The sequence below is a fragment of the Malus domestica genome, chromosome 03, assembly GCF_042453785.1.
Source record: "Malus domestica chromosome 03, GDT2T_hap1".
Lineage (NCBI taxonomy): Eukaryota > Viridiplantae > Streptophyta > Magnoliopsida > Rosales > Rosaceae > Malus > Malus domestica.
The window spans coordinates 25,785,800-25,929,978 of NC_091663.1; the positions used below are offsets into that span (position 1 = coordinate 25,785,800).

General features: G+C 37.4%; 8 protein-coding genes, 4 long non-coding RNA genes and 2 pseudogenes across 12 annotated transcripts; 8 read left to right on the forward strand and 6 right to left on the reverse strand.

Moving 5' to 3' along the window:
- Positions 1-10,452: 10,452 nt before the first annotated feature.
- On the forward strand, positions 10,453-22,726 carry LOC103428038 (protein ENHANCED DOWNY MILDEW 2). The gene is made up of 19 exons (XM_029100107.2): positions 10,453-10,616; positions 10,878-11,318; positions 11,401-11,497; positions 11,946-11,999; positions 12,118-12,260; positions 12,367-12,463; positions 12,591-12,689; positions 14,312-14,559; positions 14,672-14,806; positions 14,893-15,432; positions 16,225-16,378; positions 16,484-16,585; positions 18,213-18,305; positions 18,832-18,873; positions 20,169-20,279; positions 20,893-20,964; positions 21,063-21,181; positions 21,302-21,365; positions 21,452-22,726. Exons 2-19 carry the CDS (start codon positions 10,909-10,911, stop codon positions 22,559-22,561), a joined length of 3,690 nt encoding a protein of 1,229 aa, XP_028955940.2. The 5' UTR covers positions 10,453-10,616; positions 10,878-10,908; the 3' UTR covers positions 22,562-22,726.
- Positions 22,727-23,285: 559 nt separating this feature from the next.
- Positions 23,286-24,290, forward strand: LOC103428367 (long-chain-alcohol O-fatty-acyltransferase-like; annotated as a pseudogene).
- A 2,528-nt stretch (positions 24,291-26,818) lies between these two features.
- LOC108171526 (probable long-chain-alcohol O-fatty-acyltransferase 5) lies at positions 26,819-28,165 on the forward strand. The gene has a single exon (XM_017327749.3). The coding sequence runs from the start codon at positions 26,972-26,974 to the stop codon at positions 28,037-28,039; it is 1,068 nt and encodes a 355-aa protein (XP_017183238.3). The 5' UTR covers positions 26,819-26,971; the 3' UTR covers positions 28,040-28,165.
- A 6,742-nt stretch (positions 28,166-34,907) lies between these two features.
- On the reverse strand, positions 34,908-35,869 carry LOC108172962 (uncharacterized). Its single transcript, XR_001789549.3, has 2 exons — positions 35,748-35,869; positions 34,908-35,439 (listed from the first exon to the last, which is right to left on the reverse strand). It is a non-coding gene; the product is annotated as an uncharacterized lncRNA (long non-coding RNA).
- A 3,521-nt stretch (positions 35,870-39,390) lies between these two features.
- Positions 39,391-41,265, reverse strand: LOC139194250 (uncharacterized). Its single transcript, XM_070818596.1, has one exon. It carries the CDS (start codon positions 41,187-41,189, stop codon positions 39,870-39,872), a length of 1,320 nt encoding a protein of 439 aa, XP_070674697.1. The 5' UTR covers positions 41,190-41,265; the 3' UTR covers positions 39,391-39,869.
- Positions 41,266-41,556: 291 nt separating this feature from the next.
- LOC139194493 (uncharacterized) lies at positions 41,557-44,540 on the forward strand. The gene is made up of 4 exons (XR_011579391.1): positions 41,557-41,829; positions 42,083-42,141; positions 42,427-42,465; positions 44,023-44,540. It is a non-coding gene; the product is annotated as an uncharacterized lncRNA (long non-coding RNA).
- On the reverse strand, positions 43,814-45,013 carry LOC103407932 (cold and drought-regulated protein CORA-like). Its single transcript, XM_008346806.4, has 2 exons — positions 44,599-45,013; positions 43,814-44,289 (listed from the first exon to the last, which is right to left on the reverse strand). The coding sequence occupies exons 1-2, from the start codon at positions 44,705-44,707 to the stop codon at positions 43,997-43,999; spliced, it is 402 nt and encodes a 133-aa protein (XP_008345028.1). The 5' UTR covers positions 44,708-45,013; the 3' UTR covers positions 43,814-43,996.
- Positions 45,014-64,589: 19,576 nt separating this feature from the next.
- LOC139194251 (uncharacterized) lies at positions 64,590-65,640 on the reverse strand. The gene is made up of 2 exons (XR_011579010.1): positions 65,386-65,640; positions 64,590-65,033 (listed from the first exon to the last, which is right to left on the reverse strand). It is a non-coding gene; the product is annotated as an uncharacterized lncRNA (long non-coding RNA).
- Positions 65,641-69,106: 3,466 nt separating this feature from the next.
- LOC139194763 (uncharacterized) lies at positions 69,107-71,934 on the forward strand. The gene is made up of 5 exons (XM_070819669.1): positions 69,107-69,203; positions 69,597-70,391; positions 70,494-70,738; positions 70,958-71,137; positions 71,320-71,934. The coding sequence occupies exons 1-5, from the start codon at positions 69,107-69,109 to the stop codon at positions 71,932-71,934; spliced, it is 1,932 nt and encodes a 643-aa protein (XP_070675770.1).
- A 2,315-nt stretch (positions 71,935-74,249) lies between these two features.
- LOC139194494 (uncharacterized) lies at positions 74,250-76,809 on the forward strand. Its single transcript, XR_011579392.1, has 2 exons — positions 74,250-75,519; positions 75,625-76,809. It is a non-coding gene; the product is annotated as an uncharacterized lncRNA (long non-coding RNA).
- Positions 76,810-78,459: 1,650 nt separating this feature from the next.
- Positions 78,460-78,891, forward strand: LOC139194764 (uncharacterized). The gene has a single exon (XM_070819670.1). It carries the CDS (start codon positions 78,460-78,462, stop codon positions 78,889-78,891), a length of 432 nt encoding a protein of 143 aa, XP_070675771.1.
- A 22-nt stretch (positions 78,892-78,913) lies between these two features.
- Positions 78,914-79,934, reverse strand: LOC108169986 (dormancy-associated protein 2-like). The gene is made up of 2 exons (XM_017324405.3): positions 79,748-79,934; positions 78,914-79,444 (listed from the first exon to the last, which is right to left on the reverse strand). The coding sequence occupies exons 1-2, from the start codon at positions 79,854-79,856 to the stop codon at positions 79,098-79,100; spliced, it is 456 nt and encodes a 151-aa protein (XP_017179894.3). The 5' UTR covers positions 79,857-79,934; the 3' UTR covers positions 78,914-79,097.
- Positions 79,935-98,056: 18,122 nt separating this feature from the next.
- LOC108169211 (dormancy-associated protein 2-like) lies at positions 98,057-99,742 on the reverse strand. Its single transcript, XM_008349887.4, has 2 exons — positions 98,924-99,742; positions 98,057-98,617 (listed from the first exon to the last, which is right to left on the reverse strand). Exons 1-2 carry the CDS (start codon positions 99,030-99,032, stop codon positions 98,241-98,243), a joined length of 486 nt encoding a protein of 161 aa, XP_008348109.3. The 5' UTR covers positions 99,033-99,742; the 3' UTR covers positions 98,057-98,240.
- Positions 99,743-133,513: 33,771 nt separating this feature from the next.
- LOC139194765 (uncharacterized) lies at positions 133,514-138,050 on the forward strand (annotated as a pseudogene).
- The last annotated feature ends 6,129 nt before the right edge of the window (positions 138,051-144,179 follow it).

The window sequence follows — 144,179 nt, forward strand, 5'->3', positions numbered from 1 at the left end:
AATCTGCATGAAAGTAAATAACACAAGATGTATCGTGGTTCACCCCAAGGTTTGGGCTACGTCCACACTGATTGTATTGTATTTCTCTAAGAAGTGAGGGAGAGAGCATCTGTAATATGAGATGGGATGTGAGAGGGTTTCAGGCCTAAGAGTTGGCCTCCTTAGTTGTGAGGGTGAGGAGTCCTTTTATAGAATAAGGACTCCTTACTTATTACATATTTGCCCATTTCTTTATCACATAATTACATTTAAGTCCCCCGAGTAATTGTACGAGATCTAAATACGAGGCCCTAAATATGGTATAAACATATCTCATTGTAGTTGCATTGGTTGGGTTGCCATCTGATTATAATATGATACAAACTATTATTGTAGCCAAAAAGACATCTATCACCTTGAAGGAATTTTATGCACAACTATTGACAAAAATGTTTTCTCAAGGGGAATCTTCTTCAATTGGTTCTCAGCGATAGTTTTATCAAGGAGAATCATCTGGAACAGCAGCTGGTCAACAATATTATCAGGAGATAATTCATTTGGTGGTTCTAATGGTAGCACATGCTTTGTTGGTCAAATTTAGAGGTTTAATGGCAATGGTCCCACTGGTGGTCATTTTTCTTAGGGGAATCTACCTTAACAATTTCAATCTCAGAGGCATAACAATGGCTATAATGATCCTCAATTTAACAATCGACCAACAGAAACAATGGAAGCTACTATTTTGGTAACAACAAATGAGGATAAAACTAAGGTAATTGGAATTGAAATAGTGGCCAAAAGTCAAATATCATACATGAGTGCCAAATTTGCAGTAAGTGAGGCCATATTGCGCCTAATTGCTATTACAGAAATGAACAATCAACTCTTTTTAACCATGTCATCCTAGAATGCCATATTTGTGGCAAAAGAGGCCATACGACTCTTAATTGTTTCCATAGGGCTAACTATGTTTTTCAAGGTGCACAACCACCTTCATCACTTAATGCAATGACTGCTCAGTCCTCTACTGACTTCAATCATAATCAATCCTGGATTATGGACACTGGGGCAACGTATCACATGATTGGTGATGTTGGGGAGTTAAACATGATTTCATCATTTGAAGGAGATCAAAAGATCATTGTTGGCAGTGGAGAATGTCTTCCTGTGAAGAATATTGGTTCATCTTATATCAAAACTCTCTCCTAACCTTTAAACTTATATATTGTATTACATGTACCTGATTTAGTTGCAAGTCTTATACCGGTTTATATTTTGTTCAAAGACAATAATTGTTATGTTATTCTTAACGAATTTGGATTTTGGGTGCATGACAAGGTAACAAAGACAATTCTCATGAGAGGAAAAAGTAGTAGAGGTCTCTATCACATCATAAAGCAATTGTTTTCAAGTATAATCAGCTCCTACAGTCTGCATCAAAGGCATTTCTTGGACAGCTAGTGAAGGCATCTCTATGGCATCATAGGTTAGGACATCCAACTAATGAAGTTCTCCATAGTATACTATCCAACTCTTAGATTTTGTACAAACCATATATAAATAAACATGTATGTAGCTATTGTCTTCGAGGGAAAATGTCTAGACAAGTGTTTAATTCTAAAACTGAGAAGTCTGTAAAACCTTTTGAACGAATAAGTAGTGATGTATGGGGTCCATCATCTGTTATATCTGTTGAGGGCTACAAATATTATGTGCGCTTTATTGATGAATGTACCAAGTTTACATGGACTTTTCCATTGATGTACAAATCTCAAGTTCTGGAAGTGTTTGAAAGATTTGTTGCTTTTATTAAAAATCATTTACAAGCTACACTTAAGTTTTTTCAGTCAGATAGTGGTAGAGAATACATGAGTCATTCTTTTAAGAAGTTTTTGGGAGCAAAAGGTATTATACACTTGGTCTCATTTCCATACACACCTTAGCAGAATAGAACTGCTGAAAGAAAACATAGGCATATCTTAAAAACTGTAATAACCTTGTTAACAATAGCTGGTGTATCTCATAATTTTTGGTATCATGCATGTGCCCATTCTGTGTTTTTTATAAACAAGATGCCATGTGAATCACTTGCCATGCAATCACCATTTTATAAACTATTTGGTGTTCAGCCAGTGTTATATACACTAAAAGTGTTTGGAACTTTTATGTATCCCTTACTTGGGCCATATAATTCTTCCAAACTATATGCCAAAACAGATTAGTGTATTTTTCTAGGATATGCACTTGGATATAAGGGGGTCATTTGCTATCATAGGTTCAAGAAGAGGTGTTGATATTCAGACATGTAATCTATGATGAACAAAGTTTTCCTTTTCAATAAAGACCTCTTAGTTGTGATTCACAGAGGGTTATTGGAAGTCAGACATCTCATCATCCAATTATTGTTTCCTATGTCCTTCATTTACCTACAAGGACTAATAATTCATCTCTCATCATCTCTGTAAGAAACTCATCCAGAGAAGAAAGGGGATCAGATGATAATTGATGATAGCTTTTCATATAGGCACCAATTTACTGGTACATCAAGTAGTTCACAGAATTCTTCCATATTTTTAAGTCCAGATTTGCATACAAGTGTTCAAGTGCAGACCTCTCCACAACACACTACTTTACTCTCTCCATCAACATCAAAGTCTTTGTTACCTGTCCATGCTCACACTCCATGGTTTAGACTATAAGGATACTTTCAGTCTTGTGGTGAGACATAGTATGGTTCGAATTATTCTTGTTCTTGCACCATCTTAAAAATGGTCCTTATGCAATTGGATGTCAAGAACACCTTTTTACATGGCGATTTGCAAGAAGCGGTATTCATGAAGCAACCTTAAGGTTTTCAAGATGCTGAGCATTTAGAATATGTGTGTAAACTTGTCAAATCCTTATATAGACTTAAATAGGCTCCTAGGGCCTGGAATTCCAAGTTCACCACTTATTTACCTGCTTTGGGATTCACTATTTCAGAATTAAATCCTAGTCTCTTTGTCAAAACACATGGAGTTGATGTGGTTATTCTCATTCTTTATGTCGATGACATAATTATCATAGGTTCTAAATCTATTCTTGTTCAATAAGTGATCATTGATTTGGGGGAAGTGTTTGATATGAAGGATATGGGCAAACTCACTATTTTCTTGGGATTACAAATCACTCATAAAGATAATGGTGATTAGTTTATTTCTCAATCAAAATATGTAAAGGATATGTTAGAGAAAGCAGGTATGGAGTCCTATAATTCCTGTCCAACTCTTTGTAAACCACACACTCAGCTTCTTAAGGATGAAGGTATACCTATGACTGATCCAAAACTATTTTAAAGTTTGGTTGGAGCTTCAATATCTCACTTTTACTCGCCCTGACATAGCTTTTGCAGTCAATTATGCTTGCCAATTCATGGCTACTCTAACTGATGCTCATTTTCATTTAGTCAAAAGGATTCTTCGATATTTACAAGGAACTGTTGATTGTGGCTTTACATATTCTGCAACTCATCAGTTGGATCTCACAGTTTATAGTGATGCAGATTGGGCTTGTGACATTAACACTCAGAGATCAGTGATCAGTTATGTTGTATTTCTTAGTCAAAATCCCATTTCTTGGCAATCCAAGAAGCAAGGCAGTGTGTCTAAAAGCTCCATAAAAGCTGAATATAAGGCTTTGGCAAATGCTACAGCTGATGTTAAATGAGTTCGACTTATTTTGAGAGATTTGAAAGTAGTCTTACATGTTCCACCACTTCTGTTTTGTGATAACATCTCTACTCTTGCACTATGTTCTAATCTGGTGTTTCATACTCAAATAAAACATCTGGATACATATTTTCATTATGTTAGAGAAAGAGTGCAGAAATAGGATTTGCAAGTTGAGTATGTTGCTGATGTTTTGACAAAAGGTCTCCATGGTCATTCCTTCTTACATCATTGTTACAATCTCAAGTTGGGTTTCCCCAGTTGAGACTGAAGGGGGGTATTAACCAATATGTAAATGTTAAGTGTCATGATCTCTAAGGTGACACATGTCATGATTTTGTGCTTTCGATTGTTAGGCGGTTTTACTTTGCTGTTAAGTCTTGTAGTTGCATATATATAATGAGCTACTATATATTGTTTTGTAATGAATGTTTACTCACTACAGTAATAAGGTTTTCACTTACTCTCTCTACATTTACAATCTTTCATTTTTAGGCATGCACTCTTTGTAGTTGAGGAGAACATATTGGAGCAATAATTTGGATTTTTGGGCATGTACTCTTTTGCGCAAATACTAAGTGTAGGGGTATCCGTGTGGTTTTTCTTGACGATGCTGGTAGCTATGCTGAAGGTTTCGTTTGCAAAATTCCTTATGTGACTGACCCCTACACTACGGAGATCTTAGCTGCTTGTGAAGGGTTGCGTTTGGTTGTATAGTGGCACTGGCAACATGTCATTCTGGAGAATGATGCGTTACAAGTGGTCCAAGTTATTTGTAGTCATAGTTGTGGATTTTTTGCCAGTGGTTTATTATTAATTGAGGATGTTAAAATCAGCTTGTAAAACTTCTCTACTGTGAGAGTAAGTCACATACGTAAATCCGCCAATTTAGCGGCCATAGTTTCGCCAATTGGCCTTAATCTCTACTGTTTCTAGTCATTGGTTTGAGATGCTTCTGACAACTATTCAGGATGTCCTCCTTCTTGATTGTATCATTTATATTATGAATAAAATCGCTATTGTATCTTCTTCTTCTTCAAAAAAAAAAAATTAGAGTCCAAATTTTTCGTTGAATAAAAGATGGCTTGGAACTTGATGCCTTTGTAGTTACTCATCACCATCTCTTTGAGAAAATTTCTTTCATATGAGGTTAGGCATCCTCCACTCATGTTAAATAAATTAGCCCAAAGAGCCATTTTTGTGCCCAAATAAATCTTGGTATTTATATGGATGTCTTCAAGACTCCACGCTTGGCTAGTCGTGATCATTCCAATGAAAGTGGTAACTTTTGAAGGCCAACAAATTGCAATACCAAATGAATGCATTGCGTTGAAGTTGATTGATATACTCGAACAATTGCAAAAATAGAATTTATCATGACTTGCAATGCAAGAAGATTTTTGATGATGAAAATCAAAATATTAGTGATAATCCAACAATTAAACACATCAAAACTGGAATGAAAAATCTACAAGGAATGCAACTAAATCAAATTTAGACTTACAAGTAATTGAAATACTCTCTAGATTTGACAAATCATTTTATAGTGGAACTTCAAATCCTTTGAGTAAAACTCAAATTTTAGGTTATAAACTTACCTCAAGTTGTTCCAACCCTTGGGCCAAATATGAGTTTTAACCACAAACTCATTTGTTGGGGTAAATTTAACCCATAACTTTACCCAGGTTAGTGGGTTGGCCCAATATATATATATATATATATATATATATATATATATTATAATTTTATATTTATAAATTCATTGAATTCAACGGCTAAAATCCAATATGATCAAATCTAACATTAAAGAAAAAGATCTAATGGTCCAAATTTAAATCCAACGGCTAAAATAATTAAAAATAATAATTCTTTCATGTGTTTCATATTCTTTCATAGTGTTCCACGAGTTTCATAGTATCGGTTTGGTGATTTTTTAATATTTACCGAAATTTAAATATTTTTAGGTCAAAATTTCATAAAATTAAATTTGGATTGCCTACATAATTTTTTTTTTAAATTTACTAATCCTAAATTCATTGTGACAACCCGTCCCAAATTTTACAATTTTATAAATTTTAAAAGCGTGAATTGACGAAAATGCCCTAGAGGCGAGGACTTTGATTTATGTTGACCGTCGTCTAGAGGAACGTATGACTTATTCTTTTGGCGTATTTGTATAGTACTCGTTGGTACAAATGTATAGGCGAAAGCCGTTTGCAAGTTTGGATTATAACAGTATAGTTACGGACGTTTGAAATTGGTTAGTTAAATTTCAGTTTAAATTATTAGAACTCCCACCTTGTGGGAGTGGCCACCAATAAAATTATTTCCTTTCAAATAGCACCCAATCAGACTTCACCAAGCCCATTTTGCATCAGCCAATCAAAATATAAAAAATAAAAAATAAAAGAAGAAAAAGAGGGAAAACAGGGTGACCCGTGCACCCATACACCCGTCCCGTTTGGCCGGGGTAATTTTCGGCCTCCTCCACCATTTTATTAGGCCAAATACACCCGTCCATCACCTAAAATCTCTTCCCTAACCTCCCCTCTACCATTTCCACCCAAGATTGAGGGGTTTTAGGCCAAAATTCATGAAGAACTTCATCGGGTTCGCGGGTGGGTTCGACGGTTATCCCGCCGTTCGGACGAGTTCTACCACCCATCATCACCCTTAATCAACTTTCCTTGGACCCAGGAACAAGACCCAACCAGTTATGGGGGTGTTGAAACACCGGAGAAGTCGAATCGAAGCACACCCTTTATAGGGTTCCGACGGGTTTAAGTGAAATTGGAGCATTTTCTAGCTAAATTAGACTTGGCCATAGGTATAAATTGATTCCTCATGTTGTGTAGATGAATTTTCATGTTTGGATCGTGTGATTTGGTGGAGAAATGAGAAAGTTATAACGATTTAAAGTTTGCCCAATTTTTGGCGACCTCCGCCACTTTCTAGGCATTTTCCGGCCAAATCACTGCGAGATAGCCATCGTGTAAGGAAACAATCTCTTCATCTCATCGAAAACTATGATTTTCATTTTCAAATCACTTGTTTTTGTTGAGTATTGACAAAGTTATGGACGTTGAAAGGTTGCCCAGAAATTCCGGCGAGTTACCAGTTTTCCAGCGGACAGCCGTCTTTCAGACAATTTTCCAGCCACCTCCGGCCACCATTTGGACTCCAAGCTGGTATAATCTTGTTCTACATTTCTCTAGCTTGGATTTGGTGTATTATGGGTTAATTTGGTTGAGAAATAAGTGAGATATGGAGTTCCAAAAATCGCCCAGGAAATCTGCAAAAATTGCAGAATTCGGCAAAGTCCCATTAAGGTCCACCACTTGATTAGAATAGTAATCGACGATCTGACCGTTGGATCGTCACCAAAATTTAATACATTATAGTACGTAATATTTGAGGACCATAGAAACTTACAGATCAGGAATCTGACATACGGATCTTCCCGAATTGGATGTGTAAATTTATAAAATAAATGTTAACCACCACTTGGTTTTGGGCAATTGACAGAGATCCGACCATTGGATCGTAATGAAATTTTAGTATGTTATTCTAGAAGCATAATGTGGATCTTTGGATATTGTGGATTGAAAATATGATATGCAGATCTTCCGGATCGAGTTATACAGGGTTGTAGACCCTATCGTCGATCTTTGATTGACGATTGATTTATGGTAAATGGGTCTCAAACTATTTTAGAATGTCCTTGAGGATGTGTTTTATGTGAATTACGTATTCTATTGATGAGAGTTTTGAGATGTGATTCTATAATTGTTCCAAGCGCCAATCATTCGAGACACATCGATGCGTGTGCTAGAGAATCATAGCGTGGACTCCAGGTGAGTGTCTTTTCCTTTTTATCATAGGTATATAATTGACAGTTCCTCAAACACTTCTAAAGTGAATTGTGCATGTTACCTACAATTAATTATTGTGAACTACGAATGACTTGATCCTTAATTAGGGTACGTAGGCAGTCTAATGAGACTTTAGATGCAACCACATAATAAATGAGACTAAATAACGGAGACAATAGCCTTGTTTAGGGAATTGAGTAATGTGAGGGACATTGGTGGAAAATATAAGATTTAACATTATGATTTGGTGGTTAATTATTGATCATAAATTAATGTATGAAGAATCAGGAAATTGAAGGAAATGTAAGTAATGATAGTTAATTAAACTAATATCTAATTGGGCTTATCATTGATAATTATCTCCGAAAATAAGTAGTTCGGGAGTAGGGCATTATGGATTATGCATTTTATGCCATATTATATATATATATATATAGGAATATTATGTTATAGTTGAGTTTTAGATTGCATCATGACATATTCATATGTGTATTACTTGAACCTAATTATTGTGAATGCTTCGAAGTGCTAAATGATGCTGCGGACACCCATGTAAGCTTCAGGTGAGTACATGTTGATGATAGTGATGGTTGTGAGTATGTTGATGAGATATTGATTAGCTAGCATTTTGATGAGATATTGACTTTGTCGTACAGGTCACGTGAGATGACTCCGGCCAGTATATTGATAAGATATATGATGAGATATTGACTCAGCCGTACATGTCACTTGAGGTGACTCCGGCCAATATATGGATGAAATATGTGATGAGAAATGGATTATGAGATATTGACTGGCTAGCATGTTGATGAGATATTGATCGTACAGGTCACTAAAGGTGACTCCGACTTATGAGTTAGCATATATTTGTGATGAAATATGTAATGAGATGCTAGCATATATGTGATGATATATGATGAGATGCTATCATATATTTATGATGAAATATGTAATGAGATGCTAGCCTATATGTGATGAGATGTTAGCATATATGTGATGATATATGTAATGAGATGCTAGCATATATTAATGATGAGATATGTTATGAGATGCTAGCCTATATGTGATGAGATGCTAGAGATGCTAGCATATATTTATGATGAAATATGTAATGAGATGCTAGCCTATATGTGATGAGATGCTAGCATATGTGATGAATATGTTACAAGCTAGCATATGTGATGAATATGTGATAAGCTAGCATATGTGATGAATATGTGATGAGCTAGCATATGTGGTGAATATGTGATGAGCTAGCATATATGTGATGAATATGTGATGAGCTAACATATGTGGTGAATATGTGATGAGCTAGCATATGTGATGAATATGTGATAAGCTAGCATATATGATGAATATACGATAAACTAACCTAGGTGATGAAATATGTGATGAACTAGTATATGTGATGAGATATGGGTAAGTCGTACAAGTCATCATAGGTGACTCCGACTTGCGTACTAGTATGAGTTATTAACCACATGATTATTTGATATTACTGATGGGATGCTGTCTTGTGGTATAATTATGATATTTTTTTTTGGAAATTGTACTGGTGTTGTAGCAAGGGGTTATAATATTTTATATGGTTTCTATTAAAATTATATTTGCAGGGCCACTCACCTTTGTCTTGTCTTCACCCTCTAAGTTTTATTAGCTGAGCTTTCTTATCGTTAAAGATTCGTGGCGATTCTTAGTATTGGAGATTATTTTGAGAGTACGATTCTTAATTCACTTTTCTGTACTTGCTTATGCTCTAATGTTATGTGTGAAGTGGGTTCATTCCCGCTCACCGGTGCACTCTGGTATTTAGGCACTCTTAGGTTTAAATTTATTCACAATTTTCCACATCATCACACTTTATGGCTTCGTCACCTTCCAGGTGTCGGCCAGCATAGCTCGATTCAGAATCCTAATGGACATTTCGGGTCGGGGTGTGTCATTCATTCTTTAATGATCTTGGACTAAAAATGTAACTCAAAAGGGTTGGAGCAGAAAACATATTTCTGGGTTAAAAATTTTAGGTTTTAACTCAAGGGTTAAACTTGGAAATGGTCTAAGAATTTAAAAAGATTGCAAAAAAAGAAGAGAGCTACTAGACTCACCCAATTGTCTTATTTTCTCATCCACATTATAATCCCACCCACCTTAAAAAGTTAAAAATTTAAAATGCTATTTCCCCAGTCACTATTATTCCCAAAATGACCTTTAATATATACATACATATGAAATTATAAAATTGTCTCTTAAAGAATATAACAAATAATATGTAAATGAAAACTAGTAAGGTCTGCAAATTCAAATAGGAATGACAGATGTATTCAAATTCAAAAAAAATTTGACAACGACAAATTCAAAAATACAATACACACAAAATATTCTTCTACCTTTCTGTAAAAGCGCCATCTTCCACCTGTTCAACAAAAAAGTCATCTTCTAAGTCCATTGATATTTTTTTACTTTCTCTGAATGAAAGGAGATGAAAATATGAGTTAGGGTTTATGGTAGACAAATCATCTCCTACGCCTAACCTTTTTTTTTTTTTTAAAAACAAAAAAATTAAGCAAAACAATATAATTAATGTCCTTATTAGTTTTTTTTGCAAATGGACAAATTTGTAATTAAAAAATTTATTAAAAGGCGAGTGAAAGGATAAGACATTGGGATGAAAATAATATCACTAAAAAAGAAAATGATAGTACAAATAAGTGGTAAAAAAAAACACTTTTAAAAGTACAGATTTAAATTTCATTTCAAAAATAGTACTCTTACTAATCATATGTACCATCGCGACTATATGCGTCATCCGTCGTGCGTTTAAAAGGCTACGTGTCATAGGCGTGCGTTTAAAAGGTTACGTGCGTCATCAGCCTCCTCCCTTATCCTTTCTAAACGACATGTCGTTGCGCTTGACTGAGTCCGGAGTAAACTGATTCGTTCATGATTTCCCATTCATAATTTTCCTCGTCGCAAGCAAAGTGGGGAAGCTGATTGAGAATTTGAGAGCGTCTGAGGAGGAAGTTAGGGTTTTTTCTTTTCTTTCAGTCAATCCGATCAGGTACACAATTCTTCAGTTCCCAATTTCTTTTTTCTAAATTTGCTTTTTAGGTTTCAAATTAAAAGCAATATTATCAAATTCGTTAATCCAATTTCGACTTTGGTTTCAAGGATTCCAGATAATTCTGCTATCCGTAGAACCCAAATCCCAATTTGATACTGTAGCTTTTATATCCCTCTACTTTATGTTGATTTTTGCACTGGGATTTGTCTCTGTTAGTGCTCTGCATTGTTAAAGTTCATTGTTTGATTACATGTTTAGGTGTAAATTGTAGTGTGAGTTGAATAAGGGCATGGCATCGTCAGACGATGAGGCGGAGGCGGTGCCGCAATCCGTTTCGAATTACCATTTTGTAGATGACAAGGACGAACCCATCTCATTTCATGTTTTGCCGATTCAGTGGAGTGAGGGTGAGACGCAAGATGGGAAGAAAGTGGACATATTTGTGCGTGGCACTGCCGATAATGGGCTTCAGAAACTGTATAAGCATGTTATCGCATGGCGGTTTGATCTTTCCAATGTCGATCCTGAGATATCGGTTCTCTCTAAGGAAAATAACTGGCTCAAGCTTCAGAAGCCGAGAAAGAGTTTCGAGGAAGTAATAAGTTCAATCTTGATAACAGTGCAGTGCCTTCACTATGTGAGGAGAAATCCTGAGACATCCGGCAAATCTCTGTGGGATCACTTATCTAAAGTTTTCAGGTATCTTTCCATCTTTTAAACATCTCTTCCGTTTTCGCTCATTTTCTTACACTGAGGTTTGATGGTTTCCCTCATTTTGCAGCTCCTATGAGGTCAGGCCTTCTCAGAATGACCTGGTGAATTATATTCCTCTAATTAGTGAAGCTGTTAAACGGGATGATGCATTAGCAAAGTGCAAGGTTCTGTTTAGCTTCTTTTGTTGTCAATGTAACTGTATAATTGTTTATTCAGTTGTGGTATCTCAGTGGTTATGGTTGATATTCTTCAATATAGGTTTTCAATCTGAAATTTGGAGCATTCAAACCACTACTGTTTCATCCTCACCCTTTCTTGTTTTAAATGCAAAATTGAAACTTATATTTGTGAAGCTTTATGTGAACATGTTGAGCTGGACTACCTGCTTATTCATTAACTGAATGTGTGAACCTTAGACGGCGAAGCAAACTTTCTGCTATTTGAATTTTATTAAGATTCAAGCTTTCTCTGTACCTGCTCTTCTTTACTTAATTTTGGCCTCATTTTGTTTTCACTTTATATTATTTCCTGTTCTTATTCTTCTGTACGAACTACAAACTATCTTTATGTTTATGCATGGTTAATTAAAATTACAAACTGTGTTTTGAACAGTTTTTAGTCAACTTTCTTGAAGAGAAGCCCACCAAGAGGAAACTGCATGATGAGGTAATTTTCTAGTGCTTGTTTTTGTCTTTCATTAGCAAACCTTTATCCTTTAATTCTTTAAAGTTTCTTTTAGTTGCATGATATAGTGTTTGAGCCAGTGAACTCATTGGATTTTCAGGACATTCAAGCTACAACAAAACTTGGATTTATAGTTGATGATATGGAAGAAGATATGATTGATGCTGAAGACGAGTCCAGTGACGATGATAACCTGTTTGATTCTGTTTGTGCATTTTGTGATAATGGTGGCGATCTTTTGTGGTATGCTCTATTGGCTTTCTTATGACAATAGTCACGATATTGGCATATTTTAAATAACTTCATTTCCTAGAAGTTACTGCATAAATATATATTTTTTGCTCTGTAGTTGTGAAGGGAGATGCCTAAGGTCATTTCACGCAACTGTAAAGGATGGTGAGGATTCTATGTGTGAAACCCTTGGCTTTACCCAGGATGAAGTAGATGTATGCTCTTCTTATTCACTTTTGTTGTGAATCCCCTTTTTTTTTCTTTTTTTTTTCTTTTCATTTGATTGTTTCTTTTTGTTACTGATATTATGATTATTTTTATTCTCTGTTTTGATCTTGACAGGCGATTCAGAACTTCTTCTGCAAGAACTGTCAGTATAAACAACATCAGTGCTATGCTTGTGGGAAGCTAGGCTCCTCTGATAAATCTTCAGGGGCTGAGGTATGAATTTTTTCTTCATAGCTGTGGACATGCTAGCTTGATTAGTTTAAGTATATAAATTCAGAACCAGGGACGTTTTAGTTTTTCTACATAGTTGTAGCGAAGTAATACTGGTCTACAGTTTTCTTATTTTGTTTGTTCCTTTCATTTTGGGGAAGGTTGCTGCAGTGTTATTTTTCTTTACTTTGTGTATGTGGTACCATGATATATTGTTCTGCATATAGCTGCTTGGGCTCATTTTCTAGTGGTAGGTATACTCGCTCCAAATATTCCGCCACTCTGTTGATCTTTTTCTTTGGTCATACTTCCTTTTATGTCTTTTTGTTGTGCTTTTTTTTATGCTATCTTAGGTTAGGACATTCATCTTGTTCTTGTAGTTCTTCATCTTTTGAGCATCATTTCTTGTTGGAATTTGTTTTAGTTTTTTATATTATGCTTTCTTCCTTCTTGATTTCCATTCTACTCAGTGTAGTCTTGCTACTAGCTAGGGTACCCTTTTGTTTTCCCAGCATTTTCCATCTTGCCCAGCGTTAATTAAGTGAATCTCCCTGGTGCTGATATCAATTTGAGTATGGTCGTTTTAGTAAGAGTTCTTTACCCATTTATTTTCCTGGTTAAATTTTTTTGTTCTTTGAAGCTTGGTTGTTGTTTTTGTTGTAAGAAATGTGTTTTAGTAATAGGAAAGTTGAGACACATAGAATGATAATTATCCTTATATCATCTGGATGAATAAAACCATGAATAATTATCCTTGTAGTTCTTCATCATAGAGAGAGTGGTATCACTTTAAACTCTTGGGAAGTGGAAACCTAAAGAGAAGCTAAAACATGTAATTTTATCCGAAATACAGTTTCTTTGAAATACTTGGCTCTCTGCATCCGTGGTATGCTTATAATGGTAATCACAATGCACATATGTAATATTTGGGCTCTTTTACTTTGACCAAACCTTAGTGAGTCAACTTCCAACAATGCAAGGCAATCAGGTGCAAAATCAATGCAAATCAATCATTTCAAATACCACCTTTGCATTCAAGAACCCACTGGTTAAACTGGGTTTAGTAAAGCAATTTGTTTTTTTGTGGGTCTGGCATTGTAACATTTCGTTGTTTATTTTATCTGGGAGGATTAGTCATATGTTAAATAAGCTTAATTGAGGGATACCTGTGTAGTGCCCACCCCGCATTATATTTCAATGATCCAAACGGTCTAAATTTTATGTCCTCTCAAAAAACATCGTTGCAATGAAACACCCAAATCGGAAGTAGCTTAACCACTCATTTAAATGTCGTCATTTTATTGTTTTCTTGGAGCAGTGTTTGTCTTTTGTTTCAAGTATGATCTATGAAAGAAAAATAGACTCTGTGAATCATTAAGATAGGGTCGGTGTCCCTCTGATAAGATTATTCGAGTGATCCCTCAATAGAAGGGACTCATATACATACAGATATATATATATATATATATACACGTATGTATGTATGTATGTATATATATCATCATTATCATCAGAGTATAATTCTGCCTTTCCTGCTTTTCGTATTGTCAGCATCGGTAAATGTCGTCATCAGAGTATTATTCTTATGTTTGGTATACGTAAATTATTTTTATCATTTCTGTTAGGTCTTCCCCTGTGTTTCTGCAACCTGTGGTCAATTTTACCATCCATGTTGCATTGCAAAACTCATTTATAAAGACAATGGAGTCTCTGCTGAAGAACTTGAGAAAAAAATTGCTATGGGTGAATCTTTTACATGTCCGATTCATAAATGCTGCATTTGTAAACAAGGAGAGAACAAGAAGGATACTCAGTTGCGGTTTGCTGTGTGTCGGCGTTGTCCCAAATCCTACCACAGGAAATGCTTGCCAGAGTAATCTTCTTAATTGTTCTATTTTGTTTTTATTTTTAATATGCTTTTAGGAGGCCATGCTTTGGTCTATTATCTGTGTATAGCTGGTTTATGCTTGAATTGCTTGTACCAGGGATATTGTATTTGAGAAAACAGAGAAAACAGAGAAAACAGAGGAAGACGAGGAGGAGGAAGACGAAGAGGATGAAGGTACAACACCAAGGGCTTGGGAAGGACTATTACCAAACCGTGTACTAATATATTGCACGTAAGTATTATTTTTGTGAGCTGCTTTGTTAATTATTTTGTTTGTTTTAATTTTTCTGAATACGTTTTTCTTTTTCCTTGGATTAGAAAACATGAGATAATTAAAGACATTGGAACGCCAATAAGGGACCACGTAACATTCCCTGATGTTGGAGAAAAGAGGACCAGTTTTGTTCGAAAGAAGACTGCTTTTGTAGAGAAAAAGAAAAAACGGACATTAGAATCCCTTCAAGATAGAGAAAAATTTGTGAAAAATAAGAGAAGCCTTTCCGCTGAAGAATTCTGTAGGGGCCAAACTGCTCCTACGATATCTAAAGAGAAGCTGAAGTCATCTTCTGCTGCAAAAGTGGGTGGTAACAGAATTAGTAAAAAACTACCTTCTGGGTTAGATACATCAAGAAAGGTGAAAGCGAATAGTGCTTTGAAAAAGGAAGCTAAGATTTCTGTGGCTGAGGAACAAATGACCTCATTGGGTGATCAGCTATATGCCTATATGAACAGGTCTAATCAAGTGAAGTTGGGTAAGCAGGGCAAACCTGATGGGGAGTGTGGTTTGGCAATAGGCAATCCTGCCTCAAAAATGTTGATCAGTGCACCACCATCTTTAGATGCAGCTACAGAGAGGAGGTAACTTCATTTAAAATTATTTACCAATTCTGTTTTGTTTATACATTGTAACTTGTTACAGCAATTTTTTATAGCATTACATCTTTCATTTAATATGAGGGTGAGCCTTGGCGCAAGGGAAGGGTTGCTCCTTTGTGACTGAAAGGTCAAGGGTTTGAGTTGTGGAAACAGCCTCTAGTGCGACTGTGTACGATAGATGTTCCACCCCATCCCCTGTGCGACCCTTGCAAAGCGGGGAGCCTTGTTGGCCTGAGGTCACCCTTTTACCTCTTGCATTTAATATATAAGGGAGAATGCCTTGAAGTTGACAATTCAAAATACCAAAACTACCCCTATTCAACTTTCTCAAAGACTATTAAATATAATGGGGGTAATGTAGTAAATAACTAACAAAGAACTTCTCAAAGTAAGTTAAAATAACTAGCAAACAACTTTCTCAAAGAACTTCTCAAAGTAAGTTAAAATATTATGCATAAAAACCCATCTTGGTTGGGCTAGTGGTTACCCCAACATTAGTACCATCATCTCCATCTCATTAGTTTTTCTTTTAGTTTTTATAAAAATAACAAAAACTGTCAATTGGCTTATGCCAATATGCGTGACTGTGTTCTAAGGGGATAGTATATTTGAGAGTGTGTGTGTATTACTCCCTCTCTCTCCTCTCTCTCCTCTCTACACATGCATGCACACACTACGCATATATGTTTGGATAGTTTACAAGGATTTACCACGGTTGCAGACAATCTTGATTTAAAGTTTGTGAAGTTCTTTGATTTATTTCTTGCAATTCAGATTACTGGCTTTAATGAAAGATGCCACATCTTCAATAACTCTGGAAGATGTTATAAGAAAGCGGCAGCGCACGGTTCCATCGACTCATCAATCCTGGTCCAAAAATGCTGTGGATAGGAACATTACACTAGGAAAGGTAGAAGGCTCAGTTGAGGTACATCCATGGGAAAATCTTAACTGTTATTTTGCACTGCACCAAGTGTGAACTTTTGATGATTTCTCTTATCATGCACTTGGTAATGTATTCACTGTATTTTAGGCTGTTCGAACAGCGTTACGGAAACTAGAGGAAGGATGCAGTACTGAAGATTCTGAGGCTGTTTGTGCTCCTGAGGTGGTTCACCAGATTTACAAGTGGAAGGTGGTTTCCTATTCCAGTCTCACTATCCTACAACCTATGATTAGGCAAAGATTATTCTTCTTCATATTGTATTAAGTAATAGGTTTCCTGCTTTAATGTTTGTTGTCTGTGTGCCTTGTATACTACACTTACACATCTCAGCTATTTGCCTATTCTTTTAATTCAGATGGTTTGTGGCTCGGGTATAGAGTTGTAAACTAGCCAAGTTAAACCGAGTATTGTAGTGCTCAAACGTAATTTGCTGGGTTTGAGCTAAGCTTGACTAACTGGGCTCTAAGTACGGTGTCGGATGTTGGTTCCAGGCACGGGGTTGGCTTGCATGAGTTTAAGCTGAACTTGAATTTGGCTCATATGTGGGACATGAGCTTAAAGTGTGACTTGACTTAATGACCCTAGGAAAATATAGATACACAAGTGCATAAAGAAATAAACAACATTTAACAAATATAAATTTTAAATAGAGAAATGAGGGATATGGACCTCACACCTGTAGCACAAATACATGAGGCAACCTCAACTCAAGGAGAGTTGTCTTGTGATGAAATCTGAGGTAGATACTACCTTTACTAGCTTGGCTTGCATTTTCTAGCAAGCTTTAGTATTTTATTTGAGTGGCTAGTTTCTTTACAAGCCAAGCTCAAATGAGCCAAGAACATTTAAGAACTTGAGCTGTATAGAGCTGACTGAACCATACAAGGTTGGCGTATGCTGTTATTCTTCATGCACATTATTCTAGGGTAGGCAAAGTGTTATAATTCTGACTCGGGTAGAGAAATCATGGCTTTTTTGAATGAATAACTAGAAATATACAAGATTATAATAGTTTGGTAGAAATTTTGTCTACGTCAGTTGTGATTTCTCTAGGTAGAGCAATCATGGCTTTTTTGAATTAATAATAGAGCAAAAATTACTCCTGTAAACCCTAGAACCAATCCCTCTATCTCTCTCGGCTGTCTCTCTGTTCTCTTGTGTGTTTGCTCCTTGCCGCACCCAGGCACCCTATAGGACTCCTATTCTAGTTGGGATAGGAAGGATACTTGCATTCCTACTCCGTTTCTGCTTCCAGAATTCTCAATCTAATTTTACAAGAAAGTTATTTTCTCCTAATCCTTGGAGTACAAGAATCTGTGCATCCTTAGCATTCCTAATACAATCCTACACAAAATAGGACTCTAACAAATGACAAACCAAATTCTAACAAAAAGTTGGTTTACTTGCAGTCCACACTTTGATAAGGAAACCTATTTGGTCATTTGGTATTTGGTACATGTTTACAGACCCATTCACAAATGAATTCTATACATTGTAGCTAAGTTTGTGACATTTTACATTTTTAAATGTTAAGGAAACATCAAGTCTGTCCTTGTGTTCACTTGAAATGTAAAATGTGTAATGGTGAGCTTTTTCTAGCATCCCTTGTGCCCACACTCTATACTAAGTGCTATATTTGTAGCATCTCTCTCTCTCTCTCTCTGATCTTAATTTTTCTTTGTTACCTGTTCTCTTTCTCTTTGTGGTTGAGTTTGTTATGTGATTTATATTCACGTAATATGTGTACTAAAGGCTCATCAGAAAACGGTTGTGTTGTACAGTTTCCCATTAGTTTGTTGATTTATTTTTGATGCAGAACAAGCTGAGAGTATATCTTGCACCTTTTTTGCACGGAATGCGCTACACGTCCTTTGGTCGTCATTTTACAAAGGTGGACAAATTAGAAGAGGTAATTTGGTTGTGTTCAGTTATTTCTATTTTAAAGTTGTAAAGCACTCTTGCTAACTTATTATTGCGTCTACTTTCTTCTCAGCTTGGGTTTTAACGAATTATTAAAATAGTGGAAACTTGCGTTTATGAACATGTCCACCTCACTCATGTTTGGTATGGTTGCTTATGCTTAAGATAATCTTGACATTGAAAAACTTGTGGTTGTGTTTTGGTTTCTCCAGTTTTAAAGATAATCTCCACTATTGGACAATAGGTCCACCAGTTAGACAAAAGAACAAGAATATCACCCACCAAAAAATTCAGTGCTGTGGATTTTGGTTTACTCGTGCTTTCACAAATCATTTTGCAAATTAAACTCTGCTTGTATATACTATATGGTTGTTCATTTTTGCTTTACTCGTTCACATAGCTTTACCTTTTATCTTGTCTGCACACATTCACTTCATTAATCTTGAGCCGTTGAGTGTGTATTATGAGCTTCATGAATCCTTGAAGAATTCTAAAAGCTTGATTTTAATGTACAGATTGCTGATAGGCTGCATTGGTACATAAAAGATGGAGATACGGTAAGGATCTATATGCTTATATCTGTGAGAATAATTTTAATACATAGTATATGTGAGTGCATTGTATATCTTTTAACATGAATTATCTTTTGGATGTTTCTTTGAGTTATATGCCCTTGATGATACTCTCATTTGTCTTCGTGATATTTAATGATCTGAATTGAATCAATTAATTAAGCGCATCTGAATTGAATTCAAATGTTATTTGGTACTATATGCGTAATTGTTTATTTGCATGACTGGCTTTTTTTCCTGGGTGTCTATTTTTTTCCTTAGAAGCTTCATAGCACCTGAACGCTTTATTTGACTGTTCACCTAGAGGTAAATTCAACTACAGATCATTATACTACATTCAGCATCTAAGTTTGTGACGACATGGATTATGATGATGATTGGAACTGTTGCAGGCTTGCAGCTTATTTTTATCAACAGAGTTCTTTCAGAAACTACTTCTAGGACCTGACATCTTTATGATAGCAGAAGCGTTGAAATTTATTTTTGAAGAAGAAAAATTTAAGGAGATTAATGGTTTACTCCCCATTTTCTTTTCTTAGGTGATCTAGGACAATATTGCTTTGCTTCCAAATTGATGACAAGCCCTTTGTACAGTAATCACGATAAGGAACTATATAACAACGAAATTACTTAATTTAGGAAACTAAAGAACAGTGCTGCACTTCTTAGAGAAATTTTTTTTGGAAAAGGATGATCTAGTGTACTTCAGAGGACTATTCCTTGGCTGGGCTGGAGATATTTCTATTCGGCCTTTTGCGTTTCTGTTAGTTAAAAGTTTCCACTTTGGCTGTTTTAGATGTATTTTATTTAGTGGGGCTACTCGGTCGAAGGTATTTTGTGCTGATTCTGGAATCAATAAAATTGTTTTTTTCGTAAAAGAAATATTGAACCCTACTTTTTTTTTTCTTTTCCTGCAAGACTGCAACAGAAACATCTATTGCTGAAGAATTTATCACGATGATCTTTATGAACTTTTGTTTGACTTTACACAGTTGAACTTGCACTAAATATATTCACCACAGAAGTCATAAGCTAGTTGTTTGTTGGATGACTGTCTTCTTGTTCGCAAGTGCATATTATATGGTTAAGAAAGAGAATTGCGGTTGTTGTGATTCCTTATTAAATGGGATATTAATGTTGGATCATGAGCTTAGGTTGTTATGCATGATTGGCCTTGGTTTCTTTATTATTACATATTTATTTTTTCCAATGTTCCTTACCTTGGCTTCAAAATAATGTTGATTGGTTAGTACCTGATTACTTATGGTTCCAATGAACAGATAGTGGACTTCTGTTGTGGTGCCAATGATTTCAGCATCGTAATGAAGAAAAAGCTTGAAGAGACGGGGAAGAACTGCTTTTATAAAAACTATGACTTAATTCAACCGAAGGTAATAGTCATTCATATAAGTCCTTAAAGTTGGTCAATCCCCACAAGTCATATTATCAATGACATATGCATACATGGTTGCATTGTTCACCACATACCTTGTCAGTTAAGGGTCAATATATTTTATAATATATTTTTTGTAGTCGAGAGACTCGTTGTCCCTTTGTTAGAGGCTTTGATTTTGTGCAGCGGGGTCTATTGGGGATCGATCGAAGCTTATGAATAGTTCTGTTTTTCTATGTTCAACTGTAAGATTGTGATTAGTGAAAATTAAGAGTTCTGAAAAGGCTTGCTGTCTATGGGATAAATGCAAGTGCCAAACAAATTTGTGCTTCCACTGTTAATGCCTACTGTATTTCAGACTTAGCTTTTATGGGGTTTGTAATTACTGTGGAATGCAATTCAAATCACCTGCACCGGGAGTTATATTGCTCACTCTTGCTTTTTTCATCCGCATTTTAAGTAAAGAAGATATTGTGATTAATTTTGTCTCTTGTATCGTGTCTATTTGTCATTCCCTATGCTGGGTTAAAGGCTGTTGTGCGTGCATTTTTACAGGCTTAAAACTTAAAAACTGGGAAACTGATTGTTTTATGTGGATTTTCATTTGGCAGAACGATTTCTGTTTTGAGAAGAGAGATTGGATGAAAGTAAAACCAAAGGAGTTACCGAAAGGGTCACAATTGGTAGGAACTTGATGCTTGTTTGTATTTGATCAAGACATTTGAATTTCTGAACCTTTATGTTAATTGTTTCACTCTCCGCAACTTTGCTTCTTGAGCAGATCATGGGGTTGAACCCTCCCTTCGGAGTTAAAGCAGCTCTGGCAAACAGGTTTATCGACAAGGCTCTTGAGTTCGATCCAAAGCTCCTTATTCTTATTGTTCCACCAGAAACTCAAAGGTAGCTGCTAGCTGTTGTTCATCTCTCTCTCACACACACAGAGGCATACATCAATGTGGCCATGCCTTTGAACTGGAATTCCATTTGTATGTAGTTCCTTACATTTGTGTCTTTCATCAGGTTAAATGAAAAGAAATCGCCATATGATCTAATCTGGGAGGATAACCAGTTTCTGTCAGGAAAGGTATGTGTTTGTCCAAGAGGCTGAATCTTAATTATCTGAATAGAAATTTTACAATGGGAGTTAATTGGTGACTTGTCTCCTTTCAGTCTTTTTATCTCCCGGGATCTGTTGATGTGAATGACAAACAAATGGATCAATGGAATGTAACGCCGCCACCACTCTATCTCTGGAGTCGTCCTGATTGGTCTGCTGACATCAAGGCTATAGCTCAAGAGCATGGTCACATGTCTGCATCACAAGGGTATATGAAAGATCATTCTGAGTCTCTAAATCATGGTCGTTCAGTAGGTAATGATGATCAATATGGTGAAGCACCTATGCTGATTGATTATGATGGCATAAAAACCGATAGTCCCAAAGATGTTGAAGGTGGGGCTGTTGTGGCTGAGGAACACAGAGAAAGCTCCTGTGAGAACAGTGGTGACATAGGTGGCAACGAGAGTCCTGGGGATGGTAACAACATTGATGAGACATGCAATGAAATTCTGCCACGCATTGAGCCTGCTAAAAAGGGAGATCAGCACTCTGAGCCTAGCAATTCTGGTTCAAGCATGAAGTACGGAACTACTTATGGTGGGACAATGGTTAACGTAGCTGATGACAGAGGTAGAAGAAGCTTATCGAGGAGCAGTGATGAGCCTTACTCGAGTCTGACTCATAGATGGTCCGCTGGTCCCAGTTCTGGTTATAGGGCTACAAACTTGGAGGAACCGTTTGTGGGGCACATGAGAGACAGATTGGATACCGTTGGATATAGACCATGCTTGAATGAGGTAGAAGATCCATTTAGGAGGGAGTCTGACGTACGTTCTCAGATTCGGATTTATGGTCAGCAAGATTTTGGTCCTTTAAGAAGTAATTATCTAGTGGGTCAGGATTCTGTAAGTGGACAGATTGGATCGTATTCATCTCCTTACAGCCATAGTCATCTTGGTCTGACAGCTGAGTCATCTTACAGAATGAACACGTCCGCCATGCAGCGGTATGCACCTCGGTTGGATGAACTGAACCACACGAGGATGGGTGGCGTAGGATCTGAACCTGCTTTAGGATACGAACCGCACATGTTCAGCAGCAACGGCACTTTTGATCCCAGGGCACCCCGGCCTGATCAACACGGTGGCTCCATGGGTTTTGCTCCCGGTCCTCACCAAAGTTATTCGAACCAAAATTCAGCAGGTTGGTTGAATGAGTAAAGCATGTACCATTTGATCAGTGTGTTTTCCCTTTTGTGCCTAAGAGTAGCAAATGTTGGTGTATATTATATAAAAGTGTTTTCGCAACTTTGTACTTGATGCCACTTCACTAGTTTTTTGTTCCTTGAACGGAAACGTATGATATTTTACAAGTTTGTTCTTCCATCCTATTTTTCTTTCTTGTTTTGGCTGAATGAGTGAGTTTGCCTTGTTACCGAAGATATATTTGCATAACGTGATGTATGAGATGCTCACATGAGTTAGTTTCAATCAAGATTCTCCGCTGTTAGAGCATCTCCAACCATAACCTTATTCTCTAATCTAATATTGTTAAAGCAAAAGTAGTAATGCCAGGAGCTGTCAGGAGCTTTTGTTACTCTCTAATTTTAGGATGAGGAGCTCCTATAAGCGGGATAAGAGTGTGATTGGAGATGAATTTTCTTTTAATCCTCTTATATAAGGTGTTAGAGGTCGCACTTGGTGCGATGGTAAGTGCCTTCGCCCATGAGCGGTAGGTTTCGGGTTCGAGACTTGGGAGCAGCCTTTCCATAAATAGGGGTAAGGCTAGCCGACATTTACCTTTGTTAGATCCTGCGTAAAGCGGAAGCCTTGTACATTGGGTACGACCTTTTATATAAGGTGTCCATTTGGATTAGACTTGTCCTATCTAGCTAATCCGGTCCAACAAACATGGCTTAGAGACAGCCCAAAGAAAGAGCCAAGGAAAGAGGGGAATATAATTCTAGAAAGAAAAAGAGACCAGACTAGGGGAAGCTAAGTTGGGTGGGGGAGAGAGGGAGAGAGAATATAATTCTAAAAAGGAGGAGAATGGAGATATGGAGAGTGAAACCAACAACTTGATCAAGGTATGGATCTTAACCAACATATCTCTGTGTTATTGTTTCTACATATCATCAAGAATCCCAAAGGGCATCCTCAGGCTCATCTCTCTCCTCCCCATCTTCTACCTCTTCATCATCCTCCCCTTCAGCCTGCATTCCTTCCACCTTGGTGGTCCCACCACCTTCTTCCTGGTTTGGTTTGGCATGTTCAAGCTCCTCCTCTTTTCCTTTGACCTTGGCCCTCTCTGTGCACCCCCACTAACTCTCTTCCAGTTCATCTCCATAGCTAGAAATTGTAATGCCCCTGTGTGCGACCCCTGCTCGAGCTCTTTTCAGGTTTGATCTCGAGCCGCAGTCCAACGAGCCTTACCTTTCCACTTCCCTTCAAGACTTTTGGGGCCGTAGATGGAACCTCATGGTCACAAATATTCTACGGCCTACCACGTACGATCCAGTGCTCCGTATTTCAAAGCGTGTGTTCGGGCCTCGATGGGCCCGATTTCTCGCTCTGATGTCTACTTTTGCAGTCTCAGGTCTAATGCACGAGGTGATTTATTATTATCTCACACGTGTATCTCCTACATGGGAAGTGACGTGGTTCTTTGTGCTACATGGATTGTGCGTAGCAATCGAGGTGGAGGTGAAGAAGGCGGTGGCCGAGAGATGGCGGTTGCACCCGTTGGTTTCGGGGCCGTTGACGTTGGGGTTCTTGGCTGTTCTTCCCTCAGTTGCTGAGAAATGGCGTGGATGTCAAGGCTATAGATGAGTATCCAGTTATGGTAGATTTTGTCAAGGCACACGTGCCCTTACTGTCATGAAGAAGCCCTATTGCTCCAATTTGTGTGTTTTCTTATGAAACGTATCATCATACACTTTATTTCTTTTTATCGTCGTGTATGAGATTTAAATTCAAAAGCTTATTTTAAAAAATAATATTCAAATGTCACTACAAAAAATGACAACGTAAATATTTTAGCATATACAACAACCGCTTCATATTTTCGGTCCAAGCTCCTATTGGTAGACAAATTGTTTTGGCGATAATCGGAGGTAAAAAAATTAGGATTTAAACTCTTGTGGTACTAGTCCGTTAGTAAATTTAATCCAAAAGTAATTTTTCCGTTAAATGTATATTAATTAAAGGGTAAACATGTACTTTAACTTGTGCACCTTCTTCTTCCTCACCTCTCTAGTTCTCTGTTACATACGGGATCAAACATTTACATTTCTTCAAGCACCACCCAGGAGAGAGAGACATTACAGCTCAAACCAAAACCCTGAAATCTGAATCGTTTCTTCCCCAGGAGAGAGAAGTTTTGATTAGGGATCCAAATCTTGTTCTTGCCCACAAATTCTACAAAACCCAGAAGAAGTGCTTCTTCTCCAATCACTTGTGAAAGAAGCAAGAAAGCTTCATCTCTGATCTGGGTTTTCAACATCCTCTGTTTCTTGAGCTTTTTTCTGATTTTTGTTTTTCTGGAATGTGGTGGAAAGATTCAAACTTTCTCGGAAAACTGGAGTCCTTCTTGGCTTTGGAATCTAGGTTCGTTTGCTTTTCTGGTTAGGACGATGGAGCAGGTGTGCAAGCTCTGCAAAAAGAGCTTCTTGAGTGGCAGAGTCTTGGGAGGTCACATGAGGTGCCATGGAGCAAAGAAATCGGCTAAAACTGAGAAAAATATCAAAATGTGCAGAGCACATTCTGAGGTTGAAGACGATGATTATGCTGGTTATGGATTACGAGTGAACCTGAAAAAGTCCTGGAAATTTTTAGGGCACTCGAAGTACATGAGGAAGAAGAAATAATGAGATGCTATTTCTACAACCACCATTATTTCAAAAATAACCTTGATATTTTAAAATTCTTAACAATAAATAAAAAAGAAAATTAGATTAAAAATTTATTTTGTTTAATCTGCTTATGATTTATGAAAAAAAAAAATCATGAATTGGGTCTAGTGCTCCTTATCAATGGAATTTTTTTTCGGTGATATCAATGGAAAAGCTTGAGATCTCATAGTTTTTTGAAAATTTCCCTTTGGATCCTAGCTGGAGAAGGTTGTCGTGGGTTGGATTTGGACGAGAGAAGCTGTCGCCATGTGGGGTATGGAGAAGGCTAGACGTTCCAGTTCGGTTGCGTATATGGAGGAATCGCGCGGGTCGCCTCTTCTCGGACCTGCAGGAGGCCGGTCTGCAAGTAACAGTTCGTGGGTCTTCTAGCCGTGAGTTTTATCTTCGCACGAAAGAAGTGGAGGCCAGCGGGGAGCAGTGGTGGTCCTGGTAGATATGGAAGAAGAAGAAGGTGAGGAAGAAGAAGGTGCACAAGTTAAAGTACATCTTTACCCTTTAATTAACAGACATTTAATGAAAAAATTACTTTCGAACTAAATTTTTCAATATGACTGGTACATATGATAGTACATCACATTTCACTAAACAAATAATGTGATATGTGTACTAAAAAGTTAATAACTTAAAAAATAAAAATTTCCACCATTCCTATTAAAACATGTAATGTACCACTTGTGTTCCTATCACAATTAAAAATTTCTCCTTCTAGTTCAGCTACGCAACTCAAGATTCCGTGTTGGCGAGTTGCAATATGCCGACATTGTATTCCTCGCACTAATGAAAGAAATCAAGATTTAAAATCGAGCACTCACACTTGACTGCAAAACAAATATTATTCAACAAAGGTGGCTTCGAAGTTTGATTAATATTCGGTATTGAATTGAATAACTTTTCTTTGACGCTTATTTTCAGCTACCCCTCTTATTCTTCATAAAATCTCGTTTTACTTCATACATTTTATTTTATCTCGCTTCACTTCATACTTTGTTCCTTTGTGTTCCACTTTACCAATTTCGCCAATTGTGTTAAGAAAACCGTTAGTTTCGCTAACGTGTAATGGACCCTTTGGTCATTTCAACAATAAATGTAGGAATAGGTTAAAATGTTATAATTATATTTTGCGAAAATTAAACAATTTAAAGTTGTTAATATGAGAAAATTTAAGTATTTTTGTGGGGTTTTTGGCTTTTTGATTTTCATGCTAGAGTGATTTTGAAGTTTCAAGTGTCCCAAATCCAAATTAAACGTGAAAAGACCAAGCCCTTAACATTTTTCCCAACTCAGTTAACGGAATGGAATAAAATGATACATAAAAAATGAGTGGGGTGAAATAGAATATAATTGAGGATGAGAAGTAAAGTGAGATTTTGTGAAGAGTGCATGGGCACATGATTAAAAATAAAAGTAGGGAGCCTCTTTTTAATCAAACGTTGCAACCCCACAGTAAACCCGTGGTGCCTTGAATATTTGCACGTTCTTGGGGGGAATGAGGGCGCATTGTTAGGTTGGTACATATTTCACCTCCTTACAAACAGTTATAAAAGAAGGATAAAAACAAGGTGGTCATGATCATGATATTATTAATATTTTTGAAAGCAATCTGGGACACAAAATTTGTATGTTCATGATAAGGTAAGCCGATAGATAGGTTGAGGAGCAGGTGATAGCAACGAACGAAAAGATCAAACAAATTAAAAGAGTATCGATCAATCAACCGATCATGGGATCAATGGAGGAAGAAATCAAGAATTTAATCAAGGTATGCCTTTCCATCTTTGCCTCTCTTTGCTACACCTATTTCATAGCTTCTAAAATCCCCAAGGGCAAACTCAGGCTCCTCTCTCTCCTCCCTATTTTCTACCTCTTCACCACCCTCCCTCTCTCTCTCTCCGCGGCCCTCCCCGCCGGAGTGTTTGCCATGTTCATTACCTGGGTTGGTAGCTTCAAGCTCCTCCTCTTCTCCTTTGGTCATGGCCCACTTTCATCTGACCCACCCCTAAACTCCCTCCTCCTCTTCATCTTCACTGCTTGCCTCCCAATCAAAACATCTCAACAGTTACTACCAAATTTGGAAAGAACCCCTAAGTTGCCTCTGAATTTGCCAACCAAAATCTTGCTGTTCGGCATATTGGTTGCCCTAACTGACTACAAAAAATATTTGCACCCCAGAATTTTATTAGGTCAGTATTGTTGCATGTTGTATCTTTTTGTGGACGTGTTAGTAGGCGTAGCCAACGCAATGATGCAAGCGGTTCTCGGAATCGAGCTCGAATCGCCATCCAACGAGCCTTACCTTTCAACTTCGCTACAAGATTTTTGGGGTAGGAGGTGGAACCTTATGATAACAAATACGTTGCGCCAGACTGTGCACAAACCCGTGCGGTCAGCGGCCGAGACCTTCTTGGGGACTGCATGGGCCCCACTGCTGGCCGTGTTAGCCACGTTTTTGGTATCGGGTTTGATGCACGAGCTCATATACTTCTTCATGACGCGTGCGACTCCCACCTGGGAGGTTACGTGGTTCTTTGTTCTTCATGGGGTGTGTTTGGTCGTCGAGTTTGGCGTGAAGAAGGCGTTGGGTGGAAGGTGGCCGCTGCATTGGGTTGTGTCAACACCGTTGACCATCGTTTTCGTGGTGGCCACCGCGACTTGGTTGTTCTTTCCACCGTTGGTCAGGAACGGCGTGGATACAAGAGCTATTGAGGAGTGCAAGGAATTGGTAGAATTTGTAAAGCAAAAGTTGAAATGGGACCAATTTTCATGGCCGACCATTTCTTTAGGACATTAAACTGTTAGCGTGGGAATCCAAACAATTTAAGGTCTTAGTTTGCACCTTTGTCGTAAAAGGACTCTTAAATTTGTGTACAATGGAAGGGTTTCAAACAATGGATGCGAATCAAATTATTTCGAGCTAGTTTGATATTGTTGCGTTTTAAAAAAAAAAAAATTGTTTCTGTTATGTTGTATAAATAAATATCTGTAAAATAAAGTTGTTGAATGTTTAATAAAAATTTTCTTCTAAAAGTGCTTTTAACAAAAAAAAAAGTATCTAAGTGTTTGGTAAATTGTTATATAAATTGTTGTAAATATGTTAAATGACTAAAAATGATATGGTATTTAATGTGATATAATAATTATCAAACAGAATAATGTAGGGCCAAAAATTGTAGTTTGTAAAATATGTGGGGGGTATACTTGCCATTTGAAGATTTCATTAAATGACCACTAATCATTATGCTTTGAAAAAAAAAACATTTTTTTTTTAAAGCTTGGTAGACCATTCTTCTAATTTTCTGTCTTTCTACTATTATTAACAATAGTTTAAAAAAATAGTGTTATTCTTACCACATTATCTTATTTTTCTGCCGACCTTAACTTAAAAAGTGAATGGGGGTGATGAGTAATTATTGAGCATCTACCTTGTGTGTTTAGTCATATAATGTGTACGGATTCGTAATGGGTACGGGGGTATTGTTGGGAAAGCATTGACCGTTGAATGAATTTTGAGGATGTGTTTTTTTTTTCTTCCCAGAAGCTTTAAAACAAATAGTTGGATTCTCTCTTTTCTTTTTTTGTCTCATCTTCTTTTTTCTTCCATTTGAATATTAAATCATATTAATATTTTATATTAATTTTTTTTTATAAAAATAGAAAATAAAAACGAAAGCAAAAAGTAAAACTAATTTTGCTCGCTTGCTTTGTAGACCATACTCGCTGACTTGTACTCGAGAACACAATTGAATTGGAAGGAAAAAACAGGTGGGAGATTGTGGCTTTTTTTCCTTCTCCACCCAACAACACGGACCAGGATCCTCTCCTGAGTTAAGGATGAAGATCCTTCTTATCAAGGTATATGGACCGTTGGATGAAAATCTAACGGTTACAAACATGAAATCCTTTTAAAGTTATAATAATTGTAGCTGTTGGATTTTCATCCAATGGTCCATACCCTTTGATGAGGAGGATCCTCATCCTTAGCTCAGGAGAGGATCCTGGTCCCAACCAAGGAAGAAAATATCCGTAATATCGGAAATATTGGTAGTCCGAAAACACGGAAATATCGATGGAAATATCGGGATAATATCGATATCGATAAAAATTACATGGAAACCACGGAAATTGTAAGAAAAACTTGGAAATTTTTATTGAAACTTTACAGGATGTTTATTTAGTCAATTATCTATTAATTTATCATAAAAAATTGGAAGGAAATGCATTGCATGATGGATTTAACTGATTTAAGTTGATTATATAGCGAGCTGACAAACATTGTGAGTGTATAAAATATATAATAATTAATGAAAGAAGTTTAAACACACCATAATCGTTTATATATAATGAATTAGTACAATATTTTACACTTTATACATTGCATGGTAAGATACATGAGTGACTAAGTACCACATAGAGTTCCTATGAGGTTCAAAATTTTCACTATCTTCATCATCACTATGTGTAGAGTAAGTGTATTGTGAAGAGTAGTCAGCAACCATAGCAATGGCTTTCAAGAACCGAAACCCAAAAGTCAATAGGAAACCGAATACTTCGGTATTTTTCGGGATTTCAGGATTACCAAACAAATGGGATTTGGAAACCAATCCCATATCGAAAATTTCGGTATTTTTCGGGATGGTTTTGGTTTGGGACTTTTTCGGTTTGGTTTGGGATTTTCGGGAATTTTTTCCAACCATACATGTAAGTGACCAAATAAAAAATAGAAAAATTAAAAACCACATGTCATTGACTAAGTAATTAATTGACACAATTTAAAATATAATACCACAAAAAATTTGGAATATGTGCAAATTTGTTTCTTGCAAAAAGAATTCAAAACAAAACCATATATATAAATAGTATAGCATGTTTTCATAAAAACGTAAGTGGTATGGTGGTCAAGTTGCTGAAGGAGTTAGATTGGAGGGGTTCGAACCCCTTTATGTGCATGTTTGAGACTTTTCAGAATTTTTCAAATATTTTTAGGTTCATCTCGCGATATTATATATAATATCGCGATAATATCCATAATATCGCCGATATTATCGATAATATCGATATTATCGCGATATATTAACGAAAATTAAAGGAATACTCACGAAATATCTATTTCGCCGATATTATCGTTTTTTAAATCTATGGTCCCAACAACACTACCAGACAACTGTTTACCCATCCGACCGATTGCAAATTCACCCTTATGCAAAATGACTCTAAAGACCAAAAAGGTCAACCAACCAGAGTTTACCACATAAGCATTAGTCATTGTTGACCAACAAAAAATATTACTGATTTTCTTTATAAAAATAAAAAGTGAATATAATGAAAAAACAAAGAACAATCAAAATCTCATCGGATCCCCATTTGTCAAGTCCACACCCGCTGCACATTCTGCGGCACGGCGGCACTGATCCCGACTCCGTCAATCTCTCTCTCTCTCTCTCTCTCTCTTCCTCACGAGGTGTTGCCATGTCCGCCTGACTAGTTCACGACTATTATTTGATAAGTATGGTTTAGAACCGTGGTAGTTCCACAATGGTCGAGAATTTGGGCGGTGGTGTTTTTGTGGCCAAGAATTGGGTGGTGGTGTTGGTGTGTTTTGGGGTTTTAGGGTGTTGTACGACTGGGAGGGGTCAAGCTTAGGGTTTGTTATTGCTGTCATAGTTTTTAGTTAAAAGACAAACTATTTTTATTTTTTTTGCTAGAAAAGGAAAGACCCATATTAAAGAGAAAAGCCCCTAGGGAAACCCGTTTGAGTACAATCAAATAGGTAGGCTGGACGAGCAGTCAACGAAATAGTTTTATCCCAAACATGGAAGCCATTAACTAAGAAATCAACACTTGTGATAGCATCTGCTTGAAAATTGGCTTATCTGAAGACATGCTTCCAACAAATATCCACAAAGAAGTCAGCTAGTCGTCGAATATCAGCAAGAATGGTACTCAGTCTCCAGGGAGCATGATAGGCATCTCGAATAGCCGCAATAACCAACTTAGAGTCGCCTTCAACAATGATGCGCTTAAAACCTCTCGAGTTTGCCATCTAGAGACCATCACGAAACGCCAAACATTCTGCCACATTAATGGTATTCTGTCCAACACTACACGCCCCAGCAATGATAGGGGAATCATTCTCATTTCTAATCACAAAACCAAAAGCAGCCTGCTGGTTAACCACCGAGCCATCAAAGTTGAGCTTGGCAAAACTAGTTTCCGAGGGATACCATCGAATGGAGACTTCCCCGTCTTAGACAGAGTATTGGCCTTCCAACCGGATAATTTGTTATGGATCTTAATAATAAGCTCTTTAGCATTAACAAGTCTTTCCAGGAAATTAGATTATGGATCCCTAAGTATCTGCCCATATGCTGGATTTGGAGGATATTGACAATATCATTCCTAGTATGATTTAGAGTGTTATTGGAGAAGTAAAACGACGATTTATGGAAGTTTATTTTTTGTCCAAAGGTATAGGAAAAGTCATTAAGCACTTTAGCAATATTCCTAGCTACAATATTAGTAGCTTTAGCAAAGATCAGGCAGTCATCCACAAACATCAGATTTGTAACTCTAAACCCTTTAGGAGTAGTTAGCAGACCAACATTGTTTCTAAGAGACCCACCAATTTTGTCTGTCTTATCAAGGGTTCCATACATAAAATAAATATGTAGGGAAAAAGGGGGTCCCCCCATCTAATGCCCCTCGATGGATGAAAATAGCCATGAGCTTTACCATTAACTAACACAGAAAAGGAAGTGGACTTAGTACATTCCATAATGAGGTTAATCCAATGAGTATTGAATCCGAATCTTATTAAAATAGATTTAATATAATCCCAGCTAATAAAATCATAAGCTGATATTCAAAATGGTGTGGATGTTAATCATGGATCTTTTGGGCATGTATTGAATGATATACGTACGCTTTTAAAACCGTTCCAGCAGTGGAAGGCACAATTTGTGCGAAGAGAGGCCAATTTTGTTGCTCATCGACTAGCCCGACGTAGTTTAACGTTGGAACGGTCAGTTTCTTGGTTGAAGAACCTTCCGATGTAATTTCAAATATACTATTGGAGGATAAGTTGAATTCATAATTTTGTTGGTGCGGGACACTCATTTTCCCTTCATTCGGGTTCTCTTCCTAGGAAAGTTTTTATCGAGGCACATTGTTAGCACCCTTTCCCTTTGATTGTTTGTTGTTTCCATCATGAAATGAATATCATACTTGATTTCAAAAAAAAAAAAAAAATCATAAGCTTTTTCAAGATCTAATTTGATAGCCATAACACCATACTTACCCTTTTTGCCCTTAAATGATGAGAAGAATTCATGAGCAATTAGAATATTATCCTGGATGAATCTTCCAAGAGCAAAGGCACCTTGATTCCTGGAAATGCAATGTTAGCAAAAGAAAAACAAATTAATGAATTAAAATATACTAAAGGGTAACTTAGGAATATAGATGGGTGGAGAGATAGTATTGTTATTTTTTCAAATTTAATCGGAGGTGGGAAATAGGGTGGGTGGGAAGATTAGAATGGTGAGTGGGCCTAGTAGCTCCCTTTAGTATTTCGTATGTTCAAGATTGGCCAAATAGCCAAAATGGTCCCTGAGATTTGCATAACTCATCACTTTGGTCCCTAACATTTTAAATCGATAAAGGTGGTATCTAAGATTGTCCACCATCCATCATTTTGGTCATTCCGTTAAAAACTCTGTTAAGTGTCCCGGAGGTCTTGGCTGGAAGTTTGGGCAATTTTCAAAGCTTCGTAACTCAATCGTTTCTTAACCAAATTCGACCCATAATATGTCAAAATGAAGATAGGAAAGTGTAGAATGAGATTATACCTATTTGGAATCTCAATGGCTGAACGGGAAAGAAGACATGGTTTGTAAACTTAACAAATCAATCTAAGGTCTTAAACAAGCATCAAGACAGTGGTTCTTAAAGTTTGATCAAGTAGTTACAGGACAAGGTTTTGTGGAAAACAAATTGGATGATTGTATTTATGTTAAGTTTTCAGGCTCAAGTTTTGTATTTTTAGTGTTGTATGTCGATGACATCCTTCTTGGAAGTTCTAATATGAAGCCGTTCAAAGACACTAAAACCATGCTCAGCAAGAATTTTGAAATGAAGGACCTTGGGGAAGCACATTATATGCTTGGTATTCAAATTGTTCGAGATAGATCAAGGAGGTTACTTGGTTTATCAGAAAAGGGATATATAGAAAGGGTACTAATGAGATTCAGCTTGGCAGACTGCAACAATAGTGAAGTGCCAGTAAACAAGGGAGACATATTTTCAAAGGCTCAGTGTCCTAAAACACCATTGGAGCTGGAATAATGAAAAATAAGCCTTATGCTTCATTGGTGGGAAAGTTTGATGTATACAACTATTTGCACAAGACCAAACATTGCTTTTATAGTTGGAATGTCGGGTAGGTTTCAAGCAAATCTAGGTGAGTCACATTGGGTAGCAGTAAAGAAGGTTTTAAGGTACACGCAAAGAACCAAGAACTACATGTTGGTTTATGGCAGGGAGGAGCTTTTGGAGTTAGTTGGCTACACTGATTCTGATTTGGCCGGTGATGTAGATGATAGAAAATCCATTGGAAGTTATATATTTATGTTTAGTGATGGTGCAGTCTCTTGGAAAAGTGCAAAACAGACTGTCATAGCTACATCAACAATGGAGGCAGATTTTATAGCTTGCTTTGAAGGGATGAAATAAGCTGTATGGTTAAAGAAGTTTGTGACAGATTTGAAGGTTGTCAATTATGTGCAAAGACCTATTAAAATGTACTGTGATAACAATTCTGTAGTATTCTTTACCAAGAACAATAGGAGAACTCAGATTCAAGATTGATGGATGTAAAGTTTCTTAGAGTCTGAGAAAAGGTTAGAGAAGGAGCAATTCAAGTGGAGCACTTGAGTATTTGATGCAATGGTTACAGATCCTTTGAATAAGGCATTGCCAATTGGAGTGTTTAAAGCTCATGTCTCTCGGATGGGAATACTTGAATCATTTGATCAGTGGGAGTGATGTGTTACTAAGTGACTGTTTGATTGCTGTTGTGAAGTTCAGAGAGCTGGTGCAGTGATATAGACAGGTTTTAAGTTTAAATTTAAAGTTTATGGCTGAATAAAGATAGTATCAGGTTACATAGTCTTGTTTTCAGTTTATTCTCTTTTTTGAATTGAGATCAATTATGATGGTCTATTGTTTTGAGAAACAAAGTTTGGGATAATTCATTTGATGCTATTATAATGGTTAGTCTATTCAAAGCACTTGTTGAATTTTTGATTCATACGTTGTTTTGGAGCAATGGTTTATCTTAAAATCTTGCTGACAGTGGTGTGAAATAATGGGAGCAAATTATTTATTTATTTGCTAATATTGATCAAGTTCACAATGTTGAGGATACAAATTGAATGTATGCGACTCTTGAGAACTGTTTTGCTTTATTGTAGTAATAAAGTTACAAGAGTTCTGCATTTTGAGATGTATGTTAGTTGGTTGTGATTGAAGACTTTTTGTTAACAGGCTCAGTGATCACTTCTATCTGAGAATGGTTGAATAAGCAGAGTACTTAAAACTGTTCTCATACTCAAGTGGGAGAATGTAAGAATATGAGTATGAGATAGAGAAGTTTTAGGACTGGCTATAGGTGTTCAATTTGATAGAAGAGTCTTGTTGATAAAAGGAATGCTAATCCTTGTCAAAGAAGGATTTTGTATAGCATTAAGATCAGTACAACGAAACAAGCATTTGTATCCTATATGGATTTTAATAGGGAATCCTAATCTGTTATGGTAAAGATTATATGTATATATATAGTGGCATCTCTTCTCATAGGGCTAATGCTCATATTTGGACTTAATCCTATTTGTAAGTCAAGCTCTTGATAATCTGCAAGAGAAGAGAAGGCACACTGAAAGCTTGCTGCCATGGCTTCGGTTCTGCAACTGGTGCAGGTATGCTCTTCTTGCTGGTTTTCTCATATACATAAACTGGATATTTCTCTCTAAGTTGTAGTTCATGTTTTGGTCTTGGAGTTTGTGATTTCTATGCTAACATGGCCATGTTCCCAATGTCCATAGCCATGCTCATGCCCTACATGTCCGTGCCCGTATCCATGTTTATGCTCATATCCGTGATAATGATCACCATAGGTAGCCTTTTCAACGCTCTCCTCTTGAAAAAAAAACAATTAAATTGGATATCAAAAACTGAAAATGAAGCCTTGTAAGTGCAGTAGCAGTACCTACCGATGCATGCAAAGTGACTAACCATCCGGATGTTCCCAAGTTACTCGTTTTCCCAACAAAAAATAAGTTCGAGAAGAAAACGGGTGGGAAACTAAAGTCAAAATTTGTAGCATGCGTGTTAAAACCTGCGATGATCTGTGCATGATGAATAAAATGTGCCTAGCAAAATTTACAAATGCGTAATCGAATAAGAGAAACAAGAATTGATTTTAATTGAGAAAGCGAGAAACTCACGGGTTTGAGTAGGAGCAGTCTCAGTCAAGACCTAGTAGAAGAAAAGTTTTTGAGGACGCCATGTTTGCTTATAATTAACAAATCGAGGTGATAGAACAGAATTATGAGGTAAGAGATGATCGCAGAGTGAAGTGAATATCATGTTGTTTGGCTTTCTCTATTTATAGACTTTCAAAATCAAGAGAAGGAGAGGGAAAATCTTTGGACACCCACATTTTTTTTCACAGTAGTAGAGTGGTAAACGAAAACTATCTTTACCTAATACATATCAAATTCCCTCGAGTAGTTTGAACTCTATCAAAGCATGCTTTGTTTGGTTTGATGATATGTTAACACCACTATTAAGTAAGAAATGAGCCATCTAACCTAGCTAGTAGGTCATCAAAATTTGTTTCTACGCAATATGTGGCAATGTGGTCATAGTTGTAGATGGCTTTTGCTAATTATGTGAAAAATGTAACTAAGCACCATTAACTAAATCAAACAGAAATTGGTTTTCAGTTGTGATTCCTTAGAATAATAAATTGATATTGTAAATGATCAACAACTAAGTCAAAATAAGTAGTTTGTCATGATTAATAGTATAAGAAGGCATTTCAAGGGATATATCTACATTTGTAGACGGATATACTTTAGTTCATATCGGAAATTTTAGAAAGGTGGATCACATTGTAGGGTATGAAGTTTATGTAATTGGTATTTAGGGGTGGAATAAATTGCAGATACTCCTTCTGTTTAAATTTTGGTTTTTATGTAATTTTCGTTTGATGCTGCAATTTTTTTATATTTCTTGATAATGTGTATCTGGGTGATGATGTATAGAAATTATAGCTTTAATTTGTGATATATATTTCATAGGTACAATGTACAATGGTTCGGGTATATATGAAGAAGAAGTGGAAAGAAAGAGAGGAGAAAGAAAGCTAAAAAAAACAGCTAACAAGAAAAAGAAAGAAGGAAAGTAGCCGACAAAGACTAAGGAAAGCAAAAGCAAAAGCCTTATACTCATTACTACCTAACTTAGTCTAAGCCTTAAAACATTTCCCTTAAATCAAGGAATAAAACATTTCCCTTAAATCAAGGAAAACATACTCATCTCCCTTAAAACAAGGAAAAACATACTTATTACTTTCAACACTCCCCCTCAAGCTGGATCGAGGAGGTTCACTGAGCCAAGCTTGCCCAATAACCGATGAAACTGAGATGATGCCAGTGCCTTTGTAAAAAGATCTGCCAGTTGATCCTTCGTGTGAACATGGTCCGGATGATTTGCGTTTGAACTTGAGCTCTGATGAAATGGCAATCCACTTCAATATGTTTGGTTCTTTCATGGAACACAGGATTGGCAGCAATGTGCATGGCTGCCTGATTATCACACATAAGCGTCATAGGAGTAGAACTAGGAAACCCTAAGTCTGAAAGAAGCCCTTTAAGCCAAATGAGTTCACAAGCAGTGGCTGCCATGGCTCGATACTCAGCCTCTGTGCTGGAACGAGCAATTACCTGTTGCTTCTTACTCTTCCATGTGACAAGGTTTCCACCAACAAATGTACAGTAGCCTGTGATTGATTTCCTATCAATTGCATTACCTGCCCAGTCTGCATCTGTGTAGCCACTAATGACATTAGACTGATTGTTATGCATTGTAATTCCTTGCCCTATTGAACCCTTAAGATAACGAAGGATTCTCTTAACAATGTTAAGGTGATCAACAGTGGGAGAGTGCATGAACTGACTAGCCAAGCTCACTGCATATGTGATATCTGGACGAGTGATAGTGAGGTATATGAGCTTGCCTACTAATCATTGATAGTAGCTTACATCATGCATGGCTTCTCCATCTATGCTGAGCTTCAGTTTACAATCAACGGGAGTGATGGCAGGCTTGCAGTCAAGCATTTTTGCTTCTTGAAGGAGGTCCAATACATATTTCCATTGATGTAGAAACAGTCCTTTTGAAGATGTTGCCATTTCGATCCCCAAAAAATACTTTAACCTCCCCAAATCTTTGATAGCGAAAACTTGATGTAGTGAGAGTTTTAGTGCCTCAATCTCCATGGTATTATCTCAAGTGATGATAAGATCATCGACGTAGATGAGGACCACCAACTTCCCCCTGGTGCCAGTTCTTACAAATAACGAAGAATAAGCATTACTTCGCATGAATCCAGCCTTTTCCAGAACAGAACTGAGCTTGGCATACCAAGCTCTTGGTGATTGTTTCAATCCGTATATTGCCTTGTGCAATTTACAAACCATGTTGCCTTTAATACCATCATAGCCTAGAGGAGGTTGCATATACACTTCTTCCTGCAACTAGCCGTGAAGGAAAGCATTCTTCACGTCCATTTGGTAGAGTGACCACCCACAATTGATTGCAACTGAAAGTAAAACCCTGACTGAGTTCATCTTGGCCACCGGTGCAAATGTTTCCTTATAATCTACACCAAAGGTTTGGGTGAAACCTCGAGCAACAAGTCTAGCCTTGTGTCTCTCGATAGATCCATCAGCTTTGAATTTAGTCTTGTAAATCCAACGACTTCCAACAACCTTTTTTCCTGGTGGTAGTTGAACTAGGCTCCAGGTGCAATTCTTTTCCAGTGCACGAATCTCTTCTTTCATGGCTTGGTTCCATTGTGGGAGAAGAGAAGCTTCTTGAAAGCTTCTTGGTTCATAGTGCTTATCAATTTCACTGAGAAATGTAGCATGAGATGTTGAAAACTTACTAAAGCTGATACATTCATTGATTAGATGTCGTGAGACATATGTAACATAGTCCTGCAACCTAGCTGGAGGTTTTCTGATTCGAGGAGGATTTCTTTTAATCACCTGAGACTCTGTAGAGGGCGAAGAATGGTCAGAGTAGGGCTCGTCTTCACTCTCACTGGCAGTAATTTGGTCAGTTTGAACTTCTTCACAATCTGGACTTACAATGACTGATCTTTTTTTCAACATCGGATAATTAAAGTTTTGAGGGAGTGGGAACATGTCAACTAAATCCTCCCCCTGACTTGTAAAATAGGGACAGTCTTCTTCGAACTTCACATCTCTTGAAACTGTGCACTTCTTAGTGACTGGATTGAAGCACTTGTATCGCTTTTGAGTGGTCGAGTATCCCATAAACACACACTTGGTTGCCCTGGCATCTAGTTTGTCACGGTTCAAGGTTTGGATGTGAACAAAACACACACAACCAAACACCTTGAGATGTGTCAAATCTATTTTCCTCCCATTGAGAACTTCATAGGGAGATTTAAACCCTAGCACACGACTTGGAAGTCGATTGATGAGATAAGTGGCAGTAAGGATGGCAAATGACCAAAATTTCTTTGGAACGTGCATGTGAATCATGAGAGCACGAGTCTTTTCCAAGAGATCTCTATTTTTCCTCTCGGCTACTCCATTTTGTTGGGGAGTCCCCACACAGCTGGTTTGATGTATGATACCCTGAGAACTTATGTATTGAAGCATGTTGTTGGATAGAAATTCAGTGCCATTATCTGACCTTAAAACCTTAATGTTTGATTGAAATTGCGTTTTAACATGCATGTGAAAGTCTTTGAAAATGGTAGGGACTTCACTCTTTGATTTCATAAGATATAGAAAACTTGTTCGAGAGAAATCATCTACAAATAGAACAAAGTATTTAAAACCTTCCATTGATTCAGTTGCAGGTCCCCATACATCGGTGTGTACCATTTCAAAAGGTTTACTTGTCCTAGACATTGAATTACCAAAAGGTAGCCTAGTAAACTTAGAAAATTGACAAGTATCACAAGTAGGATAGGGGTTACAAAAATTTGGAAACAGTTTAGACAAGACAACTTCAGAGGGGTGAGCTAATCTCCTATGCCAAAGTTGGTTTTCATCTATGGACTTCGATTGAGCTTGAAGAGCCTGAGTGAAACATGTATTCTTGCACAGGTAGTAAAGTCCATTTATGAAGATCCTTTCACCAATCATCTTCATGGTGAGAACATCCTGAAACATCACTTTATTTGGTGAGAAAATAGCACGGCAGTTTAGGGTGTTAGTGATCTTTCCAATTGACAAAAGTTGGAAGGGAAAGGTTGGTACATAGAGGGCAGTGGAAGGTGTTTTTTAAGAGAGTAAGTTTATTTCTCATTTTCCCAAAACTAAGACATTTTTTCCATTTGCAACAGACACATGTAAGGGGCTTGAAATTTTTTTAAAATGATGTAAATTTGTAACTTTGTTTGTCATATGATCTGTGGCGCCTGAATCAATTATCCAACAATCAATTTCAGTACTAGTTAATAGGGCAGTAGTAAAGGCTTTGAGTATACCTGATGCTTCTCCCTTTGGAACTTTCTCATTTCCAGCAAGAAAGCCGGCAAATTGTCCCAACATAGCTGTGTGACTACCCTCTTCATTGCCTTGACCATGTGAGCCTCCTCCGTGCCCCTTACTTTGTAGGTAAGCTGCAAATTCATTGATCAATGACAATGGATTGGCAGTGAACTCCATGGATCCTTGTGAGATAGTAGGAGCGTGGGCATTAGCAAGTTGTGCCTTGAAATGAGGTTGAAATTGTTGTGAGGACCTTGGTATCATCCTTCCATCTTTGCTGAACTTAGGCTTGAGTTCAGGATGAAGTTCCCAACACTTGTCTTCCACATGACCAACACCATTGCAATATTTGCATTTTAGATGTGTGTTTCTTCCCTTGTATACCTTGGCTTCTGAGTTCTTGTAATTTGATGCATATGCCCGAGTCTCCGTTAATCTAGGGTTGTGATCAACATTCATAACCTTCTTCCTTGCTTCTTCTCGTTGGATAGTTGCACAAACATTGTTGAAGGTAGGCAGGTCTTGACTCATCAAGATGTGACTCCTTAGGTCCTCGTACTCAGAGCTCAAACTCCCTAACAGCTGATAAATTTTGTCTTCCTCAGCTCGTTTTAGGAGAATGGTAGGATCTGTGGTATGAGGGAGATATACATCCAACTCATTCCACATGGCTTTGAGGCTCCCAAGGTGTTGAACAAATGCTTTCCCTTCTTGTTGAGCACTGGCAATGTCCTTCTTTAATTGGAAGACCCGTGCATAGTTGTTTTGATTTCCATACATATCCTGCAAAGCTTTCCAAAGATCATGTGCGGAATTGGAGTAGCTAAAAATTTCAGCAACATGTTTCTCCATGGTGTTGAGCAGCAAGGACATGACAAGTTGATCTTTGCAGAGCCATGCATCGTATGTAGAGGAAGAACGGTCTGGAGCTTCCACGCTTCCATTTACAAATCCTAACTTCCCTTTGCCTCCGAGAGCTAGTGAAACAGCTCGGGACCAAGGAAGATAATTGAACTCGTTCAAGAGAACTGAACATAAACGTTGATTGGTGTTAACCTCAACGTCTGAGAAGTTTGGAGATAGATTGTGCTGGGTTTCCTCATCATGGTTCACAGAACTTTCTTCAGTCATGACTTAGACTTTGAAAGAAAGAAAAAATCGCAGCAGCAAGAATGACAGAGACAGGTTACAAATGAACCTGCTCTGATACCATATAGAAATTATAGCTTTAATTTGTGATATATATTTCATAGGTACAATGTACAATGGTTCGGGTATATATGAAGAAGAAGGTGGAAAGAAAGAGAGGAGAAAGAAAGCTAAAAAAAACAGCTAACAAGAAAAAGAAAGAAGGAAAGTAGCCGACAAAGACTAAGGAAAGCAAAAGCAAAAGCCTTATACTCATTACTACCTAACTTAGTTTAAGCCTTAAAACATTTCCCTTAAATCAAGGAATAAAACATTTCCCTTAAATCAAGGAAAACATACTCATCTCCCTTAAAACAAGGAAAAACATACTCATTACTTTCAACATGATGAAATAACAGTTTTGTGAATGTTTGGCCTGTGTTTTAACTGTACAGCAGCACACTTTTTCTAGAAAATGAATTCAGCTCAATAATCTTACTCAACCATTAAATGTATACTTATTCAAAGTTTACCCTCATGTTACAAACGTTTTAACAGGGCATGTCTCAACAACTATCAATACGGAATGCAACACCAAAAGACTTACAGGGATATAAATGGAGCTTTCGCCATATAACTCAAGGTATTTTTAAAATTAGCACTTTTAATCATCTATCTGTGAAACCAACTTTACTCTCATTGTTAATATTTGTTATACAACCACAAATTAAATACATACGTCCCGTTGTTGTGAAACTAAAAAACATGCAATTCCAATGGTAACCAATCATATGTAATAGTATTTATATTTGTCAAAACCTATAAATAATATTTTGGACATTTTATTGATCTTACGATCCTTGCTGCAAAGCGTTTACAATTGTACTCTATTTTAGTCTCCGGCAGCCGAATTGGGATCGGTCTGAAAGAGCTATGTGTGTTTACCGTTTTTAAGGTAAGGTATTCATGGATCTCAACTTTTAATTTGTTTCTCAATTTTCTTTTTTAGTTTTGGATTTGTAAAAGCCCTCTATTGAATTGAATACTGGTATGATCCCTTACAGGAGAAAAAAGCTTCATTTTTTTCTTAATATTTTAGTTTTTGTATTACTAATTAGCTACAGAAGTTATATATTCTTATGAGTACAGTATGGATGCAGGTTTGCTGTATTGCTTTTTGGGATAAGATTACTCTAAATACACAGGAAAAATTGAATTGATATTATTGGTTTGTATGCAGAAATCTCAATTACCCAGAAATCTGAAGTGGTAAAGAAAGGTACTCGTCTCTTTCTCTTTGACTTTTGCTTCGTTTTTACCTCTTTTTCCATTTTTGGGTAACATTTTCTGCTTCATAGTTGGCTTTAATATGAAGTTTTTTGAAGCTATTGAAACCCATTTGGTTCTGTTTGATTGATTCTCTATTTAGGATTTTTTCTGCTTTGCTTGGTGGGTTCAAGTTCATTTTATTAGATTCGATTTTATTCCAATGAGTTGCACATATATAATTTGGATTTGATTCCTTTGCTTCATAGACAATTTTTGAAATTCTTTTTCTATTTCTCTCCTAATTTTAGTCAACCACGCGAAATGAAAACAGACCCATTAGATTAAGGAGGTTCAACGCTACTCATTGTCTTTATTGTAGATAACCGTAAATAGATTTTCCACATGTATATAAATAGTAAAGTTTATCATATATAGATTTAAAAATTTTCTATATATTTTGTATAGTTTCAATACCTGCAACATCGTGCAGACACTCTTGCTAGTCACTACTATATTGTAGAACTCGGAAAAACGTACTTGATTTTTTCCCCTCCCTTTTTCCGGTTGAAGTTTTTCATTGTCGCCATTTGCAAAGGATAGATACAGGTTCCAAATTGAAGTCCGATAGTACTACACAACACACGAGATGGGGTCCGAACCTTAATTCGAAACAACACGAATATAACAAATCAAATCGCATATTGCAGTATATAACAATTACTCTTCTAAATTTGGAGAGGGGTGGTACGCTTGGCTATAAGTGCAATTGAGGGGAGAATTTGGTTTTAGTTACAAAAATTACCATTTTTTAATGTAGATATGAGCTATGGTGTGGATTTGTGGGTTTGGGGCTACATGAGTTATGGTGTGAATTTGTGGGTTTGGTCTGTCGCGTCCCTTTCCTCAACTATAGTAATACTTTTACCAATTTAGGCCCATACTAAGTCTGGTTCAATTAATTATGGCTCATTTAAACATGTCTGTTTTTTATTTAAGGAAAACTAATGAAAATGGTTTGAAAACTTTGAGTTTTAATGATAAGGACAAAATAAAGGGTAAAGTGAATAGTACCATGATTGACTTTTTAGTGTAAAAATGTGGTTTTTCGTTAAAGTGAACAGTACCGGGTACTTTTCATTAAAGTTCCCTTTTATTTATGGTCAATGGTTTCATTGGTACTGGCAAGTTCATTTTCATATTATGACAATGATTTAAAGCAATATTAAAAACATAGTGGGTTGAATGCCATTTACTTGTATTATTGTTGAAAATAAACGTAATTCTTTTTTAATATTGCTTTAATTTCATTTTGATGAAAGAATAAACAAGATTTCTTTTTTTTTTCTTGCACAAATATATAGTATTAAAACTTTTAGTATATTTCTTTATTTACATGACAAATTTTCGACCCACCACAGCACGCTTCATGAATACTTGTGATATCCAAAGCGCACGGTTCATGGACTGCTTTTATTGACTAGCAAATATTTATTGCAACGCATACTACTTAAGTACCACAGGCAAATTGAAGGGTCATATATCTAATTCTGTACTTCTGCCTCTGCAGCGCCAGCTACTAGTTTTCCGTGATGGCCGTGGCCATGCTCGTGCTCCCAATGTCCGTGGCCATGCTCTCCATGTCCATAGCCTCCATATCCGTAGCCTCCGTGTCCATAGCCTCCATGTCCATGATTTCCATGTTTGTGCTCGTAGCCATGGCCATGTTCCCAATGTCCATAGCCATGCTCATGCCCTCCATGTCCGTGCCCGTATCCACGTTTATGCTCGTATCCGTGATAATGGTCACCATAGGTAGTCTTTTCAACGCTCTCCTCTTGAAAAAGAAAGCAATTAAGTTGGATATCAAAAACTGAAAATTAAGCCTTGTAAGTGCAGAGCAGTAACCACCAATGCATGCAAAGTGACAAACCATCCGGATGTTCCCAAGTTACTCGTTTTGCCAAAAAAAATGTTTAAGTTCGAGAAGAACACAGGTGGGAAACTAAATCAAAATTCGTAGCATGCATGTTAAAACCTGCGATGATTTGTGCATGATGAATAAAATGTGCCTAGCAAAATTACAAATGCGTGATCGAATAAAAGAAACAAGAATTAATTTTAAGTGAGAAACCGAGAAACTCACGGGTTTGAGTAGGAGCAGTCTCAGTCAGCTCCCGAGCGGAAACCTCAGAGAAGAAAAGGAGAACAGCAAAGACAAGACCTAGTAGAAGAAAAGTTTTTGAGGACGCCATGTTTGCTTGTAATTAACAAAACGAGGTGATGGGATAGAATTATGAAGGTAAGAGATGATCGCAGAGTGAAGTCAATATCATGTGGTTTGGCTTTCTCGATTTATAGACCTTCAAAGTTAAAAGAAGGAGAGGGAAGATCTTTGGACAGTCACATTTTTTTTCACAGTAGAGTGGTAAACGAAAACTATTTTTACCTAATACATATCAAATTCCCTCGAGTAGTTTGAACTCTATCAAAGCATGCTTTGTTTGGTTTGATGATATGTTGATACCACTAGTGGCGAAGCCAGGATTTATCGGGGGGAGGGGCGAACTTCTGGCAATTTGTTAACCCAATCTCAATGAAGACATCACTTCCGGCATTTCCCTCTTTATCAAAATCACACTTGAATAGATAGCAATAACGGCAAAATGCGGTATCTTTTACTATACTATACTCCAACCACTTAAAATTATCAAACCAACGAGTGACAAAACATCGATTATTGCTAACTTTTCTGGGCATGATGTGATTGTAGACATCGAAATTTCGGTAAATAAATGTTGACCGATATATCAAAGTGTCAACGCTCATGTATTACATAAATTTTACATGTAGCGTGTGACTCAACGAAAATTGAAATGAGTTGGAAAAGTCATCAAATAGGACACGTGTCAACACCTGGCAGAAACGACTTATTTCATCTGAGAAATTATATTCAAAATTAGGCCTTGGAAAATTCTATAAATACAAGCCCATTTCATTCATTTGGGAGGGGAGAGGAACCAAAATCATTAGGCAAAATTCTTGAAGCTCTGAAGCTCTGAAGCATCCAGGTTCCCGAAGAATCAAGAAAGCGTTCTTCGTTCTTCGTTCATCGTTCTTCCAAGATCAAGCCCCAACGGCCCTTTGGATCAACAATCATCCACCAATTCAAGATCAAGCCCCGACGGCCCTTGAAGAAAGTGTTCTTCGTTCCTCGTTCATCGTTCATCCAAGATCAAGCCCCAACGGCCCTTTGGATCAACAACGTCGACAAATCCACACACATCTAACCGTTCTTCAAGATTAAGCCTAAAAGCCCTTGAAGATCTGATCATCACTGTTTCTTCAAGATCAAGCCCAAAAGCCCTTGAAGATCCGTTCATCACTGTTCTTTAAGATCAAGCCCAAAAGCCCTTAAAGATCCGCTCATCACCGTTATTCAAGATCAAGCCTCAACGGCCCTTGAAGAAACACTCATCCTCAAGATCAAGCTCCAACGGCTCCTTGAAGATCCGCTCAAATCCACTTTCAAAGATCAAGCCCCCGGCCCTTAAAGAACGTTCATCCAAGATCAAGCCTCGACGGCCCTTGGATCAATCACACATCAACAAATACACATCTTACGGAGATCGAATCAGAGGATCAAAATAGAGAGAGATTGTAACCCAAAATCATCAAATACAAATATTTGTTTGTGCACGTCGTTCTTGTCTCTTTCCTTTCAGGAATTTTCCATGTTCACAAATTGGCACGCCCGGTGGGACCATCTCTACCTCTCATCTCTTTCTCCGTTCAAGAAATTCGAGCACACTTCCAAAATTAATGGCATCAAGGAAGGCTCAAACTGTTCCCGCAACTGGCGCAAAGAACAAGAGCGTCATCATCGCAAGTGGTATCACTTTAGGCATCACGACTCGAAGCAAGGCAAGAGCTACTTCTGCCGCCTCTTTCACCTCTGCATCAACTTTTCCAAGGGAACAAAAGCACCCAAGGCACGAGCCTTTGATCACCTTAGCCTCACCAAGGGCACCAAGGGGCGAAAGTCCAAGGAAATACTCCGAATCCATGCTCTCCGATGCCGATTCGAGCGGCAGTTCAGCCATGCAAGTCATGACCATTGGAGCAACTTCAATCAATGAGCAGCTGGCTCAAATGAATGAAGCAATAGCAAGGCTAACCCGAACTGTGGAAGAAAAAGACTTGCAAATCGCTGCACTCGTCAGCCGACTGGAGCCACAGGACGGCGATAACCTTAACCCAGAAGATGAGCCTACGGTGGAAAGAATCGATGCGAAGCCGGAGCCAGACCAAGCAGCAGCACTCATGGGATCTCTTTCTATCCAGCAACTGCAAGAGATGATCACCAACACCATCAAGGCATAGTACGAAGGGAGCTCAAATACCTCTGGGTTGTACTCGAAGCCGTATTCAAAGAAGATCGACGCCTTAAGGATGCCGAGGGGTTAGCAACCGCCAAAGTTCATGCAATTTGATGGAAAGGGAAACCCGAAACAACACGTCGCCCACTTTGTTGAAACTTGCAACAACGCAGGGACCGAAGGGGACTACCTCGTCAAGCAGTTTGTGCGCTCGCTGAAAGGAAACGCCTTTGAGTGGTACACGGACCTAGAGCCTGAGTCCATCAACAGCTGGGAGCAATTGGAGCGGGAATTCCTTAACCGCTTCTACAGCACCCGCCGCACTGTGAACATGCTAGAGCTAACGAGCACAAAGCAGTGGAAGGACGAGCCAGTCATTGACTACATCAACAGATGGCGCACTCTAAGCCTCGATTGTAAAGACAGGCTTTCAGAAACCTCTTCAATCGAGATGTGCATCTAAGGCATGCAATGGGGTTTGCAATACATCCTTCAAGGCATTAAACCACGGACCTTCGAGGAATTGGCCACTCGCGCCCATGACATGGAGTTAAGCATCGCCCATCATGGGAAGAAGGAACCGATCGCCGACTATAAGAACGACAAAGTTCTTGAGACAAAGGTGGAGAAGACTGTATGGAAACCCACCAAGGAAGCGATGACGGTCAACACATCTCCCGTCAAAATCCCTATACGAGGCAAGGCGATTCAAGCCGAAGCCTTTCGTGATCAAGAGATGCGTAGACGCACTTTGAAGGAGCTTGACGAGAAAACTTATCCATTCCTCGACTCTGATGTGGTTGCCATGTTAGAAGACTTGCTGGAAAAGAAGGTGATCGGCTTGCCTGAGTGCAGACGGCTAGAAGAGATAAATCGCACCGACAATCCAAGGTACTGTAAATTCCACAGCTTCATCAGTCATCTGACAGAAAAATGCTTCGTACTGAAAGATCTCATCATGAAGCTGGCTCAGAAAGGAATCATCGAGCTAGATCTTGACGATGTGGTGAAGTCAAACTATACCACCATCACTTATGGCTCTTCCGACTCAAGGTTTTTACCTCAACCGCTGGGGGCATCCTCCAAGACAAGCAAAGTTGAAGGATGGACTCAAGTCACTCCTAAGAAATTGCACAAGAAGCATACGTCTCCTCCATAAGTCCGCCAATCGGAAAGGGGGCAAAGCAGCTATTGTCAACCTTCAAAACAACATGAACATGTTGAAGATGATGAAATTTCGACACATAGGTCGTCCATCCCCATCACGATTTCTTTCCTGAAGACTTCTTCAATCACTCGGTCAAGACTCCTTGCTATGAAAATTGCAAGGAAAGCCTCTCCAGGATCGTTTGACAAATTCACAAAGCTCATTGTCCACAAGAGCCTAAACTGCAGGACACCCAAGCTCCTAGTTTGCACGAGCATAAAAGGCAACATCAACGCTCCTGGTCTGCACGAGCATAAAAGGCAACATCAACGCTCCTGGTCTGCACGAGTTTAAAAGGCGACACAACATACTCCTTGCCTGCACGAGTTGAAACTGCAAACGGCACCAAATTCTCCTTGCCCGCACGAGTCTAAACTGCATGGCACAAAGCTTCTGGTCTGCATGAGCATAAAAGGCAACATCAACGCTCCTTGCCTGCATGAGCTGAAACTGCAAACGGCACAAAAAAAGAAAATACAAAAATATATATATATATATATATGTATGTATTTGAACTACGTTTTGACTTGATTTCTTTCTTTGGAAGGGTACGTAGGCAGCTCGAGCATTCGATTTCGAGTTCAGACACACATAAAAAAAAAAAAAAAAAAAGGGGATTTGATTAAAGTCTCATTGATGAAGGTCAATTTTATTACAAAATTACTTGCAATTTTTCTTTGTACAAAATTAAATTACAGTTTCTTTGAAAAAAAAAAAAAAAATATATATATATATATATATATACATATGTTATCTAAAATATATATATATATATATATATATACATGTCTGAGCCCAGCTACAAAATCAGGCCCGTCTCCATCTCTCCTCAGACCCAAACCGTGAGCCCAACAAGCCCAGGCCCAGTTCTTCATAACCTCCCCAATCGAAATGCTCTCCGCTTCTTCAAATATGGTGCTTGCACTATCCCTGTCCGAGTCCTGATCCATCCCTATCCCGAAACGTTTCCTTCAGTCGCCTCAACGCCCAGGCGGCGGAGTTCGTCCCCAATCGCAGCGCCACTGCGTACGCATCCGCACCGGCAGCGCCTCCTGCGGCTGTAGGTCAAGTCCACGTCTACCCTCCGCCGCCGCAACCGCCTTCGGCCCTCTTCCATGTCCCGATCCAGGCCGTCCTTTCTCCTCTCCTCTCTCTTCTCTTTCTCACCTGACTTCGATTCCCTTCACCGCCGGAAGCAGCGGACCGAGACGCTACTAACGGCGGAGGAGCGCCGTCACCGGGGGTTAGATGGATTTAGAGACGGAGAACAGAATAGCTGCAATTCTTATGAGAGAAGCCGCTGAATTGCGGCGTCAAGCTGACAAGGAAGGTGTGCATGCTTATCTTCAACAGCCTAAAACAAGGTTCCGACCAAATTCACGGTTCCTCAGTGCTACTGTTCGTGGTGTGCAACAAGCAAATCGAGCTGTTGAAGTGAATGAAATGTGGCGACTCCGGCAGAAAGAGAAGGTGATTTAGGGTGGGGATGATGGAAAAGATCAAAAGGGTGATCTCCGTCATGACTTCGCCATGGATCTAGTCTGCAGCAACGAGCTCTTTGCCAAAATCGTCAAAGGCCGACTCAGGGAGGACGTTGCCAGATATTCTGGCAGCTCATCTCCGCCATAGATTCCTGCCACAGCCGCGACGTTACGACCAGGATCTGAAGCCGGAGAACTTCCTCCTAGACCAGGACGACAACTTGAAAGTCACCTCATATCCAAGAGCTGCGAGCACACTGCTATCGACACCCAGCCATGGTTATAACTCCTCTCTACAGCGACTCCGCCATGTCACCAAGCAACTAATAATCTCCCAACACCCCAAGATTCCTCTGCGGACTGCTTGGGACCAGGCCACGCCATCTTGGTAAAATTCCTGACGACGATCCTATCTCCAAGAAAACGAGAAGGCAGTTGAAAAATAGGGTGCGGCCGAGAGAGAGAGAAAAAATAGCACCTGAAAATTTCAGCCACCAAAAAAAAAAAAAAAAACTCCGCTCCTCCTTCTCTCTCTCTCATCGCAGCAGCTTCTGTGTTTGCTGAGCTGCAGAGACAACACTGGAAGTTACATTGGAGTCGAGGGCGTGAGAACGGAGCTTCGGGATGGTGGTGAACGCGAACGACGGAGATGAAGAGCTTGCGTTATTTCTCGAGATGGCACAGCAACAAAGACCACGGCTTCCGCCGGAAATGCGTCGGATCCTGCGTGAGCTTCCCCACCGACCCCCAGGTCGAGCTGGTGTTACCCGCCGTGCAGGGTACCTTCAATGTGCTCCAAGCCGCCTCGTCGTCCTCATCTCCTCAATCTAATGCCTGCAGGTCCAGTCTTCGATCCCTCACTCTTTAAGCCCAGTCAACGGTCATGACTTTGTTGAAACACGGGGATAGAAACGAGATGGACGAATGTGATTTGAACTCCCTACAAGTGATCGGCTGCGGTGGCGCTCCGCTGGCGAAGAGCGTGGTCGAGAAGCTGAGCATAGTTGCTAGTCTTTTTTGAGACCTTCTTGCTGGGTTTATGAAAACCTTGCTGGGTATGAGAGATCCACAGGGATTATAGAGCCATGGCTGCGAGAGATGAAGCCACATCAGACAACCACCCTGGCAATAGGCATCCTTCCGTGCAGCGAGCATAGCAAACAGCAACGAGCAGCAACCACGTCGCCGACTCGTCCTCGTCCTCGTCCTCCTCTGCAAGACCTTTCCTTCTACCCAGCAAGGATAATCAGCCACGAACTCCACACCTCCGGCTCCCTTACTCCGCTCCTCCTCCGTCTCTCGCCTCGCAGCTGCCAACAACTTCAAAGACCGCCGTCAAACGACTAGCCGGTCATGAAGCCTCGACTGCAGCTCTCCGACCGTCTTCGTCCTTGCTCCGCTCCCGGCAAATTCCTCTATCCATCACCTAAATTTATACAGAAAAAAATATAATAAAATAAATAATAAAATAAAAAAAAAAAAAAAAGGGATGGTGAAGCAAAGTGGTGCTGTCACCACGTGAAAAAATGGGGGTGCATCTGGCACCATGTGCAAGAAAAGAAAAAGGGAATGGTGGATCAGCACCATGTGAAAGCAGAAGAAAAATATATATATATAATATAAAATAAAATAAAAATAATAAAAAAAAATAAAAAAAAAGAGAAGGTGGATTCTTGGTGGCTAGCACCATGCAAAAGAAAGGGAAACGGTTTTTGGAATGGTGGATCAGTCCACGTGAAAAAAAAATATATACATATATATATATATATATATATATATATATATATATATATATATATATATATATATATACGTACATAATATATGTATGTATATAGCAAATGCATTGAGAGAAATAAAGTCAATTTCATTGATTTTTCTGGAAAATTACAGAGGGAACATTTACATGCCAAAAAAAAAAAAAGGGTGCAAACAAACAAAAGCCTTCATTGATCAGGTGGCGCCTCAGTACTCGGCGGAGCCCCAGATCGGAGAGGCACAAGAGGGTGGTTATTCAGAGCCTCAGTACTAGGCAGAACCCCAGGAGGAGGAAGCACCGAAGGTTGATCATTTGGAGCTTCATTACGCAGTACAGCCCCAGAAGACGAAGGCAAATGCTGTTGGAACAAACCCACAAACCTCTGATGATCAAGTAAAATCTGACCATCAGATTCTTGCATCTGGTCAATCTTCTTCTTCATGTTTGTAGCATAGTTATGCGCAAGTCTGTGTAACTGTTTATTCTCATGCTTGAGCCCCCTAATCTCCTGTTTGAGACTCATCACTTCAACCGCCAAGGATTCAACTTGACGGGTTTGAGCAAATAGGCGTTGGGCCATATTAGACACAGAACCTGCACACTGCACACTGAGAGCTAGAGAATCCTTAACAGCCAACTCATCAGACCGTTTGGAAAGTAGTCTGCTATCTCTGGGAGTGACAAGGTTTCGGGCCACCACCGCAGCGGTCATATCATTCTTCACCACCGAATCCCCAACGGTAAAAGGACCAGTAGGGGATATGAAGGATGGGCGCCATATGTTGTCTGGAGAAGGCGGGACTGCCTCTTCACCAAGATTCAAATCAAAACGACGGTTAGAGGGTCCAGACATTTTCAAGGGTGTTGAAGGAAGAAGAGGTCGGATAAATCAAGATCTTAGAAGTACAAGAAGGGAGTTTCTACAAGCGAAAATTCAAGTGTGCTTTGAAACGAACTGCGTGCCTCTATAAAAAATCAGCACTCGACGGGATTTCAGAGATCGAAGAGGCGAGCTCAGAATTCGAAGAGGCCAATTCAAAAATTAAAGAGGTGTTAGCTTTCTCAAAAGTTGGGTTTGCTCGAAAACCACGGGCCAATCTTCCTTTCCAGACTTGTCCACACTTGTCATATGCAACCTCTGCACTCGACGGGGCTCAAAAATCAAAGAGACAAGCTCAGAAATCGGAGAAGCATCTTGCTTTTCCAGACGCGTTAGCACTCGTCACACGTAAACTCAGCTTTGCGGAAATCACGGGCAATTTGTTAAAGCGCCAATCCCAGATATCGAAGAGGCGCCAGTCTTTTCAGCCTCGTCAGCACCCGTCACGCACAAACTCAGCTTTACGGAAATCACGGGCAATTTGTCGAAGCGCCGATCCCAGATATCGAAGAGGCGCCAGTCCTTTTCAGCCTCGTCAACACCTATCACATGCACACTCAGCTTGACGAAAATTACGGACAATTTGTCGAAGATTTCTGATAAAGAAGAAAACACGTGAAGCCATACTGATCAATCACGCATTGGTTGCCGACACGAGTAAAAGGATAGTACCTCTACAGGTACTAAAGAATTTCCTATAACTGTCCACCTTCACCCTTCATAGCAAGGCAGACATACAGAACCTTTCTTCATCTCCGAGAATGCCTTCCCAACGAAGCCTCTCGGGTCACTCAGTGTTCCTTATTCCTTGGGGTACCTATGCAAGCCAATGACTCTAAAGCAAAAGTATCTCATATCACCAGGGTAGAAAGCAAGAGTATCTCATATCATGCGTTCTCCCTGTCCTTTCCTTTGTCCTTGTTCCTACCTACAAAGACAAGGATAAAGAAAACAATATGTCGGAACTTCCACTCAAACTCGGGTAAGGAACCGATTGCTGGGAACCCTTCCCTGATTGCCTACCTAGCACTGCTCTCGAGTACTCGTCTCCCACTGCTGCTGTACTTCCAAAGAAGCTGCCACATCTGCCTGAAGAACAGATAAATGCAAGTGAAAATGATACCTTGCAGCACGTGGAGACAACGTGCAGAAGAAACAAGCAGAGAAGAATGCAGTTTTCACAATCAGCTCAGCAGAAAGGAGAGCGAGCTGAGGAAACTCAAGAAGCTGCCACATCTGCCTAAAAAAAAACAAGCAGAGAATAATGCAGCCTGCACAGTCAGCTCAGCAGAAGGAGTCTGAGTTGAAGAACTCGAGAAAATGCTACATTCTGCCAGAAGAATAGATAAGACAAGGGAAAATGATACATTGAAGCATGTGGAGACAAGCACAACAAAGCACGTGCCGATTCATCCGCTACTTCTTTAAAATCAAAAGTATCTCATATCATCAGGTTTGCGATCACTCTGGAAGGTGAACTCGTTTTGACCCTCAAATTCTTGGGTCGACTTACTAGGCGTCGTGGGCTGCACATGCCGATTCACCACCCTTGAATCAAATCCTTAAAGATCAAGTCACCAACTGGAAGAAGAGCCCATCAATCTTGAAGATTATACCGTTGACCAAACTGCTCAGGTGTGAATTAGAAAGATTGAACAAAGCAACAAGTCGTCACCTCCACCTCGTGCCTGTTTGCCATGTGTTCGAGTCAACCTTCAAGAATCAAGCCTTAACGGTCTTTGAAGAAGCTTCTAGCCAAATTCAAGATCAAGCCTCGACGGCCCTTGAGGAAATCACAAGTCCGATTCAAGATCAAGTGTCTACCACCCTTGAATAAAAAAACCAGTTCAAGAATAAGCTGTGGAAAGTCAATAATTGGAGGAAACAAGAAAATCCTCCAACCCAGTTCAAGATCAAAGCTGTGGAAAGTCAACAAGTGCAACAAAATATGTGCCGATTCATCCACTACCAAAGCCAATGATCATCTACCACATGAAGCTCCTTGTGGTCCAATTTCAACCTTCAAGATCAAGCCTCAACGGCCCTTGAAGAAATTTCAAACAAAAGTTCAAGAACAAGCCTCAACGGCCCTTGAAGAAATTTCAAACAAAAATTCAAGAACAAGCCTCAACGGCCCTTGAAGAAATCTCAAGCCCAATTCAAGATCAAGCCTCAAACGGCCCTTGAAGAAATCTCAAGCCCAATTCAAGATCAAGCCCAAAAGCCCTTGAAGAAATCTCCAGCCCAATTCAAGATCAAGCCTCGATGGCCCTTGGATCGACATCTACAATAAGGGACTTCAAAACGCATCTCCTACACGTGACAAGCACATGTATATGACGTGCCTTGAAGTGGGGGCATTTGTAGACATTGAAATTTCGGTAAATAAATGTTGACCGATAAATCAAAGTGTCAACGCTCATGTATTACATAAATTTTACACGTAGCGTGTGACTCAACGAAAATTGAAATGAGTTGGAAAAGTCATCAAATAGGACACGTGTCAACACCTGGCAGAAACGACTTATTTCATCTGGGATATTATATTCAAAATTAGGCCTTGAAAAATTCTATAAATACAAGCCCATTTCATTCATTTGGGAGGGGAGAGGAACCAAAATCATTAGGCAAAATTCTTGAAGCTCTGAAGCTCTGAAGCATCCAGGTTCCCGAAGAATCAAGAAAGCGTTCTTCGTTCTTCGTTCATCGTTCTTCCAAGATCAAGCCCCAACGGCCCTTTGGATCAACAATCATCCACCAATTCAAGATCAAGCCCCGACGGCCCTTGAAGAAAGTGTTATTCGTTCCTCGTTCATCGTTCATCCAAGATCAAGCCCCAACGGCCCTTTGGATCAACAACGTCGACAAATCCACACACATCCAACCGTTCTTCAAGATTAAGCCCAAAAGCCCTTGAAGATCTGTTCATCACTGTTTCTTCAAGATCAAGCCCAAAAGCCCTTGAAGATCCGTTCATCACTGTTCTTCAAGATCAAGCCCAAAAGCCCTTGAAGATCCGCTCATCACCGTTATTCAAGATCAAGCCTCAACGGCCCTTGAAGAAACACTTATCCTCAAGATCAAGCTCCAACGGCTCCTTGAAGATCCGCTCAAATCCACTTTCAAAGATCAAGCCCACGGCCCTTAAAGAACGTTCATCCAAGATCAAGCCTCGACGGCCCTTGGATCAATCACACATCAACAAATACACATCTTACGGAGATCGAATCAGAGGATCAAAATAGAGAGAGATTGTAACCCAAAATCATCAAATACAAATATTTGTTTGTGCACGTCATTCTTGTCTCTTTCCTTTTAGGAATTTTCCGTGTTCACAGTGATCTTTAGGTTGACAAGGATTGTTTTGGAGATAATGTCGGCGAATTGCTTCACGATAATTAGGTGGATAATCAAGCATTCAACGTCTATGTCCAGGGTCTACATGAAGATTAGCCAGTATTTCATCCAACTCAGTGACCTCACTTTGTTGGGAACTATTCGGAATACTCGAAGAAGAAATATTTGGAATATTCGAAGGAGGACTACTCGGAATATTCGAAGAAGGACTAGCCGGAATATTTGAAGGAGGATTTAAGCATTGTTTCTTATAGTATCGTTCCATTGTTTAACTGTATATGAAAAAGAAAAAAAAAATCTTAGACTCTTAATTCTAGAGTAAGCTATACTATAGTCAATATGAGTGCTAACTAATTAAACCAACAATTCAATTAATCAATACCAATATTCATATAAATTATTTAATACACAAAAATTCAATTAATAGATTAATATCAATAATCAAGAATTCAATTTTTACTCTAGACAATAATTTCATTCATTAATAATCATTCATAGGATTCATATTTATATGCAAAAATAAAAAATCAATAACTATATAAGTGTATTACTCTATGATTCTATATTAATTAACTAAAATTTTGTATTAATTAATCAATTAGGGTTAGGGATAATATAAATTAGAAAGTTAAAAAATTTACCTAAAATTGAGAAAACCAACCCATCAGGTTGGCTGCTGTGCTGGAGGTTTTCAAAAAGTGGGGTGGTTTTCAAAAAGTGAAGGTCTACTTTGAAAAATGGAAGGCACGGGGACAGTGGTCTCCTTTAAATATTTTTTTTAAGCAATTAACGAAACGGCGTCGTTTGTTTAAGGATTTTTTTTTTTTTTTCAATACTAAATGAAACGGCATGCCGTTTCATTTAAGGGATTAAAAAAAAAAATTACATAAGTTGCTGCTATGCAGCAGCAGAAACCCAGAAACCGATCTGCAAATTACAGTGCAGCCATTCATTCCGACGAGACCAGAGGGGCGGAACCATGTTCATGGGCTTAATTTCCAGCAAGGGGAGGGGCGGCCGCCCCTCCCAATCCCTCTGTAGCTTTGCCACTGGATACCACTACGTATTAAGTAAGAAATGAGCCATCTAACCTAGCTAGTAGGTCATCAAAATTTGTTTCTACGCAATATGTGGCAATGTGGTCATAGTTGTAGATGGCTTTTGCTAATTATGTAAAAATTGTAACAAGCACCATTAACTAAATCAAACAGAAATTGGTTTTCAGTTCTGATTCCTTAGAATAATAAATTGATATTGTAAATGATCAACAACTAAGTCAAAATAAGTAGTTTGTCATGATTAATAGTATAAGATGTCATTTCAAGGGATATATCTACAATTGTAGGCGGATATACTTTAGTTCATATATGAATCCATTTACAATTACACTACCAGATCCTGCCCGTATTCGGCTTGTTAGATTTGACTTGATCCATATGAAATAAGCGTCAGATTTGGATCAAATCTAACTTAAGACCAATTTTTTTTTTAAACATCATCATCAACAACATTCTTCTTCATTCTTAATTTCATGGTGTATACTAATTTATGGTGGAATACATATGAACAATGCTCAAACTTCAAGTCAAGATTCTACATTTCAAATTCTGCCTTCAAGTGCAAGGTGGTTTTACAAAGCTATTTTAGAGTCCAATTGAGATTCGTGTCAATGATACGGAATTCAACCCTAGCAACACTAGAATATGACTTCTTAAAGAGTGTACCAGCAATCGTGTCAATTTTTTGTGTTTGAATACTTAACTTTGTAATGGAATGTAGCAAGAGTAGATGCTATGTATCACCAACGCATATGTGTTGCGTTACAATTCAAATCATGACACTAAGCAATGTTAACAAATATGGTAATGTTACACTACTACAATATTAGCTTTAGATGTCGGATGATGGTGGTGGTTTAATAAGCCATTATGTCAGATAAAAGATATCCGACACATCATTCAGTTAGTGTCGGATAACAATGAAATCATGTCGGTTATATCCGACATAAATTTCTAGCGGATATTTAGTGTTGGATGCAACCGCCATAAAATTATTATAACCTCCAGTATTTTTGAATTCTTATTTTTTTAAATATTTTTAACATATTCTGGCGGTTTTTAAGTTAATGGTGGCAATTATAACCGACAAAAATTGACTATTTTATTATTTTAGTTTCTGACGGTTATTATTTTAGTTTTCTGGCGGTTATAAACGACATAAATTGACTATTTTATTATTTAAAAATGTTATATTGATTAAAAATAAATAAATAAACACATGGTTTAAATATATTTTTTTCACTCGTGGCCCTGTCGGATATAACCGACATGAACAAAGAAAAATTTTGGGTGGCCGCCAGAATAATCTCTTAATGTTTTTTTTTCACTCATGATCCCATTACCTAATCTCTGAATGTTTTTTTTTTTTTTTTTTTTTTTTTGCGATTTTTTACACATGCTATCTCAGAGTATATACAAACACATTTGACTGTTGGATCGTTGAAACTAGTTTCGTAGAATGCATATCTTATCAAATTGATAGATTTAACAAACACTTAGAGTTAATGTTATACTTCCATTAAGTATAATTGAAGATTGAATTCATTCATTGCATTCTTATAGGGTCGAAGAGTATAGCTGTAAAAAATCATCAAAATCGGAGCTAAAATAACCGTTAAATTGTGATTTTTCGTTTATAACCATTGAAAACTTTTGTTTTGTTACCTAATCTCTGAATGTTTATTTTTTGCGATTTTTTATGTATGCGATCTCAGAATGTATACAAACAAGTTTGATGGTTGGATAGTTGAAAAACGTTTCGTAGAATGCATATCGCATCAAAACGGTAGATTAAACAAAAACATAGAGTTAATGTTATACTTCCCCATCAAGTATAAAATAAAATTTTGTGGTATTCACTAGTGTAAATATTTTAAATTGAAGATCGAATTCATTCAATGCATTCTTATAGGAGTGTAGCTATAAAAAATCATCAAAATGGAGTAAAAATAACCGTTAAATTGTGATTTTTTGTTTATAACCGTCGAAAACTTTTGTTCTGTTACCTAATCTTTGAATGTTTGTTTTTTGTGATTTTTTATGTATGCGATCTCGGAGTGTGTACAAACAAGTTTGACGGTTCGATCATCGAAAAAAGTTTTGTAGAATGTGTATCGCATCAAAACGGTAGAGTAAATAAACACTTAAGAGTTAATGTTATACTTCCACTTAGTATAAAATAAGATTTTATAGTATCCACTAGTGTAAATATTTTAAATTGAAGATCAAATTTATTCATTACATTCTTATAAGGCCGAGGAGTGTAGCTGTAAAAAATCATTAAAATTGGAGCTAAAGTAACCGTTAAATTGTGATTTTTCGTTTATAACCGTCGAAAACTTTTGTTCCATTACGTAATCTCTAAATGTTTTTTTTTACAATTTTTTACTTTGCAATCTCGGAGTGTGTACAAATAAGTTTGACGGTTAGATAGTTGAAAAAGTTTCGTAGAATGCATATCAGGTCAAAACGGTAGATAAACAAACACTTAAGAGTTAATGTTATACTTCCCATCAAGTATAAAATAAGATTTTGTGGTACCCACTGGTGTAAATATTTTAAATTGAAGATCGAATTCATTCAATGCATTCTTATAGGGTCGATGAGTGTAGTTGTAAAAAATTATCAAAATCGGAGCTAAAATAACCGTTGAATTGTGATTTTTCGTTTCTAACCGTCGAAAACTTTTGTTGTGTTACCTAATCTTTGAATGTTTGTTTTTTGTGATTTTTTACGTATGCGATCTCGGAGTGTGTACAAATAAGTTTGACGGTTAGATCATTGAAAAAAGTTTTATAGAATGTGTATCGCATCAAAACGGTAGATTAAATAAACACTTAAGAGTTAATGTTGTACTTCCATTAAGTATAAAATAAGATTTTGTGGTATCCACCAGTGTAAATATTTTAAATTGAAGATCAAATTGATTCATTACATTCTTATAGGGTCGAGGAGTGTAGCTGTAAAAAATCATTAAAATTGAAGCTAAAATAACCGTTAAATTATTATTTTTCGTTTATAACCATCGAAAACTTTTATTCCGTTACATAATCTCTGAATGTTTATTTTTTACGATTTTTTATATGTATGCAATCTCGGAGTGTGTACAAATAAGTTTGACGTTTGGATCGTTGAAAAAAGTTTCGTAGAATGCATATCGCGTCAAAATGGTAGATTAAACAAACACTTAGAGTTACTATTATACTTCCATTAAGTATAAAATAAGATTTTATGGTATCCACTAGTATTAATATTTTAAATTGAAGATCAAATTCGTTCATTGCATTCTTATAGGGTCGATAAGTGTAGCTGTAAAAAAAAATCATCAAAACCAAAGCTAAAATAACCGTTAAATTGTGATTTTTCGTTTATAACCGTCGAAAACTTTTGCTCCGTTACCTAATCTTTGAATGATTTTGTTTTCTTATTTTTTTTTGCGATTTTTTACGTATGCGATCTTGTAGTATCTACAAACAAGTTTGATGGTTAGATCATAGAAACTAGTTTCTTAGAATGCATATCTCCGTTAAATTTGCCTAAATTTTGAAGTGGGAAAAGTAATTTGTGCTAAATTTATATTTATGTTTTTCAAGTATTGATTAGACAATATTTAGTTTGTGTGATGACATTTTCATTTTACAATTATCTTTTTGTTTTTTTATCGCATATTTTACATGGGTTATTATCTATTAAACCAAACAATTATTTATTTAATTTTTAAAAATGTATTCTATTTAAATACTTATTATTTATTTATTTATTAAACCAAACAATTATTAATTTATTTTTTAAAATCGTAACAAAATTTTGGGGGGATGTTTGCCGCTAATTTTTTTTTTTGTCGGTTATAACCGACAGTGTTGAAAATTTTTCAAAATAAAACCCCTTTATCTCTTCCTTGCACCAGTGCCTTCTCCCTTCCCCCTTCCCCCTTCCTTCCCCATTTTCTCCTTTCCTCATTTCCATGTCCTTCTCTTCTCCCCTTCTCCTTCTTGCTTCAATCACCATGGATGAACAATTCGAGAAGCAACATTCCGAAACCAGTTTGTTTTAAATTATTTGTATTACGTTTATTTTGTGTTTTAAATTATTTGTATTACGTTTATATTATGTCATTAAATCGAGTTTGTATTTTGAATCCATTGGTGAATGAAAGGTGAGATTTGTAGGGTCTCTCTCTCTCTCTCTCTCTCTCTCTCTCTCTCTCTCTCTCTCTCTCTCTCTCTCTCTCTCTCTCTCTCTCTCTCTCTCTCTCTCTCTCTCTCTCTCTCTCTCTCTCTCTCTCTCTCTCTCTCTCTCTCTCTCTCTCGTATTGTCTAGCTAGCTCATTGTGAATGAGGTTACAAGTGAGAGTAAATGGTAGGTAGTACTTCTAGAGAGAGAAAGAGATTTTGCTTGTTTGGGTGAGTAGAGAGAGAGAGTGACTTCAACTGAGGTATGAAATTAGTGCAAATGAGGAAGATATTAACATACCCAAAAGAAAAAATGCTAGATTTTGCTTGGATTCCTTAAATATAATTTGTCAGATGGAGAGATGGGAAATAATCTTGGAATAAAAGATGGGTGGCAGAGATGTTTGGAACTTAATTAAACTTAGATTTTGGGGATCAATAGAGAAGAATCTACTTCATCATGACTACTATCTTTTTGGGGAAAACTTAGTTTGAATAACAGTCAGAGTACTGCTGCAAGAAGATGAATGATTTCAACAAGGAACAACTTCAGAGATCGTCACCTCTCTTAATTTCCATAAAATATTTTACGAGGCGAAAAACCAACTGATAGTGCTCACCCATTAATGGAGAGAGAGAGAGAGAGAGAGAGAGAGAGATTTGAAGTACTAACCAAGATTTCAAGATCTCAAGACTTAAAAAGTGATGAATGATGAAGTGAATCAAGGGAAGAGGGGAGAGGGGTTGCAGAGTCTGTGTTCTTGAGGAATAAGAGTTGAAATAAAGTTAGCAGAGTCTGTTTTCTTTTTCAAATATATTTATTTGTCTTTCCAATCCTTTTCTTGTTGTTGGGGGTCAAACTTCTGTCTAACCATATATATATATATATATATATATATATATATATATATATATATATATATATATATATATATATATATATATATTCAGGTTAGCTGCGAAATGGGAAACGAACTCGAAGAATATGTTGTATCTTAGAGGAACGTTGCACATCTCAAAGCTGGAAAATGAAGAGAATGCAGGGGAGGCCAACTTGAAAGGGAAATAAATGATTCAGAAAGTGGTTTATATTTTTTTTATTATTAATATATTTTCTATAGGTTTTATCTGACGAGAATGCTCTTATTTATTCATTATTAATAAATTCTCTGTTGGTTATATCTGACACAAGTTTTGTCGTTTTTAGAGTATTTTCTGTCGGTTTTATCCAACAGAGAATGCTCTTATTTATTCTTTATTAATATATTTTTTGTCAGTTATATCCGACACAATTTTTGTCTGTTTTAGAGTATTTTTTGTCGGAAAATTCATTTCCTGACATTGGAATCTATGTCGCCTATTATATCCGCCATTGCATCTATTTTCTGTCGGATTTTACTGAATATCCGACAGTAATATACATTAAGTAGTGAGAAATTTTACTTTTTAGGTTATTAATTTTTTAACACTCATATATCCCACCATTTGCATAATGACACGTGGTGTACCACCCCGTATTCTGGTCACACTGAAAAATCTCTGTAAATTTGGTTTAAAATTTTGGTCTCCCTAGCATTATCCTAATGAATATATCGATATTCGTAAGACCCTTATTTTTAGGTAATTTGAAATTACACATAGATCGGGCAAGCCTCAATGTTGCAAAAACAAGAAATGCAGAAATATAAAGCTAAGCCCTTAGACCATTTCCAACCTTTGGGTTAAAACCTTAAATCTTAAACTCAAAAATTTAAGTTTTAAGCCTGAAAGAGCTTTTCTTCTCCGACTCTTATGGGTTAAAATTTTAGCCTAAGATTATTAAAGAATGAGTTTAGGCTAAATTTGTGACAACTCGTCCCTAATTTCACGATTTTATAAATTTTAAAAGAGTGATTTTACGAAAATACCCTTAGAGTGGATGATGTTTGACTTTCGTTGGCCATCTTTCATGAAATGTACAGACTACTCTTTTTGTGAATTCTCGAAGTACTCGACGATACGAACGCGTGGATGCAAACGGAATGCAATTTGGAGTTATTAACAATTGATTATTTTTTGGAAAACTCTAGATTTTTGGAGCAAATAATTGTTATGCCACGTGTGTGGCTGAGTTGGAAAAGAAATGAGAGATAAGGAGGGTGTGGACCAATCTGAATAAGGAGGTAAGAAGATGACCAATGGGAGATGAGAGAAATGAAAAAAAGGAGGAGAGTAAGGCCCAATCAGAAAAGAAGAGAAAGAGAGAGTGACCAACTAGAAAGGGAAGAAAAGAGGGAAATAAGGGAAGAGAAAAGCAGAGGAACTCGGTCCTTTCCATTTGACTCGTGACCCGTTTCAAACCCGGCACTCTACGCGAAATTCTGTCATTTCTTCCGGAGATTTTCCGACGAATTTCACCAAGCCACCACCTAGAAACTTCTCACCAGCTGTTCTTCTTCAATTTTCCACTCCAATTCGATGGGATTTGGCCTCGTTTCATGGTGTACATCAATGGCAACCCTGTGTGTCCCTAAGCGGCGATCCGCCATTTCTGAATGCAATCTTGTCGATCTCCACCATCATTAGACTCTTCTTGAGGCTTGGAACAAAGCCCAAACAATTGTAGCGGCGGCGGAGCACCGGAGGTGACAGATCGAAGCCACCTATTTCTAGGCTTTCCAGTGAGTTCGAGTAAAATCGAGGATTTTCCCAACCAAATTGGACTTGGCCACATGTATAAAACTTCCTTTACTCATTAAGATCTTTATTTTTATGAAATTTGGTAATTTTTGGAGATAGTTATTTTTTCCGGCGAGTAAGGACGGTCGGTCGCCGCTTGCGGCGGCGTGTGGGCTGAGACCCCACTAGACCATCCTAGGCTAATTTAATGCCCCGATTTCATAATTGACATCCGTATAGTGAAATCCTGATGTTTTAATATAGTTTTGTAATGGACAGCCTAGTTGGCCGCCACTTGGTTATTTTATGAATGGACGATTTGACTGTTGGATCGATACCAAACTTTAATAGGTGATAGTACGTAATATTTATGGACATTAGGAACCTACGGATCGGGAATCCGATATATGGATCTTCCCGAATTGAATTTCTAAAGTTTGTAAAATCCAACGTTGATCGCCACTTGAATTTGCGATTGGCGGAGATCCAACCATTGGATAGTAAAGAAGTTTTAGTATGTTGTTCTAGAAGTATAGTGTGGACTTTGGGAAGTTTTGGATCGGAAATCCATGGCGGATGTTTCAGAATGACTTGTGTAGGGTTGTGGACCTTACCTTTGATAGAGACTTGACTTTTGGACAATCTTCTACGAATTGATCTTATATATTAAAATCAGTATTAATAGAGACTTGGTAGGGCTTAATGGGCCTATATTGATTAGTGAGTTATCCTAGATAATATATACATCGGTTGACTTTTAGGGTTAACCGTTGATTTTTTGTAAAATTTGACGAGGACCCTCCTTAGCGTATTTCGACGCGTTGATTCCGAAATCACCGTCTATTTTATGAAATTCGACCATCTTTATTAGTTGTACTTTGTACAAAAATGCGTAATTTCATTAGCACGTTATGTTTACCTAAATGGTTTCATTTCTAGGCGAAATGCATCGCAAGGACTCTCGATGCTACAAGGCGGGTTCGACTCAACGACATGATCTGTGAGTGGGTCTTTTCCTTATATATATATATATATATATATATATATATATATATATATATTGGTTAGTTTCCATATATACAAGCATTAATAAATTCTTTATGCGACTGCCATGATTAAATTAATGTTTATAAGAAATACCTTATTGTTGGGAAACTCCTTAATAGTAGACTTGAAATGCTAGACATTTTTAACTTTGCAAATATTTATTGAGAAAATTAAAGCGCATCGCAACACATACTAAGATGATCGATTAAGAGAACACATACTAAGGTGATCAATTAAGAGAATACAAGATAAAGCTTAAGGGCTGGCTATATATGATTAAGAGTTTGTAAACTACTCAACAAATACAACTTTATTGCATATTATACGACTCTTACAACACACTTAGACGCTAAGAGGTTAGCTAATTCTTTGTTTGAGTCTCTGCAGCACCAACTCCCAGTTTTCCATCATGGCCGTGACCATGACCTTCGTGACCGTGGTCATGTCCATGCCCTCTGTGACCATGGTCATGTCCATGCCCTCCATGACCGTGGTCATGCCCATGCCCTCCATGACCGTGGTCATGCCCATGCTTATGGCCCTGAACTCTAAACTCGGTAGCCGGCCTTTTCTATGCTGTTCTCTAGGGGTAAAAAAAAGAGAGTAGAACTTTACAAATAGAGAAGAAATAAAGTGTTGAAATATATACACCTCACTTAACAATTATATGAAGGTCTAAAATTATGATATGCATGCACGTACAAAAGCCACAAGCTGTACATACAAAATGAATAATTAACAGCATGTTTTTACATCGATTCAGAAGTTCTTAGAAGCAATATATATTTCGTTGTCCAACCAATTAAGATATATATTGTTCAAGTTGCTTGGAAGACAATTTTGTTTGGCATACACTTGAGGACATGATGTTTTTACTCATTCGCTCTACTTACTAATTAAACATGTTTTAATTAAAAAATGGAGAAGAAACTCACGGGTTTGAGGAGTAGTCTCAGCTAGCTCACGAGCTGAGATTTCAGAGGAGAGGAGAAAAAAGTCCTTGACGATGCCATAATTTTCCGAACAATATTAATACAAAGGAAGCACAGTAATGGCTTCTGAAGGTTGTATGTATGAGAGGATTGCTGTGTAGTATAATGTGGTTTGGCTCTCCCTATTTATAGACCTTTGTAAGAGAGTGGGAAGTTGGGGACGGTGGCCGGAAAGAGAATGAGAGAAGATTTTTTATTAACTTTTTCCTAATCAGAAGATAAGTATGATTAAAGGCTAAAGAGCTAAAACATTATTTAATTATCATTTTGGACTTTCACAAGCAACTTTGTTTGTCCCCGAATCCGTTAAACCCGCCCTTCGAAATTACTCACAGATAGAAAGATATGAAAATGAGAATTTGGGTATGTATGGGGACGGATGTGAGGAAACCGTAAGGGGGCGTTTGTTTGCCCTCACTAAGTGGGATTGGACTGGACTGGACTAGCTGTTAGTCCAATATTGTGTTTGTTCCATGCTGGGACTAACATTAATGAGACTAAAGGGGACTAGTATGGACAAAACCCTTCACTAAGAGGTCTTAGCGAGACCCCCCAATAACCATGGGACTAGCTAAGACTATCCTCTCTCGTCCTCGTCATGCTCAACAACCACTCCTGATAGACTCCTCGTCATCTCCGGTCACCTAGATTATAATAAAATATTAATAATTTATATATTAAATAATAAAATATTAGAATTTGTTATTATCCAGCTTCTTAGTCAAACACTGCACCAAACGCTTCACTAAGTTAGTCCAGCTTAGTCTAGTCTAAGCCAGTCCAGCTTAGTCCTTGAAGCTAGTCCAGTCCGAGATAGTCCGGCGCAACAAACGTCCCCTAATTGTCCCCAATCCAGCTCACTCTATATTTTTTTAATACTATATGCATGTTTTATTCGGTCCTGTCGTTGCCTTTTTACTCTGTTTATTTGTTTTCTTTTTTATTCATGTCCTGTCAATGAACTTTTTGAGAAGGCAAACCCTGACTTTCATTCATAGCTTTTTTGACTCTGTGCATTTTCTTTATTTTATTCAGTACCAAAACATTTTTGATATTGCTTATCTGTCAATTATTGTCTGGGGTTAATAATCTTGGTAAACTACAATTAATAATTAAATATTACTTGTATACTCTGCAATTATCTAATATTACTCATAAATTGCAATTAATTATTAAATATTACTTGTAAACTGCATACTGTTATTTGTAAACTGCAATTATTTAGTATTGCTTGTCTGTCAAGTGATTTGACTACAATTGCATCAGTGTGTGATTATCATAGTTTATGTGTGATTATTCAATACCAACAATTGCATACTGATATATATATATTGCATCAGTGTGTGATTATCATAGTTTATGTGTGATTATTCAATACCAACAATTGCATACTGATATATATATATATATATATATATATATATATATATATATTATTAAATTGTGCGTATTTATCATTATGCTTTAATTAAATCCCGTGCTTTAATCCCAACATGATTTGACCAATAGTTGCATACTTATATATATATATATATATATATATATATATATATATATATATTAATTGTTTCATGCTTTAATTAAATCTTGTGCGTAATTATCCGTATTAATTGATCTGTGGTTATTATATAGTAGTATAGTTTATCCTATACTTGTTAAAACTTTTGAGTGACAAACTGTTTTAAGTTCTACAATATTATAGTAATCTTACATCTCTCTCACTTGTTATTAGTCAGTATTACAAAACAAATGGCAAGCCTAGAAGAAGCCAATAGTGTTAAGCTTGAAAACTTTAGTGGCCATAATTTCCGTAGGTGGCAAAAACAAGTGAAATAATGGTTAACTGTCTTAGGACTTGTATCCCCACTTAAAGAAACTCAATCAAACAAGAATTTCTCTTCTAAAGAGTCATCTTCTAAACTAACCCCTGAACTAATAGAATACCATTGTCACAACAGAATCTTAAGTGCCCTTTCTGATCACCTCTATGATGTGTATCATGCTACTACATCTATTGCCAAAGAACTTTGGGAAACTTTAGAAGCGGAATATCAAATTGTAAATGGTAGGATGGATAGGTTCACGGTCTCAAACTTTAATGATTGGAAGATGGTAAATAATAAGTTTGTGGGGGAACAAATACATAAGTATCAAGAGCTATTAAGAGGTGTTGAAAAGAAAGGAACGAAGTTCCGTGATGACTTTAAAGTTTCCTGCCTTACTGATAAACTACCTCAATCTTGGAATGACTTTGCTAAAACTTTAAGGCATAAACAAGGGGAACTTACTTTGGTTCAAGTCATAAATTCAATTAGGATCGAAGAGAAACATAGGTCAACCAAAAGAAGGAAACCGAAAGGCAAACAACTGTTAACTTAGTTGAGAATGACACCCACAAAAATGAAAAAAACAAAAACAAGTTCACCATTAATAATAAGAAGAATTTCAAACCTAGAAGAACAAATTTTAAATTCAAATGACCCAACCAAAATAAGAACTTCCATAAGACTAAGGATCAAGGGAGAGAGAAGGGGGTTTGCTTCGTTTGCGGAAGAACCAATCATAAGGCTAACAATTGCTTCTACAAGAAGACTGAGGAGAACAAGTCTAAGTCAAATCATAATGGTCCAAAAGCTCAAGTGAATATGCTGATGGAGCAACAATCTTCTCAAACACATTTTAAGTATGATTCCTTTGTCAATTTTACTTATGAAAACAAGGAATGGTGGGTAGATTCTGGAGCTAATGTACATGTCTGTTTTGATCGTGAATTTTTTAAAACCTACCAGAAATCAGGTGGAGGACGTGTAACTCTAGGAAATGACTCAATGTCGCAAGTGCTTGGAATTGGAGACATAGAACTAAAGATGACATCTGGAAAGATCTTAATTTTGAAAGACATGTGAAATGTACCTGATATTAGAAGAAATTTAATTAGTAGATCATGTTTAGTAAAGTAAGGCTATAAAGTTGTAATGGAATCAACTTATAGCTACCTCATTAATTTGAGTAGTGTTAGACATATCTTTTATTATCATTATTTATACTATCTCTAATAAAAATAGAGTTAGTAATGTATGTAGATCTTATCTTTACCACAAAAATAGTACACATAGACAGTAAAAGTAGTACTTTTGCCTAGCTTATTAGGTGGACCATCTCCTAAATAGAATGAGGTCCATATCCTTTTTATGAGGATTTCAGAATTCTCTAATTACATCTGTTTATTGTACATCATGCGGTTAGTTTTCGTCAGGTACTATTTATATTTAATTTTAAATAAAAAAATTATAAAGATCTCTAACCGCACGATATACAATGAACGAGTGTGATTAGAGAATTCACAGAATTCTCACAAAAAGAGTCCGGAGAGAATTCTCATTAGGGATGAGGATGTGCAAGTGTGGGTGGATAGATGGTTGCCATCATTACCTTCGTGGCACCCTATGCCACTTGGAGAGGTTGAGGTCACTAAAAACTTGCGTGTCAACTCTCTTATATGCCTAGTTTCAAGGCAGTGGGATTTAAGCTTTCTACAACCTTTCCTCTTTACGGTAGATCATGAGGAGATTAGAGACACTTCAATCGGCGACTGGAGTAGGAAGGATCTGTTAGTTTAGGCAGCTAGTAGGAATGGCAAGGACTCAGTCAAGTCTGGATATCGATGGATCCAATCGAGTACGCTAAGTTTGAGGGGTCATCGTCAATATACTGCTCGTTTGGTCCCAAAGGAATGTTGGAGAGGTATCTGGCAGCTAGAGGTACCTCCAAAGATCCAGCATTTCATTTGGATTTCGATGCACAATGGCCTAGCAACTAGAGCTGCTCTCTTTAAACAACGATCATTCCCTTCCTAATTGTGTCCTATTTGTCGTTGCCAAGATGAATCGATTGAGGTATCATTTATCCAATCTCGGATAGCAAATGGGTGAGCCCGACTCAGGTGGTTCCAAAGAAAACTGGTATTACTGTGGTGAAGAATGATAACAACGAGCTTGTGCCTACAAGGATGACCACGGGATGGCGAATGTGTGTTGACTATAGAAAGCCCAATAACAGCACTAGAAAGGATCATTTTCCGCTGCCATTCATTGATCAGATGCTCGAGAGACTAACTGGTCATTATTTCTATTGTTTCTTAGATGGTTATTCAGGGTACAACCAAATTCTAATTGCCCCTGAGGATCAAGAGAAGACAACGTTTACATGCCCTTTTGGTACATTTACATACAGACGAATGCCATTTGGATTGTGCAATGCCCATGCCACTTTCCAACGATGCATGATGAGTATTTTTTCTGGAATGGTTGAAACTATTGTTGAGGTTTTTATGGATGACTTTTCTGTTTTTGGTAATTATTTCGATATATGTTTGGATAACTTGTCTTTGGTTTTGGAAAGAAGCAGGGAGACTAATCTTGTATTAAATTGGGAGAAATGCCATTTTATGGTTAAGCATGGCATTGTGCTAGGACATCTAATTTCAAGCAAAGGAATAGAGGTCGACAAGGCAAAGATTGAGGTGATCGCCAAATTACCACCACCAACTTCTGTGAAGAATGTGAGATCTTTCTTGGGACATGTTGGTTTTTATCGAAGATTCATCAAGGATTTTTCCAAAATTAGTCGTCCTCTTTGTAATTTACTTGCTAAAGATGCTTGTTTTGATTTTAATGCAGATTGTCATGATGCTTTCAACAAACTGAAGGATCTTCTCACATCAGCCCCAATTATAACAGCTCCAGATTGGACCCTTCCTTTTGAGCTTATGTGCGATGCTTCTGATTACGTTGTGGGTGCTGTCCTTGGTCAGCGATGTGACAAGCTCCCCTATGTTATATATTATGCCAGCCGCACTTTGAATGATGCTCATCTGAATTATGCCACTACGGAAAAAGAATTACTTGCAGTGGTATTTACTTTTGAAAAGTTTCGATCGTACTTAATTGGTGCTAAAGTCATTGTGTATTCTGATCATTCTGCTCTCAAGTACTTATTGTCTAAAAAAGAGGCCAAACCATGATTGATTCGATGGGTCATTCTCTTGCAAGAGTTTGATTTGGAGATCCTAGATAAAAAGGGACGTGAGAATGTTGTGGCAGATCATCTCTCAAGATTAGTAAATGCAAACACTGATGAAGCAGATTCATTGCCCTTGCAAGAGAGCTTTCCAGACGAGCAACTTCTAACGGTTACTCATCAAGTACCATGGTATGCTGACATCGCAAATTATTTGGCATATGGAGAAATACCATCAGAGTTCAGTTACCAACAAAGGAAGAAGTTCCTCTCCACTGTAAAACACTACTTTTGGGATGAGCCATACCTTTTCAAGCATTGCTAAGATCAAATCATTCGTCGGTGTGTCCCCTTAGAAGAACAAGAAAACATTTTGAAGTTTGCTCACCACTATGCATGTGGTGGTCATTTTGGACTAAGAAGGACAGCGACCAAGATCTTACAGAGTGGTTTCTTTTGGCCATCTTTATTCAAAGATGCATACCTATACTGCCAGGCTTGTGATAAGTGTCAAAGAGTTGGAAATCTTTCTCAGAGAAATGAGATGCCCCAACAAAGTATTTTGGTGATTGAACTATTTGATGTTTGGGATATAGACTTCATGGGACCTTTCCCTTCTTCACATGGCAATCTTTACATCTTGGTGGCGGTTGATTATGTCTCTAAGTGGGTGGAGGCAATAGCTTCTCCAACATGCAAAAGTTTTGTGGTGTTAGGTTTCTTGCAGAATACTATTTTTCCCCGATTTGGAGTACCTCGTGCTATCATCACTGACGAAGGTACGCATTTCTTAAACCGCACCATGGTTTCCCTTTGTGCCAAGTATCATATTCACCATCCACCTCATACCATCCACAGATATCTGGACAAGTTGAAGTATCTAATCGGGAGCTCAAGATGATTCTTGAGAAAACTGTCAGTTTATCTCGAAAGGATTGGAGTTTAAAGCTTACTGATGCTTTGTGGGCATATAGGACAACTTATAAGACACCAATTGGGATGTCTCCTTTTCGTTTGGTGTATGGGAAAGTTTGCCATCTGCCTATGGAACTTGAGCACAAGGCATATTGGGCTATTAAGCACCTCAATTTTGACTACCAGGCAGCTGGAGAGAAGCGGAAGCTGCAGTTGAATGAACCGGAAGAAATAAGGAATGATGCTTATGAGAATGCAAAGATTTACAAGGATAAGACCAAGAAATTTCATGATGCTCACATCCTTCGTAAAGAGTTTCAACCGGGTCAGAAGGTTTTGCTTTTTAATTCGAGATTGAAACTATTCCCAGGAAAGCTCAAATCACGTTGGAATGGTCCATATCGTGTTGTACATATCCATCTTCATGGGGCTGTGGATATCCAAAACATGCAAACTGGTTTTGTTTTCAAAGTTAATGGACATCGCTTGAAGTTATACATGGAGTCTCCATATGATCTTGCTAAGGATTCCATCACTTTGAAGGAACCTGTTATTTGAATCAAATTGCCAACATGATGTCTAGCTCTAGACATTAACTAAAGCGCTTTTTGGGAGGCAACCCAAGTTTTCTATCTTTCATCTTTAGTTTGAATAATTTTAAATGTTCTTGTTATGTTTTTCTCTTGTTTTCTGGTTTGTGTGTTCAAGTCCTACTTTTGCTCCCTTATGCAGGTAATGCTTTTGCAGTCTCTACCACAACTTCTTGCAAAGTTTCTTAATCCCACAAGTTACTCACACATTTGTTATGCATAATGGGACGTGTTGAAATAAGTTTGGGGATGATTTGGAATTCTACCATGGAACAAAAATGCATCTTTACTGCTGCTCTCCTCGCCTACACAAATTGGTGTGTTCTTTCCTTTTCTTTATGTGTCTTTACTTCATTTTGTATTTCTTTCCTTCCATTTTTATGTCTTATTGTTCAAAATTCCTTTCATTATCATTGGGGACAATGCTATAATTAAGTTTGGGGGTGGAAATATATTTCGTTAGTTTACTTTTTTTTAAAATTTTTTTTTTTTTTTTTTGCATTTTTGTTATTGTTTGTAGCTACTTCTCAATTCAATGATGAGATTTGATCTTAATTTCCTTCTTACTTTCAAGAAGTCTAAGTTCTTTTCGTTGTCTTTGTGTTAACTGTGATTTCCAGCAATCAACTTGAAAAATAAATGTGCCTAGTCTTGTCAATGTGAAACTTGAGCATGATTTAGCGTTTCATATGTGAATCATGTGAGATTATGTAAACCTTGTGAGTTTTTGAGCCTATACATGATTGAACCATTATGCATCAATCTCATTCCTTTTTGTGCGTATAATCTCACTGTACATGTATCTCTAGAACTTGCTTTATACTTCTCGATTCATTAATCAATTCATGTAATAACTTGGAAGTGATATAGGCCATCTTTGGATTGTTTGAGCCTTTCATGCCTACCTTATATGCTATGTTTATCCGTAGTAGCCCGTTGAGCCTTTAACCTCTATTTCTTTGTTAGACACATCTCTTTACCTTGCTCCGATAGTGGAGTTGAGCCCATACACAGAAATCGATTCCTTATTGTTTTGAGAAAGTATTACATGGGTTGTGCTCTTGGGGGTTTCATTTATGTAGAAAGATGGATGGAGCATGCGTATTACAATGAAATATAAATTTGATGGGTGATGTAGCTTTTCCAGATTTGTTTCTTTCAAAAAAAAAAAAAAAAAAAAAGAGAAAATTGGAGAGTGTTGATTTGTTGAAAATGTGTCTGCGGAGTATAAATTTCCTTTTGAAGTTGAATTTGGGGAGTAACAGGTGCTCGAGGTTTTATTATTTTGCTTTCAATTTGAGGTGGTGTGATATTGAGGTGTTGGAAAACTACTTAAGTGTACTTTCTCAAAATTTTTGATTTCCATATCCTTTTTTTCATTAGCCTATCACCTTTAGCCCCATTACAACCGTAATAAAGTCCTATTGATCCAAGGTATTACTTAAATATTGATAGTGAGTTAGGTGGACAAGCAAGCATATGGCGGCATGTACAATGAGATCACTTGAGTGAAACACATTAACCAAAACTTATGAGTGAATGAGCGTATGTCTTGTGAGAAGCTCACATGTTTTCATATGATGATTTAAAGGAGTTTGGAATTGCATTGACATGGCTAGCTCACACATGACATTTCAACGTTTTGTTTAAAGGAAATTTGGTTAACTATTGGATGATGTTTTGAGCTCTTGTTGCTTAGTTCTTGGCTATTTGTTTCATGGTTAGCACTTATCTCTGAAATCGAAATTGAGAAGTTGGCTACTAAGTTGTTGAATCTAGTCTTAGTTGAGTTGTTTTGTTTTGTGTTTTGTTTTGCTAGAGAACTAGCAAAAATGTAAGTTTGGGGGTATTTGATCACCATATATTTCATGCATTTAGACCATCCATTTCTAAAGTCTTTGTGATGTTTTTGTGTTAAAATGGTTGCATTTTACCTTACCTTGTGTTAGTGTGCAGTTAAATTTGCTTTAGGATCAATTTCAAGCAAAAAGGAGAAAAGGAAATAATAAAAACAAACAAAAGAATTGGAAGTGAGGCTTGTCTTCCACTTGTGGCCTTAGTGACTTGGAAAAGAGCTTCCTTTTGGTTAAAGGCAAGGAAAACACACGGAAGTGGAGGTGGGGAAGACAGAGAGGACACGGTAGAGAGTGAATGGAGCAGCAAAAAAGTAGGAAAAGAGAGCAAAAGAGGAGGAGCACACACGGAAGTGGGAAAGAAAAGATGGTAGAAAAGAGGAGATCATGCGGTACCCACTATGAAGTGGAGTTTGGTTGGTCTTCCACTTATAGCTTTGGTTGGTTTTGGCAATGATTGCCTTTTGTTGAAGGCAATAAAAGGCAGAGAAAAAGAAGTGAAGAGGGATTGAAAGGCAGAGGGGAGGAAGTCAGGAGCAGAGGAGAGCAAAGGAACGGAGAGCTCGTCTTGTAAAAAATAGTGTCTTCTTTCTTTGTTTTTTCATGGATAATTTCTTATGTATTCAAATAATTATGTATAACTAATTTCTTTTTGCTAGAGTGAGGCCATGAGCCGCAACATGATTACGTAGATTTCTCTTTCAATTGCTTAAGTGTTGTTACATGCTTGCTTTGATATTTTCAATCTCTAAATTAAACTATCTATGTGTCTTGATGATTGATCACCATTAGGATGCTTAGAAAAGTCATTGGATGCAATTTTGAACGAATGTCACGTTAAAATTGGTTATGCTTCTTGTGATTGAGGATTGTAATTTCTCCTAAGGTAAATATCATACTCTTAGGGATTACATGGTTTAACAAAAGGATTTTCATCAAGATTAATGAATCATTCATGTTTATATTTAATCCAAATGTCATGGATAAATTGCATGTAGTGGTATGCGTTTTAACTTGAATGTCACAAGTAAAACATACACAAGGAAAACACAACCTTCAAAGCATATGTGTTTTCGATTACTTAAGCAATTGGAAGAGCTTCGTAGGAGTGTTGTTGGTAAAGGTTGAACTCTAGCACCTTGTCAATCTAATTTTCTTCAATTATTTGTATTATCTTGAGTTTATATATTTACTTGTTTTGTTTAGTTGGATCATTATTCCTATAAGCCAATTCCCATTTTAGATATTTGTTTAAGTCACATCCAGTAGTATTTAGTTTCGTCAAATTAGTGTAGTTCTTAGAGTTAAATAAGTTAAATACACAAAAACTCGTAAATTGTTTATATCAGTCCCTGAGGAGATCGACCTTGCTTGAGCCATTCTATACTAAAAACACTTGTTCTCTTGCAAGAATTTTCTATGGTTTAACCCTTGTTTTACAAGTGATAAAAATCACCATCACATGCCATGCTGTCCATCTTGGAGTAAGACTTGAATTGTAATTCAATTATAACAACATATTACCACTTTTTTTTACTTCTTTGGTCATCCCTTATATATTGGATGAAACTTCAAATAGTTCTACCAAACAAGCCCCAAATTCTTTTTGGTAATTGAGAGTCCCTGATTGTTTGATAATCCTCTATATATTTGATGAAGCTTCAGCTAACTTCTACCAGACAACCCCTGATTTCTTTATGGTAATAGAGCTTCGTCTCTAATTGTTTATTGTTTGATAGATTATTATAATATTTGGGTTGTTGGATATGTTGGGTTTGAATTGAGTTTTTGTTTTGTTTTTTCAGAGTGATGAATTTTTTATTGAAATGCACTCAACCCTGAATTCCAGTGGGGATGGCTGAAGCAGTTGCCGGATATGACAAATGGCAGCCAAGGTTCCCTAAATTGCCCATCCTTTTAGTTTTATGAAGAATGACAATTTGATATACATATATATATATATATATATATATATATATATATATGTATATAGAGAACTTACATCTCTTGACAGATTGTGTTGCTAGATAGTTTTTCACATATTTGATCAAAATAAAGTTTATCGTGTTATTCTGTCTAAATATTGATTTGTAACAACGTTATGTAAATACTTTTTACACACCATTTTTATAATACATTTAGTCCTGTATTTGAAGACTTATATACAATACTTATAATTTGTTTGACATTCCACGGCAACGCACGGGCTAAATCCCTAGTACCTACTATATTGTAGAACTAAAGTTGGTTGGGAAAAAAAGATGAGAATTGGGAAAGGCCGCACAGGATATGTTTGCCAATTTGTCTCCACCCATAAAGCATCAATTCATTTAGCTTGTAAATACGTACTTGATTTTTTCCCCTCCCTTTTTCCGGTTGAAGTTTTTCATTGTCACCATTTGCAAATGATAGATACAGGTTCCTAACTGAAGTGCGATAGTACTACACAACACACGAGATGGGGTCCAAACCTTAATTCGAAACAACACAAATATAACAAATCAAATAGCATATTGCAGTATATAACAATTACTCTATTCTAAATTTGGAGAGGGGTGGTACGCTTGGCTATAAGTGCAACTGAGGGGAGAATTTGGTTTTAGTTATGTTGTAGATATGAGCTATGTTGTGGATATGAGCTATGTTGTGGATTTGTTGGTTTGGGGCTACATGATTTATTGTGTGAATTTGTGGTTTTGATCTGTCGTGTTCCTTAACTAGAGTAGTGCTTTTACTAATTTAGGCATGTACTAGGTCTTACTCAATTAATTGTGGCTCATCTAAACATATCTGTTTTTTATTTGTGGTCAATGGTTTCATTAGTACGGGCAAATTCATTTTCATATTATGGCAATGATTTAAAGCAATGCTAAAAAGATAGTGGATTGAATGCCACTTACTTGTATTATTGTTGGAAATAAACGTATTTCTTTTTTAATATTGCTTTAATTTCATTTTGATGAGAGAATAAACAATATTTCTTTTTCTTATTCTTTTTCTTGGGTGGATCAAACCACCGTTTGGAACTGTTAAAATTAACTGAAATTTTGATATTACCCCTTGAAACTATATTTTCATCTACTAAAATCCATCACCTTTTGTTTTCTTGAATGAAGCCCATTGACTAGCCTCTAAATAAACAAATTCTTTAATGAAGTTTTACTTTTCAAATTGTGTATTTTCCGAATGCCTGAACTAGCCCTATTAATACTTGGATGGTTTTTGGATCAGTTACTTATTATATCTATTTAATTAATTTTATGTATTTTACAAAATAATTCATGCCATTCATTGTATATTCAATGTATTAACTTTCAAATTGTTATATAACGTGCCGATTAAAAAATAATAATACTAATTTCATAATTTTGTGCATTAAATATAAAAGTCAGTTTACCTACAAACACAACAATAAACCTAAAACAACTTCGGCTAATACTCCAATCTCCAATACACAAGACAAAAACTATATGTTCTGCGCAATTTTCAAAATAGTCTAATTTACCTATTCCATCAAACCAAAATTTAAAAGGTCTAATTTACTTCCAAAATGGTCTAATTCACCTACATGATTTATGTGCATTAGATTAAAAGTTTATTTAATTGCCTACAAGCACAAACCCACATCATTCGAACATTATGTAATATCCTTAATTTTTTATTTTTTGGAATAGGTAAATTAATTTAAATGTAGGTAAATTAGCATAATATTTTACAAGTAGGTAAAATAATTTAATATTTTACAAGTACATAAATTAGTATAATAATTGTATGTAGGTAATTACATGATTCAAAATGCAGGTAAATTAGTATAATATTTTATAAGTATGACACACCCCGACCTAAATCGAGGCATGCTGGCCGTCATCTGAAGATGACGTAGCCATGTGCGTCGTGCGGAAGTGATAGTGATAAGAAAATGTGAGTAATTAAAAACCAAAACTAACTAATTTACAGTAAGATAACCATAAAAGTGTGTAGAGGTGTTTAAAGTAGTAATGCAAGTACTCAGAGCCTAGGTTCTGACATACTTCAATTAATGTAGGAATCTCTTTTAGGTTTTGTATAATTAATACTTAGCCTGCTGGACTGCACTTAGGCCTATCCTGGGATTTTCTCGTGTGAGTTCTCAGAAAAAAAACCATGAGGGTGTGGTCGAGGCCCAAAGCGGACAATATCGTGCTACGCGGAGTCGTGCCCAGGATGTGATGGGGGCTTGGGCCGGGATGTGACAAGTAGGTAAATTAATTTGTATGTAGGTAATTACATGATTCAAACAATATTATTTTTTCTGTACAAGATAAGTCTTTTTTTTTTATAATTTTGGTAAATTAATTTATATATGTTGCTAATATTTATGATACAAGAAAGGTAAAATATCCATATAGATTTAATTGCTCATCATATTTAGGATGAGTAATAACATTTATTGACCGAATTAGGATTTTGTGGCATAAGTTGTAAATGTATTGTAATAGTTGGTCATATATTTGTCCACATGGCAGTTTATTTGAAATTTGGGTTTTATTTGAATGTTTAAATTTAGGTGAGTTTTTATTTGGAAAATAGGAGTTTCAAGGGCCTATATCTAAAAAAACCCTAAAATTAATTGTGATGGAGCATGGTGCAGTCAGAATGGTATGGGTGGTGTTGGTTGGGTGGCAAGGGATTTTGTGGGCATCTTTAAAGGTGCTGGAGGTGTTGGACAAATTCCGTGTGTCTCAAGTCTTATGGTGGAAGCGGAAGCAATGCGACTGGCTTTGTTGTCTTGTGTGGAGAAAGGCTTTGAGTCTGTTCTGCTGGAGACCGATTCTCAGGTTTTGGTTGACATGATTCATGGCCGGTTACAACCAAAGGCAGGTTTAGATAGAATCTTATGGGATATTAATCTTCTTAAGCAACATTTTGATGCTATTGAGTTCTTATATGCTCCTCGTGCCTGTAATAAGGCAGCGCACCTTGTGGCTTCTTATGTCACACGTGTGGAAGGTAGTCATTCTTGGGATGGTTTTAAACCAGAGTGGTTGTTTAATACTCTGGCATTTAATGTAAACATTTCGATTCGAATTTAATAATATCCAAATTTCGACAAAAAAAAAAAAAAACTTTTAGTATATTTCTTTATTTACATGACAAATTTTTCGACCCGCCGCAGTGCGGCATGATACTTGTGAGATCCAAATCGCACAGTTCATGGACTACTGCTTTTATTGACTAGCAAATCTTTATTGCAACGCATACTACTTCAGTACCACAGGCAAATTGAAGGGTCATATATCTAATTCTGTAATTCAGCCTCTGCAGCGCCAGCTACTAGTTTTCCGTGATGGCCGTGCCCATGCTCGTACTCCCAATTTCCGTGGCCATGCCCGGGCTCCCAATGTCCGTGGCCATACCCGTGCTGCTTCCAATGTCCATGGCCATGCTCTCCAAATCCGTAGCCTCCGTGTCCATAGCCTCCATGTCCATAGCCGTGATCATGCTTTCCATGTTTGTGCTCGTAGCCATGGCCATGTTCCCAATGTCCATAGCCATGCTCATGCCCTCCATGTCCGTGCCCGTATCCATTTTTATGCTCGTATCCGTGATAATGGTCACCATAGGTAGCCTTTTCAACGCTCTCCTCTTGAAAAAGAAAACAATTAAGTTGGATATCAAAAACCGAAAATTAAGCCTTGTAAGTGCAGTAGCAGTAACTACCGATGCATGCAAAGCGACTAACCATCCGGATGTTCCCAAGTTACTAGTTTTCCCAACAAAAAATGTTTAAGTTCGAGAAGAAAACAGGTGGGAAACTAAAGTCAAAATTCGTAGCATGCATGTTAAAACCTGCTAATGATGAATAAAATGTGCCTAGCAAAATTTACAAATGCGTAATCGAATAAAAGAAACAAAAATGAATTTTAATTGAGAAAGCGAGAAACTCACGGGTTTGAGTAGGAGCAGTCTCAGTCAGCTCCCGAGCGGAAACCTCAGAGAAGATAAGGAAAACAGCAAAGACAAGACCTAGTAGAAGAAAAGTTTTTGAGGACGCCATGTTTGCTGATAATTAACAAAACGAGGTGATGGAATAGAATTATGAGGTAAGAGATGATCGCAGAGTGAAGTGAATATCATGTGGTTTGGCTTTCTTTATTTATAGACCTTCAAAATTAAGAGAAGGAGAGGGAAGATCTTTGGACACCCACATTTTTTTCACAGTAGAGTGGTAAACGAAAACTATTTTTACCTAATACATATCAAATTCCCTCGAGTAGTTTGAACTCTACCAAAGCATGCTCTGTTTGGTTTGATGATATGTTGATACCACTACGTATTAAGTAAGAAATGAGCCATCTAACCTAACTAGTAGGTCATCAAAATTTGTTTCTACGCAATATGTGGCAAAGTGATCATAGTTGTAGATGGCTTTTGCTAATTATGTGAAAAATGTAACTAAGCACCATTAACTAAATCAAACAGAAATTGGTTTTCAGTTGTGATTCCTTAGAATAATAAATTGATATTGTAAATGATCAACAACTAAGTCAAAATAAGTAGTTTGCCATGATTAATAGTATAAGATGACATTTCAAGGGATATATCTACGTATGTAGACGGATATACTTTAGTTCATATTTAAATCCATTTACAATTGGACTACCAGATCCTGCCCGTATTCGGCTTGTTAGATTTGACTTGATCCATATGAAATAAGCATCAGATTTGGATCAAATCTAACTAAGACCAATTTTTTTTTTTTTTAAATATCATCCTTAATGACTTCATTCTTCATTCTTAATTTCATGGTGTATACTAATTTATGATGGAATACATATGAACAATGCTCAAACTTCAAGTCAAGATTCTTCATTTCAAATTCTACCTTGAAGTGCAAGGTAGTTTTACAAGGCTATTTTAGAGTCCAATTGGGATTTATATCAACGATACGGAATACAACCCTAGCAACACTAGAATATGACTTCTTAAGGAGTGTACCAGCAATTGTGTCAATTTTGTTGTGATTGAATACTTGAATTTGTAATGGAATGTAGCAAGAGTAAATGCTATGTATCACCAGCGCATATGCGTTGCGTTACAATTCAAATCATGACACTAAGCAATGTTAACGAATAGGGCAATGCTAGGAAGATCAATTTTTTAAACCAAATGATATGGTGGCTGATTATTGGATTATTAATTAAGTATCGATTAACGTGTTTATTTTTTATTGGTAACACATCATTTGGTTTGCAAATTTGGTTTAAAAATTTAGTCTCCCTAGCATTATCCTAACAAATAATACCGATATTCTTAAGCCCCTTATTTTTAGGTAATTTGAAATTACACATAGATCGGGCATGCCTCAATGCTGCAAAAAGATAAGAAATGCATAATTATAAAGTTAAGCCCTTAGACCATTTCTAACCCTTGGATTAAAACCTTAAATTTTTAACTCATAAATTTAGGTTTTAAGCCTTAAAGAGCTTTTCTTTTCCAACCCTTATGGGTTAAAATTTTAACCTGAGATTACTAAGGAATGAGCTTAGGTAAATTTATTTTCTAAAATAATTTTTTTGAAAAATAAAATTTATGTAGACTATCTTAATTTATTTTTATGGACATTTTAACTAAAAAAATATTTAGATTCTAATAGTTGAACAAATAGATATAGATATAGTTATTTATAGAGTTTTTGGGTGAATCTTGAGTTAAATAATTTTTTTTTAAATTGTTATAGTAGTTGGGCTATTTGATTGTGGCCGACATTGGCGTCAGCCTGGGGCTTGCGCATTGTCAACCTTGGCGCATTCCGTGCGCATGTTGTTGGGCTACGGCTCGCCTATTACCTGGGCGTATCAATGCGCAAGAGTGGGTCGGGGGTTTCACTTTGGTCGGTTTCTTGGGTTAAATTTGCCCAAAAATCAGTTTTAACCTAAAGCTGATTTTTGGCCCAAGAGTTGAAGCAAGTTTTTTATTTTATTTTATTTTATTTTTCGGGGCGGGTTGGGGTAGGGGAGCCGGGAGGTGACATTTTTTAAGAATCTCTACCCATGCATTTTATAAAGTTGTTGCCTCCATAATATTTGTCTGCATAAAAACAAAAGAACTAATAGTTTCGAATACATCCACTAGATAATTCGAAAATTAGTATGGACCTTTCAACAATACAATCACCACCTCATTCATGGCGTGTGTTTGTAATGTATAGCTCAACAGCTTTAACTTCTTATTTTACCATAGCTAGAGCTTCCAAACCCTTTGTCAACAGTGCACAAAATAATTCTTTAACTAGATAATGATCGGACCAACTAGTTAATGGTATCGAAGTAGTACTTCACTTCCTAATGTTAGAAGATGTCCCAAATTTGAATCAGAAGCCCAATAATCAAAAAAATTATTGTCACCAAAATGATGAGTATCCAAAGAAACTCCTTAATAGCAGACTTGAAATGCTAGACATTTTTAACTTTGCAATATTTATTGAGAAAATTAAGGCGCATCGCAACACATACTAAGGTAATCGATCAAGAGAACACATACTAAGATGATTGATTAAGAGAATACAAGATAAAGCTTAAAGCCTGCCTATATATGATTGAGAGTTCATAAACTACTCAACCAATACAACTTTAGTGCATATTATACGACTCTTACAACTCACATAGACGCTACGAGGTTAGCTAATTCTTTGTTTGAGTCTTTGCAGCACAAACTCCCAGTTTTCCATCATGGCCCGTGGCCATGACCTCCTTGCCCCCCGTGACCATGACTCCTTGCCCTCCGTGACCGTGGTCATGTCCATGCTCATGGCCCTGAACTTGGTCGCAGTCGCAGGCCTTTTCTACGCTATCCTCTATGGGTAAAAAAAGAGAGTAGAACCTTACAAATTGAGAAGAAATAAAATGTTGAAATATTAATGTATACGTCACTAATTAGCTAGTTATAACAGGGTCCAAAATTAACATGTGCATGCACGTACAAATGCCCTACACGCAAAATGAATAAACTAACAGCATGTTTTTACATCGATCCAGAAGTGCTTAGAATCTATATATATTTCGTTCTGCAACCAATTTAGATATATACTGTTCAAGTTGCTTAGAAGACAATTTTGTTTGCCATACACTTGAGTACATCATGTTTTCACTCCTTCGGTCTATTTACTAGTTAAATATGTTTTAGTTAAGAAAGGGAGAAGAAACTCACGGGTTTGAGCAGTAGTCTCAGCTAGCTCACGAGCTGAGATTTCAGAGGAGAGAAGGAGAACGGCAAAGACAAGGCCAAGAAGAAGAAAAGTCCTTGAGGATGCCATAATTTTCCGAACAATATTAATACAAAAAGAAGCACAGTAATGGTTTCTGAAGGTTGTATCTAAGAGAGGATTGCTGTGTAGTATAAAGTGGTTTGACTCTCCCTATTTATAGACCTTTGTAAGAGAGTGGGAAGTGGGGGGACGGTGGTCGGAAAGGGTGCATTTTTGCTCACCCACATTAACTATAGGGTATGCTCACCACCATTTTCAATGCTTGACATGTGTAATCCATACTAACTCTAGTTAAGCCTTATTTTTTTTATTTTTTTTGCTTTAATTAATAGGTGAGAGAATCCTATTTTTACTCATTTACTTCCATATATATCCTTTCTTTTTTAATATTCTATTAAAACTTAAAAATCCCCTTTTTGAATACAAACAGACGCAAGTCTGCGCTACCATCTTCTAGGTTTTCATCTGCTACGCTACTGGGTTTTCCATCTGCTAAGGTATGCAATTCCCTTTTTTTTTTTAAGGATTATTATAGCCTATTACTTATTACATTGACAGTTGTAAAATTCACCTTTCACCCTATGAGAGTAATTGTCCAACCCAACCGGCAAGTAAGGATGGGCATTGAAATACTTTAAGTTATGTTCCATCATGTCCCTATATGCACAAACTCAGGTTTAAAGTTTAGCAAATTTTTGTCATGAATGTTTTATTTATTTATTTATATTTTTGTTCATTAGCATTGTTTTAGTATATTTCTGATGGATCAATTGGAATTGGTATCTAGGGACATATTGGAATCCCAAGTCAAAACCAATTCAATATGGCACCCATAAGTCAAGTCACACATTTTCCTTATGGATTTCCAATTGTTCCTTGTGTTCAAGGGATTCAAAATCTGCCAGTTCAAGGGATTCAAAATCACCAACTTGGATTTCAAGATATAAGTCCCATGATGTCCAATTACTCATTTATGAATCATGGGGTTTGTATCTACACTTAATGTACTATATATATAGTGTACTATATTTTTGTTCTCTAGTTTCATAAGTAATTTTTTTCTTTTTATTAATTTGCAGGAAAACATTCAACCAATACCTCTGGGAACCACTTTTCAACTAAATTTTTCAAATCCATCAACATCAAACATTCAACCAATACCTCTGAGAACCACTCCTGAACTGAATTTTTCAAATCCATCAACATCTTAGATCAAGTTGTAATACAAGTTAGAGAATTTTGTTTGGAACGACATCCTTTGAAGTGAAGAATATTCATCCTACTAGCTTTGTACAATTTTATTTTGATGAGTTTCATATCAAACAATTGTATTTTGTTGGATATTGATGAGTTTCATCTCAAAGTACTGCCCACTTTTTGGACTAGCTTTTTGTACAATTTTATTTTGCCGAGTTTCATCTAAAACAAGTGTTATTTCAATGACATCATTACCCTACCAGGTATGTCAATTTTATTTTGAATTCCTAATCCCGTCAGGTCCATGATGGAACATAACTTAAAGTATTTCAATGCCCATCCTTACTTGCCGGTTGGGTTGGACAATTACTCTCATAGGGTGAAAGGTGAATTTTACAACTATCAATGTCATAAGTAATAGGCTATAATAATCCTAAAAAAAAAAAAAAAAAAAAAAAAAAGGGGAATTGCATACCTTAGCAGATGGAAAACCCAGTAGCGTAGCAGATGAAAACCTAGAAGATGGTAGCGCAGACTTGCGTCTGTTTGTATTCAAAAAGGGGATTTTTAAGTTTTAATAGAATATTAAAAAAGAAAGGATATATATGGAAGTAAATGAGTAAAAATAGGATTCTCTCTCCTATTAATTAAAGCAAAAAAAATAAAAAAAATAAGGCTTAACTAGAGTTAGTATGGATTACACATGTCAAGCATTGAAAATGGTGGTGAGCATACCCTATAGTTAATGTGGGTGAGCAAAAATGCATCCGGTCGGAAACAGATTGAGAGAAGATTTTTTATTAACTTTTTCCTAATCAGAAGACAAGTATGATTAAAGGCTAAAGAGCTAAAACATTATATAATTCATTTTGGACTTTAACAAGCAGCTTTGTTTGTCCCCGAATCCGTTAAACCCGCTCTTCGAAATTACCCACAGATTTAGGAAAGATATGAAAATGAGAATTTGGGTATATATGGGGATGGATACGAGGAAACCCAAAATTTCTGATACGATTATGTGAACAAGAGGTACCGTATAATTGAGCGTGTGGAGCCAAAAATAATCAAGAGGCGACACATGGATTTTTGGGTGAAAATGACAAAATTATCTTTGAAGCACATCGGGATTCCTACGCGCGAGTAGTGGACAATCATCCCTCAATCAAGTCAAAGGTGAACAAAATAGGTAATAAATTCAAAGTTATTTCATCCATCCTCATCCTATATTTTCCACAAGGTAATTATTTCATAACCTTCAAAACATTCCATATAAATTGAGTTAATTGGCTAATTAATGGATTTATTCCTAATTAATCCATTAATTACCAATTAAATCACCCACTTCACACAAATATACCCCAAAGGGCCGGCAACCTTTTCTTAAAAGGAGGACTGGCCATACTCTATATATTGAACCCCATTTTCTCTAAAAACCTAAGTCCACACTCTTACAAAACTCCAAAAACTCTCTAAACATTTTTTTCTCTAAATTCTAACTTTGGCATTAGAGGTTCTTCGGCCAAAGCCCCCCTCATTCATCGTGGGAGAGTGAAGCTTTTGGCCTTAACCAAATGTGTTCATTGTTTTGTAGGTGCAATTTTGTCCAAGATCAAGGAGAAAGAAATTTGCATCCATAGAGCCCTCTCTATATTTTCTAATACTATATGCCTGTTTTCGCTAGTCATAGTTTTGGATTTAAATGTTTTATGGTTTGATTCGTGATTTGATAGTATTTTTTTTTTCATGATTATAGCCTTTTATGCTGCTTGCATTATGTGATCAAAACGTTTTTTTTCCATTAATTATGAATTATTGGTGAAATCGTTAACCCATACTCAATGTATTTATAATTATGAGGGCACAAACGATGGTTAATTATAATATGAATAATATTCACAATTATGTGACTGAATATGAGTCCACGACATACTTGTCTCCAATCTGAATTCTGAAGTTAAATTTTAAAAAGACTTGTTCTTAAGTCTCTCGTTTGTGGATCTAGAGTATTCATATTTATAATAGAGCTTCGAAGAAAATGGCTCACATAACAAAATTTTAATCAATTACACTCTATCAATTTTTTAATTACAAGGACAAAAACAAGGGTGCAATGACACCATCGTAATTATATTGAATTTGGGCGCAATGGTATCGTAATTCATTTGAAGTTTGACTCATAAATTATCGAAAACTGTTTCCTCATAAATTACCCGCAATTGTATCTTCATAAATTACCAGCAACTGTTTCTTCATCAATTACCAGCATTTTCTCAAACCTAAACAATTTCTATTATATGCTTTAAAAAATATTAAAAAGTGAGTCTCATAAAAATGTATGTAAAAACTGTGTCTTTAGATCCAAACTCTTTAAAAAGTTTTACTTTTTTCTACTTCCCCACGTAGAAGCTACTTTCTAATTAAAAGACTATTGACAGTAAGTGAAGAAATAGTTGCATGTGTTAATGTATATACCACGAATTTGTAAGAACAATATTACACAGAGAGAGAGAGAGAGAGAGAGAGAGAGAGAGAGAGAGAGATGAAAGCTCAAGCTAATTTTCATGTATTGATGACTTAACTCTAAAGTTATTACATGAATGAGGTATTTATACAACTCACAAGATTCTACTAAACTAACTGCCTGTCTAAGATTTAGACAAGTGTCAACATCTCAAGTGCACTATCTCTATCATCCCCCCACAAACTCATGCTTTGATAGTCCAAGCATGAGATTGCTGCAATGAATTTTGAACAAAGGTGCACTAAGTCCCTTAGTCAAGATATCGGCAAACTGCTCATTGGAAGACACAAATTGCGCTTGAAGTTTGTTTGAAGCCACTTCTTCTCGAACAAAATGTACATCAATCTCGATGTGTTTTGTCCGTTGATGTTGTACGGGATTGAATGACAATGCTATTGCATAGAGATTGTCACAAAATAACACAGGTGGTGATGATACTTGGATTTGTAGAAAACTCAGAATTTGTTGAATCCAATCCAGTCCTGCTGCAATTGTAAAGAATGCCCGATATTCAGCCTCAGTAGAAGACCTTGAGACTGTTTGTTGCTTTTTAGAAGACCATGATATGGGATTACTGCCTAAAAACACCACTAAACCCGTAGTGGACCTCCTGTCATTAGGATCACATGCCCAATCAGCATCACTAAACGCCTTTAATGTCAAGTCTCCTTGAGAATAGGTGATACCACACTCCTTAGTTCCTTTTAAATAACGCATGATTCTGTTAACAACAATCCAATGAGAAACCATGGGATTTTGCATGAATTGACATATCTGATGCATAGAGAATGCAATATCAGGTCTGGTGAATGTGAGATACTGTAAAGCACCTACAATACTCGTATATAAACTAGGATTTGAATATGGTTCTCCATCATCCTTCAGTAGCCTATTATAAGGCAAGCAAGGTGTTTCACATGATTTGGATTCAGACATTTATGTTTTCTGCAATAAATCAGTAACATACTTGTGTTGAGACAAGAACAAACCAGTGGAAGTTGCAGTGATTTGAATACCAAGAAAGAAATGGAGAGGACCTAAGTCCTTGATATCAAATTCAGAAGTCAAATCAGAAATCACTTGTTGAATTGCCTGAGATGCACTGCCTGTTATTATAATGTCATCCACATAGAGTAGGAGAATGACAATATTAGATTCCACAATTTTCACAAACAAGGAAGAATCCGAGTAGGTGTTCTTGAACCCCAATTTAGGTAAAAATGTGGTAAATCTCTCATTCCATGACCGTGGAGCCTGTTTCAGGCTATAAAGAGATTTATGTAGTTTACAGACTAGGTGAGGATTAGAAGAGTCCTCAAAACTAGGTGGTTGGGCCATATATACCTCCTCTTGAAGAATGCCATGTAAGAAAGCATTCTTGACATCAAGCTGCCGGAGAGACCAATTAAAATTAGCAGCAAGTGCAAGAATAATTCGTACTATGGTAGGTTTAACCACATGACTAAATGTATCACAATAGTCAATTCCAGGTTCTTGACCAAATCCTTTGGCTACGAATCGGGCTTTATGCCATGCAATAGACCCATCAGAATGTCTTTTGATTAAAAATCCATTTGCAACCAACAAGATTCTTGTTAGGTGGCAGTGGAACTAAACTCCAAGTACCCTGAGTATACAATGCACCAATCTCATATGTCATAGCCTGTAACCACACTGAACTTTTAAGATCAATTTTGTAGGTGAGAGGCTCAGTATAAGACAAGTTAGTATCCTTGGAAACTGATAAGAAAGCCTTTTTCTTGATAATGCCACTCTTGCTTCTTGTCTGCATAGGGTGCAAATTGAGATGAGGAATATCCAATACTATTTGAAGACTGTCAGGACTATAGTCAAGTGCCACAAAGATATGAGAAAAATCACTTGTTGCACTAGTAATGGGCTGAGAGGAAGCAAGAGGTATGGATAATGATGTATCAGGTGGAGAGCTACTATGAGGTGGTGATCTGGGAGTAGGTGCATTGGAATGAATACTCATTGGTGAAGCGCGTATAAGGCCAGGAGATGATAATACTTCAGGGGACACTACCACATTATCATAAGTAACAACTGGTGTTTGACTCACATGTTGAGTAATAACAGGGATGACTTGTGACTTTGTTGCTGTCAATAAGTCTGTGTAAGGGAATTCTTTTTTAGAGAATACCACATGTCTAGATACATATATTCTTTGCCTAGATACTTCAAAACACATAAACCCTTTATATTTGGATGCATACCTCAAAAAGACACATTTTGTGGTTTTGGTTTGAAGCTTAGAGGTGTTGTAAGGTTTAAGAAGTGGATAACAGGCACACCCAAAAGTTCTTAGATGAGATAGAACTGGAACACAACTAAATAACATTTCAAATGGAGATTTATTTTATAAATTGGGTGTAGGCATTCTGTAAATAAGGTATATGGCAGTTTGACAGGCAAACGATCAGAATTGAGAAGGTAATTTTGCAGTTTGTAACAAAGTGATTGTAGTTTCAATCACATGCCTATGTTTTCTCTCAGCTACCCCATTCTGTTCAGGTGTATGAGGACAAGATTTTTGATGGAAAACACCTATATTTGATAGAAAATACTGCAGTTTATTGGATATATACTCACCCCCTCCATCAATTTGCAGGATTTTAACCTTGGAATTAAATTAAGTGAGTACATATGAATAAAAGGAAATGAATGTGGCACAAAGGTCTGATTTATTTATTAAAGGAAACACCCAACAATATATAGTATAATCATCAATGAAGGTGACATAGTATCTAAACCCATCTACTGAAGTAGATGGTGCAGGACCCCAAAGGTCACTGTGTACAATCTCAAATGGTACTACAGACTTATTGACAGTAGATTGAAAAGGTAATTTGCAGAACTTTCCTTTTAAGCAACTGTGACATATACTAGGATTAGCCTCTTTAGTACATGCTAGGTGTGATTTTTGTAACATAAGGGACACAATGGAATTGGATGGATGCCCTAACCTATTGTGCCAGGTAGTTGAATTGACAAGTTGACCAAGGAAAGCTTTGTGTTCCACAATTGGTTGATTGGTTGCAAAACAAGGATGAGCAATGGAATGGATGAAGTAGAGTCCATTACTGCACAGTCCTTTGTATAGTAGTCTCCCTATGGCCTTGTCCTGAATCCAAATACAGAAGGCATAAAAATAAGCCAACAATTATTATCCAAGCATATTTTATGTACAGAGAAAAGGTTCTGTGTAAGCTTGGGAACATACAACACATAATTCAACTTAATTGGATGCACATAGGGTTTTAAAATAGTGCTACCAATATGTGAAACAGGCAAACCTTCACCATTTGCTATCTGAATGGTTTCAGTAGAAGGATATGGTGATGCCAAAGATAGATTATTAAGATCTGCAGTTATATGATTTGTTGCACCTGAGTCAGTCAACCAAATCTAAGGAGTGGACTGAGACAATGTTTGTGATAAAGCTGAGAAGCCAGTGTATGCATAGCTTGCATAGGTTGAGAGGGAGCTTGAAATTGATTGCCTGAGAACTGAGAGCGATGAGAAAACCCTTATGGAGAATATGACTGCATCTGAGAATATTGGGAAGTGGAACCAGCCCTAATGAAGTTGGGACCTTTCTCATTGTAAAAACAAAACCAGGTACTATGATTGAATCTGCCACATATTTGACACTTGGGTTTCTCTAGTGGTTTAGATCCACAGAAAGATGCAGAATGACCATCAACATTGCACAACTGACAAGTAAGCATTATTGGAGCAAAAGAGCTAGATGAGAATTGGTTTGGAAACTAACCAAGTACATTGCGAGCATTTTGATTAAACCTGGCCTTGCCCTTATTCCTGTTGTTATTGAACTGCTTAAATCCACCAAATATAAATCCTGATTGTGTAGGCCATTTCTGAGAAGAATTAGGATGATTAGCCATCATAGCAGTCATAAAAGGTGCATTTGTATTGGACTCAACGATGACTTCCTCAGCAAGCAATTAAGACCTGAATTCCTTCAAAGAAATAACATTCGTTCTTCCTCTTATAACAGTTCTAAATGTATTGTATTCTGTTGGTAATCCATTAAGGGCAAGAATAACAATATCTTCATCAGCAAAGTACACCCTAGCAGCAGAGAGATAATCTATGGCCTCCTTAATCAGTTACAAGTACTGAGCAATGGAATCAGATCCCTTTTTAATGGTTTGAAGATTAGACTTCATCTGAAATATGCTATTTTTAGAAACAAAAGAGAACTGCTGCTTCAATCGAGTCCACAAATCTTTAGAACTAGTGCTGCAATTAGCACATGACATAGCTACAGGAGATAATGTAGCTGTGATAAGCTGCATAAGTGCCCTATCATGCATCATCCAAACTAAGAACGTATCACAATCAGTGGAAGAAGAGGGATTTAGAACATTCATACCAGATTCTCTGGTCACTGAGGAAATTCGAGATGGACGGGGATGAGATCCATCCACAAATCCCATAATTCCATTACTTTCCAACAATAATTGCATTTGGAAGTGCCAATTCAGATAGTTGGTATCATCAAGTTTAACATTTACAGATGTAGAAATTGAAGACACAAGTGTAGTTATAGGGGATTGAAGTAGCTGTAACTGAGAACAAGTAACCACTTTTCCCTTGAAAAAATCAAGAAAACAACACGATGTAGTTGCAGATTTACCTCACAGAACACACAGCAAACACTTGGTGTGCAAGAAACGCAATAGTCGAAGAATCGAAAAGCAGGGACTTGATCTGCAATGTGAGAGATTCAAGAAACCCTAGAATCGAAGAAGACGAAGAGATGTCAACTACACACTCTTATCTGCAGTCGATGATTCAGAGAAGATGAAATTGCAGAAATCAGAGAAGACGAAATTACAGAAATTAGAGGTACGGAAGACTGGGATCGAAGCTTTAGCTGTGAGCTATCATGGCGATTGATACCATGTCAATGTATATACCACGAATTTGTAAGAACAATATTACATAGAGAACTTAGAGAGAGAGAGATGAAAGCTCAAGCTATTTTTCGTGTATTGATTACTTAACTCTAAAGTTATTACATGAATGAGGTATTTATACAACTCACAAGATTCTACTAAACTAACTGCCTATCTAAGATTTAGACAAATGTCAACATCTCAAGTGCACTATCTCTATCAGCATGAACCAAATTTCAACTTATAATCATGACTTTCAATGAAGCCAAATTCAATATTGACGGTGTGTGTTTTTGAATAAAAAATTTGTGAGACATGGAGGCAGATTGTCTGCCTTTCTGTTTGGGTGCCCTTCTCTTCCCCTCCTATTTTGTGCAGTTACAGTTAAGCCACGTCAACATTTTATATTATTTTTTTTATAAATATAATAAGACAAAAAACAATAAGAATATAAAATGTTGACATGAGTTAACCGTAACCGCACAAACATGAGGGGATGAGAATGGCACCCAAACAGGAGGGCAGATAATCTGCCTCCTATTTGATTAGTTTTCTATATTTTCCTTGTTATTAAAATGGAATAGGCTACTCTCTATGCAGAAATTCTAGAGTATGAAGACCGGGTCACGTGTTTCTTAAGGCCCACACACATAAAACAACTTATAGCTACCCCGTTAATTTGAGTAGTGTTAGACATATCTTTTATTATCATTATTTACACTATCTCTAATAAAAATATAGCCAGTAATGTACGTAGATCTTATCTTTACTATAAAAATAGTACACATGGACAGTAAAAGTAGTACTTTTGCCTAGCTTATTAGATGGACCATCTCCCAAATAGAATGAGGTCTAGATCCTCTTTGTGAGGATTTCAGAATTCTCTAATTATATCTGTTTATCATACATCATGTGGCTACTTTTCGTCAGGTACTGTTTATATTTAATTTTAAATAAAAAAATTTATAACTTTTTCTGATCGTACAATATACGATGAACGGATGTGATTGGAGAATTTCTAGAATCTTCACAAAAAGAATCCGGAGAGAATTCTCATTAGCCCAAATTACTTTTCCTGCATGTGGGGGCAAGCGCCACAAACCTTTTTCCACCACACAAAATCTACAAAGTCCCATTGCACTCTAGGTAACCCTATCAGTTTTGAGCTTCGTAGCAAACTGTATCGTGATTAAATGGATTTCAATTTCAATTTTCATTTCACTAAATATTTTTAAAGATGATGTTTCAAATATGTGTTAACTACACAGAGGGTTAAAGATATAAAAGGTGATATTTGATATACATGTTTATTTGCAAAGAGTTATATACAACGATTAGGTATGGACAAATGCAAGTGGCCCAAAGGGTTACCTATCATAGTAGACACTATTTGACTTCTATATATTCCTAATTTCATGAATTAAACTTGCCATGCTGTCCATCTTGGAGTAAGATTTGAATTGTCATGTCCCGAACCCGACATACGTCCATGATCGATGCGTGACATCACCCAACATCCATATATCTAACAAATCCCTCCTCCAGGGTATGGACAAGGCATAACTCAAGATCCAATTCCATAATAATTTTCTGTATGCTTTATGGCTGCATCTAACCTCCTTGTTAGACTGCCTACGTACCCTAAACAGGGAGCAAGTCATTCGTAGTTCGTCGATCACTAATTCAGACATTTATTCCAATGTGTTCTAACGGGAATACATAGAATTCTGTAATCAATTATTAGAACTTGACATGCATGACATTACCAAGTTCAGGGCTACAAAACAAACCAACATGCCATCCAAGAATCTCATTCATCCATCATATAAATTCCATGTTTTCAGCACGACACTTCCATCCACAGCATGTAACATATCAAATAACCAATGAGCACATATTATTCTCAAGCCACATTGATCAACTAAAATAATCATAATAATAACAATCATATCCAACGTCATTCCAAAATCCCATCAATTAATCAATTCATGACTCAAAGATGCATAATCTTAGCATTTAACTACGTTAATCAATCAATGCGAATACATATCATTTCATGTATTTAAATAAGGAACTCTACATAATTCCCTATTTGAATTATAAGTAATTAAACATGGTGAATCTAATTAATATTCACAAGGTATTTTGTGGGTAATTCCCATTCACTCGGATCTAGGGTTCTAGATTAACCTTATGGAAATGAACAAGAGCAAGGATTCCGACCACTCAACGGAATCCAAAATATCTAACGATTTCTCATATTGTACTCAAATCTATCACATATATAATCAGTGCCTACATCATGGAAATGGTGCAATGGCCAACCATAACTCGGATAAACTGCGAAGCCCAGCTGAGTGACAATAATACAAGTATCTGATATTCAATAAAAGGAAAGACCATTGATCACAGTTTATAAACCTCAAAGATAAGTTCGTAATTATGAAAACATAGTCCAGTCTCTAACAACTCCGAAAGAGTCACCCAAACATCCAACGGCTTTTCCCATTTAAACCACCAAGATTCTCAAAAACCATCGTTCATATGCGCATTAAAAACTAGGACTAGAGGGACACAGTTCGGCCGAAGCCTACATATGTAACCAAACAGGAAGTGGCCCCTTATCGCGGATTAAGCAAGCAAAACCACCCCTGCAATAACCAAGTAGTCAGTGACCTCCTATCGTTGATTAACCAAGCAGAGTCACTCCTCCGCATCTGTTAGGCAGTGATCACCTATCGCAGATTAACCAAGCATGATCACCCCTAAGTGTGTGTGTGTGTGTGTGTGTGTGTGTGTGTGTGTGTGTGTGTGTGTATGGCCATACCAAAGATATAAGGATCGCCTATCGCGGATTAACTAAGCACGATCCATAGAAAATATGGTCCCTTATCATGGATTAACCAAGCAGGACCAAGCTAACTAAATAGGTAGTGACCTCTATCGAGAATTAACCAAGCAGAGTCACATCTATGGAACTGTTAGGCAGTGATCACCTATCGCGGATTAACCAAGCATGATCACTTCTAAGTATGTATGGCCATAAGGATCGCCTATCGCGGATTAACCAAGCACGATCCATAAATAATTCGGTCCCTTATCGCGGATTAACCAAATAGGATCACTAGTGACCCCCTATCGCCGATTAACTAAGCAGGGTCATGGTCTCCTACTAGCCTTCAATTTAACAAACATTTCAATATGCAATTCAAATCACTTTTTCATAAATATTACCAATCCATGAATCAATTCACATTTAATAAAAATAGATCAATGGCCAATTATAGAAGAATCGCATTTTAACAGAAAACACATTTATAAAACCAAGTCATATCTACAAAGAATATTAATATAAAGAATCGGGTAATCACCATATCACATATATTAAAGTCACTCACCTAGATAGGTCCACAAAGCCTCAATGAGCCTCTATTAATACTAATTTTAGTTTTATAAACGATTCGAGACATGTTGACCAAAAGTCAACTCTCGATCAACGGTGGTGCCCACAACCCTACGTAATTCAATCCATAAGATCCACACATCGGATTTCAGATCCGTAACTTCCAAAGAACCACATTATGCTTCTAAAACAACATATTAAAATTTCATTATGATCCAACGGTCGGATCGCCGATTCCTGTAATAATCAAGTAGCGTACCATAATAAAACTAAGTTCACAATAATCAAATCACATCATACGTATATCAAATCTGAGATCAAGACATCAATTTAGCGTAAAATAGTATCGGCGGCCCATTGGCAACCCGCCGCCGTGGGTGGCTGTTGGCCGCCCCAACTCGCCGGAAAATTCAACTATTTCTAAAAATTACCAAATTTTATAGGAAAGTAGATCTCAGTGAGGGGAGAAATTTTCATACCTGGGCCGAAGCCTAGTTTGGCCGAGAAGTGGCCTGAAATCATCAAGAACCGCCAGAAAACCCTAAAAGGGTAAACTTCAATTCGTCCATTTTGTCTCTCCGCCGCCCCAAATGTTGATTGGGCTTTGTTCTTGGACTCCAAAGACACGTGAGGGTGGTGATGGTTGACGGAAGAGCTTGCAGAAATGGCGGATTCCGTCGTTGTGGCTTTGGGACACCCTCATCGGTTCGTCATCAAATTACCACCAAATTTCTTTGAATTTTTTTGGTGAAAATGGCAGAATAAAGGCCATGGAGTTGTTTAGTGGGGGTGGAAGGCCGTAATTCACCTGAAAAATGGACGCAAAACCGTTGGGAATGTCGATGGAACTCGGGTTGGGTCGAAATGGAGGATTGGGTAAGGGATCCAGTGAGTCTCTCCTCTCTCCCTTCCTCTCCTTTCTTTTCTTTGCCATTGGCCCCTTCATTTTCCTCTCTCCCCTCATTAGCCGAGACCTCTCCCCTTTCCTCCTTTTCTTTTCTTTTCCTCCCTCTATCTCTCTCCTTTCTCTCCTCAACTCTCCATCCTGGGCACCCACGTGGCATTTCCCCCCACCGCTCCAAAATTGCTAGAGCCTTCTAGATGAGAGCCAATTTACAATAATACCCCTAACTTTAAACGTTAATAACTCTCTCGTTATAACTATGTTTCATGAACGGTCTACGCCTACGCATTTCTGAGATCGAGCTCTATTCAAAAATATAAATTGTGACCTCAAATGGTCTATGAATTTTAAATAATTAATTTCCAAACTTCAAGCCTCGTAACTACTGTAATAAAAATCTAAATTCAAACAAATTAAAATAAATTCTTGAACAATAATACAAATCTCAATAATTCAAATACGTAAATCATAACAGTGAAATCTAGGAACAAGATTTCACATGAATTGTGATTCAATTATAACAACATATTACCACTTTTTTCACTTCTTTGGTCATCCTTTATATATTGGATGAAGCTTCAAATAGTTCTACCAAACAAGCCCCAAATTCTTTCTGGTAATTGAGATTAGTCTCTGATTGTTTGATGATGCTCTATATATTTGATGAAGCTTCAACTAGCTTCAACTAGACAACCCCTGATTTCTTTATAGTAATAGAACTTCATCTCTAATTGTTTATTGTCTGATTAGATTATTATAATATTTGGGTTGTTGGATATGTTGGGTTTGAATTGAGTTTTTGTTTTCGTATTTCAGAGTGATGGATTTTTGAATGAAATGCACTCAACCCTAAATTCCAGTGGGGGTGGCTGAAGCAGTTGTCCAATATGACAAATGGCAGCCAAGGTTCCCTAAATTGCCCATCCCTTTAATTTTATGAAGTATGACAATTTGATATATATATATATATATATATATATATATATATATATGTATGTATGTAGAGAACTTACACCTCTTGACAGATTGTGTTGCTAGATAGTCTTTCATGTACCTGATTAAAATAAAGTTCATCATGTTATTCTATCCAAATATTGATTTGTTACAACGTTATGTAAATACTTTTTACACACCATTTTTATAACACATTTAGTCCTGTATTTGAAGACTTATATACAATACTTATAATTCGTTGGACATTCCGCGGCAACGCACGGGCTAAATCCCCAGTCACTACTATATTGTACAACTGCAGTTGGTTGGGGAAAAAAAAAGATGAGAATTGGGAAAGGCCACACAGGATATGTCCGCAATTTGTCTCCACCCCTAAAGCATCACTTCATTTTGCTTGTAAATACGCACTTGATTGTTTCCCCTCCCTTTTCCCGGTTCAAGTTTTTCATTGTCGCCATTTGCAAATGATAGATACAGGTTCCAAACTGAAGTTCGATAGTACAACACAACACACGAGCTGGGGTCCAAACATTAATTCGAAACAACACAAATAAAACAAATCAAATCGCATATTGCAGTATATAACAATTACTCTATTCTAAATTTGGAGAGGAGTGGTACGCTTGGCTATAAGTGCAACTGAGGGGAGAATTTGGTAGTACGAAATTACCATTTTTTAATGTAGATATGAGCTATGGTGTGGATTTGTGGGTTTGGGGCTACATGAGTTATGGTGTGAATTTGTGGGTTTGGTCTGTCATGTTCCTTAACTAGAGTAATGCTTTTACCAATTTAGGCCCGTACTAGGTCTGGTTTAATTAATTGTGGCTCATTTAAACATATCTGCTTTTTATTTATGGTCAATGGTTACATTAGTACGGGCAAGTTCATTTTCATATTATGGCAATGATTTAAAGCAATGTTAAAAAATTAGTGGATGGAATGCAATTTACTTGTATTATTGTTGAAAATAAACGTATTTCTTTTTAAATATTGCTTTAATTTCATTTTGATGAGAGAATAAACAAGATTTCTTTTTCTTATTCTTTTTCTTGCACATATATATAGCATTAAAACTTTTAGTATATTTCTTTATTTACATGATAAATTTTTTGACCTGCCGCAGCGCAGCATGATACTTGTGAGATCCAAAGCGCACAGTTCATGGACTACTGCTTTTATTGACTAGCAAATCTTTATTGCAATGCATACTACTTCAGTACTACAGGCAAATTGAAGGGTCATATATCTAATTCTGTAATTCAGCCTCTTCAGCACCAGCTACTAGTTTTCCGTGATGGCCGGGCCCATGCCTGTGTTCCCAATGTCCGTGGCCGTGGCCGGGCTCCCAATGGCCGTGGCCATACCCGTGCTGCTTCCAATGTCCGTGGCCAAACCCGTGCTGCTTCCAATGTCCGTGGCCATGCTCTCCATGTCTATAGCCTCCATATCCGTAGCCTCCGTGTCCATAGCCTCCAAGTCCATAGCCGTGCTCATGCTTTCCATGTTTGTGCTCGTAGCCATGTCCATAGCCATGCTCATGCCCTCCATGTCCGTGCCCGTATCCATGTTTATGCTCGTATCCGTTATAATGGTCACCATAGGTAGACTGTTCAACGCTCTCCTCTTGAAAAAGAAAACAATTAAGTTGGATATCAAAAACTGAAAATTAAGCCTTGTAAGTGCAGTAGCAGTAACTACCGATGCATGCAAAGTGACTAACCATCCGGATGTTCCCAAGTTACTCGTTTTCCCAACAAAAAATGTTTAAGTTCGAGAAGAAAACAGGTGGGAAACTAAAGTCAAAATTCGTAGCATGCATCTTAAAACCTGCTATGCATGATGAATAAAATGTGCCTAGCAAAATTTACAAATGCGTAATCGAATAAAAGAAACAAGAAGTAATTTTAATTGAGAAACCGAGAAACTCACGGGTTTGAGTAGGAGCAGTCTCAGTCAGCTCCCGAGCGGAAACCTCAGAGAAGATAAGGAGAACAGCAAAGACAAGACCCAGTAGAAGAAAAGTTTTTGAGGACGCCATGTTTGCTTATAATTAACCAAATGAGGTGATGGGATAGAATGATGAAGGTAAGAGATGATCGCAGAGGGAAGTGAATATCATGTGTTTTGGATTTCTCTATTTATAGACCTTCAAAGTTAAGAGAAGGAGAGGGTAGATCTTTGGACACCCACATTTTTTCACAGTAGAGTGGTAAACGAAAAATATTTTTTACCTAATACATATCAAATTCCCTCGAGTAGTTTGAACTCTATTAAAGCATGCTTTGTTTGGTTTGATGATATGTTGATACCACTACGTATTAAGTAAGAAATGAGCCATCTAACCTAGCTAGTAGGTCATAAAAATTTGTTTCTACGCAATATGCGGCAATGTGGTCATAGTTGTAGATGCCTTTTGCTAATTATGTGAAAAATGTAATTAAGCACCATTAACTAAGCCAAAAAGAAATTGGTTTTCAGTTGTGATTCCTTAGAATAATAAATTGATATTGTATATGATCAACAACTAAGTCAAAATAAGTAGTTTGTCATGACTAACAGTTTAAGATGGCATTTCAGGGGATATATCTACATTTGTAGACGGATGCACTTTAGTTTATATCTGAATCCATTTACAATTGGACTACCAGATCCTGCCCGTATTTGGCTTGTTAGATTTAACTTGATCCATATAAAATAAGCATCAGATTTGGAACCAATTTTTTTTTAAAACATCATCATCATCAACAACATTCTTCTTCATTCTTAAATTCATGGTGTATACTAATTTATGGTGGAATACATATGAACAATGCTCAAACTTCAAGTCAATATTCTTCATTTCAAATTTTGCCTTCAAGTACAAGGTAGTTTTACAAGGCTATTTTAGAGTCCAATTTAGTTCATATCAATGATACGGAATACAACCCTAGCAACACTAGAATATGACTTCTTAAAGAGTGTAGGAAGTCAAGGACAAAATGGTAAATTGATTATTTTCTAGAAGGCTCCAGATTTCTGGAGTAAAGAATTGTTATGCCACGTGTGTAGTTGAGTTGGAAAAGAAATGAGAGATAAGGAGGGTGCAGACCAATCAGAAGAAGGAGGTGAGGAGATGACCAATGGGAGATGAGAGAAAGCAGAGAAAAGAGAAAAGTAAGGTCCAATCGGAAAAGAAGTGAAAGAGAGAGTGACCAACCAGAGAGGGAAGAAAGGAGGGAAAGGAGGGAAAGGAGAAGGAGAGGAACTCGGTCCTTTCCCCTTGACCCGTGACCCCGTTTCAAACCCGGTACCTTACGTGAGATTTTGCCATTTCCTTCGGCGATTTTTTGACTAATTTCACCAGGCCCCCACCTAGAAACTTCTCACCAGCTGTTCTTCTTTAATTTTCCACTCCAATTCGATGGGATTTGGCCTCGTTTCATGTTGTACAATGACGGCAACCCCGTGAGTCCCTAGGTGGCGATCCGCCATTTCTGAATGCAATCTCATCAATCTCCACCATCATTAGACTCTTCTTGAGGCTTGGAACAAAGCACAAACAATTGAAGGGGTGGCAAAGCACCGAAGGTGATGGATCGAAGCCACCCATTTCTAGGGTTTCCGACAAGTTTGAGTGCAATTGGGGATTTTCCCAGCCAAATTGGACTTATTCACTGGTATAAACCTTGCTCTACTCATTGAGATCTTCATTTCTGTGAAATTTGGTAATTTTTGGAAATAGTTGATTTTTTTCAACGAGTCAGGGCGGTCGGCCGCCAAGTGCAGCAGCGCGTGGGCCGAGACCCCACCAAACCATCCTAGGCTAATTTGATGCCCCAATTCCATAATTGACATCCGTTTAGTGAAATCTTGATGTTTTAATATAGTTTCGTAGTGGACCGCCTAATTGGCCACCACTTGGTTATTATATGAATGGACGATCCGACCGTTGGATCGGTACCAAACATTAATACATGATAGTACGTAATATTTGTAGACATTAAGAACTTACGGATCGGGAATCCAACACGCTGATTGCGAATCTGCCATCCATTTTCCAAAATTCAACTGTTTTAGGATAGTTCCGTTATTAGCCATACTTTGTACGAAAATGCATAATTTCATTAGCATGTTATATTTACCTAAATGGTTTCGTTTCTAGGCGAAATGCATCGCAAGGACTCTCGATGCTACCAGGCGGGTTCAACTCGATGACATGATCTGTAAGTGGGTCTATTCTTTATATATATTGGTTAGTTTCCATATATACAAGCATTAATAAATTCTTTATGCGATTGCCATGATTAAATTAATGTTTATAAGAAATACCATATTGTTGGGAAACGATGAAATAATCCTACAAGATGCACAGGTAAGCTTACTATAAGGAGATGCCTTGATTATATTTATGGTCATGAATAGTACGATATTGATTAGAATTGTTGAATGGTTGTGGCATGACTATATTGATGTTATATGCTCATCGTTTGCTACATTGGTGTTGGTACTTGCCCAAGCCAGGACCAGTCTTTCACGTGTATGTGTACATCGCATCGTACGCTCACTTTGGATCCATTGTAGGTGCCAGTCCTGTCGTACAGGTTGCCATGGGCAACTCCGACTCGTATGTGCTATGTATAGCACCAGTCTTCACGTGATTGTAGTACTACATCGTATATTATTGTTACACCCAATCATGTTCATGTCAGAATACCTTTGCATGAACTTGTGTGTTAGCATGTGTCGATGAGCTATCTGATATGATATGTTGCTTATGTGAGATTATGTGATTATGGATGTCATGCCCTTATTTACGAGATATTGTGCCATAATGAATTCTTGAGATTTTGCAAGCGACGGTAAGAATTTTCTTACTATACGTAGTATGTATATTTTGGAAACTATAATGATTTTACAACGAGGGGTTATTATGTTTTCGAAAAGGATTTTTTTACAAAGAGTCGACGAGGATTCTTAGCAAATCTTGGTGTAGATGATTACCTTCAATGGTATAATTCTCACCCTATCTTACTGTACTTACTTATACTCTAACATCACATGTGAAATGGGTTCATTCCTGCTCACCGTGCACTCTATTACTTAGGCACTTTTAGGTTTAAGTTTATACACATTTTCCACATCACTACACTTTATAGTTTTGTCACCTTCCAGGTGTCAGCCAGCACGGCTCGATTCGGAGTCCAAGTGGACATTCCGGGTCGGGGTGTGTCAAAATTTATTTTCTAAAATAATTGTTTGAAAAATTAAATTTATGTAGACTATCATAATTTATTTTTATGGACATTTTAACTAAAAAAATATTTAGATTCTGATAGTTGAACAAATAGATATCGGTATTTATAGAGTTTTTTGGTGAATCTTGAGTTAAATATTTTTTTTTAAATTGTTATAGTAGTTGGGCTAATTGATTGTGGCCGACATTGGCATCAGCCTGGGACCCTCGCATTGTCAGCGTTGGCGCATTTCGTGCATCTCCCGCGTTACTGGGTTGCGGCTCACCTATTTCCTAGGCGTGTCGATGCGCAAGAGTGGGTCAGGGGCTTTACTTTGGTCGGTTTCTTGGGTTAAATTTACCCAAAAATCAGTTTTAACCTAAAGCTGATTTTTGGCCCAAGAGTTGGCACAAGTTTTATTTTTTTTTTTCCCTTTTGTTTGGGGGGGGTGGGGGGGGGGGTGACATTTTAGGTTCTAATCCAAAGATTGGAGTGAGTCTTAGAGTTAGAGAGGAAAAGTGGCGAGAAAGGGTAGCAAAATAGGTTAGAATTTTAGGTAACAGTTTGGTCCATACATCTCCTATGATGGTAGAATTTTGGGTTCCTTAAGTATTGAGAATGGTTTCTAAATAAGTAAAGGTTTGTACGTCATTGATTAAGAATCTCTACCCATGCATTTTATAAAGTTGTTGCCTCCATAATATTTGTTTGCATAAAAACAGAAGAACTAATAGTTTCGAATACATCCACTAGAATTCGAAAATTAGTATGGACCATTCAACAATGCAATCACCACCTAATTTTGTATAGCTCAACAGCTTAACTTCTTATTTTACCATAGCTAGAGCTTCCAAACCCTTTGTCAACAGTGCACAAAATAATTCTTTAACCAAATAATGATCGGACCAACTAGTTAATGGTATCGAAGTGGTACTTCACTTCGTAATGTTAGAAGATGTCCCAAATTTGAATCACAAGCCCAATAATCGAAAAAATATTGTCACCAAAATGATGAGTATCCAAAGAAAACTCCTTAATAGTAGACTTGAAATGCTAGACATTTTTAACTTTGCAAATATTTATTGAGAAAATTAAAGCGTATCGTAACACATACTAAGATGATTGATTAAGAGAACACATACTAAGGTGATCGATTAAGAGAATACAAGATAAAGCTTAAAGCCTGGCTATATATGATTGAGAGTTTATAAACTACTCAACCAATACAGCTTTATTGCATATTATACGACTCTTACAACACACATAGACGCTAAGAGGTTAGCTAATTTTTTGTTTGAGTCTCTGCAGCACAAATTCCCAGTTTTCCATCATGGCCCGTGGCCATGACCTCCATGACCGTGGTCATGTCCATGGCCTCCGTGACCATGGTCATGTCCATGCCCTCCATGACCGTGGTCATGTCCATGCTCATGGCCCTGAACTTGGTTGCCAGCCTTTTCTACGCTGTCCTCTAGGGGTTAAAAAAGAGAGTAGAACTTTACAAATAGAGAAGAAATAAAATGTTGAAATATATATACATCACTGAACAATTATATGAAGGTCTATAATTAAGATATGCATGCACGTACAAAAGGCACAAGCCGTACATACAAAATGAATAATTAACAGCATGTTTTTACATCGATTCAGTAGTTTTTAGAAGCAATATATATTTCGTTCTCCAACCAATTAAGATGTATATTGTTCAAGTTGTTTGGAAGACAATTTTGTTTGGCATACACTTGAGGACATGGTGTTTTTACTCCTGCGCTCTTCTTACTAATTAAACATGTTTTAGTTAAAAAATGGAGAAGAAACTCACGGGTTTGAGGAGTAGTCTCAGCTAGCTCACGAGCTGAGATTTCAGAGGAGAGAAGGAGAACAGCAAAGACAAGGCCAAGAAGAAGAAAAGTCCCTGAGGATGCCATAATTTTCCGAACAATATTAATACCAAGGAAGCATAGTAATGGTTTCTGAAGGTTGTATGTAAGAGAGGATTGCTGTGTAGTATAATGTGGTTTGGCTCTCCCTATTTATAGACCTTTGTAAGAGAGTGGGAAGTGGGGGACGGTGGCCGGAATGAGATTGAGAGAAGATTTTTTATTAACTTTTACCTAATCAGAAGATAAGTATGATTAAAGGCTAAAGAGCTAAAACATTATATAATTATCATTTTGGACTTTAACAAGCGACTTTGGTTGTCCCCGAATCTTCGAAATTACTCACAGATAGAAAGATATGAAAATGAGAATTTGGGTATATATGGGGACGGATGCGAGGAAACCGAAATTTTCTAATGCGGTTATATGAAAATGAGAAGTTGGGTATGTATGGGGACGGATGCGAGGAAACCGTAATTGTCCCCAATCCAGCTCACTCTATATTTTTTAGTACTATATGCCTGTTTTCGGAAGTCAAAGTTTTGTATTTGACTGTATTATGGTTTGATTCGTGATTTGGTTGTATTTTTTTTTTCATGATTATAGCCTTTTATGCTGCTTCCATTATATGATCAAAACCTTTTTTTCCATTAATTATGAATTATTGGTGAAATCGTTAACCATACTCAATGTATTTGTAATTATAAGGGCACAACCGATGATTAATTTTGTGATTATAATATGAATAATATTCACAATTATGTGAATGAATATAAGTCCAGGATACACTTGTCTCCAATCTGAATTATGAAGTAAAATTTTAAAAAGACTTGTTCTTAAGTATTTCGTTTGTGAATCGTTTGTGAATCTAGAGTATTCATATTTATAAAAGAGCTTCGATGAAAAGGGCTCACAAAACAAAATTTTAATCAATTACACTCGATCAATTTTTTAATTACAATGACAAAAACAAGGGAGCAATGATACTATCATAATTATATTGAATTTGGGTGCAATGATGGTATCGTAATTCAGTTGAAGTTTGATTCATAAATTATCCAAAACTGTTTCCTCATAAATTACCCGCAATTGTATCTTCATAAATTACCAGCAACTATTTCTTCATCAATTACCAGCATTTTCTCAAACCTAAACAAATTCTATTATATGCTTTAAAAAATATTAAAAAGTGAGTCTCATAAAAATGTACGTAAAAAATGTGTGTTTTTAGATCCTAACTCTTTAAAGAGTTCTACTTTTTTCGACTGCCCCACGTAGAAGCTACTTTGTAATTAAAAGATTATTGACGGTGAGTGAGGAAATAGTTGCATGAACCAAATTTCAACTTATAATCATGACTTTCAATGAAGCCAAATTCAATATTGACGGTATGTGTTTTTTATGACCAAGGCTTATGGCGTTAGGATAAAGTTCGTTTGGAGGAAATAGTAGTGAACTACTTTGAAAAATTGTTTTGACTCCGAGGGTCCATCAAATGGAGAGGAAATTCTATAGTATGTTCAACCAAGGGTTACCGAGAGTATGAATGAGGACCTTACGAAACCGTTTGAGGATGAAGAGATAAAATTTGCTCTTTTTCAAATGCATTCAACTAAGGCTCTAGGACCAGATGGAATGTCTCCGGGTTTTTACCAAAAACATTGGGATATTGTTGGCAATGATGTATGCAACGGCGTTCGGGCTCTTCTCTCATCGGGAAGAATGTTGAAAAAGATCAATTACACTAATGTTACTCTTATTCTGAAGAATAAAGATCCGATAGTGATGACACAATTACATCCGATTAGTTTATGCAATGTCATTTATAAAATTTGCTCCAAAGTGTTAACCAATAGACTCAAAAGGGTGTTTCCAGAGATTATTTCTACTAATCAGAGTGCTTTTGTGCCGGGGAGATTGATTTCAGATAATAGCTTGGTAGCTTCGGAAATTGCTTATTATATGCATAAGAAGTCTTCTGGATGGGATGGAGTGATGGCATTGAAACTGGATATTAGTAAGGTGTACGACCTTATTGAATGGAGTTTCCTCAAACAAATGATGAAAAAGTTGGGCTTTGCGGACAGGTGGATTAATTTGATGATGGCGTGTGTGACTACCGTTTCATACTCGTTTAAGGTAAATGGCGAGCTGGTGGGTTATGTTCACCTGAAGCGGGGAATTCGACAAGGTGACCCTCTTTCTCCGTTTCTATTTGTGTTATGTGCGGAAGGTCTTTTAACTCTTTTTTATGCTTGGAAGAAACAAGGACGGATTAGAGGGGTCAAAGTGTGTAAGGGCGTTCCGACTGTGAATCATCTTTTTGTTTGCGGATGACAGCTTCATTTTCACCAGGGGCACGATTCAGGAATGCCTACAGGTGAAACATTTGTTGAAAACATATGAATATGTATCAAGACAAGCTATTAATTATGCGAAGAGTTGTGTAGCTTTCAGTGGAAACTTGTCTAAGTATGATGGATAGTTGTTGGCGGATTGTTTGGGCATGCCGCGGGTAATTTTCCATGATCGATATCTTGGCCTACCGGTTCTGGTGGGAAAATCGAAGAAGGATACGTTCGCATACATTAAAGATTGATTGTGGAAAAAATTAAATGGTTGGAAAGGAAGTCTTCTGAGTAGTGCTTGGAAAAAGATATTGATAAAAACCGTAGCCCAAGTTGTACCCCTATACACCATGCAAACTTTCTTGCTACCAAAAACTTTCTGCAATGAGTTGAATCAAATGGTGGCACAATTTTGGTGGGGAAAGGAACAAGGGAAGCGAAGGTTATATTGGATTCGGTGGAAAAAGTTATGTAAACCAAAGGGAGAGGATGGTCTTGGCTTTAAGGATATCTATGCCTTTAATCTAGCTTTGTTGGCAAAGCAAGGGTGGCGGTTGATACATGAACAATCCTTTCTAGCATCCCAAATTTTTGAAGCCAAATATTATACACAAATTGATTTTCTTTCGACACTGATGAAGAAAAATTCATCTTATGGTTGGAGAAGTATAGCTGAGGCCTGCAAAGTAATTAGGGTTGGAGCTCGGTGGAGAGTGGGGGATGGTGCTTCTATTAAAATTTGGGGTGATAGTTGGTTGCCAAGGGAAACTTTTTTCAAAGTTCTTAGCCCTATACCTATGGGAATGGATCAGTCCATTACTGTAGAGAAGTTGATCTCGGTGGAGAGAGGGATTGCATGGAACATGGAAGTAGTAAATAGCATTTTTTTGGCTGAGGAAGCTCGATTGATTCGGTCCATACCACTTAGTATCTCTCTGACATTGGATGTTTTAATCTGGTCCGCGGAGTCAAATGGGAAGTTTACAATGAAAAGTGCCTATTTTTTAGCTCAGATTGGCAGAGAAGTCAATGGACAAGAAAGCAATGGTTCTTCGATTACACACGAGATGAAATTTTTGTGGAGAGCTCGAGTACCTGAGAAAGTAAAGTTTTGTGTGTGGCGATGTTGTATGAATGCATTACCAACATGGGATAATCTGAAAATAAAGAAAATCACTACGGATGCTGCTTATATGTTCTGTAATGGCGAAGAAAAAACCTTGGTGCATTTGATGAGGAATTGTCCTAGAACGACTTTGATTTGGTTAATAAGCCCGTTGGGTCTACGGAGTAGAACAGACACTAGGGGACATTTGGTGGTTGGTTCACAAGACTGGCTAGTGATTTATCAAGTGAAAGCTTTGATTTGTTACTTGTGATTATTTGGAGCATTTGGAAGGAACGAAACTCGTTTTTATGGCAGGGAAAGGCGCTTCAACCTTTGGAGTTGGTTTCTAGAGCACAAAGTTGGTTACAGGAATTCTAGTGATGGCATGGGTAAGAATAAAACAAGTAGCAGCAACGAACCAAAGAAATGGAAGAAACCGGAATTGGGCTGGGTAAAATGTAACTTTGATGCGGCCTAGGATGAACAACATGAGGTTGGTGGTGTTGGGGTGGTGATTTGAAATGACAAGGGGGAGTTTATAGCAGCAAAGGTGACACAACACACTGCCATTTGTTCCCCGCAGCTGGCTGAGATGATGGCAGCAAGGGATGCGGCTTTGTTTGTCAAGGAGTGGCAATTTCCAGCTTTGGTTGTTGAAGGTGATGCTTTGTTGGTGATGGCAAGACTAAAAAAATGTAGGAAGTGATGACACCTCACATTTTGGAAACATTCTAAATGACACGCGGTCAATTGTTCATTCATTGCCAAAGTGGAAGGTTGAATTTAGTGGAAGGGAGACGAATAAGGTGGCACATAGGCTAGCGCATATGAGTTTGAGTTATGGTAACATTATGACTTGGTTTGAAGAACCTCCTGATATAATTTTTTATCTTCTCTTTGAGGATAGTAATTCCTAATTAATTATGATGGTGCGGGACACTTTTGTCCCTTCAACCGGGTTGAAAACCTCGGCAAGGTTTTTATCGAGGCCATTTGTTAGCACCCTATCCTCAATTATGTAAGTATCCATTTCTTATTAATGACTATCATACTTTTTCAAAAAAAAAAAAAAAATGGAATACGCTACTCCTTGTGCAGAAATTCTAGAGTATGAAGACTGGGTCACATGTTTCTTAGGGCCCACACACATAATACAACTTATAGCCACCCCGTTAATTTAAGTAGTGTTATAGGGATGGGCAACGGTTATGGTGAGCGAGTAACCGCGGTTATTTACCCATAACCGTTTATATTCATACTCACATAACCGTTTACCAGTTGGGTAATTGCATATTGCATAAATGGTTATACCTATACCCATAATCGTTTATAAATGGTTAACCATACCCATAACTGTGTACTCATTTAACCATAACCGTTTACCCATTTAACCATAACCATTTACCCGTTTACCCATTTTTGAACCCATTTATCCTTTTTTTTACCCATTTACCCATTTTTTCACCGGTCTGCATGTTTTTCTAATAACTTGAAAATTAAAAAAGAACAATTTGTCATAATTTTTGTTTTTTAACAATTAAACACCGTTATAGGTACATTTTAGCATGCATTTCCCTATTTTAATAATTTAAGTCCTCATATAATTCCAATAATTGAAATAATAGTTTACAAAACTAAATGATTCAAAGCTTATAAATATTATGAAACTAAACACTTTCGAACACAAATGTTTTCAGAAGAGGTTAATTAATTATGTGGCTTTGTGCTTAGGTGTAATGTGTCCCTTAATTTACGTGACTTTATGGAGCAACTGCATCAGAAGTATGTATACTGATACATGGGATCTGCTTGCACAATGTGGTCACATCATGGGTACATAATCTTCTTGCTGTGATTTTGTTACCGGGCAAACTTTATGCTGTAATTTAAAAATATTTGAATCGCGTGAGTGTTCACACTCAAAAGTATTCATCCTCTATTAAATTAAATGGAGGGAGAGATGAGCAGGGATAGAGCGTTTGAGACTATGAATCTAGGGGACAGATTGAAAATTTAAGGTTTTTTATTTTTAATTTTTTTAATTTTAAATATATTAAATTAAGGGGTATGTTATCCACACTCCATTTTACTTCTCACACACCCTTTGATAATTTCTGTCTATTGATCTTCTTCAATTCATCCGATCCGACGGCTGAAAATTAAAAATGTGTGTGAGAAGTAAAATAGGGTGTGTGGATATCACACCCCTAAATTAAATGGGTAAATAGATATCCATTATAACCGCAGGTAATACCCATAACCGATGGATACCCATTATAACCACAGGTAATACCCATAACTGCCCATTTAAATTTCACGGATAAACGATTATACCCATAACCATAACCCTAAACTTTAAATGGATGAGTAACCACAATTACCCAAACTCATGGTTATTTTGCCCATCCTTAAGTACCACCTCGTGTTCCGGTTACACTGAAAAATTTCTCTAATTTTGGTTTAAAAATGTGGTCTCCCTAACATTATCCTAATGAATATACTGATATTCGTAAGCCCCTTATTTTTAGGTCATTTGAAATTACACATAGATTAGGCAAGCCTCAATGCTGCAAAAATAAGAAATGCAGAAATATAAAGCTAAGCCCTTAGAACATTTCCAACCCTTGGGTTAAAATCTTAAATTTTAAACTCAAAAATTTAAATTTTGAGCCAGAAAGAGCTTTTCTTCTCGGATCCATCTAGGTTAAAATTTTAGCCTAAAATTATTAAATAATGAGTTTAGGCTAAATTTGTGACAACCCGTCCCTAATTTCACGATTTTATAAATTTTAAAAGAGTGATTTTATGAAAATGCCCTTAGAGTCGAGGATGTTTGACTTTCGTTGGCCGTCTTTCATGACGTGTACAAGTTACTCTTTTTGTGAATTCTCGAGGTACTCAACGATATGAACGCGTGGGCGCAAATGGAACACAATTTGGGATTATAATGACTGAAGTCGAGGACAAAATGGTCAATTGATTATTTTCTGGAAGGCTCCAGATTTTTGGACCAAAGAATTGTTATGCCACGTGTTTGGCTGAGTTGGAAAAGAAATGAGAGTTAAGGAGGGTGCGGACCAATCAAAAGAATGAGGTGAGGAGATGACCAATGGGAGATGAGAGAAAAGAGAGAAAGAAGGAGAGTGAGGCCCAATCAGAAAAGAAAAGAGAGAGAGAGTGACAACTAGAGAGGGAAGAAGGGAGGGAAAAGAGAGGAACCTGATCCTTTCCCTTTGACCCGTGACCCGTTTCAAACCCGGTACCCTATGTGAGATTCCGCTATTTCCTCCTGCGATTTTGTGACAAATTTCACCAAGCCACCACTTAGAAACTTCTCACCGGCTGTTCTTCTTCAATTTTCCACTACAATTCAATGGGATTTGGCCCCATTTCATGGTGTACAGCGACAGCAACCCCGTGAATCCCTAAGCGGCTATCCGCCATTTTTGAATGTTATCTCATTGATCTCCACCATCATTAGACTTTTCTTGAGGCCTGGAACAAAGCCCAAACAATTGTAGCGGTGGTGGAGCACCGGAGGTGACGGATCGAAGCCACCCATTTTTAGGATTTCCAGCGAGTTCGAGTGAAATTGGGGATTTTGCCCACCAAATTGGATTTGGCCACTGGTATAAAACTTGATTTACTCATTGAGATCTTTATTTTTGTGAAATTTGGTAATTTTTTGAAATAGTTGATTTTTTCGGCGAGTCAGGACGGCAGGCCGCCGCATGTGGCGGCAAGTGGGCCGAGACCCCACCAGACCATTGTAGGTTAATTTAATGACCCGGTTCCATAATTGACATCCGTATAGTGAAATCCTGATGTTTTAATATAGTTTCGTAGTGGACCGCATAGTTGGCCGCCATTTGATTATTTTATGAATGGACGATCCGACCGTTGGATCGGTGCCAAACTTTAATAAGTGATAGTACATAATATTTGTGGACATTAGGAACTTACAGATCGGGAATCCAACGTACGGATCTTCCCGAATTGAATTTCTAAAGTTTGTAAAATCCAACGTTGAACGCCACTTGAATTTGCGATTGGCGGAGATCCAATTGTTGGATCGTAAAGAAGTTTTAATATGTTGTTCTAGAAGCATAGTGTGGACTTTGGGAAGTTACGGATCGGAAATCCATGGGCGGATGTTCCAGATTGACTTGTGTAGGGTTGTGGACCTCACCTTTGATAGAGACTTGACTTTTGGACAATCTGCTACGAATTGATCTTAAATATTAAAATCCGTATTAATAGAGACTAGGTAGGGCTTAGTGGGCCTATATTGATTAGTGAGTTATCCTAGATAATATATACATTGGTTGACTTTTAGGTTTAACCGTTGACTTTTTGTAAAATTTGACGGGGACCCTCCTTAGCGTATTTCAATGCGCTGATTCCGAATCCGCGGTCCATTTTTTGAAATTTGATCGTTGTAATTTCATTAGCACGTTATATTTACCTAAATGGTTTCATTTCTAGGCGAAATGCATTACAAGGACTCTCGATGCTACGAGGTGGGTTCGACTCGACGACATGATCTGTGAATGAGTCTTTTCTTTATATATATATATATATATAATGTTTATAAGAAATACCTTATTGTTGGGAAATGATGAAATAATCCTACAGGATGCATAGGTAAGCGTACTATAAGGAGGTGCCTTGATTATATTTATGGTCATGAATAGTACGATATTGATTAGAATTGTTGAATAGTTGTGGCATGACTAAATTGATGTTATCTGCTCATCATTTACTGCACTGGTGTTGGTACTCGCCTGGGCCAGGGCCAATCTTTCACGTGTATGTGTACATCGCACCGTACGCTCAGTTTGGATCCATTGTAGGTGCCAGTCCTGTCGTAGTTCCCATGGGCAACTCCGACTTGTATGTGCTGCGCATAGCACCAGTTTTCACGTGATTGTAGTACTACAACGTATATTATTATCACACCCAGTCCTGTTCATTTCAGAGTACCTCTGCATGAACTCATGTGTCAACATTTGTCGATGAGCACCCGATATGATATGTTGCTTATGTGAGATTTTGTGATTATGGATGTCATGCCTTTATTCGAGATATTGTGCCATAATGAATTCTTGAGATTTTGCAGGCGACGGAGTATTTTCTTACTATACGTAGTGTGTATATTTTGGAAACTAAATTGGTTTTATAGCGAGGGGTTATTATGCTTTCGAAAATGATTTTTTACAAAGATTTGTTTCTAGGCCCACTCACCCTTGTTTTTCACCTACCCAGGTTTTATTGCCGAGCTTACATGTCGATGAAGATTCTTGGCAAATCTTGGTGTAGACGATCACTTTCGATGGTATAATTCTCACCCTATCTTATTGTACTGTACTTATGCTCTAACATCATGTGTGAAATGAGTTCATTCCCGCTCACCGCGCACTCTATTACTTAGGCACTTTTAGGTTTAAGTTTATACACATTTTTCATATCACTACACTTTATGGCTTCGCTCACCGTGGTCATGTCCATGCTCATGGCCCTGAACTTGGTCGCCGGCCTTTTCTACGCTGTCCTCTAGGGGTAAAAAAAAGAGAGAAGAACTTTACAAATAGAGAAGAAATAAAATGTTGAAATATATATACATCACTTAACAACTATATGAAGGTCTAAAATTAAGATCTGCATGCACGTACAAAAGCCACAAGCTGTACATACAAAATGAATAATTAACAGCATGTTTTTACATCGATTCAGAAGTTCTTAGAAGCAATATATATTTCGTTGTCCAACCAATTAAGATATATTGTTCAAGTTGCTTCGAAGACAATTTTGTTTGGCATACACTTGAGGACATGATGTTTTTTACTCCTTCGCTCTACGTACTAATTAAACATGTTTTAGTTAAAAAAAAATGGAGAAGAAACTCACGGGTTTGAGGAGTAGTCTCAGCTAGCTCACGAGCTGAGATTTCAGAGGAGAGAAGGAGAACAGCAAAGACTAGGCCAAGAAGAAGAAAAGTCCTTGAGGATGCCATAATTTTCCGAACAATATTAATACAAAGGAAGCACAGTAATGGTTACTGAGGGTTGTATGTAAGAGAGGATTGTTGTGTAGTATAATGTGGTTTGGCTCTCCCTATTTATAGACCTTTGTAAGAGAGTGGGAAGTGGGGGAGGTGGTCCGAAAGAGTTTGAGAGAAGATTTTTTATTAAATTTTTCCTAATCAGAAGATAAGTATGATTAAAGGCTAAAGAGCTAAAACATTGTATAATTATCATTTTTGACTTTAACAAGCAACTTTGTTTGTCCCCGAATCCGTTAAACCCGCTCTTCAAAATTACTCACAGATAGAAAGATGAGTAATGTTATTCATATCATGTTTTTATATCATATTTCTATACTACCTTAGATGGCATCTGATGTGGATAGCCACATCATTTGAAAAAATTGCAAAACCCAAGGAAAGGAAGGAGAAAAACTCATCGTATACCACAATCATCATTTAATTAACTAGTTTTTCTTAATTATTAGTTTATTAAATACAACAACAACAACAAAGCCTTTTCCCACTAAGTGGGGTCGGCTATATGAATCCTAGAACACCATTGCGCTCGGTTTTGTGTCATGTCCTCCGTTAGATCCAAGTACTCTAAGTCTTTTCTTAGGGTCTCTTCCAAAGTTTTCCTAGTTCTTCCTCTACCCCTTCGGCCCCGAACCTCTGTTCCGTAGTCACATCTTCGAACCGGAGCGTCAGTAGGCCTTCTTTGCACATGTCCAAACCACCGTAACCGATTTTCTTTCATCTTTCCTTCAACTTCGGCTACTCCTACTTTACCTCGGATATCCTCATTCACAATCTTATCCTTTCTCGTGTGCCCACACATCCCACAAAGCATCCTTATCTCCGCTACACCCATTTTGTGTACGTGTTGATGCTTCACCGCCCAACATTCTGTGCCATACAACATCGCTGGCCTTATTGCCGTCCTATAAAATTTTCCCTTGAGCTTCAGTGACTTACGACGGTCACACAACACGCCGGATGCACTCTTACATTTCATCCATCCAGCTTGTATTCTATGGTTGAGATCTCCATCTAATTCTCCGTTCTCTTGCAAGATAGATCCTAGGTAGTGAAAACGGTCGCTTTTTGTGATCGTCGCTAGATTGCTCCGGTCATTAGTGTGGATAAGTATATAAATGGATATAGAGATAGGAAAGCAAACACCAGATGTACGTGGTTCACCCATATTGGCTACGTCCACGAAATAGAGGAGTTCTCATTAATTGTGAAAGGTTTACACAAGTACATAGGTTCAAGCTCTCCTTTAGTAAGTACTAGTGAATGATTTAGTACAAATGACATTAGGATATATTGTGGGAGAATGATCTCGTAATCACGAAACTTCTAAGTTCCGGAGTGTGGTATCGTCTTGACTTGCCTTATCTGTCTCGTAGGTAGATGTGGCATCTTCTCTGGAAGTACTCTTCCTCCATCCAGGGGTGGTATCTTTAACTGGTGGAGATGCACAAGGTAATGTATCAATTTCACTTGAAGCTTACTTGTAGTTTCAGGCTTGGTCAAGCGCGATACAAACCATGTAGTAGGAGTCCTCCAAGTCGCCGAGATAGGGGATCTGCTGAAAGAGGTGACAGACAAGGTAAGCAATCAAAGCTCCAAGCAATCAGTCCCAGATCAGAACTTTGATTTCGAGTTCCGGCTGATTGTTCACATTCTCCCTATCTTGCAGGCAGCATGAAGGATAAAGAGAAGAAAAAAGAGAAGAGATGATATGGGATACTTTTGCTTTTGAAAAAGTAACTTTCCATAGGCTTATTCTTGAACTGGGCTGGAGGGTTTTCTGGTTTCCTCCAGAGTATAAGGCCGACTGAAGAATTTGAGGGTCAAAACAAGTCCATCAAATCTATAGTACGTTCGACCCTGCTGATATGGAATACTTTTGCTTTTGACAGAGTAGTGGATGTATCGGCACGTGTGCTGTTACGCTTGTCTTCACATGCTTCCTTGTATCCTTCTCACTTGCCCTATATGTTCCTCAGGCAGATGCGGTATCTTCCCTGGAAGCATAAGATGTTGAAGATGAGTACTCGAGAGCAATGCCAGGTAAGTAATCAAGTAAGGGGTTCCAGGCAGTCAGTTCCTGACTGGAAGCTTGATTCCAAGTGCTGACTGATTGCTCTCTTTCTCCTTGTCTTGCAAGTAAGAACAAGGCCAAAGGAAAAGACAGGGAAAAAACATGATATGGGATACTCTTGCTTTTAACCCTGATGATATGAGATATTCTTGCTCTAGTAGAGCTTGTTTGCAGAGGTATTATCGGGGGGAAAGAAAGCTGAATATTTCGAAAGGTTTCTTTGGGAGTGCCCTCTCAGATATGAGGAAGGGTTGAGCATTTTTGCAGGTCTGCCTGTCTGTTGGGGATGGAGGTCAACATATATAGGAGTCTCCCTAACAACAAGTAGTAATGCTATTCCTTTACCCTGCTTGGTCATAACACGGTAGTGGGAGCTGCCAGCTTCACATGTTTTAATTTTGTCAGAGCACTTTGAAAAAGTGGTATGTGGTATCTGGAAAGCTGATGTTTCGTGTAAAGATTACAGACAAGCTTTATCCAAGGAGATCTGGCTCTTGAAGTTGGGAAAGTGGTGCCTCTTCGGTTTTTGAACAAGCAATCCTGTCGGAGATCTGGCTCTCGAGATTCGGAGAACGATGCCTTTTCGATTTTTGAGAAAGCAATCCTGCTAGGGGTCTGGCTCTCGAGATTCGGATAGCGGTGTCTCTTCGATTTTTGAGAAAGTAATCATGTTGGGAGTCTGGCTCTCGAGATTCGGAGGGCGGTGCCTCTTCGATTTTGGAGCAAGCAATCTTTTTGGGAGTGTTTTCTCGAATGTGAGAAAAGGTTGGGCATGTTTGCTAGTCTATCTTGCCACGAAGCACAGAGGTTGACACACAGGGACTTTCCAATTATCCAGCAGTGGTACTGTTCCTTTACCCTTGTGGGTAATAATATGGTAGCTAGACCTTCAAAATTTATGTGTCTAAACTTTGTTAGTGCTATTTCTTTGCTATTCTTTTACCCTTCTTGGTCAGAGCGGTGTAGTGGGAGCTGCAAGCTTCACGTGTCTCAACTTTGTCAGAGAACTTTGGCAAAGTTATCTGTGATACCCATGAGCTAATGTTGCGTGTGGGAAGTGGGTGATTGAACAGTAAGATTCATGTGCTTTCTACTTCACCAGAAATCTTCGACATAATGCCCATAATTTCCGCAAAGCTGACAGGTGCTGACAAGGCTGGAAAAGTAGGTGCCTCTTCGATTTCTGAGATCGGCCCTCGTGGTCTCTGAGCAGCCCAGCTTTTGAGAAAGCAAGCGCCTCTTCGATTTCTGAGATCGGCCTTCGTGGTCTTTGAGCAGCCCAACTTTTGAGAAAGCAAATGTCTCGTGGTCTCTGAGCAACCCAGCTTTTGAGAAAGCAAACGCCTCTTCGATTTCTGAAGCTCCGTCGAATGCAGATTTTTATAGAGGCTGGCATTAAGTTCCAAAGCACACTTAAATCTCCACCAGTAGAAGCTCCATTCTTGCACTTCTAAGATCTTGATTTGTCCGACCTCTTCTCTCTTCAACACCTTTGAAAATGTCTGGCCCCTCCGACCGTCGTTTTGACTTGAACCTTGTTGAAGAGGCAGCCACGCCTTCTCCAGACAACATATGGCGTCCATCATTCGTCTCCCCTACTGGTCCTCTTACCGTTGGGGATTCCGTGATGAAGAATGATATGACCACTGCGGTAGTGGCCAGGAACATTCTCACTCCCAAAGATAACAGACTACTTTCCAAACGGTCTGATGAGTTGGCTGTTAAGGATTCTCTGGCTCTCAATGTTCAGTGTGCAGGTTCTGTGTCTAACATGGCCCAACGCCTATTTGCTCGAACCCGCCAAGTTGAATCATTGGCGGCTGAAGTGATGAGTCTCAAACAGGAGATTAGAGGGCTCAAGCATGAGAATAAACAGTTGCACCGGCTCGCACATGACTATGCTACAAACATGAAGAGGAAGCTTGACCAGATGAAGGAATCTGATGGTCAGGTTTTACTTGATCATCAGAGATTTGTGGGTTTGTTCCAAAGGCATTTATTGCCTTCGTCTTCTGGGGCTGTACCGCGTAATGAAGCTCCAAATGATCAACCTCTGCTGCCTCCTCCTTCTAGGGTTCTGTACAGTACTGAGGCTCCAAATGATCCCCCTTCAGTGCCTGCTCTTTCTGGGGCTCTACCGACTGCTGAGACTTCTCTTAAGCAACCTTTGTGAAGGCTCCCTCTTGTTTGTTTATTTTGAATCATGTATATGTACATATTTGTGACTTATCGGGGATATCAATAAATAGCTTTCCTTCATTTCAACGTATTGTGTTAAATACACCAAAGCCTTCTTCGCTAAGTTCTCTGAATTTTCTTTTGTTGAAGCTTGTATGTTGAAGCTTTGTGAGTGGAGCATGTAGGTTGAGGTAGTATTCCCTTAATTTCCCGAGTGAGGAAAACTTCTCGGTTGGAGACTTGGAAAATCCAAGTCACTGAGTGGGATCGGCTATATGAATCTTTGAACGCCATTGTGCTCGGTCCTGTGTCATGTCCTCCGTTAGATCCAAGTACTCTAAGTCTTTTCTTAGAGTCTCTTCCAAAGTTTTCCTAGGTCTTCCTCTACCCCTTCGGCCCTGAACCTCTGTCCCATAGTCGTATCTTCTAATCGGAGCGTCAGTAGGCCTTCTTTGCACATGTCCAAACCACCGTAATCGATTTTCTCTCATCTTTCCTTCAATTTCGGCTACTCCTACTTTACCCCGGATATCCTCATTCCTAATCTTATCCTTTCTTGTGTGCCCACACATCCAACGAAGCATCCTCATCTCCGCTACACCCATTTTGTGTACGTGTTGATGCTTCACCACCCAACATTATGTGCCATACAGCATCGCCGGCCTTATTACCGTCCTATAAAATTTTCCCTTGAGCTTCAGTGGCATACGGCGGTCACACAACACGCCGGATGCACTCTTCCACTTCATCCATCCAGCTTGTATTCTATGGTTGAGATCTCCATCTAATTCTCCGTTCTTTTGCAAGATAGATCCTAGGTAACGAAAACGATCGCTCTTTGGTATTTCTTGATCTCCGATCCTCACCCCTAACTCTTTTTGGCCTCTATTTGCACTGAACTTGCACTCCATATATTCTGTCTTTGATCGGCTTAGGCGAAGACCTTTAGATTCCAACACTTCTCTCCAAAGGTTAAGCTTTGCATTTACCCCTTCCTGAGTTTCATCTATCAACACTATATCGTCTGCGAAAAGCATACACCAAGGAATATCATCTTGAATATGTCCTGTTAACTCATCCATTACCAACACAAAAAGGTAAGGACTTAAGGATGAGCCTTGATGTAATCCTACAGTTATGGGAAAGCTTTCGGTTTGTCCTTCATGAGTTCTTACGGCAGTCTTTGCTCCTTCATACATATCCTTTATAGCTTGGATATATGCTACTCGTACTCCTTTCTTCTCTAAAATCTTCCAAAGAATGTCTCTTGGGACCCTATCATACGCTTTTTCCAAATCTATAAAGACCATGTGTAAATCCTTTTTTCCATCTCTATATCTTTCCATCAATCTTCGTAAGAGATAGATTGCCTCCATGGTTGAGCGCCCTGGCATGAACCCGAATTGGTTGTCCGAAACCCGTGTCTCTTGCCTCAATCTATGCTTAATGACTCTCTCCCAGAGCTTCATTGTATGACTCATTAGCTTAATACCCCTATAGTTCATGCAATTTTGTACGTCGCCTTTATTCTTGTAGATAGGCACCAAAGTGCTCGTTTGCCACTCATTTGGCATCTTCTTCATTTTCAAAATCCTATTGAAAAGGTCAGTGAGCCATGTTATACCTGTCTCTCCCAAAACTTTCCACACTTCGATTGGTATATCGTCTGGGCCTACTGCTTTTCTATGCTTCATCTTCTTCAAAGCTACAACCACTTCTTCCTTTCGGATTCGACGATAAAAAGAGTAGTTTCTACACTCTTCTGAGTTACTCAACTCCCCTAAAGAAGCACTCCTTTCATGTCCTTCATTGAAAAGATTATGAAAATAACCTCTCCATCTATCTTTAACCGCGTTCTCTGTAGCAAGAACCTTTCCATCCTCATCCTTGATGCACCTCACTTGGTTTAGGTCCCTTGTTTTCTTTTCCCTTGCTCTAGCTAATTTATAGATATCCAACTCTCCTTCTTTGGTATCTAGTCGCTTATACATATCGTCATAAGCCGCTAACTTAGCTTCTCTCACAGCTTTCTTCGCCTCTTGCTTCACTTTTCTATACCTTTCACCATTTTCATCGGTCCTATCCTTGTATAAGGCTTTACAACATTCCTTCTTAGCCTTCACCTTTGTTTGTACCTCCTCATTCCACCACCAAGATTCCTTTTGGTGTGGGGCAAAGCCCTTGGACTCTCCTAATACCTCTTTTGCTACTTTTCGGATACAACTAGCCATGGAATCCCACATTTGGCTAGTTTCCCCCTCTCTATCCCACACACACTGGGTGATTACTTTCTCTTTGAAAATGACTTGTTTTTCTTCTTTTAGATTCCACCATCTAGTCCTTGGGCACTTCCAAGTCTTGTTCTTTTTTCTCACTCTTTTGATATGTACATCCATCACCAACAAGCGATGTTGATTAGCCACGCTCTCTCCTGGTATAACTTTGCAATCCTTACAAGTTATACGATCCCCTTTCCTCATTAGAAGAAAATCTATTTGTGTTTTTGACGACCCACTCTTGTAGGTGATCACATGTTATTCTCTCTTCTTAAAGAAGGTGTTGGCTAAGAAGAGATCATATGTCATTGCAAAATCCAAGATAGCTTCCCCATCCTCGTTTCTCTCTCCAAAACCATGGCCACCATGAAAACCTCCATAGTTGCCTGTCTCCCTGCCCACGTGTCCATTTAAATCTCCTCCTATAAATAACTTCTCCGTCTGAGCAATTCCTTGCACCAAGTCTCCAAGGTCTTCCCAAAATTTCTCCTTCGAACTCATATCCAACCCTACTTGAGGTGCGTACGCACTAATCACATTGATAAGTTCTTGTCCTATTACAATCTTGATTGCCATGATTCTATCTCCTACCCTCTTGACATCTACCACATCTTGTGTCAAGGTCTTGTCCACGATGATGCCAACACCGTTTCTCGTTCTATTTGTGCCCAAGTACCAAAGTTTAAACCCTGATTTTTCTAGATCCTTTGCCTTAAGACCAACCCACTTAGTTTCTTGTAGGCACATAATATTTATCCTTCTCCTCACCATAACTTCCACTACTTCCATAGATTTTCCCGTTAAGGTTCCTATATTCCACGTTCCTAAACGCATTCTACTCTCCTGAACTCTACCCTTCTGTCCTAGCTTCTTCACCCTCCCCCGTCCAATGGAATCAAAGTACTTCTTTTGTGTGTCCCGTGTAAAGTTGATAGGTGCATATGCTCCCAAACAACTTTGAGTGGAGTCGTTCGAAAAGAAGTTTCTATGGCCCCCTTGCTCATTTAACACTGCATCTGGGTGCCTATGGAGATACAGCGACCCTTGCTCACTTATCACTGTGCTCGGGCCACACAGCGCGCCACTTACGGGTGACGCCCTAGCTTTAGCGCGATTTCGTTCTGAATTCATTTTCATAAGGATTCGACGTAACTGTGGAGTGCCAGCTGTCGACTACCTGACACCCTCCCCCTCCTCCTTTACCCGGGCTTGGGACCGGCAATGTAAGATAAACTTACATAGGCGGAGTTTATTAGTTTATTAAATAATGAACTAAATTTAAAAATCTGATTAATTCAAATGATGTGGCTCTCCACATCAAATGTTACGTAAAGTGATATGAAAATGTGGTACAAAAATATGGTATGAATAGCATTACTCTAGAAATATATGAAAATGAGAATTTGGGTATATATGGGGACAGATGCGAGGAAACCGTAAATGTCCCCAATCCAGCTCACTCTATATTTTTTAGGGAACTTTCATAAAAAGGGCTTATACTAAGTTTATTTTAATAAAAAATCATGCTATAACTTTATTTAATAAAAAAAGACTTAAATTTTAATGAAAAACCCTTGAGTTTTAATAAAAATGACAAAAGAACTTAAATTTTAATAAAAAGACATAATTTTAATATTAAAAAAATATCTGACGTGCACACCTACGCATCCTCACACAAACAAACTGTTTATGAAACTTTCTACACTGTTTACGAAACTTAGGACACTGTTTATAAAACTTAGGACATTGTTTATGAAACTTACTATACTATTTATGAAAATTTACGATACTGTTTATGAAGAAGAGGGCACCATCGAAGCCCAATGGAGAAGACGAGGGATTGCTACACATGGATGTGGCGAATTCATGCCCAATGGAGAAGAGGGCACCATCAAAGCCCCCAAGGGCCTCACCTTTTCGATGGTGGATGTTTTGTTGTGTTGCACATCCTTTCAACCACTACGGTTATGCACACGCATTCCTTTCTCTCTTACATTTTAAATGCAAAATCAATTTGAACTCTGAAGAAATCTCTATTTCTTCCCCTTATCAATGTTGGCATTAGGTTTTGTGAAAACTTTACAAAAGTATTCCACATATATTAGCACAGATGATGACTCAGTTAATTCAGGTTTTTCCATTCTTATAACTTTAGTCACATTTTGCAGCCTGGATATCTTCGTGATCTTTTAGGCATTACATCGAACACTTGGCAAGCGCGCTAAGCGGAGCAGAATTTCTTTAACTTATCGACCACGGATTCATCCACTGAGTACTGAAATTGCAAGAATACGTGACATTCAAAGTGTACGCATACTCTGGAAGAAAAGATTATGTATCAGTATCTAAAGCATTAATCATCTTAACCATAACAAAGAGCATTCGGGGGTTATATCAAATCGATCTCTAAGTTGTTAGGTATTAAAATTAGTTAAAAGATAGCTTACCAGGAGCAATATATCCACAAGAACTGCAACTACAGACATAGTCGTAGACCGTGGCATGTCCATCACCCTTGCCAACCCGAAATCCCCAACACGGGATTCAAACTTGTGGTCAAGAAGAATGTTACTGGACTTTATATCACGGTGAAAGATTATAGGTTTGGTATGTATTTGAGGATACTCTATTGACCGTGGCATTTAATTACAGACATAATGCTTTAGATACTTGCTTGGCGTAGTAAGTAGGGCCGCACCAAATTTTTGTTATGTATTTTTTTATTTATTTTTTCTTTCTCTTGTCCTTATCATTAAATAAAGTTAGTAGGTGGTTTTTGGGTAAAGTACAAAAAACTACCTCAACTATTGGTGTCACGACACTTTCATACCTCATCTTTTAAAATTGACAATGTCATACCGCATCTAACGAATTTGTGACAATGTCATACTTCCGTCAGTTTTTCTGTTAATTTCTCTGTTCAATGCTGACGTGGCCCGACACGTGTCCCACTCACTAATCCAGCTGGATTAAAAAATAATTAAATATATTTTTAATAATTAAATATTAAAAAATTAAGAATAAAAAAAAAAACAAAAATTTCCTAGGGGTGCGGCATCCTTTCCTTCTCCCACACCAATTTCAATTTTTTTTTTGTTCTTCTCTCTCCTCCTTTTTCTTCTCATCTTCTTCTTCTTCTCCTGGGCAATTTGTCACTTTTTTTTTTTTCGTTTTCAATTTTTTTTATTCTTCTCTCTCCTCCTTCTTCTTCTTCTCCTGGGCGATTTGTCACTTTTTTTTTTTTCATTTTCAATTTTTTTTGTTCTTCTCTCTCCTCCTTCTTCTTCTTCATCTTCTTCTTCTTCTCTTGGGCCGAAACATCCAATCACTTTTTTTTTTCCTTCTTCTTCTTCTTCTTCTTGGGCCAAAACTGGGTTCGATTTTTTTTTTTTTTTTGTTTATGGGTTGCAGGTAGAGGGAAAAGGGGACGAAGATGAAGATGGGGAAGAGACAGAGAGGGTTCTTTTTCTTCTTCTTGGGCCGAAACTGGGTTCAAATTTTTTTTTTCTGGGTTGCAGGTAGAGGGAAAAGGGGAAGAAGATGAAGATGGGGGAGGAGAAATGAGTGCCCGTTGGGTTGGGGGGGACGAACTGGGTTGGTAGAGTGAAGGAGTGGCGAGAAAGGGGGGAGAGAGAGAGAAAAGAGAGAGAAGGTGGTGGAGGATGGGTGGGTAGGGGTTTTGGGTTGCAAAGAAGAGAGAGTGGCGAGAAATGGGGGAGAGAGAGGAGAGAGTGAGAGAGATTTAATATATATATTTTATTATTTTATTATTTTTTATTATTAAAAATATATTTTATTATTTTTTAATCCAATTGGATTAGTGAGTGGGACACGTGTCGGGCCATGTCAGCATTTAACAGAGAAATTAACAGAAAAATTGACGGAGGTATGATATTGTCACAAATTCGTAAGATGCGGTATGACATTGTCAGTTTTAAAAGATGAGGTATGAAAGTGTCGTGACACCAATAGTTGAGATAGTTTTTTGTACTTTACCCTTTTCTTTCTTATTCAAGTCTTGTCATTGAATTTTCTGAGAAGGCAAACCTTGCCCTTCATTCATTGCTTTTTTTACTCTTTGCATTTTCTTTATTTTGGATCAGGATCCTCTCCTGAGCAAATGGAGAGGATCCTCCTGATCAGGCCCATCTGGCCATTCAAATTTTATCCGACGGCTACAATTATTATAACTTTTAGAAAGCCCCCTGTTTATAACCGTTGGATAAAATTTGAATTGCTTGATGGGCTTGGTTAGGAGGATCCTTTCCATTTGCTCAGGAGAGGATCCTAATCCCTTTATTTTACTCAATACCAAAACATTTTAATATTGCTTATCTGTCAATTATTGTCTAGGGTTGGTAATCTTGGTAAACTGCAATTAATAATTAAATATTACTTGTATACTGCATACTGATACTTGTAAATTGCAATTATCTAATATTACTCGTAAATTGCATTTCATTATTAAATATTACTTGTAAATTGCATATTGTTACTTGTAAACTGCAATTACTTAATATTGCTTGTTTGTCAAGTGATTTGACTACAATTGCATCAGTGCGTGATTATTACAATTTGTGTGTGATTATTCAGTACTAACAATTGCATACTGATATGTATAATATTAAACTATGCGTAATTATCATTATGCTTTAATTAAATCTTGTGCTTTAATTAAATCTTGTGCTTTAATCCTGACCAACAGTTGCATACTGATATATATATATATATATATATATATATATATATATATATATATATATTGTTTCATGCTTTAATTAAATGTTGTGTGTAATTATCTTTATTAATTGATCTCTGGTTATTATATAGTAGTATAGTTTATCCTATACTTGTTAAAACTTTTGAGTGACAAACTGTTTTAATTTCTACAGTATTATAGCAATCTTACATCTCTCTCACTTGTTATTAGTCAGTATTACATAACAAATGGCAAGCCTAGAAGAAGCCAATAGTGTTAAGCCTGGAAAATTTAGTGGCCATAATTTCCGTAGGTGGCAAAAACAAGTGAAATAATGGTTAACTGTCTTAGGACTTTTATCCGCACTTGAAGAAACTCAATCAAACAAGAATTTCTCTTCTAAAGAGTCATTTTCTAAACTAACCCCTGAGCTAATAGAATACCATTGTCACAACAGAATCTTAAGTGCCCTTTCTGATCACCTCTATGATGTGTATCATGCTACTACATCCACCATCAAAGAACTTTGGGAAACTTTAGAAGCAGAATATGGAATTGTAGATGCTGGGATGGATAGGTTCACGGTCTTAAACTTTAATAATTATGAGATGGTAAATAATAAATCTATGGGGGAACAAATATATAAGTATCAAGAGCTATTAAGAGGTGTTGAAAAGAAAGGAACGAAGTTCAATGAGGACTTTAAAGTTTCCTGTCTTATTGATATACTGCCTCAATCTTGGAATGACTTTGCTAGAACCTTAAGGCATAAACAAGGAAAACTTACTTTGTTTCAAGTCATAAATTCAATTTGGATCGAAGAGAAATATATAGTGAACTTAGTTGAGAATGACATCCACAAAAATGGAAAAAACAAAAACAATTTCACCATTAATAATAAGAAGAATTTCAAACCTAGAAAAACAAATTTTAAATTCAAATCACCCAACCAAAATAAGAACTTCCACAAGATTAAGGATCAAAGTAGAAAGAAGGGGGTTTGCTTCGTTTGCGGAAGAACCAATCATAAGGATAAAGATTGCTTCAACAAGAAGACTAAGGAGAACAAGTCTAAGTCCAATCATAATGGTCCACAAGCTCAGGTGAATATACTGATAAAGCAACAATCTACTGAAACACATTTTAAGTATGATTCCTTTGTCAATTTTACTTATGAAAATAAGGATTGGTGGGTAGATTCTGGAGCTAATGTACATGTATGTTTTGATCGTGAAATTTTTAAAACCTACCAGAAATCAGGTGAAGGACATGTAACTTAGGAAATGACTCAATGTTGCAAGTGCTTGGAATTGGAGACATAGAACTAAAGATGACATTAGGAAAGTTCTTAATTTTGAAGGACGTGCGACATGTACCTGATATTAGAAGAAATTTAATTAATGGATCATGTTTAGTAAAGCAAGGCTATAAAGTTGTAATGGAATCAAATAAGGTTGTAATAACCAATAATAATGTATTTATTGGAAAAGGTTTTATTAGTGAAGGATTATTTAAGTTAAGTGTTTCTTCAGAGTGCAATACTCTTCCAAAAGTTCTTAATGTTGAATCTCGTAATGTTTGGCATGGACGGTTGGGATAAGTAAACTTGTTCAAAATTAAGAAAATGATGGATTTGGACCTAGTCCCAAAGTCAAATATGAATCTTAAGCATAAGTGTGAAATTTGTGTACAAGCAAAACAACCTAAGAAACCTTTTAAGTCCTTGGAAAGGAATACCCAAATTTTAGAGTTTATACATAGTGTTGTTTGTGACTCGAATAGATTACCTACTAGAGGTGGTAATAAGTATTTTGTCACATTCATACATGATTGTTCGAAGTATTGTTATATTTATTTGATAAAGAGCAAGGATGAAGTATATGGTAAATTCAAGATTTACAAGACTGAAGTGGAAAATCAATTAGAGAAAAAGATAAGGAGACTTAGGTCTGATAGAGGTGGTGAGTACACTCTTACCGATCTTAGTGTTTTTTGTGAAGAACATGATATTATACATGAAGTAACAGCACCCAATTCTCCACAATCAAATGGAGTTGCAGAAGTGAAGAATGGGACCTTATTGGACATGGTGAATGCAATGCTTTTGAGTTCTGGATTACCGGAAAATTTGTGGGTGAAGCAATTTTGACTGCATGTTTTATATTAAATAGAGTAATCATTAAAGAAAATACTACTACTCCATATGAAATGTGGAAAAAAAAAAGAACACTAAATCTCCAAGTCTTGAAAGTGTGGGGGTGTTTGGCTAAAGTTGCAATCCCAGAACCTAAGAGAAAGAAGATAGGACCTAAAACTGTGGATACTGTTTTCTTAGGTTATGCTCATAATAGTAGTGCCAATAGATTTCTAGTCATCAACTCTGAAATAAATGAAATTTCGAATAACACTATATTGGAGTCTAGGGATGCAACATATTTTGAAGACATATTTCCTTTCAAGACTAGAATGCAAAAGCAAGTGGTAGATATATCATGCACTAGTACTAACAAAGCTTCCACAAGTATTAGCCATCAAGTTACTAATGAAGAACCTCTAGCAGAACTTTGAAGGAGTAAGAAACCTAGAGTGGAAAAGAACTTTGGTGATGATTTTTATACTTTTTTAATTGAAGGTGATCCAACAACATATAAGGAATCCATGATCTCTGTCGATGCTCCATTTTGGAAAGAAGCTATAAACAACAAAGTTGAGTCTATTTTACAAAACAACACTTGGGAACTAACGGATTTACCACCTAGTACTACACCAATTGGTTGTAAGTGGGTATTTATGAAGAAAATGAAGCCTAATGGAAGTATTGACAAGTACAAAGCTAGGCTAGTAGCCAAGGGATTCACTCAAAAGAAAGGAATTGATTATTTTTGACACTTACTCTCATGTGTCTAGGATTACCACAATTAAGATTCTCATAGCATTAGCTTCTATACACAATTTAGTAATTCATCAAATGGATGTTAAAACAGCATTTGTGAATGGAGACTTAGATGAAGAAATTTACATGGAGCAGCCCAAATGATTTATATTGAAAGGCCAAGAACATAAAGTGTGTAAGTTGGTTAAATCGTTATATGGATTCAAGCAAGCTCCTAAGCAATGGCATGAGAAGTTTGATAAAGTCATTTTAGAATATGATTTTGAAGTTAATGAGCATGAAAAGTGTCTACAGTAAGGAATGCAATGGACAGTGTGTTATACTATTATTTGGAACAAGTCTGGAAATTGTCAAAGATGTTAAATCATATCTATCAAGGAGATTTGACATGAAAGATCTAGGAGAAGCCAATATTATTTTGGGAATGAAAGTAGAAAAAACACAAGCATGTTTTATTATAAACCAAGCTAGTTCAATTAAGAAAATGCTTAAGAAGTTCAATTTTTTCAATTGCAATCCTATCTCGACACCATATGAACCAAGTGTGTGCTTACTTAAAAACGTGGTGAACCCGTGTGTCAACTCGAGTATTCTCAAATGATTGGGTCTTTGATGTATATAGCAAATAAAACTAGACCTGATATAGCTTATGCCGTTAGAAGGCTAAGTAGATACACTCATAATCCAAGTAAAGAACACCGGAATGCTTTAAGGCGAGTGTTTAAGTATCTAAGATGAACTATGGATTATTCTATACACTATAAAGGATTTCCTTATGTAGTAGAAGGGTACAGTGATGCAAATTGGATCACTGATAGCTCCGAAGTGAAACCTACTTTAGGTTATGTATTTTTATTGGGAGGAGTAGCTATATCTTGGGGATCTAAGAAACAAACAATAATTTATAGAAGTACAATTGAATATGAACTCATAGCTCTTGATACTACATGTATAAAGGCTGAATGGATTAAGAATTGTTTGCTTGATACCCCATTGGTGAGCAAGCCTATACCTACCATCTCCATACATTGTGATTATAAGGCCGTGATAGATTTAGTGAGGCAGACATATACAAATAACAAATTAAATAGACGTATTAATGTTAGATACAAATCAGTGAGAAGCTTGTTAAATAAAAAAGTTATTTCTTTGGACTATGTGAAGTCGGAAAAGAACATTGCTGATTAATTGACCAAAGGTCTATCTAGTAAAGGGGTCTTAGATTTGTCGAGGGGGATGGGATTAAACCCATAAGGAAGTCACCTAGGGAAGAAACCCAACCTTTGTGATTGGAGATCCTATGAAGAAGGTTCAATGGGTAGAAACAATCCATATTGCGTGACTTATATTCCAGCACTCTAAAATAGGAGATTTGAAATGAAATCCCCTACTCATCCCTATGACATTTGTGCTGATGATATGTGATGTTAAGGAAAGACATTGTCCTAAATGAGTTCCAAGGCGGGGAATCTCCCGTAGAGTACAAGTCACATGTACTCTTGGAGGACTCATCTAAGTGAGAGTATTCATGAGGCCGCAACTGTGAGAATTGGGTTGTTCTCTAAAAACACTATGAGAATCAAGATTAAGCGCATGGTCATAAATAGCGCTAACCCGCACCAAGTTTTTTATCAATACTATGTGTGTCAAATGTTGTAATCTGAATTAGAGGAATCTAGTTCAAGACTTAGTTCACTGTGATTCCTTCAGATGAAAACTGTGAACACTAAGTGTAGGTTTAAGTCCAAAAGACACCTACACCCATTGCATGGTATACAAATTGCCCAAACTTCCGTTTCTTCAATTGTGTCTATTTTATTCCTCATAGAGTTTTGAATCTTATGAGGGATTGTTGCTTATTTTAATTATTTTAATTATATGTTTTTTTTAAGATTCAAAACTTATCATTATTTTATTTTATTTATTTTAATATTTAAGAGTTGTGTTTTATTTGAAGAGTCATAATCATTTTCTAAAAGGGTATGAGAAGTTCTTTAAATAAGAAACCTCAGACAGAAAACATAATACGCAAAAACTTTTCTATCTCCCTCAATTCTCACATCTCTATCAGTTTACATTCATACTTCATAATTCTTGGGCAACTGATCACTACTTGGCAATCCCGTCTGCAATTGGCGTGCATATCGGATCAGACATCCTGTGAGGCTTTGGGTTGTATCTTAGAGTTGTAGGCACCGCCACAACCTGCACATAGGGAGGCATCTACAGCTTTAGGGCAGCGACATCGCGCCTCTCTTTGGTTCATAGGCCAAATATTGTTATTCCCTTTTCCTAATTTAATTTTCATAAGTTTGATAGTGATTATACATTTAATTTGCTATATTTGATCATATAAATATTTGGTATATCTCTGCAATATATTTCACATAAACGAATCAAACTTTTGGGCGAGCAATGGTGGTGGCCGGTAGGATGTGTAAACAAGGCAGAAGATGTAGCCGCAAAGGTGTATATGAAGAAAGGGTTGTTCCCACTGTCATGTTGAATACCTTGCCTTATCTCATATGTCAATAAACAATGTTGATTTGTCGTTTTTTAACCAAATCTTCTACCTAAGAGAATAGATATGCAAATCATATCTGTCTTTCACCACTACCATATTAATTCTCCCTCTTTACGTCACTAGTCTTCAATTTGGTATGGAAAACTAAATTCTAATCTTATAATTTATCCTTAGTTTTTGCTTTTTTGACATATCAAAATGACTCATGGTTTCTGCACCTAACCATTTGTTTTTTATAGTGGTGAGTAAGATGGCTGGTTTATTTTTATCTGATTTTATTAATGTCCAACATGTCATTACCTATTGCCCGCTGCTTTTTCCCTCTCGATGGATCCCACCTCCACCGAATTGGATTAAGATAAATGTTGATGCTTTTTTCTGTGCAAATTCAAAATGCAAGGGTATCGGTGTGGTTTCTCACAACAAAGCAGGCGGCTATACTGGAGGTTTCGTTTGCAAAACTCACAACACTACCAACCCCAACACTACTAAGATCCTAGCTGCTCATGAAGGATTGCATTTGGTTTTCAAAGACAATGGCAACACATTGTTCTGGAGTGTGATGCATTACAAGCGGTTCAAGTTATTGGCAGCCCTAGTTGTGGGCTTTCTACCACTGGTTTACTGATTGAGGATGTTAAAACTAGCCTACGGAGCTACATGTCTGTGAAAGTTAGTCACAACGTAGATCCGCCGATTTAGTGGCACATAGAATAGCCAAGTTAGCCTTAATTTTTATTGTTTCTAGTTGTTGGTTTAAGGTGCCTCCAACTCCTATTCAGGATGCCCTTCTTCAAGATTGTATGCTTGCTTAATATTATGAATATCTAACATAACTATACAAATAACATCTATAAAAAAACCAAGTTAAAGTGGACAAAATCTGCACAAGCAACTACAAAAATCTAGCATATCTCAAATCCGAACCCATATAACCCAAATGGTAATGCTATGAAGACAAATTTTATAAATCAAATTATGTGGATGTTAATTATTGGATTATTACTTAAGTGTTGATTAACGTACTTATTTTGTTTATTGGTGACACTTGATTTGGTTTGCAAATTTAATTTAAACATTTGGCTTCCCTAGCATTGAAAACAACCAAAACTCTAGATCATAATTATCACGGATCACCAGATTCGTGGGTTTTGCACTTGAATCTCAGACCTCACTTACAAGTGAAGAGAAATACCACTAGACCGTAGTATTAAGTAGCCTGATGATGCCAAGTTAAACAAAGTATTTCACTCTTTAGTCTTCTTCAAATGGAGAACCCTATGCTATTTACAAACCCAGTTTTACCTTCTACACATCTTTTTCAATTTCTAGCCGTTAAATCGAATAAATTGAAGAGAATAAAATGACAAAAATTAACAGGGTGTATGTGGAAGGTAAACAAAGGATGTATGGGTAGCACAACCGTTTATAATAATACAAATGAGCAATACTATTAAATAAATCAAAACAAATCCTAATTTGTTATAAACTTTGTATTTAAGTGTGATTGTGTAAATCTTATATTAGGACTTGTATTCCTTGGAGGTGAATGATTCTTCCCTCCCTTATTACTATAAATAAAGGCTCTGTGTATGGGGAATAACGCATCCTCTACACAACCCTACAAACACATCTCTCTCCACTGTGACGAACCATCCCTAATTTTCTATGTAATTTTCTCCCCAAGTGTGTAAATTGACATTTATTCCCTTTTTGGAAAAAGTGGAAACTAACGTGGACGTACTTATTCGGTTTTTAATTTACTTTTCTTGCTATCGTAATTAATTAGTAATCGTTGTTATGATCGCGTGAGCGCAAGTTAGACTCGAAACGGTGTTGTAACGAAAAAGTTACTTTTAGTTAAATTGTGTTAACAACGGGTAGATTTTGTACACGTGTGTGTTAATTATTCAGTGTTTGAAAACCACTGTTTTTGATAAGGCACGTTAGATTTCGCGTGATTTTTGCTGTATAAGACCCTATTATTTTTCTCTTTGAAAATCTGACATGTGCCTTACTTTTTCTCACCAATCAATTTCTCTCCTCACTTTTCTCAACCAATCAGATCGCTTCCTCTCTCTTCTCTCTGCCCAATCAGAAAGCTGTTTTGCATTCTCTCTCATCTTTTCATTCTCTCTCACTCACTCGTGACTCTCTTTCCTCTGTAACACACACACACCAATATCAAACCTCACAGATCGGCCTTTCAAACACCACCATCGTGTCCTCTCATCCCCACGAACACATCCGTACCAATCGATCACCAAGTGGACAAGTTTTGAGTGTCAAACTTGGAACAACTCGGAAGCTCCGACTCGGTAAGTTTTCCCTCGACATTTTTCCAGCCATGTTACAAGGTTTTGGACGTTGGGGAAGCATCCACACAACTCTCCAAGGTCCCTAGTTTAAAGTTAAAGCTTAGTAATGTCAAAATAGACGGGTTCAAGGATTTGAAATTTGGTCTGAGAGTTTCGAGCTAATTTCAGTCCACTTTTTGGACTTTTGAAAGGTACAATCTTGTTTTACTCTTCAAAAGCTTCATTTCCATAGAAAATGCATCGAAAATGGTTGAGAAATGAGCAAGATATGAAGCTTTGAAAGTTTTTCCAAAAACAGGCGAGTTTTTCCAGAATTCGATGAACCAGACGGTGACCAGTGTTCTAAAAAACTCCCTAGGTGGGGTGGGGGGACTGACGGGATGGGATATGGGGAATAGGGTTAAGGGTTTTTAATTTGAAATAGAATGGGGATTGAGATGGGGATGGATGGGGACCAGTGGTCCCCCGTTTATATATATATTTTTTTCTTCATTCAACCAAAACGACGTTGTTTACCAAAAAAATTTAATTTTTTTTTACCAGGCCCAAAACGACGTCGTTTTGGCCTGGATTTTAAAATTTTAAAAAAATCCCTCCCGGTCGTCTTCCCCGAGAGCTATCTGTTTCTGGTTTCAGAACCCGGGGCTCCCCAGTTTCCGGCCGAACTAGGGGGGTTCAAGGGTTGCTCCTGCCTTTGTTTTCCGGCGAGCGGAGGGGCGAACGCCCCCTTTCGCTCCTACGTAGCTTCGCCTCTGGATGCATGCGAGGACCCAATCTGCATATATTTATAAACAAGAACATCGTCTGTCACAATTGTTTGTATAATTGGGCATATACATGAACCTTTTTTTAATATAGCCTTTCGTCGAATGAGCTTTCCAATTTATGATGGCTGCCTTTAGAGTTAGATTGGTTTAGTTAGCTATTCTCAGAGCTATAACAGCAACATGCATCAGTTGAGTGGAATTCTGCATCAGCAATTTGGTTTGGTTAACTGGCAGGTTCTTGAACTGTTTTTCCATTTCATTTAGTTATACTTCTAAGTTCTGATCATCAATCTGAGTTGGCTAACTTGGCTTATAAGTTAAAATACTGTGATAATTTTTTGTGGGAGATTAATACCTAAAAGTTTGTAATGTTTATTTTATATGAATTTTAGGATTGTTTCTTCTCTTGTGTGATGATGACTGGTACTTCATCTTCTGGAGCATCTACTAAAATGTCGTCCTCCTCCCAATCTGAAGATGTGTTGAAGCGTAGCTCGGAAGATGTGGGATGGGAATATGGGATCTTGGCAAATCCTACAAACTCAGATAAGGTGAAATGTAAGTTGTGTGACAAAATCATTAGTGGTGGAGTACATAGATTAAAACAACATGTAGCCAACATAAGGGGAAATGTAGCGGCATGCACAAAGTCTTCGGATAAAGATAAAGCCAAATGTCGAGCCGCATTAGAAGAAGCAAAAAATAAGAAGAAACAAAGGGATAAGCACATTGTGGAAGTGAGGGAAGAGGTGCAACTTCAACAAATTCAAGAAGAAGAAGACATTGAAGTGATTGGATCAAGGAAAAGGCCTCGCACTCTTGGACCTATGGATAGGTTTGCATCCTCCATCAATCCCGATTCTTCAAATGAGGGAAGTAAGAAGATTCGGCAAAAAAACATCCATAATGCAATTTGGAAAGAAAGAACACATCAAGTGGATCAATATGTGGCTCGATGGGTGTATGAAGCCTGAAGGAAATTTTGTGAAAAACATGTTCATTTAAGCAACATCTATAGCATGCAATTAACAATTAAAAGGCGGAATCATGCTTGTATGCACTTAAAAATAAAACATTAACCATGAAATTCAAAGCCTAGTAGATTGGTGAACCAAGACTCAACTCAAATCAAAGTGAGTTGAGAAATTTATACCTTTGTAGATTTCTCTTTGCATAAGCAAAGGCTAATCACCCAAGGAGAGGGCCTTCATTCCTTGCTTCTTAGATCCATGGATTTGGATGGAAGAATATGTTTCTCCAAGTTCTCAAAATAGAGAACCTCTAAGTCTCCACACCAAGGTAAGATGTGAAGAAGAGATGAGTGACCTTGGAGGAGAAAGATTACTAGCTAATCCCTCCAAGGGTGGCCGGCCTCTTTAGAGAGAAATAAGAGCTTTGTGTTGTCTCCAATTTTCTCCAAAAGAAACCCTAAATGAATTTTGGCTATAAAGTCATATTTATACCTTTATTCATTGGAGTGGCAAACTTGTAATTAAGTCCAAAACCCACTCCTTTAACAAAATGACCGGCCATAGGGTTTCATTGGGCTTTTAAGGCCTTTGTGAATTATTTGTCATTAAGTTGTCATACAACTTAAGTCAATGGGCTTGACGTTCGAAGCCCATTGGGCCTTGAGGCCCAAAACTAACCCGTGGTCTTTTAACGAACTTTATACTTTTGATTAATTAACATATTAATTAATCATTGCCATATATAATTAAACCATTTAATTATCATTACTCATCTCCGTTGTTTCTTCAATCTCTGCCTTACACGGTGTACGATCCATTAGGTTCCTTTTAGCGAGGCAGTGGGCGATTAGAACTCTTTCAAATCGATTGTGAATTGAAACTTACTTTCAATTCTCCCTTTAGTGATTATACACGTTTAGGGCTTCCACAAACCATGAGTGACACCTAGCAGTATGTCATAGTTACCCAAGCTAATCAGAAGAGGTGGAGAACCTATTCAGTTTAGGATTACAATGCAATACGGTCTTTCTCTAATACAATACTCTTGACCACATTGTTTGGTTTGATAGTTTATTCATGTCGACTATCCAATGTGATTCGTTTACTTATATGATTACCTTGAATGTGATTTGGAACGACTTCCTAAATCTCATTCATACTCTGGCCAGAGATTCTTAATCATATCATAGAGTATTCTCCCTCAAACGGTTTGAAGGTTAGAGATCCCTTGTTGCGCATTTACTTGCCTCCATGCCTAAGTGGCTTAACCCCAACTATGCCGTGGACACCCTCGGACGGGGTGACATTGACATAGTCAAAGATCAAGGACCTAACCACAAGACAACTATGATGTCTCAGGTCAAATGACTACTTTGCATTATCCCAACTATGAGTTCTCATGTGACATGAGTATGAGAACTCATCGTTGATCGTGTTCAGTGGACTCATTCTCTATTGAGCACCTACATGCTTGTCTTGGTGTCAATTACACCAATGACTCGAGACCAGTCACTCTCCCTGAGAGAAGACATAACATGTACTGATCTTAACGGATTGTCAATGCCCAATTGGCAATCCTATGATCAGGAATGTTTAGGATATGTATACGAAAGAGAATGGTCTCATGAATCTAACTTGTTTAAATTACATTCTCCTAATTACATATTCTTTGGACTTATCGTTTAAGCATATAACATTTATATGAGATGGCTTAAACAATAATCTTTGCCCTTGATATTAAACTAGATTAGTTTAACATGTGAAATGTCCGTAAAGTATCATCATATGATTGGTTTTAGGGCACATTTCCAACAAAGCCGATATTCCTTTCCATGCTATTGATAATGATAGCTTCAAGCGTGTAATGGAAGCGATTGGTCAATTTGGCCCGGGTTACCTACCTCCAAGCCAATATGAATTAAGGGAGCCATTATTGGAAGAAGAGGTACAAAGAGTAAAAAAGTCACTCAAGAAACATGAAGAATAGTGGGCTTTGAATGGTTGCTCAATCATGACCGATGCTTGGAGTGACCGAAAAAGAAGAAGCATAATGAATTTATGTGTCAATTGCAAGCAAGGCACCATATTTCTTTCTTCTAAGGAATGCTCTAGTGAAGCACACACCGGGGAATATATTTTGAATATGTTGACAAGTGTGTTGAAGAAATTGGGCCTCCAAATGTGATTCAAGTGGTAACCGATAATGCTTTTAACAATATGGCGGCTGCAAACATGATGAAAAAAAAAGAGGCCGAATATGTTTTGGACATCATGTGCAACTCATACTTTGAATCTCATGCTTCAAAGGATTGGTAATCTCCCTAGGTTCAAAGGAGTTATTAACAAGGCAAAGGCTTTCACTATCTTCATTTATGCACATCATAAAACTTTGGCATTGATGAGGAAGCATACCAAGAAAAGAGACATAATAAGGCCTGGAGTCACTAGATTTGCAACTTCTTTCCTCACATTGCAAAGCTTGATGGATAAGAAAAAAGACTTGAAGGTTATGGTTGCTAGTGAAGAATGGGAACAATGCAAACATGTCAAGACTACAAAGGGGAAAGCGGCATATGCTACTGTATTGAGTTCACATTTTTGGAGTGGGGTCTTACTTTGCTTGAAAGTGTTTGAACCTTTATTCAAGGTACTTCGAATTGTGGATGGGGATAAGAAGCCATCAATGGGGTTTTTGTATGGAGAGCTACAAAAAGCAAAGATGGAGATTAAAGAGACATTCAAGAACAATGAGGCCAACTATCAACCAATTCTTCAAATTATTGATGAAAAAGCTCGTAAGCGGCTTGATAATCCATTGCATTTGGCGGGCTACCTCTTGAACCCTTATTATTTATTAAAAAATCAAAGCATACAACATGATCCAATTGTCATGGAGGGGATTTTTACTTGTGTTGAGAAGTTCTTCCCCAATAACTATGAGGTTCAAAACCAAGTGATAAATGTTGAGATGCATAAGTATAGAGTAAAAGAAGGTGGATTTGGAAGACATTTGGCCAAACTTGGATGCGCTGAGAATGATGAAAACTATAATCCGGGTATGAATATTCACATATGCTTATATTTTATTTATTAAATTTGAGTTTACTACTTATTTTTCATTACTAATTGTGTGTTTTTTTCCTTCATTAGTTGCATGGTGGTATAATTATGGAAATGGTGTGCCTAATTTGCAAAGGATGGCTATAAAGATACTCTCATTGACTATAAGTTCATCCGGTTGTGAAAGAAATTGGAGTTCTTTTGAAGGTATACATACAAAGAAAAGGAATAGACTAGATACAACAAGGTTAAATAATTTAGTCTATGTCCAATTTAATGCAAGGATTATGAACAAGAATAAAAGAGAGAAGGAGAAGAAGGTGGACATATTACTTGCAAGTGAAGCTAGTATGGCTCAAGGATGGATTGTGGAGGGTGGTGATGAAGAGCTTGAGCTTGGCTCGGGAATTGGAGAGACATCGGAGGTAGGTAGTTCCCTAAAGCCTAGGGGGAGTTCTAAAAATGTTGAAGTAAGAGAACTTCATGAAGAAGATTTTATATCAGATGAGGACACGGAAGAAGAAGGAGATGATGAGGAAATTGAGTTCGAGTCCGACACGGAGAGAGTCTTGGAGGATATGGTGAAGAAGAGTTTGATGCCTAGTAACCTTCATAGCTCAATTTTCTTTTATGTCAGTGTCTGCATGTGTAGCATTCGAACATTTGACTCATTGTTAATTCTATGAAATGTATGCCCATCATTTGTACTCACTAATGTTAATTCTATTATGTGAAATGTTTGTGCAACATTTGTACATTTGACTCATCGATAGTAGTGTTGGACTTGAATGTTTCCATAGTTCTAGTCTTCCATACTTACAAGTTACAAGTAGTGTCTAATTTTGAGAATGCTCATTCATTGGACATAAGATTGGAAATCACATTTCATTTCAGTGGTTGCAAGCACTGCCTTGTTCTCAAGTATACCATATGATTATTACTTCATTTGTTGAAAGAAATATTTCTTTTGTACATTTTCTACATGTTTTGTAAGTGTTAATATGCACTTATTCACAGGATATACAAAAAATTTACCTAAATCCGCCTAGGCGCCCGCCTAGGTGCTAGGCGCTAGCCCACCGCCCGACTAGCGCCTAGCATTTTTTAGAACCTTGACAGCGACACTGGCGGCACCGGACGGCAAAGGATCATCGGAGAAGAATGAGAATATTTCATCACAGTTGACGGAATATTCTAACGCAGTTAGATTCTGTTACTATTTAACGAAATATTCCATCAAGTTTGACAGAATATTCCCTGGTTCAGTCAGTCTTTGACTTGCGTGTGGGCACATGTGTGGTCATGGGCTAGGCAGTGCGTAAGGGCGTGTCCGGCCTCCGGCCGGCGTGTGCTTGACTTGTACGGGTATGTGACTTTGTGTAGAATATTATCGTATATTTAAACCCTTCATTTGAGCAAACTATAGGGGTTTTTCTTAGCTTTTTCATATATGTCCTTATTAATTAATTATTATTAGTTGTTTCACATATATGGGATAATTACCCCGATGAGGTACGAGGACAAGCGAGGCTAAGAGGCTACGATCCATCAACATATCAGTGAGTTGGCATTTGTTTTCGTGTATATATATATATAAACTTTATAGTTTCCACATATGCTTTTGGATTGATTTATGCCTATCATGCCATGTTTTATTTAATTTTAGAAATGTTAATTTATGGTTATGATTTATATACTGTCATGGCACGTTCATATGCATTTTACCTGCTCATCATACATTGCTACACTCGGTGTTAGTGCTTACTATTACAACCACCCCCATATTTCCATTTTATTTCTATTTTTCCCCTAGAACATTATTTTAAATCTATCAATTTAATATTTTATCTCTTTTAATCCTAACCCTTGATGTAGACTCCTTATTCCTCATAAACTGCCAAGTGGCAGTTTCTTAGCTCTTCTCTTCCCTCTCTTCTTGAACACCTCCCTCTCATACATCTCTCTATCTCTCTCACGGGAACCCTCAAGCACTCTAGAGCTCCGAGAGCTCTTGTTTCTTTCCTCTTCAAAAAACAAATTAAACCCAATAGTTTAACCTCATATCTGGAATCCTTGGAACTTAAGGAACACAACTATAACCCTGCATACGTCGTTAGAACACCTCTGTGTGTTCTGCCATTGAAGCCGAGAGCTTCAAACCTCTGAAACTACAACTCAGGCGAGACTCACTACTCTATTTCTATTTTGTTGAGTTATTCTCAGTTCAAATGAAGGTTCTAATCTGTGCATGCATTATATTTTTGTTTTCCAGAACCCGACGAGAAAACCCAATGAGTTCCGAGATCCACCTTGCCATTCTCAACCACAGTTGAGACTTTAAGTGGTATAATTTTGTTCCCATCATTTCAGCTATCTTCTCTCTTCAATTTGGTACTTGGTTTGAATGTTTAGTTTCACATTTGCCGTCGACCGGAGCTATAATAGCTCCGGTGTTCTTCCCCGACTGCAACTAAGCCACTCAGGCCATCAAGCCTTCTCAAATCACACACGGGCCTTAGCCTAGCCCAGTTTCTTATATCTTTTATTTGGTTATTTGGCCTGTGGGCCGTGCCCTGCATGGGTCACGCATGTGTGTAGGTTATGTGTGTATGTTTTGGATCGTGCATGTGCATGGAGTGTGTGTGTATGTGTTTTGGGCCATGCACATGTTGTGCGTGTGTCTGTTGTGTGAGTGTGTGTCCATGTGTACGTGTGTGGGTGTTATGCCCGTGTGTGTGTGCGTGTGTTGTGCAAGTGTGTATGTGTGTGTGTGTGTGTGTGTATGTGTATGTATGTGTGTGCTATGCATGTGTATGTGTGTGCTGGTGTGTGTGGTGTTATGTGGGTTTAGGCTCAAGCCCAAACCACCACCACTTTTTATTCCTAAACCTATCCAAAACCAAAACCCTTTACCTAAACCCATTAGGCTTTAACCATTCAACCAAAATCCTTTATTTTCTTTAGTACAAGCCCAAATCCTTTAGAAAATCCTTTTATTTATTTATTACCTTTTTGTGCTTAGGTGAAGTTGCTAGTGAGGAAATTTTTAATCCTTATCCGCACAACTCTACTGTAAAATTTGCATAATTTATAGTTTATTTGCATAAATGAAATGCATGCCTTACGAGTTATGAACTGATTTTTATGTTAAGCATGTTTATGAAATATATTGTTTATCGTCTCTTTTTTGGTGAAGAATTAATTGTTGGCCTATATTGAGCTATATTTTAAAATATTGTATTTTTTATAAAAACCATGAACTGGTAGACTATCTAATGGATGACGATAGGATGCTAGAACATGTTTTAGAAACCCATCTTTATATATGGATGATGGATGACTTTATACTATGAAGTGGTTATTTTTTAGAGGCGTAACTATTTATGCGTACCTAGTGGACACTATGCCGCCTGGGGCGAGGATTTAGTGTTGGCAGATAGGCCGAGAGAAATAATCCTTAGCTACAGGCTGAGGGACACAAAGCAGGTATTAGGCCGGGAGTTGGTAATCTCTGGCTACGGGCGCAGAGACCACGGTGCTGGCATAGGGCCAGAAGATATATTTATTTCAGTGATCTTACTAGTAGTACATCACGCGATAAGACGATCTGTGAGATGTTTGATATTTTTATTTTCCATGATGACTTTTGAGATATTTTTGGCATGCTAGGGTTTTCGATAAATCCATCACTTATTATGCTAATAGTTTTCTTTATATAAACTGTGGGGTTTAGTATCTTGATAACTGTTTTATTAGTATTATATATATGAATTTGGTCCACTCACCTTTGTTTTGCGCCCCCATTCAGGTCATAGAAACGAGGATTACGACACGATATACGAGGCATTCCCCTACCAGTAGCAATCTATCACCCACTTTATGATATCTTGTAATGATCTTTCCTTTTGTGATCTTGACTTCGAACGTGTTTTGTGCACTCTAAATATTTCCTTAAACTTTGTTTAGTACTTTTAGATTCTAATGATTATTCATGAATATTTCCTCCTAATCATTACTCTTGTATTCAATAATTGCCTTTTGTCACCCTCAGGTGTCCGCCAACACGTGCCTATCCGGGTATTCGGGGAATATCTGGGTCGGGACGTGTCACTTACCCAAGGCCAGGGCTAGTCTTTCACGTGTATGTTCACATCTACACCGCATGCTAGCCTTGGATCCAAGTAGGTGCCAGTCTTGTCGTACAGGTTGCAATAGGCAACTTCGACTCGTATGTGACCGCGAATAGCACCAGTCTTCAAGTAATTGTAGCACTATAGCGTATATTATGATTACACCCAGTCATGTTCATGTCAAAAATCCTCTGCATGAACTCGTGTGTCAACATAGATTGATGAGCACCTGATTTTATTATACTACTGTTGAGATATTATGATTTGGCATACTTCTGGATTTACTGTTGATTTGCATTTGATTTCATACTTATACGTAGTATGATTTTCTAGAAACTATACATGTTTTACGGCGAGAGGTTAGTATGTTCTTTTAATAAATGTGTTTTACAAATCTTTGTTTTTGCCCACTCACCCTTCTGTTTTTTGCCCATCCAGGTCCTAGTTAGCTGATTTATTCTGTGGCATACGAGGAATATCCGGTAGTTCTGACATATCCATAAATAATGAAGGGATTTTTCTCGATTGTGTATTAAGTACTTAACTAGTTTCGACTGCACTACTTATGTCATCTATGCTCTGAACATTTATGCTTTATGGGTTCTTCCCACTACTACGTACTCGCCACTTTAGAATAATTAATTGTTAGTTTTGGTTTAAATTTACCCTTATTTTGCATGCTTCACATTTTTATTTGGTTACGTCACCTTTGGGTGACGACCAGCATGCCTTGACTCTGATCGGGGTGTGTCATCCATTATCTCTCTGTTGTGCCCTCTATCTCCCTTGTTAGTTAAATATAGGCCACTACACGTTATCAACACGTTCCTATCGCTGTGCTTAGGAATCTGACGTGGAAGTTTTCTGCATCAAACCATTTCATCAATATCATCACACAATCAAGTTCTTTCAAAACAACGATTTTTATCTTGATATTTTTTGCAGCCCTGGTAGTATGAACATTCACCATAATGCATGACCCAACTTTACATTTTTTCAAATTTTAGATTCTACATAAATTATGTATGCATTATATCCATAATTGTTTATGTGAATTGATATTGCCATGAATTGCATCCTATATGTGTCCATGCATTAAATTATTTGATTAAATATGCATTGAATTAATTGAATTTGAAAATCGAACCCAAACCCATCACAGTCAAAGCTCGAAGCTCAAAGCCCTTGGAACCCAACCCAAAACCCCTGACACCCTTCAAGGCATTACACGTATGGCTTACAGGCATGCCCAACCACCACGGCTGCCATCCTCAACAACTTGTAGTCTTCGCTGACCTTATTTTTGGCCGAGATTCATATGAATCTCCCTAGATTTCAAAAACCCATATTCGAATCCTAGGATTTTTCCTGGTTGTTGGACGTCGAGATCTTCTCCGTCACACCATCCAGGTTACATGTCAAAATTATGACTTGTTCCGAGTTATTTTGACTAGAACACGACCACCTAAAGCATCTGCGCCAACCTTCGTCCTCGGTGACCACACCTTGCGAAGCTAGGGTGTTCTTTGGCTGAAACCCGAGCCTAGTTGGGCCTTAGTTTCTACTCGGCATGAGAATTTTTTTTTTTCTCTTTTGGGCTCACTTGCAGCGGCCCAAGCATGACACCAACCCAAGTGTTACAAAGTCTCCATGCTCGTGTCGCACTAGATCCTCGCATGTCGCTGGTGTATATATGTCTGTGTCGCACCGGATTCCAGCCCGAAGTTGGAACATCGTTGCACTGCACTGTGAAGCACCGGAACACACCTCTGAGTGGGCTTACAGCCTCAGCCTGCTCTTTGCCACACCTGATCAGTGCCCATATGGGCCCCTTATTTTTTTAGGCCAATTCATGCAGCCCATTTGCTACTAATGGGCTCGTAGCCCAATTCTTTTGGGGCTTGATCAACCCGTGTATACTCTAGCCCAATTTTGGGTCTGGATCTCACGGTATTAATTTGCTCATTCTTTTGGGGCCTGATCAACCTGTGCATACTCCAGCCCAATTTTGGGCTTGGATCTCATGGTATTAATTTGCTCAGCCCACCCGTGGGCTTTGGCCCATCATTTTGGGCCTCGAGTCTAAATGCCTATTTTTTTAGGCCTTATGGGTTTTATAATTTTTCACCAACACTTTAATTTTGGCCTAAAGTCCAAATAATTAATTCAATTATAATTCTTGACCTGAAGATCTATTTGCATATTTTCTTGTTGCATATTTTCTCTCTATATATACTAGCATATGGATACATACAAAGTGTGTGAGAAAATTTTTTATTTTTGTTTTTAAAATAGAAAGAGAGAGGAAATGAGTGATAGAGTATGTTGGGCTGTGAAGTCTTTTTATTTATTTATTTTTAAATTAGAGATATGTTAGGATTACATGTAGGTGAGGCTTTGAAAAAAAAAGTAAAATTTGGTTGTGTGAAATTACATTTCTGCCCGATATTTCTTATTTATGTTCTGTTTTAATTAGAGGGTTAAACTGGTAATTTCATAAGATTTTGGTTGACAATAAGTGTTTTATTAATTAGTGGATATATATATATATGTTTGTGTTTGTTTGTAGGATCATATGAACCTGAAGTTCATAATTATTTCTAGAAACATCTCTTGTGTGAAAACCTGAAGTTTTCCTTAAAAACATCACCCATGAAAACCCAGAGTTTTTTTCATGTAAATTTA

Bases quoted from the DNA above. Each gene is read 5' to 3' on its own strand.
- LOC103428038 (XM_029100107.2), top strand. From the start codon at position 10,909: ATGGCATCGTCAGACGATGAGGCGGAGGCGGTGCCGCAATCCGTTTCG. The intron at 12,000-12,117 runs GTAATTTTCTAG...TTGGATTTTCAG, and splicing joins AGAGGAAACTGCATGATGAG to GACATTCAAGCTACAACAAA. The intron at 18,874-20,168 runs GTAAGGATCTAT...TCCAATGAACAG, and splicing joins ACATAAAAGATGGAGATACG to ATAGTGGACTTCTGTTGTGG.
- LOC108171526 (XM_017327749.3), top strand. From the start codon at position 26,972: ATGGGATCAATGGAGGAAGAAATCAAGAATTTAATCAAGGTATGCCTT.
- LOC139194250 (XM_070818596.1), bottom strand. From the start codon at position 41,189: ATGACTGAAGAAAGTTCTGTGAACCATGATGAGGAAACCCAGCACAAT.
- LOC103407932 (XM_008346806.4), bottom strand. From the start codon at position 44,707: ATGGCGTCCTCAAAAACTTTTCTTCTACTAGGTCTTGTCTTTGCTGTT. The intron at 44,290-44,598 runs GTGAGTTTCTCG...TTCTTTTTCAAG, and splicing joins GACTGCTCCTACTCAAACCC to AGGAGAGCGTTGAAAAGACT.
- LOC139194763 (XM_070819669.1), top strand. From the start codon at position 69,107: ATGGATCCAATCGAGTACGCTAAGTTTGAGGGGTCATCGTCAATATAC. The intron at 69,204-69,596 runs GTACCTCCAAAG...ATGGTTATTCAG, and splicing joins GAGGTATCTGGCAGCTAGAG to GGTACAACCAAATTCTAATT. The intron at 70,739-70,957 runs GTAAAACACTAC...CTATACTGCCAG, and splicing joins GGAAGAAGTTCCTCTCCACT to GCTTGTGATAAGTGTCAAAG.
- LOC139194764 (XM_070819670.1), top strand. From the start codon at position 78,460: ATGGGTGGTGTTGGTTGGGTGGCAAGGGATTTTGTGGGCATCTTTAAA.
- LOC108169986 (XM_017324405.3), bottom strand. From the start codon at position 79,856: ATGGCGTCCTCAAAAACTTTTCTTCTACTAGGTCTTGTCTTTGCTGTT. The intron at 79,445-79,747 runs GTGAGTTTCTCG...TTCTTTTTCAAG, and splicing joins GACTGCTCCTACTCAAACCC to AGGAGAGCGTTGAAAAGGCT.
- LOC108169211 (XM_008349887.4), bottom strand. From the start codon at position 99,032: ATGGCGTCCTCAAAAACTTTTCTTCTACTGGGTCTTGTCTTTGCTGTT. The intron at 98,618-98,923 runs GTGAGTTTCTCG...TTCTTTTTCAAG, and splicing joins GACTGCTCCTACTCAAACCC to AGGAGAGCGTTGAACAGTCT.